Source organism: Zootoca vivipara, chromosome 4 (genome assembly GCF_963506605.1).
Source record: "Zootoca vivipara chromosome 4, rZooViv1.1, whole genome shotgun sequence".
Classification (NCBI taxonomy): Eukaryota; Metazoa; Chordata; class Lepidosauria; order Squamata; family Lacertidae; genus Zootoca; species Zootoca vivipara.
Genome location: NC_083279.1, coordinates 56,825,159 through 56,969,337, shown reverse-complemented (window position 1 = coordinate 56,969,337; position 144,179 = coordinate 56,825,159). Strand labels below are relative to the sequence as shown.

The window sequence follows — 144,179 nt, the reverse complement described above, 5'->3', positions numbered from 1 at the left end:
GGTTGGTTCAGCATCCATCCTGCTGGCTGGATCTAGTTTTCCATTTAGATTGACTCACTTTATTCTGACCTTACGATGAAATTCTAGCTGCTTTGCTCCCTTGTGCGGCTCCCTTGGTTTTATAATTATTTTAATCATCCTTTGTATGGTGCCCTGAGTAAACATTCTCAACATCAATCAAATAAATAATAAATAAAAGCTCCACATGTTCCTATCAGAATCCTGCACAGGAAAGAGATGGAGTCAGGGTGAAACGGCAAGCAGACTCAGTTCTCCGAGCCCACCCCTGCTTCTGCCTCTCTCCAGGCTTGGCTCTGTCACAGTTCAACTAGAACTGACCCTTCTAGCTTCAGTAAGATTTACCTCCACTACAGCCTGTGAAGAGCAGCAGGGAGCCTAAACCTGTGTCAACCCAATCAAGGCCATGGTGGATGATCTGCACCTAGAGATGGCTGGGCAAAACTACAGTATATCCTGCTCTATTATTAGTTCTTGCAAAAGCTTTTGTTGCCAGTGACAATGAGGTGTTTGTTGCTATGGGATTAGCTGGTGCTTCGGGACCTATCTCTGTTGTATATATGTCTAGCAAGGACAAGCCATTACTGCATCTTCATAACTGAAAAAGCTAAAGGAGATGGATTTCTCCAGGTCATACAGTGACAAAAGGCACAGAACCTTTGTCCAAAAAGGGGGGACAAACCCATCATAGGGAAAATCTTGTTCCAGCCCCACATCATTGCAGTGTGTACATGATGCAAATTATTCCAGTGTACAGGCAACTCCCCATTTGTGCAGAGGTTGCATTCTGGGTCGTCGTGCATATCAGTGGTCATGCATAAGCCCATTTCGGCCCCATCCCATTCCAGGGCCAAAAGCAGCACATGCAAAAGCGGTTTTGTGTACATTGGTTGCATGCAAAGTGGTCACTCCCTGTATACATAATGCCAGTCATTTCAATGTGTACATGATGCAAATTGTCAAAATGCTCAAACTTGGGCATGGATTCAAAGTTTGGTACCATTGATGCATTGATGACAGCCTTTAATGAACACCCTTCTCATCCAAATCAGGCCCTGAAGCCACTCTGCTTACTCAGTGCCTTTTCATGGTTGGTAGCTAAATACAAATGGGACAACTAAGGTACACAATCCTGAGCCAATGGAAATTGTCATTTTGTATGAGGGATTTTGTATGAGGGATGAGTGCACTTACTGTTGCTGAGATGCAGCCCTTTCTGCTCAGTCAGGTTCATAGACTTGGTTCATAGAATTTCCCAAATGGGGTTTTTGTTCCCTAGAAGCCCCAACACTAAAATCAAATCCCAGAATTCGAAAGTGGCACAGCAGCACTTTGTGGTCAGCAATCCCTCTGTTTACACAAACTTAGCATAACATATCTTGGACTTATTTTCCCAAAATCTGGCAGTTTTAGAAAAATAAGCTTGAGATATAGAATTATTGATGGTTTGCAAGAAGGCAGTATGCAAAGCGCTCAACTCCATAAGGCCCTTATAAATTACGTGAACCTAACCATGTCTTTTGACTGAGAGTTTGCCAATCGATGCTAAAGTGCAGTCTGTAATGCATTTCACAGTAGGTAAAACTGTGCGATATACAATGCCATTTCTGCCTTTAGAGTTTACATAAAGCTCCTATGTTTATATAAACATATGACAAACATACTATTCTACTCCCATATAAGATTTGGAAAGTCAAACAAAGAAGCTCTGCTTTGCCTTCATGACACAAAAGATATTGTCCATAACCCCTTTTAGCTTACCAGCTTCTTTCAAACATCTATAACTTCCCAGATGTACTTTGCGTTTTGAAGGCCTTGTTGACATACAGCTAGACTAATATGTCATGCATCATGGATCTTGGCTGGGTTCCTAAAGGCGTTTCATCAAGGGGAGATGACACTGAACCTCATGGATTCTACTGCCCCTTTCTGCATTTATATATTTAGAAAAGGCCGAGTTGCATATTCAGCTCTTTTGAAAGCACACATACTGTAGTCCCTTTGCCAAAAGAACATACGTATCTGTCAGAATTTAAACCTTTGAAATAGTGCTTTCCTTCTATTTTCTTTCTTGATATGCATTTCCTTGGTTCTTTCATGGCTATTTGTGCTAAGCTAGTGAGAATGAGAGCTGTCGAGAGCTGCCATGGCTTTTACTTGGTGATTTAAAGATAAGGGACAGTCACTCATCTTCTTGCATCATGACAAAATTCCGTCTTCCCTAATGCAAAATAGTATTGGTTTTGGTTGCCTTGACGATAAGGGTGTATGCCTTGTTCCTACAGCAGCACATTAGCTGCCTACCTAAACCTGCACCCAAAACATAAAGATGGAATCACAGTTCCACAATGTGTCAAATAAAACTTGTGATTAGACTGCAGTAAGCCAGCACTTGGTCAGTGCTGCAGCCAAGGTCAGGCTATGACTGCCATGACTCTCCAAAGGTCCTCTTTATGCCACCCCCCTTTAATACAGATGTCAGTGTTTGAACTTGGGCCTTTCTGCATGCAAAGGATCTGCCCTCCCCCAAAGCTATGGCCCCTACCACCACCAAAGTCACTGTCAAGAAGCAATGCTAGGGGATGCCTGAAACACTGTGTCAAGGTCTGTGGAATTTAATCCCAGCTCATTTCCAGTAACTGTTCCAAGTCTTTAATTTGAAAAGGATGACTAACAGATTTCCAACCAGTCTTTCTTGGAGGGGCCAGCACTGCAGAAACTTGGTTTTAATTTAAAGGATGCCCCTGTCAATGCAAAGTGGCTGTTATTACTCTCCATATTTTATTCATGGTCCCTTCAGAGACTCTTTATATGAAGTCAATCTAAAGACAACATAAATGAGAACCTTGCATAGCATTTTTTCATAAGCTGCGGTGTTTTCTCCTGTCATTTCAGCATTGCTGAAGCGTGCATAGGAATGCCTGTAGCGAGAAGAGGAACTGAGTCAATTATAAATAAATATAGGCAGCTGGGAGCATTTTTCAATAAGCAACACAAATTCTTAAAAATATCTACTGTCACAACCTCCCCTTTTATTTTGTCTTTTTATCTTCTGTTACCTTGTTTGGAAGTGGGCAGGGTAGTGGCGGTAAGTATATAAAGCTGAATTACATCTTGTAGGTGCCAGTTGTGGCAATGTATTTGTTAAGGGTGGGAGAGGTAATATTAGGAATGTGTGGTTTGGTGGTTGATTTGTATTATTTCTCTGTATTAAAAAACTAATAATATTATGCAAGAAATGCTATCTATGCATGAACATATACTATCCAGTACACACACAGAGAGATAATTTTTTAAAACAATAATAATAGTTGAGGTTATTTATTCATGAGCTACCTCTTTGCCAACAGCAACATACAAAAATTGAAGATCAGGGTAGTTTCTACAACAGTGTGATAGAAATATACCTGTATGGTACATAAATGATAGATTCATCTAGAGCAGTGGGTCAGGACCCACAGGTGGGTCATGAGGCCATACCAGGTGGGTTGCAGCAAAGCTATTGCTGCCATGTTGGATTCCAGCTTAGGCTCTGACCAGACCACAGGAGCACTACATGCATGTCAGGACTAGGAAACAGTCTTCTGATGAAATGTTATGTTATCCGTTTTCACAAGTACCGCAATGTGGCAGGAGAAAGGCATGAGACATTTTTAATACTGACAAATTGCTGGCTAATCACAAAACCTTATGCTTTTCTAGTGCTCTTAACTATAAATCAAAAGTGAAAATGTGAATGTAGATCCCATGTTGCGGCTTGGGAGTCAGAGATCTCACTCCTGTCTGCAACCATGCTGCAGCATTCAGCACTAACCAAATAACTCTACTCAAAGCAGATTTCAGAGTTTTCATTTCTTCCTTGTGTTTCATCTGCATGTTAATTAGCCAGTTGTTAGCTTGAAAAATTCAAGCATGCTCTGGTAAATTGCCTCATGTACGATAAGAACTAGCATAGTTTAATGGTTAGAGGTTTGACAGTGGAGATCTGCTTTGAAATCTTCACATAGCCATGAAATTCACTGGGTGACCCTATACCAGTTCCTCACCATCTCCCAACCTAACTAATTTGTGTAGAACCATTGTGAAAGAAGCGCCATAGACACCAGGGGTGGCCAGTTTTTGTGTCATTAACCAACATGAACAATGGTCAGGAATGATGGGAGCTGTCCATAATATCTGGGTAGCACTATGTGGGCTATTGCAGATGTCTTCCCTCCCTAGATAAGGGACAATATTTATTTGCAGTTTGAGCTTTCTTTGCCTATACTCTGTGGGTAGAGGCAGAACTGTGCTGCTAAGAATTTCTTTAGGCAAAACTAAGAGCTTTTTGTAATTCTTAGGGGAAAGTTTGGAAAGCCAGTTAAATTAAATAAAGATGGTGTTCATAGACTTGGGACAGTTCTTCTACAGAGTGGTTTAGCTGCCCTAAGAACATTTACTTATCTGGGCATAAATAAAGGATGATTGTGGGCAATTAGAATGTTTTGGAAACCTACGCATTACTCATGAAGATTAATTACAGAGCCTTCTCCCATTAAACTTAGTGCAAAAAGATCCCATTGACGCTTAGCAAGCAGACTGCCCCCACAGTTGGCTTTGTTTGTCTTGTAATGTCAAATAATCTTTCAGACACTCCATCGACCTAGTATATTCCAGCCATCATTTATTCATCTCTCTTGGCTAGACTCAACAGCATCTTCCTGTGAGTGTAGTTGGCCAATATTTTGGAAGACACATCTCCTTGGGGCATGGTGACCTGTGGTATGGAAAGAATGCAAGCTGAAGTGATATAACCATGGTTTTTATTTACTGTCAAGTTGGTGAGTGGCACAGTGATGTTTGTATTCTTATCACCGCGTGCTAACATATATATGTTGTTGTGAAACTCACTGGCGTAACAGACATGGTTTCAGCAGAACAATGAAAATAATGGCTAGAAGTCACTTGCCTGAATACACACTTTGACATATGCAGTAAACAATAATCAAGGTAGTACATTTTAGGTAAATGCATTACAATTGGCATGATAGCCTAATTGCAGAGAAGGACTCACTTTTGTCTGCTATAACAACTAGGGTTGTCTTCTTGCAGTGATAGTGTCTATACTTTACGTACACAGATGCTGTCCCTCCCATTCTGTTCTTCAACTGGTCGCAAAATTATTCAGGATGGTGGGGGAACCAAGCAGACTGTGAAGAGCTTCAATATATATATATATTTACACGCCAGCCCAATCTCTGAGTGGTGCAAGATTCCAGGGGTACCAGCCATATTTACCAGGATCTGTGTTTCCTTTAAAAATGAGATGCAGTGGAGACTGTAGTGTCTTTATGAAATATGGTTTATTTATACATATATACAACCTGAGCCTATGATGGAGGGACTCCAAGAGGGTCCTGTTTCTCACATTACTGCCTCCTTGGATTCACATTGCTCTGATCCCCCTTTCTCCAGCTTGCAAACTGCTTGCAAAATGCAACTTTTCCCTTCTGCTTAAATCATCACCAGCTGCAACACCAAACTAAAAATTCTGCTTTTGCTTCTGATATCTGTCTCTCAGCCCTGAGTGCTCACTGGAAGGACAGATCATGAAGCTGAGGCTCCAATACATTGGCCACCTCATGAGAAGAGAAGACTCCCTGGAAAAGACCTTGATGTTGGGAAAGATTGAGAGCACTAGGAGAAGGGGATGACAGAGGACGAGATGGTTGGACAGTGTTCTCGAAGCTATGAACATGAGTTTGACCAAACTGCGGGAGGCAGTGCAAGACAGGAGTGCCTGGCGTGCTCTGGTCCATGGGGTCACGAAGAGTCGGACACGACTAAACGACTAAACAACAACAACAACAACAACAATCTGTCTCTCAGCTCAGGATGGCTGGCATATTCTTTGCCTGTTAATGTCTCATTTAATGGTTCACCTACCAGGCCATGTCTAGGCTTTGTTCCCCTAATAACCCACACTCAACAAGCTATCACCAGGCTGGCCTGGCTTGTATTTTAACATAAGCTGAATCCAGGGCTTCAATGTTTAGCACAATTTCATTGCCCAAACCTTCATTAATTCTAACTTTCACTGGACCCTGGAATTTAGGGTATTTTGCATCCCACAAACTTACAACAATATACTCAGTAAATGAGCAAAATAATAATAATGGCAAATGAGGTTCATGGGTAACATTCTTCAAGCCAAGGTCCATATTACCTAGGTCAAAATCTATCAGAGGGTGCATTCCAAAAGTGTGTGGACCAGATTCAAAGGTAAGTGGGGGCATACATGCACACAACACATGCAATCACACAACACACTTAACACCACCACACACCCTAAACACACACACACAGTTCACACACCTTTTGCTCAGCTGCAAGTTCAACGTGGAGATGCTATTTAGGTGACAAATTTAACATAGACCAGGATTCTCACAGACCAGGATAATAGTAACCTGCTGCATGGAATGCAATTGAAACGTTTGTTAGAGTTGCTATTGAGTTGTCTGTTTTGCTTAGAGTTGTGGCAGGGAAAGGAAGTAGGAAGACAAAACACTTCGCCTGTGTGCAGCTCTTGCCCTGCCTGGAACTCTTCTTCCTTGGAATTGTAAAGGGAGATGTGGGAAGTGTATCTCTTCTGATCTTGACCAAATGATGACAATGCTCCTCTGATGATCCCCAAGCTCTCCAGAAATGCTCCCATGAAGATGTCTAGAAACTGTTTCAGAGGCTGAAGCTCCATGAGGATTATTTCCAGATTCTAAGTAGTTGGGAGGAGGTTCCCGCCACCAAGGATAACACTTAGGTTAGGATAACCCCACCAGGGATAATGTCCCCACTGCTACTACCTTTGCTACCACTACACTTTGTGGAGGATATTTTAAAGCAACCATGTTGTCATTGCTGCCATAGCAACCAAGAAATGTTGTAAGGGGCTGACGGGCTACTCAAAAAGTCTTTTTGGACCAGTTCCAGCCTGCTCCACCAATTTCCCACTCCTGACAAATACAAGGATTGTCTTATCAGATTAGTTTTGTCATAGAGTCAAAATGTCAACTCCATGTTAGAAAACAGCAGATGCCATGCTAAGAAGCATTAGGAAAGGAATGTAAAGTATACTTGCAAGTATCATAATGTGCTTATACTATACTCACATGTGCAGCCATGTTTGAGTATAGCTTGAGTTGCTCCATCTCAAAAAGAAAATCACCAACCAGAAAGGGGGTGTAATAATCAGGGAGATGGGGAACCACCTTCTCTTTCAGAAAATGTGAAAGGGTCTATTGAATTTAAGGGGGAAAATAGAGATGATGGCTGTGTGCAGAAAGTAGATACAGAGGAAGTTTTGTAATTTTCTCTTAATACTGGATTTTGGAGTCTTCCAGTGTAATCGACTGGCAGTAGATTCGGGGACAGACAGTGGAAATGCTTGTTCACACAAAATGTAATTAATATGTGAATTTACAGCCACAGAATGTTATGGTGTCCACTAGCTTAGAAAACCTTTTTAAAGGATTGGCCTCCTTCATGAAATGCATATCTCTGATGGCTATAATTTATAACTGCTAAATGCAACCCCCAGTTTCAGAGACAGCAGGGGAAACAATGAGAAGAGGGCTATTCACTTCAAGCCCTTCTGGTGGACCTCCAGGACAGAACAGACCTTTGGTCTCACCCAGCAGGACGGTTCATAAATTCTTATCTCCTGCCCATCCTCCTCCTTTGCCTGCCAGGAGACAAAAGTAGAGCCCAGCTGGCCACAGCAGTACGTAAGGAAGGAAGATGATGAAAATACATAAGAAGATATGGAAAGAGTGTTGTAGTAGAAACCCTAAATTAATCTTTCGAAATATGCACAGTGCAACTCATCAGAATGAGACATGAATCAGAACTTTAAAATGTAAGATATAGAATAATTGCCAGTATTCACATTTTGTAAAATACAGACAATAATAAATGATCCTGAATGTGAACTAGGACCTGATTCAAATTTGCTAAAATCCACTCCTCATGCCATTGTCAGAATTGTTTACAATCTTGGCCATGATTTCATGTCTAAGCCTTCAACTTTCACTTGACCTTGCCTAAAAGCTGTGATATATACATAGTGGTGGCCCTGACTTGGAGTTTTAGATATTGTAGACTTGACCCACCCTATCCTGGGCCATAATTGTTTTAAGTGCTGTCTGGTGCCTGACCCACAGATTGTTCCCAGTGGCCTGATCCTGTCAAAACCCTTAAAGGAGTTGATACTAGAAATTCTGTTCTTATTGTGTTGTGGCCAACTATGTGCCCTTTCATTTCAAAAGTGAACACATAATCACTCTTTAAAGTTTAAACAGCAATTGATTCTAAACTAGGAAGAATGCACAGGTCCAAAAATGAAATTTATAATAAATAACTCTGACCCTATGCATTGGCAAGAAATGAAGTATTCTCTTATTAAGCAAGGATGCATGCATGCCCGTACTGTATATCTAAATTGTTGTTTGGGTGGTATTTGACTTAACACTGCAACTACACCACTGGTTCAGTTTTCCAAGAGAATGCTGCACTTCAGTATCAATACCTTTGTGAAGCAATTGAAATATAAAGTGGCCTGGCATCAATTATTGTATGCTATTATTATTATTATTATTATTATTATTATTATTATTATTAGTTGCCCAATGCCTGATTCATGGACAATCTCATTTTAAGTTTATCTCCAAGAAGCTGGTACATTAAGAATAGTGTATTTGCACAACCCAAAATGAGCATCTATAAAGTATAAACATTGTACTGTAAACATTTCGATAAAGTGAAGAAAACCTCAGAGTAAATACATTGTCTCAGCAGAAGCCAATTCCTTTCTAAGGGATTGAGAACAACCTACATCATCTCTTCTAACTCCATCTCCTCCCTTCCTTCATCCATGACGAAACTGAAATGCCTCTTTCTTCCTGTCAGGCAGGACACAATTGTGGGGGTACCTACCCATTAAGCTGCCTGGATAAGGAAATCTTCCTGCTATGAAGATAACCATAATAGAAAGATTTGCTTAAGAACTGGGTAGTCATTTTTTTAAAATGTCCTTTCGCATGTCAGGTTGCCATGAATAAAATTGCTTGGCTGATAAAACATAAAACAGGGCTGGGGGTGAAGAGAAGAAGAAGAAGAGAGAATCGTCATGCAAGCAGGTGTGAATAAAAGCTTCACAGTGTGTGTCTTCCAGGTACATACCCAAAAGACACATTTCTGTGTAGTGCGTCCTCTTTGGCTTCTTGTTTATGCACCTCTGGCTGACCCGATTATGTCAAGTGCCCTTTGAATTCCTTTAATAATAGCTGCTCTCCTCTCGCAGTGATTTCAGACAAGGGCAGCGTCAGCATCAACTTTAGTCAGCTTCACATTGCCGAAACCAGTCCCTGCTCCTATGCACTGTAGGGTGTGCTACCTTGAAAGGGAGAGAGATGTGTAAATGCACCTTGGAGATCAAACACTAAGTAAAGCAAAATAAAACCACTGCAAATAATACACAAGTTTGAACCTTTCTTGTTCATAGCCTTATGCGCATAAGAATTCTCCAGTGGAATTTCAGAGATGTGACAAAACAAAAGTCAATCCCATTCTCATTAAAGTAAAGCTTGTAAACTCCCATTTAATGTATCATAATTGTGTCCCACCACTGTCAGAAGGCAATTTGATCCAGCAGAAGCTTCCATGAGAATAAAGGCCGGAGGAGTGAGGGTTGCTGTTTCAGCCTTCGCTCTGGAGCCCACTCCAGCCCTCCACCGTCCTCTCCAAAGGATTGGGGGACCATTTAAAATTGTACAGGAGATGACTTGGGGAGGGGGGGTCTGCAAGAGAATGGAGGAATTTGCAAAACAAAACAAAACAAACACCTCCTCTGGGTCAAAAGGCTACCTGTCAGAAGAGAGATGTTGCAGTACCTGACTCTCTGCAAGTTAAAAAACTAACAAAGACCTCAGGCAGAAGTGCAGGATAATATACCTGAGTCCAGTTTAATCAGTTGAAAATACTGAGTCTCCTAGCACTTTAAAAGCAAACAAATTTTATTATGGTATATGCCTTCAGGGATTCTAATCTACCCATGTGTATGCTATTTTCCTTCACTGTCCCCATCCCTTTTTCCTTTTAGGTTATGTCTTGTAGATTATAAGCCCAAAGATGGAAACTATAATTTTTGATATTTATCTGTAAGCAGCTCTGCAGCCTTTTCTACTGAAGAACAGCATAAAAGTACTTCAAATAATTAAATGAATATATGCCATGTGTGAAATATTTGTTATTGTTTCTCTTAATTTAGTTACAGTGGTACCTCGGTTTACAAACACAATTGGTTCCAGAAGTCTGTACTTAACCTGAAGTGTACTTAACCTGAAGCAAACTTTCCCATTGAAAGTAATGGAAAGTGGATTAATCTGTTCCAGATGGGTCTGCGGAGTACTCAACCTGAAGCGTACTTAACCCAAGGTATGAGTGTAATTGGTTCTGGAAGTCCGTACTTAACCCGAAGCGTACTTAACCTGAAGTGAACTTTCCCATTGAAAGTAATGGAAAGTGGATTAATCCGTTCCAGGCGGGTCCGTGGAGTACTTAAACTTAAACCGAGGTATGACTGTATTTCTTATTCAGTTATGTACCTCTTATTCCCAAAGTTATGACTGTAGGAAAACATGAGCAATAAGTGTTAAGGTAGCGATTGCTAATAGGAAAAGAACATGATAAAAAATATACAATAATTGCAAAGGGTAGTCACAGAGCAGTGCAATGTCCAACTGCTGAAACTGTCACTGCTCAATGGGAGGCCAGTCAGCCAGTCTACTTCATAAACTTTTAATCATGATAATGGAAAACAATTGACAGAAGCATCCTAGTGAATATTATTTGAGGCTGGAGGAGTTGGCAGCCATCTGTTCATTAATATCTGCCATTGACACCTATCAAAAACATTACAAAGCTTCAGGAGTGAAGACATTACAACTTTATTTCTTGTACAAATGGATTACTATCTTTGATAACTTTTAATGATTTGTTATTTATGCCACATTTGTTTCGAGACAGACGATTAGCAACAAATATGCCTCCAGCTTCACGAGACGTTCTAAAAGAAATTATTCTTTGTGTCATACTTTTGAAAAAAACAAAAAACCCATTGAAACAGTTATCATCGTTAACGAGGAAATCATAATTTCACGGTGCCAGAAAGCAGGAGGCTTGAAATCACCACAGAGTTGGATTCAGAGGTCTCAAGTCACTCACCTGAGCTAGCCGCCTGGCAACCTTGTTGCTGCCTCTGGGAATAGACAGCTGACATCTCCAGCTCCTGAATGTCACAGCCAGTAGAGGGCAAAGGTAAACCAGGCAATAAGCTGCTATTTTTATTCCTCAAGGCAAGGGAGAAAGCTGAGGAACAACAATATTGGGGAATACAGTCCATATGCCTTGAACAACCAAGAGACAAGCCCCAGATGAAGTCAGACCACAGCAACATATAGAATCGAAGCAATTGTAAGCAAATAAGCTCAGAAATGGCAGCAAAGAGTGCTTGAGAGCCAACTGGTTGCATGTATTCCCCCCCACCAAAGAATGTATATTATTGTTTTAAATGGGGGAGGACATGGTGAAGGTTGCACTGGAAGGGAGGGGAACATAGCAAGGGGAAAGAGCTGCTTAATGATTTCCTTCCTCGCTATTTGTTAATTGAAACTTATCCTCATGCTATATAAATAGGAATCCTTTTCAGCAATTGCAAAAAGAACCCTCTCCACCCACTGCAGTACAATTTGGCTTAATAAACCCCCTGATTTTTGGTGCCAAGGGGTGTGCCAATTGCAGCATGGAGGAGGTAATTTTGTTGGGGTGGTGGGGAAGGGTTGAACCTCCTCTCCCTGGATTCCAAATTAAAATTGACCCTGCACATACAATTAAACAATGTTTCATGGGATCAATTTCAATCTGTTACCTCCGAGGATGTGGACAGGCTGCTTGGACGAGTGAAACCGACCACCTGTTTCCTTGATCCTTGCCCATCCTGGCTAATAAAAGTGACCTGGGAAGGGCTGGGCGATGGGCTCCCCGGGGTGGTAAATGCTTCCCTCTATGAGGGAGTATTCCCAGACCCGCTGAAAGAGGTGGTCATTAAACCACTTCTTAAAAAAACATCTTTAGACCTGACAAATGTGGCCAATTATCGCCCAGTCTCAAACCTACCATTCTTGGGCAAGGTGATTTAGCGAGTGGTTGCTGAACAACTCCAAGCACACCTGGAGGATGCAGACCATTTGGATCCCTTCCAATCGGGATTCATGCCTCATCATGGGACTGAAACTGCCTTGGCCGCGCTGGTTGAAGATCTCTGGCGGTCTAGGGACAAAGGTAAGAGATGTTTCCTAGTTCTGCTGGATCTCTCAGCGGCCTTTGATACAATCGACCATAACATCCTTCTGGACCATCTAGAGGGGTTGGGAGCTGGGGGCACTGTCATACAGTGGTTCCGCTCCTTCCTCCTGGGCCGTGTTCAGAAAGTGGGGGGGGGGATGAGTGCTCAGACCCCTGGGATCTCACTTGTGGGGTGCCTCGGGGTTCCATCCTCTCCCCCATGCTTTTTAACATCTATATGAAGCCGCTGGGAGAGATCATCAGGGATTTTGGGCTGGGTGTTCATCAGTATGCGGATGACACCCAACTCTACCTCTCTTTTAAATCAGAACCAGTGAAGGCAGTGAATGTCCTGTGTGAGTGCCTGGAGGCGGTTGGAGGATGGATAGCGGCTAACAGATTGAGGTTGAATCCTGACAAGACAGAAGAACTGTTTTGGGGGGACAGGGGGCAGGCGGGTGTGGGGGACTCCCTGGTCGTGAATGGGGTCACTGTGCCCCTGAAGGACCAGGTGCGCAGCCTAGGAGTCATTTTGAACTCACAGCTGTCCATGGAGCCACAGATTAATTCTGTGTCCACGGCGGCTGTCTATCAGCTCCATCTGGTACGCAGGCTGAGACCCTACCTGCCCGCAGACTGTCTCACCAGAGTGGTGCATGCTCTAGTTATCTCCCGCTTGGACTACTGCAATGCGCTCTACGTGGGGCTACCTTTGAAGGTGACCCAGAAACTGCAATTAATCCAGAATGCGGCAGCTAGACTGGTGACTGGGAGTGGCCGCCAAGACCACATAACACCGGTCCTAAGAGACCTACATTGGCTCCCAGTATGTTTCCGAGCACAATTCAAAGTGTTGGTGCTGACCTTTAAAGCCCTAAACGGCCTCGGTCCTGTATACCTGAAGGAGCGTCTCCACCCCCATCATTCAGCCCGGACACTGAGGCCCAGTAGCGAGAGCCTTCTGGCGGTTCCCTCACTGTGAGAAGCAAAGCTACAGGGAACCAGGCAGAGGGCCTTTTCGGTAGTGGCGCCCGCCCTGTGGAACGCCCTTCCATCGGAGGTCAGGGAGATGAACAACTACCTGACATTTAGAAAACACCTAAAGGCAGCCCTGTTTAGGGAAGTTTTAATCTGTGATATTTTAATATATTTTGGTGTTTGTTGGAAGCCGCCCAGAGTGGCGGGGGAAACCCAGCCAGATGGGCGGGGTATAAATAATAAATAATAATAAAATAATAATAATAATTAATACCACAGTGTGGTGGCTGTGAGTAGGTGTGATGCAATTAACATCACATGTCATTAGGCCCTAAGTGGAGGGCACTGGGAAACAGAGTGAAGTAGGTTCTTTCCCTACATACATGCACTGCTTTCACTCCTTAGTTTAAACATTCCGCAATAGCCTTGTTTTTCATTTTAAAAAACCTGTCATAAGAAAAGCACACAACTGTGGGCTCTTCTGGACAACTTGTTTATTGAGCATTCATCCTTGTTTGTTTTCACAAAAGTTGTGCAGAAGTTATACAGCATCTGCTGTTTTTTAATTGTTTCTTTCCATGGAGGTTACAATATATCATGTCAAACCATTGCTATCCCACACTTCCCAATGGTTTTCCCCATTTGCCTTACTGCAAAAGTCTGGGTTTGGGGCACAAGTGGATTGTTGCACAAGAGCACTAAATCCACTTCAATTGTGCAAGCTGAATTTGACAGTGTATGATTGAAGGCCACCCTCAAAATAGCAGCAATCTGGAAGCAGCTGCGCATCTAGTTTGGCTCTGGATCAGAACCTTTTTATTTTCCCAGCAATACTGTACTTCCTAACCCCAGATTTAAAACAACAACTCCCTACTGTATTATTTTGATTGGAGATTTTATTTTTCCCCCAGATAAAACCCAACCCTTAAGGAATTCAAGAATACAAAGCATTTTGGATTGATACCGAAAATAGGTTGCACTTTGCATGCAAGTTCTGAGGAAAGTTAATAATAAATGGGTTGAGTGTATATGCTACTTGTACACAAAATAGTTTTGCAAGAGAGGTTAAAAGTTCAAAGTTGAGCCTGAGTCTATACTGCCTTCACTGTTCCCTTTTAATTATCTGAGGTCAGGAAGTTAATAATACCAGAAATACCCACTAGAGACCTCTTGCTCACTGTATGAACTTTAAACTTGTCTGCATTTTTTTTTGAAAGGGTAAAAAGTTCAGTGAAAACACGATGGTTTTCTCCTTTGGCCTACACTAGTTCAACCTCAAGGGTTAAAAGTTTAACTGTAAAAGAGGAACCTTTGTTCGCTGAGGTAATTTCAAAAGTTCACTTATTAAAAGGTAAGATTTCAAATAAAAGGCAAAGTCCAGTGTGATTCTATTCCACAAGAATGAAAACCTTGTGACAAAGGGATACTCTTTAATCTGTTGTCACATCGGAATGACTTTCACATTTTATTGTCTTTGTATTTTGAACTTTGGAAAAGAAATGTCTCCTGTAAGCCAACTTTAGAGGTTTAACATCAACACACAGCATTGAAGAAGTCTTTATATTTTTCAAATAAATGCAATTTATGTTTACCACTTATACATTAGGTTCATTCCTGTATGCCTTGTGTTGCTGATACCACTTTTTTTTAAATAGATGGCAAGTAGTCATTCATAAAAATATGCTTGTTTCACACATTGGTATATTACGCTAAACTGAACCATGGCTTAGTGCACGTCTGCAAACATGCAAATTCCCAGGGAGGAGCTCACACCTGCTATGTTCCTCCTTGGTCCCTTTAGCTCAGCAGAGCACTAAATGAGCTAAATAAACCCTGGCTATAAGTCATGGCTAAGAAGGAGAAAGCTTAACCATGAGCCTAGGTCTGGACAACAGGCCACCCTAAATCACATTCTGAGCTAAAGGGCCAGGGAGGAGCAAAGCAGCTGTGATCTCCTGTCTGGGAACCTGCATGTTCATGCATATGCATCATACCGTAGCTGTCAAGTTTTCCCTTTTCTCGTGAGGAAGCCGATTCAGCATAAGGGAATTTCCCTTAAAAAAGGGGAGAACTTGACAGCTTTGATATGCATTAAGCCATGGTTCAGCTTAGCAAACTATACCAATGTGCATGAAAGAAGCAGGGTTTTTTATATATACAGTGGAACCTCAGTTTATGAACACCTCGGTTTATGAATTTTCGGTTTACGAACGCCGCGGACCTATCTGGAACGGATTAATTCACTTTCCATTACTTTCAATGGGAAAGTTTGCTTCAGTTTATGAATGCTTCAGTTTATGAACAGACCTCTGGAACCAATTGTGTTCATAAACCGAGGTACCACTGCAAATGACTACTTGCCATCTATAAGAAAGTGGTACAGTATTTGAAAGAACAATGCACAACCTTGTAAAAGTCGACCAGAGCCCTCAATGCTAAACCTTTGAAAAACAGAGCTAGGTTACCTTGGTGTATATGAGTGAAGCACACCACAAAGTTCCACCCACAGTAGACTCTAACCCTGTTCAGGTCAGTTGTTGCCGTGACGTGTACTGAAAACACTTGACTCATGTTGGGAGGGTCAAGTGTGTGACATGCAAGTGTTCATTCTATTGGCATTAATGCATCACATTGAGGTAGTGTTCAGGCAAAGTGCTTCACACACATTATCTCAGCTCTTTAAGCTCAATCAAGGACTTAAATTGTTGCTAGCTACCCTGACATCAGTGAATTTGTTTATTATACAATTAAAGTGTTGTTTAATCGTATCTTCAACTGTTGTTACCCACCCTGAAATCTTCTAGGATGAACAGTGGGATAGATAAGATCAATTTTTAAATAAATTTCTATTGATACAATCAATTTAAAAATAAATGTCACTATGCCCATATTGTGGTTAGGAGTGAGGAAGGAATGAAACTGAAAAATAGTGGCTTGCTTGAGCCCACGTAGTTCATTTGTGAGTAAAGTGAAAATTTGAGCCAGTAGCTGATTAGCTCATATGTCACACTCTTAGCTGTGATATTACCCTACACTCCAGATCCAAAGCTTTCCTTCTTTAGTATTTTTGCTAAGAGATCCATTAATTTTGCCTCAGTGTCCTTAATTTTCAGACTTTTCTGTACATCTCTAACCAAACCATCTCTGTTTCCATTATCAATGTAAAACCTGTATGCTACATTGCTTCAAAAGTTGGATTCAGATCATTTTTCTTTATATAAAAACTAGGAAGTGTATTTGTTCTCATTAAGGCACTCTTCTTAAAGTGACATACATTCATTTCCTTCATCTAGTTAGCAAATGGGAAGTGCTCGTGTTTGAGGCTTTTCCAGTTTCAGTGCAGTAAGTGTCAATGGACAGAAAGCCACATTGGTTCATATGGCCTCATAGATCTTACAATTGAAAAAGAGGTGGTTTGGATTTTAAAAAAAAGTACAGTAATTGGAATTAAAGAAATGGGAGTGCCTGATCACCTCATCTGTCTCCTGAGAAATCTCTATGTGGGACAAGAAGCTACAGTTAGAACTGGATATGGAACAACTGAGTGGTTCAAAATTGGGAAAGGAGTACGACAAGGTTGTATATTGTCTCCCTGCTTATTTAACTTATATGCAGAATTCATCATGCCCTTGCCGACAAAGGTCCGTATAGTTAAAGCTATGATTTTCCCAGTAGTGATGTATGGAAGTGATGTATGGAAGTGAGAGCTGGACCATAAAGAAGGCTGATCGCCGAAGAATTGATGCTTTTGAATTGTGGTGCTGGAGGAGACTCTTGAGAGTCCCATGGACTGCAAGAAGATCAAACCTATCCATTCTTAAGGAAATCAGCCCTGAGTGCTCCCTGGAAGGACAGATTGTGAAGCTGAGGCTCCAATACTTTGGCCACCTCATGAGAAGAGAAGAATCCTTGGGAAAGACCCTGATGTTGGGAAAGATTGAGGGCACTAGGAGAAGGGGACGTCAGAGGACAAGATGGTTGGACAGTGTTCTCGAAGCTACGAACATGAGTTTGACCAAACTGCGGGAGGCAGTGCAAGACAGGAGTGCCTGGCGTGCTATGGTCCATGGGGTCACGAAGAGTCGGACACGACTAAACGACTAAACAACAACAAATTGGAATTAAAAGCAGAGACTCTAAATGGACATATGCTGTGAATTATTTCAAATACTTATGTTGCTTATATAATTGGAAAGCAGCATGAAGGTTGCATTCTCAATTTTCCTGGGCATGCTGTTTTAAACATTGTTTTGTATTGTGTTGCCTTGAATCCAGTCTTTTTTGAGGATTCAAATCCACTATCCAGGCGCTAGCAGAGTCCTTCTTTGGTATTTGCTCATGTTCTGTCCCTTACAGTTAGGTACCCAGGAAAAGCCTATCATCTCCAGATCAATATCCCAAACTTCTGTGCCCCTGAGGGAAATTTCATTTTGCTATTATGCAGGGCTCTAATTATGAGACAATGGGTAGGAGGTCAGTCCACAAGCTCCATCCTCTAGTTCCTCCAAATTTTAGCCAAACCACACACCCTGTCCAAAGACTGTAGCCTGCCAGACATTGCTGGACTACAATCCCTAACCATTGGACATGGTAGTTGGAGACCAACAATTTCTACATGGCCACAAGTCTCCTAACCCTAGTGAAATGGAAATCTAGGCCCTTACTATTTATTAGAAAAGATGGCAAGAGATTTGAGGCAAAACTAAGGAGTGAACCAATTGTCAGAACGAATGAAGAAGCTGCCATGAGGATTTTTATACTGAATCTTTAGAATTGCTGTTCCTGTAGAATGGCTTGTATGTTTGTTGAGAACAAGACATTTCATGCTAGAAATATTATGCAAAATTGACAGTATGGTGGAGTAACAAAATGGCTATATATTCTTGAACATATAACCACATATTTCTTATTACAGTAGTCACACATACACATTCCAGTGCCTAGTACTGTACACATGCTACATATTAGAAACTTCTGTTCCTGTAAACCTGTAAAGGCAAGTTATTCAAGAAAATACATAATCTTATATAGAAAGGTTCACTTTGGTAAAGTACTGCGTCAAAGCTACTCTCAAATTTCAAGTTTTATGCTGCATGTTCAGGGGAAGAGGGAGTAAATTATGAAATGTCCTAAAATATGAATAAGTCATGTGGAAATAATTAATCACAGGAAACTCATTAAAATTAAAAGTGTATTTTAAATGGTTTCTTGATTGAGTACAAATGCCTCATTAATTAAGAATGCATTGACTTAAGAACACAAGTGATGTCAAAAAGAGAATAATGACTGACATGACATGGAATACAACATGCTGTGTGTTCTCTGTCTCAAACACTCAGGAAGAACAGTCTCCACAAAAGGTCAGTGGATGCATAATATGGAAAGCTCTTCATGTGGGGTAGAATCATAGGATCATTGGGTTGGAAGGGAACCTGGAAGGCATCTAGTCCAATCTACCACTCCAGGCAGGACCAGCAATAGGATGCACTTACAGCATCCCTGACAGACAGTCTACTAGCCTCTGTTTGTTCCTCAAGAGAAGAAGACCCAACCACCTCCCAGGGCAGTCTGTTCCATTCTGAACATTTCTTCCTGTTAGCAAGTGTAGGTCTCTTTCCCATAGAGATTGTCTTGAGGTATGACTGTATTCTACTTGTTCTCTCCATTCCGTTTCCATTATGTTCACTATTTCTGTGTTCTCCTTTATAACCAAGCATTCCAGCTTGCCCATCTTAACTACGGGGCTTCTAGCCTTAGCATAGAAACATCAGCACATTGTGTCCCTTTCCTTCTACCATGTGCATTTTTGTCCTGTGACCATTTGGCCTCTTTGACTGGCTGTCATGTTCCGCTGTAGGTTCTTGGCCTGTTTCCACATGGTTCCCGTGGGGGTAGGGAGAGAACATTTTCATTCCCATCCCTTAGGAATGATAAATCCTGAAGTGAATACTACCCCCGCTTCTGTGGGCTTTCCCCCAGAGATCATTTTAAAAAGAGCTCTATCAACTTCTTGCTGTGCAGAACCAGCAGTCTAGGTCCATTTTGTGTTCCTCTAGTGCTCCTCCTTGATGTTTGTAGTTGTTTTAAGAATATTTCCATTTGAGGAGGAATCTTGCAGGATTGATAGATTAACAGAGCACTACTGGTATTGCATAAACATCAATAGAACTTGTACACAGACCAGTTCTGAAATGGTTCTGAAATGGTTCTGCTTCCTAATTGCAACAAGAACTAAGCTACAAGTTTCTTTAATGATCAAATCATTCTATATTAAAGAACTTGTCTCCCAGTATGTAACTAAGCAACCAAATGTCCTTGTGTCTTTCACCAATCAAAAGCTGGCCATGCACAACGCTGCATATCAAATATGTGTCTGTTAAACCATAAAGATCAGGCAGAACAATGGAAATGTGGATGCATGCATCATAGGAAGCACTTTCTAGGTGCTCCAATTTTCCACCAGATCCTTATCGTTCTATTAACATGGCTTTTCTGGGGGAAAGCAATTGCCCATTTCCATGGTGTACATCATATTTTGCAATGAACTATCTCTAGTCTCTGACACTTTGTAATAATTGGTCTAATCTTTATTAATTTCTCTGATGTTCATCGTAGTAACATTAATCATTTTATGCACTTTTGGTATTAATTTGAATGTCATAGGTACTTTCCTAGCAGTTCCATTGTAATTCCAGATTAATTAATTTACTGTTCCTGCCAATTTTGATTTAAAAATTAGACTTCTAGTACAAAATCCACCTTGGCAGTTACTCCTTCTTCTTTTTTACATTTTTGATTGCTGATGCAAATGCCGAGGGTACTGTGGGATATTGTGCAGCTCCTATTTCAACAAGAATTTCACATTTTAATTTTATTTAAATGTCGACACAGCAGAAAGTCCTTGGGGAACTTGCATATATACTAAAAGTTCATATTTGGGACATGTCAGGGATCTGACACCCCCCCCCTTTGTATCTCAGGGAGTCTCTTCATACCCTACTGAAGAACGCCCGTGGAAGGTGAGTTGCCAATGTTCTGGTTGTAAGGGGGTGTACTGCCTAGCAAAAGCAATCAGGAGATTATGGCTTGCTGAAGCAGCCAATATGGTAAGACTCTTCTAGCACTTAACTGCTGGTGAAATTAATGGGGGCCCAAGGACATGAGCACGAAGAGATTGCTTGAATTACATTATCCATGAAGAAGTGGAAGGAGACATTACTAAGGAATAGAATTGGCTTAAGATGTAGCTTAAGATCTAAATGTAATAGTAGTTGGAGAACACGTTGCTGAACTGTTGTGAATGCATTGATTAGGATTCATCCATTATTCTGCTGAATTTACCATATTGGTTTGCTGACAGTCCTGGATTAGTTTGCTGACATCAATATATTTGTTTGGATGGCAATAGTATCACAGGATAGAACAGGAAGTGGCTTGGGAATCTTTTTACTCCTTTGCAGAAAGTATTATAAAAGGAGCAGTTAAAAAAGGAACAGCAATCTGTTCCAGTGGTTTTGAATTTAAAACAAGGTGACACATAGGCTTTCAAAAGGGACTTCCTGGTCAGTTATTCCAGGACAGTCTGCCTGTTCTATTGGTGAAGACTTACCTTGGACTAACAGGAAAAGGTCTATGGCTCACCTGTAAATGACGATCAGAGGGACAGATCATCCCACTTTGCTGTAGGTGTCAAAAGCAAGCAGTGAGCCATCATCATTTGATAATTATCTCCTGTTGTGGCTAGAGCCTTGTGAACAGATTTATTGTAGTTGAGGTGACATGGACAAGTTTATTGTAGTGGAGCCTTCTGAGTGTACTCGGTCGTACTTGTCATTAGGTGTACTAGATCGTACTTGTCATTATTGTAATGTCAAATAAAATTGTCTCATATCCCTTTGGTGGTTCTCAACCCTTAAACTATCCTGTGTCGGTGCTTTTAGCCCCCTCTACCCCTTTTCCCTGCTTCTGCCCACAAGAAGACACAAGTGCATCAGGACATTGTACATTCATTTAAGTGCAGGAGCTCCCTGAATCTATGGTATAGAGCAGGGGTCTGCAACCTTTAAGACAAAAAGAGCCACTTGGACCCGTTTCCGAAGAAAACAAACAAACTGGGAGCCGCAAAACAGGGACGTAAGTAGAAATCAGAGGGCCCCATAGCAAAATTTGCTATGCCCAATAATCAATGCCCCAAAATGCCATAGAAAATTAATCAGGGCCCCAGTGTACCATAAATCATAATCAGTGCCTGATGTAAATAATAATTAATAATGAGGGCCCAATGTCATCCTCGTCATTATAAAAATAACTTTGAGTTTGGGCTGCCTTGATTACCGGGAATGGGCACCAGCAACCACTGCCTTATGAGTTTGGGCTGCCTTGATTACTGTACTGGGAATGGGCAAAACTCTGACTCCCTTATTAGGACACCTGTATGGTTTCATGTGTGTTGCTCCCATCAAGTGAACTTATAAAATTTCCTCATATTGAATCAACCCATTGATTAATACATCTACCTCAATCTCCTGACCAGGCCAGCAGGAGGCCACAGGCAGGCCGCAGGCAGGAGCAGCAGCAGCAAACACGCGCTCCGAGCCCGCAAGCCTTTTCTGCTGGGCGGGAAGAAGCGCGCCCGTTTAAAAAAATAAATAACTCCGCCCCCCGTGAGCCTATTGGCTGCAGAAATGCGGCGGGGAGGGGCTGATGCAGGGAGGGGGCCGACCACGCTCCCCGGGCTGCTAACGTCACCTTGCGTCCTTTTTGCACAGCGCACGCGCACAGCGGAGTTGTGGGCTCCGGTGGGTGCCGTGCGGGGCGCACAGCGCACCGCCGCAGCTGTGTGCTCCGGTGGCGGTGGGCACCACGCGAGTGTCTGGCGGGCGCCGCCGCATGGCTCAGGTGGCGCATGGCTTGGACGCCTCCTCCCCTCGTATCCGCTCCGGAGCCGCAGCAAAGGTGTAAAAGAGCCACATGCGGCTCCGGAGCCGCAGGTTGCAGACCCCTGGTATAGAGCTTCTTCTAGTAGACAAAGCATATGACTTTGAGTCCAGCTCTTGTTCTTGAGCAGTTGCTGGAGAGGGCTTCCCACAGACATCTGGTTGGCCACTGTGAGGATTCTGAACCAGATGGGCCTTGGGTCTAATCCAGAGGAACTTTTGGGCTCTTATCTCAGAGTCTGGGGAAGCAGGGAAGAAACAAGCACCACTATTCTAAGTAACTATCATATTCGAGTATAATAAACTCCTGGCCAGTTTATGCCAGTCTCCTTGGTGATGTCTACCAAGAGAGAGTTAAATGCACAGACATTTATTTTACTGGTCCAAAAATAAATGCTACAAGTAGGCAGAAATGAAAGCGGTGTTTCTCCAGCAATGATGGCAGGAGCTGTCTCTGACATATTTTATTCCCTAAAAACGATATGTTTTGCTCTTGGCAGTGCTAAATACGATACAGAAGCATTATCACCAGCTCCTGGAAATACACTGGCAAATTGATGGCATTTGACCATCAGGTGCTTACTTAAAAAGTAACTGCTGGAGAAAACGAAGGAGAGCTGACTATCTATGAGGTTTGCTGAGGCAGCTGACATGCTACAAAAGGCAGGTGGGCGTGAAGCTTGAATGGTTTACAACCAGCAATAACAAGACTGAAAATACATCTTAATCATGTAATCTCCCACCACGTGATCCTATGCCTGAGGTGAAGGTGATGGGGATCATTCTGTTAGGGCAAGCTGGTGCCTTTCCAGGCAGATTACTGGGCATGTTAACACAGAAGAAAAAGGATTGCTTTGCACATGACGTAAGGGAGAAAGGAGGTTATGCAGCACAAGCCACAGGAGGAAAGAGATCAGCCCCAGAGCCACAAAGGCGAGGGACATGTGGAAAGCCTTGTGGCTAATCAGGGCCTACCTGCAGTGAATTTACCTTGATTTGTCCAGAGGAAATGTGAAAAGGAAAGTGAAAGTTTCTCAAAGAAGACAGTTTCTGTTGAGATAAAGCAGAATTGAAAACCTTGGTCAAAAAGTTGTATTTGTAGATTAAGCATGCATGGGATTATTTTAGATTAACTTTTTTTTGTATCTCTGTTGAAAGCTGTGGTCTGTCCTAAGCCTTTTGGACAGGGCACTCTGAAAATGAAAACATAAAGAGTTATACATGTATATCCACATAAGGTCCCAAGCTGGGGATTTGGACACGTAAGAGTTTGTCAAAGCAGGAAGGGTCAAAAGAGGTCGCATGAAAGGCAGGGAAGTGATGCTTGAAGCAGCTTTTAGACTGCTCTCTTATACTGAGATGTTCTGGTGTTTTTGTTTTCATTTGCTTTAGAGTAATCTTAACTTTTTGTAAACTGGCCTGGAACTTGTTAAAAGTATGGAGTATTATTAATCCCTAACGTGCATAAAAGGCATAGAACAAATATATACGGAATCCTTGCTAAACTCAAAGGTTTTTCCTAAATCCAGAGTTGTGTTTCAGTTCTTTCACAATGAATCTCTGACGATGTTTTAATATTGTTTTGGCACTGCTTCAAAGAAAGAAAGCTCCACAGCGTATGTTGTGCGTCAAGCCTCTTCATGTTAATGGCTGGCACCACTTATTATACTCAGAAGTGTGTCCCACTCAGTTCAATAGCACTTTCTTCTATGTCAGTGAGGATACAATCGCAGGCTGATTAAGACGAGAATGAGATCAAGTTTTGGCCTTTGGTGAAGTGCAAGGCTATCCTATGCATTTTTACTCAGAGGGAAGTCCCACTGTGTTAAATAGGACCTTCTCCTTAGCAAGTGTGTGTTTAGAGTCACTTAACATGAGGAAAACACCAGTGCAGATCCTCTTCAGTAGGTATAAGCAGTCAGGAAACAGAGGACATCCTCAACCACCAAGGCATTTCTAAAAAAGATGAAAAGCACAAATACATTGATTCCTTTCCTATATGACAGCAGCGGTCCTATGTACATGCGTAATTCATAATGGAATGAACTGACAACCTACAACTCACTGATTTATAGATACGAGACATGTGATACTCTGGATTTTTAAAAACTAAATAAATAACCTGATAAATACATAAATAAATGGACAAAGCATTTAGGGTGTGTTGCTCAAGCTACTAAGAACACTCTTTTGCCATCCAGCTAGTTCTCTTCTTAAAAATAGCAATTTGTTGTGTAACTTAATTTTTCTTCACTCTGCTTGTGCACTTTTCAAGTTATTTCATCATCAGCCATTTTTTCCAAGAGAGCAGAGATTCTGGACAAAATCTCTTTTAGTTTAACTCTCAGTGGCAGATTTACAGGTATGTGCAGTATGAGAAAGAAATTGGGCTCCGTAATAACCAAGTTATTAGCATACATTGTTAACTAAGAGGATAGCTTTGAAAAGTGTCTACAAACAGTGATTGCCATTGTTGATTTTAAGTACAGATTTTAGTTCCTTGCATTTTGGATCCCCCAGTGTTTGATTTTTATGCCTCTACATCTCTCACAGCTTTGTGGCATTGAATGAGCTGGCAGATGTGGCCACAAGCCTCTATTGGGGGCAGGTGTGTGTGTGTCTTACTTAAAATTACTCCTGTATTACTTCCTGCATATAGAAAGCTGTGACATCAGGGAACAAATCATTTGACATGCTAACTTTCCACCAGCTTTGCAGGCAGATGGTATATTAACAGATGGTATATTAATACGGTATATTAACTAATGGTCTGAGATATCAAATAGGTAGAGCCAGGATAAAAATTGTGCAAATTCTTAAGGATTCTAACTCTAGCTCCAAACTAAACAAGAGATGTTAGTGAGAAACATGATGGTTAGTTTCAAAAATGTAATTTGCCTCACATAGGGTTAGTGTTGCAGTGAAGCTGTTTTACTATTTTATTATTAATGGTACATTTCTTAAGCAGGTAGCATTCTTTTTAGAAAGGACAACTTTATTGGCCATTGAAGCACAATTTCTCAAGTTTGACATTCCTTGGTTCTTAGTATTGAAAATGTCCTAATAACTCTTAGCATTTATGTAGTGCTTGAGAGAATCCAAAGTGCTTCACATATGTCTGCTTCGTAATGCTATGAACCTCTTTTCCCTTGCCTCAGTTTGTTCCTGTCTGACCCTACCAGTTAAACTGCACATATCACAACAATATTCAACATGCTTTGTTACTACTTCGAATGTGTAGCTTTGTTAAGACATGTCTTGCTTATTTATGAGCACAGGAAGGTTACTAAAATGAGCAACAGAAATCTATTTATACTTTCCAAAACTTGGATATAAGCATAAGAGGAAATGGAAGTAGGCAATGATTCAAGCAGATGGGAGATCATACCAAAAAAGGGTGGCGGCTGTCAGGAAACAGCAAGCAAAAACATGCTTGTTGACATTAGGTAATGCTACATAATACACAGGGCTGTGGGAAGAAATTTTTTAATATGGTGCCATACTATAGCCAAAACCATCTCCCTTGTCCATGATGGATTACACAAATTTCCCTCTGTCTAAAAGCCCATAATTTCATTTCCTAGACCCCAGAGTGATGTGCTTCTTGAGCATGACATACTTTCCTATGGCCTATTATTCTAATTTTCTATAATTATGATCATCATTACTCACTGTGACAAGGGGCACTACTGTCCTAATTCTGCCATTCTGCTCAGTTCAGACAGGGCACCCTTCTAATTTGCCATGGCCAGTGATGATATCACCCTGGTGTGCTGACTGTCAGCAGCCTATTCAAGGAGGGCAATGATGGATGGGCAGCTGAAGCACAGGAGTGGGTGAGCTAAGCCTGCTGTGGCATCCTCAGAAGAGCCCTTTTCAAGGAGGGCAGGAGAACCCTTCCTTCCACCTCAAGGAAGAAAAGGAAACTGGAGGCAAACAAGCTGTGTTAGCCAGGGAGGCTGACCCTGGTCACAGCACAGAGAAGCTTTCCAGGCTGCTCTGGCTGGGTCAGGGTAAGGCAAGCTAAATCCTACCTTGTCAATGATGGTAAGTCCCTTGAAGTAACAAAGACTTGGTGAGGACAGAGAGCCTAAACCTTAGTGGTGTGTACTTATCCTGGAGGAAACTCATCGATCCATATGAAGTAGAAATTTCTCAGTTCCCAGCCCTCAGATCATGCTATCCCATAAATCAGGCTTCCTCAACCTCAGCTCTCCAGATGTTTTTGGCCTACAATTCCCATGATCCCTAGCTAGCAGGACCAGTGGTCAGGGATGCTGGGAATTGTAGTCTCAAAACATCTGGAGGGTCGAGGTCGAGGAAGCCTGTCATAAATAATTTGGATGTTCCATGATCTATCTCCTGTAACCAGCAAGGAAAAACTATGCATGGATACTGGCCTCATTTGTATCAGCACATTGCAAAAGAGACAAGTGCTCAGTATGTCAGTTGACCAGGCTAGTAATTGAGTTTAAAGGTGGGATGAAACTGCACTCATCTTCCAAGTGCCAAAAAATCAGAGTTGTGGCCTGAGCAACCTAAAAGAATACTGGACTGAAACCTAAAAAACACTGACAAATGCAGGATCACAGAAAATGTATTTGCCTAAACAACAAAACCAAGAACTTACTTTCTCCATGCCTCCCAGAAACCCAGAGCAAGAGCATTTGTTTAAAAACAGTGGCAACATACAGTCCATCAGTATATGGGAAATCAAGTGTTTGGACATACTGACAATAAACAGGACCAGATGCTATGCATCAGTTGCACCTGGCAATCTTGGAAATGACTCCTGGGAGAACATTTCAAGTTAGTCAGAAGAAATACAAAATTGTTAGACACCAGATCAGTACTTCAACTTCTGCAGTGTTAGCACTTTAAGGTAGAGAAGCTGCATCCAGATTTATACCATTTGAAGATTTGGCAGGTAGCAGCCAAGAAATAGAATTCATCTTCACTGGGCATAATAATACGTCTAAAGATATCTTTCTATAGCAATTGTGCCATCTCATTATGATCCGTTATCCACTTTCATTTCTCATTCCATCTATTATTAAATTAGGTTGTTCAACAATGTAGCTATTACGAAGTTATGGACTTCCATGTCCCCTTTCAAGGCAAATAGGCTCTCCAAGATTTTGCAATTTGGAATTTCAGGTCTACCACTGCAGCTAAAGTGGATGATAACAAAATGCAGCTTGATTTACATTTCAAAGCTTTCACTGAATATAAAGCCGCTCTATTGGCCTTTAAGCACTATATCATCTGTGTCAGGCATATTTAAGCAAATTTTTGGCTCTCTTAATGCCATATTGAACACTGCAAACTGCTGATGTAGTCTTTATGGCTACATCGTAAGCTGAAACTGTGTTAGTCTACATAGTGTTTAGCTATGCTCCTTAAAGAAATGGAGCTATCATTTCTACCTGGTTTTCAGCATTGTCCAGCTATCTTTGTCATCTTTTTGTCATTATCACATCTTTTCTGATGTCCTTCTGGCCCAGCACTCTGTTCTCACAGTGGCCAGAATCTGCTATTATGGGCTGTGTCAGTAAGACACTGGACACTCCCGATTAAGTAAAACACACAGACCCAAAACCACAGAATTTTGCTATTTTTCTCCTTCAGTAAACATGGTTAGTTCTCTTGTCAACATTTATATGTATAACTATTGTCACATTTTGCCTGTGCTGAATGATTATCTAGGTGCTTCACCAAAGTGCATGTTTCTGCATGAAGACCTTTCACCTGCTGAACGGATGATCTGCTTTCACAGCACTGGTGACTTGTTTAGGTTTAAGGAGCAGGTTGTCTCCCAAGACAGATGGATGCCAACCAACCAACCAACCAGGAATTTGCCACACCCTGACCCTCCAAACAGCTGATCAGCCCTGTCCAAGTGCCAACCATCTGTTCAACAATGCATAGAGTTCTGAATACAGGATTCTGCCCCCCATCCCCACTTTCCTGTGCCAAATTCTTTAGTCTGTGCGAAATTTGATCAAGGGAGCTGATTTTCCAATAGAATTCTGTTATCTCTCAGAAAGATCACTTTCTCTGGTTTGGAATGACTGCAGGCTTAGCAAAAATCTGTGGCCATCCCAAGCACTATATTGACATAGGGCTACATGGGAAATAATACAACATTCAAACATGTAATATCTGATTCAAACATGTAACATCTGATCACTATAGTAAAAATGGAGCAACTGCAATGAAAAGATATATGATTTTCTTTCATATTCATAACCATATTCACACCTTGCCTGTGGGGAATGGACATTCATGTGCTTCAGCAAAATCAGATAACAGAGAACACTTGTTGAGGTAATTGGCAAAAGTGGCTGGGGTCAACACAAGTAATCATGAAGAAATTTTCAGAAGACAGGTTGCAGGCAGGGATATAAGAGCAGGCAACAATATAACAGGAATCAAACTTTCCCCATACATTGATATGCAAAATGGGAGAAGAAAGATTGGTTCTTAGCAGCAATCTAATAAATCCAGAAATAAGTAAAGTGGTAAAAATTCAATGATGTGTGAGTTAAATGTGTGAAAGAACAATTCTGTCATTTCAGGATTCTGTTCCCATTTGTTGCCAAACGCCTCATACATTTTGTGTTTTATTTGTTAAAATTTTATTTCTTCTCATTTGTTTTTGTTAAAATCCCATTTCCTTCATGTCTTGATACATTTGTCTCCAGTTTATTTATTCGTTCCACTTTTTGTCACCTGCAGACATCCGTCCAAGGTCCAGGTTGGACAGGATCCTAAACACCAACAAAACAGCAGACTGCAACAGATGGGCATGATTTGACTTCTGTTTGTGCCTAGTGGTTTCCCTCTGGGTTTGTTTTGGATCAAACAGAAATTCAACTGAATAGAAGCCATTCAGTTCTATTTTCCATTTGTCAAATAAATACACACTCCCAGTTTTTCTACTTCAGAAAGCATGGCTATTTCTCTGGTCAATATTCATATTCATAACTGTGGTGACTGTGGTGGAAATGTGGATGTCCCACTAAAGTCAAACAGTAGTGCTTATGTGTTGAACTGGTACCAAAAGAAGCCAGGTACACTAAATGGGAACCTGTGGCACTCTCGATGTTTCTGGGCTCCTACTTCAATCAGACAGTATGGCCAATGACCAGAAATGTCACACCTCTATCCGGACACAGTGGAGTCCATATGCTGTTGGAGGGCAACAGGTTCCCTATCTCTGGAGTAAAACAAACTTGCTGCATATAATAGACCAAACACCAATCCATGAGTGTCTTTCTCCCTGTGTTGCTTGAGAAATGGAATTGTTGAATTGAATAAAAAAACTTACTTCAAGTTGATTGATGTCTGTGCAACGACTTTCATCAGCAATGCTCTGAAACAAGATTAATGCTACTTTTCCCCTTTAGAGGTAGACAGGTGTTATCTTTTCCTATCAGATAGTCCTTGTTCATTCACACCGCTGGAAATAGGGAAATGATATGAATTTGACATACAAATTATGCATCAGTTTTTTCAGAGGAAGCAGAAATCGTGTTGATAAAGGGAACTGCGTATCAGTAACCAATAGGAAGTGAGGAAATACAGCCTGTAAGCTTGAGCCCTGAAGGAGGCTGATGGACAGAAGTTCATGAGAAGCAGGAGGAGATTTTCATGTTATCAACTGTACCTAGAAGCACTGTTTTGTATCTAGCATAGTGGAGCTACAAGAGATGGCAGAGGAAATGGAAGTATGGCCTTGGTGAGAGCCTGTTTGCGGTACCCCCTGTGCATGAACATCTAGAATCTGTGCCCATGTAGAAACAATAGCTGCCTGTGGTAACTTCTTTCCAGACTTGAACATGGAAGTGATTTCTTGTGCTGTTGTCGTTTTGTTCATTTTTCAAAAAACAACAACAACACTTCCTTTACTTTCTAACAGCATCACAATGTTTTAGAGGAATGGTAAAAATTTTGGGCAAAGATAATCACTTTAGTGTTTTTCCACTGCTGCACTGTAAAATGGTATACACTACTTGCATTGTAACTTTCCTTGAATTCCCAGTGGCTATGGAGTACCGCAAACGATAGTATCTGAGTTTGCAGCAGTAAATTGCAGATTGTAAGTGATGGCTCTGAACCTTCAGGAAGTGAAGCAGCATTAATTTATATGGGTCTTAGTAAATGTGACATAGGAGGACAGTCCGAAAGCTAATTGAAGTGGCACAACTATCACAGTGAAGCTGGTGAAAGCTCCATGATCTTGCTGTAAAAATATGGTTATGTCTATGACTGCAAATGTAAAGTCATTGCTGCCCATTAATTATACATTATAATGAAGATCACAGTTTGCAATTTTTGCAGAATGGAAACCTGAGCCAGCTCAGGTCATCATTAGATAGCATTTGACCAGGGAATTCATATGACATATGCCACAATGCCCTGCATATAATTTGAACTGATATGCTCTGGGGGTACAATTACTCTGTGATCCTGAAGTATATAACCTTGCACTGTAGAGAAGTGTTTCTCCAATGGATATAAAGAGAAGAAATTCATCAGCACTGACTTTGGAATGATGATTTGTATTTTAATGCTCAACTCCCGCTGATAACTCTCATCAACAATGTTTGTCTCAGAAACATAAAAGGGGGAAAAAATCACACTGATTTAAAAGTGATCATAGATCAGCAAAGAACATTATCTCTGAGAAAAGTTGCCAAATCAGAATCTATTCATACACCTGATTCTGAACAAGTTAAAGCTGAATAATTTCTCTAGCATCAGTCTCAATAACATATTCTATGCTGAGGAATTAGAAAAGACTTTTGCCAGAGCTACGAAGTCAAAGAGTTTGCTTTCAGCTAGACATGGGCCTTTAAAGAATGCCTATAAACATTTTCAGCCAAGGCCTTCTGTTGGGGGAAAGACTCGTCATAAAGAGCTCTTGAGAGGCAATTACATATGACACATGGTCATGACAGTCAGGCTTGGAACCATTTTACTCTGATTTCAGTTGAAAGTTTCTTCTTTCAGACCTGCCCTGAGCCACTGAGAAATGGGAACTAGAAATGGAAAGCTACGGATAAATAAATATTCCAATTTAGGTTGTCCAGCGGCATGACCACCAAGACATTCCCTCAGTCTCTTAGCCTAGTTCTGTGAACTGCCGCACCAGTCATCATGACTGCAGCACAGCTAATGCTGAGACAGCACAAGAGAGCAGCCCATTCTGATGTGCCAATATTGTGAACTGAAATGGTTCAGCCGGAAAAAGAGGTGTTACCGTGACTGCCATGGAAAAATATGCAGGGATGATACACAAAGCATGTCTGTTATTTTCGGATCCAATGCCTGTACATTCAACAGGCCAAAGGCTTGCTGCCTACAAGAGCAGGTATCTTTCTTGCTCAGATGAGCAAGCAAGCCTTCTTTAGAAGCTGTTGTGAGGAACCCACTGGGCTATTGGAAGAAAGGGCTATCCAGGCTGGTGTGGCTACTTGTGTGAACTTCTTACCTGACAAGCATTAAGACATGTGTCTCAAGTTCTACAGGTTCTGTAACACAGAAAAGGGGTTAGAATGAGAGTCTAAGACAGCAAGCAGGCGGTTTATATGGTGTTTTAGCCACTGCCGTTCAACTAGAGTGGGAATACTGATTTTTACCAATTAAAAGGTTTGCTTCCAGTGTTCAGAACTGTTTACATATAGATTAACTCAGCAATTCTTACAACAGCAGTGAGAAGCAGACTAGAATTATTATCACCATGTTGCTGATTGTGGGAGGCTGATACCGGTAGCAGATAATGGTTTGCTTAATATTACATAGTAGTAGTGGGTTTGTGGCTGGTGTATGGTTTGAGATGTCATAGTTTCATATTATTTCTTTATTGTTTGTTGAATTTATATACTACCCTGTATACTCAGGTCTCAGGGAGGTACACAGGGTAAAACCAGAATATAAAGCCACAAAGTACATAATCAAAATAAAAACAACAACCCAATTACTTCCCAAACACATTTTAAAAAGGCATAGGATGTCCATCAAATCATCTCACTCACATATCTCACTCACTTACATAATATGCAAGCCCAACTCTCTGACCAAGAGCAAGGGTGGTACAGTCACAAGAGCCTAGCTCAGAGCACAAAAAGAGCCTGTAGTTACTTTAATTAGTGGCTACTTATATTTGCAGAAGCTGACTTAAGCCATTCATTAGCCAACTATACCGGTGAACTTCTAATAACAGTTAGTAAGTCATTGGAGTATGAATGCTGCTGACACACAGCACAGCAGGGTGGATTTGTCATGTAAGACAGAGTGTAGATGCAGCAACAACAGATAGCAACAACAGGTATGTTTCTAGGACTAGTCTGCTGCTTGCTGTCCTCCTTATCCATGATTCTGTTCATTGGATTTATTCAGTGATAGGAACAACACTGGTGTTCTTTCCCTGCCACACAAAACCATTTTCTTTTCCACAACACCTGTGCTGTGTATTTATTGGAGGCATAGGTTCAGTTCATATGCTACTGATACAGTACAGTAACTGCTAAAAAAAACCAACCCCCCCCAAACAAACTCTTGCTTCCAGTTGGGTTAATCTCACTCCACAGGAGTAATGTCTGAAGCACACCCACATACCCACACAAGAGCCAGTAGCCCCATTCCACTGTCCGGCTTCATTGCCAGTCTCCCTGGCCTCTAGGGCCAGAGAGGGACCAGTGGCAAAGCCCTGCAGAACACCTCATCTCCACCCAAGTCAGTAAGAAGGGAGGCATTCCACCACCCAGTTTTGCTGCCAGATGGGAAGTAAGATGTCTCCTCCCGCTTGGTGGCGTGGCAAGATTTGTAAGGTGGTTCACAACATGACTGGAGAAGTCAATAATAAAAATACGTAAGTGTAATATCCACAAAGCAGTAAGTTTTTTTGTAATCAAAATATGAACATGGAAGCCTGGTGGATCTGTGAGGAGAGAGTATTCCACAAAATGGATGTCACCATTGAGAAAGCCCGTCTCCATATCGTCATGAGATGTATTTCTGTAAGAAATGGCATGATGAGGAAGGCATCCTGTGATGTTTGAAATGGTTGGGCTCATCAATATGGGGCATTCTCTCAGACAGCCTAGTCCTGAGCTGTTTAGCATTTTGTAAGCTAGTAAAATCACCTTAAACTTGGCTTGATAGCAAATTGGCAGCCAGTACAATTCCTTCAGCACAGGAGTGCTTAGCAGCACATGACCTTTTAAAGTAGTGAATCGTTTTAGTTTAGCAGTTAAAAAAAGACAGTAAATGGGAGGCAAGAATCTTAAGTGACGACTTTTGGGTGAGTATATTAGCATAGTTGGGGCCTTTTCAGTGGTGGCACCTCACTGTGCCCTGTGTCAGGGGTGAGGATCTGTTTTCAGGCTAAAGGCCACATTTTATCCTGGACTACCTTCTGCAAGCTGAATGCTGGTGATTGGCAAGGCCAGCAGTAAAAAGTGGATGGAGTCACAGGTGAAAATGGATGGAGCAGTATGTGTGAGTCTTGCCTTTCTATATCCCTTCCACACAAAAGTGAGAATTCTTTATACACACATGCACACACCTCCATCCAGTTAGATGAGATGTATTATCACAGTTCAATGATACATTCCATCCAGATAGAAGGAATCAAGGAGAACTTGGAACAGGCCAGGTAAGAGGTGTGGTCTGGAGAGAGTCCCAATGTCTGGATAGTGAGGGTTGCTTTCAGCACCTATTAGGGTTGCCATACATTGGAAGCAGTGTCTGAGCAGAAATCAGTAAAATGTCTGGGGAAATCTGGTTGTATGGCAAGCCATGTCGGCAACCCAGCTCACAACATTGCTCAGAAAGCTCAACAACTTTTGTGTCCGGATTTTCAGTTCTTCTTCTTCTTCTTCTTCTTCTTCTTCTTCTTCTTCTTCTTCTTCTTCTTCTTCTTCTTCTTCTTCTTCTTCTTCTTCTTCTTCTTCTTCTTCTTCTTCTTTTCTTTGTGTCACTGGCAGAGGAAGCCAAAGCGGCACCTGGGGCGGCAAACCCAGGGGTGGGGCATTGCAATGTTTGGCGCATGCGCAGACATCGTGCAACGCTGCGTGCCCCCCCATAACTCCCAAGCCAAGTGCCGAGGTGGCTTCCGGTAAAAAGAAAGTCTCGCTCAATGCAACACGGCGGCTAGCTTCCAGCTGCTGCTGCACCAAGCAAGGCTTTCTTTTTACGGCAGACGGCGTGCAACGCTGTGCTGCGGGGTGCCCCCCGCGACTCCCAAACCGAGCGCCGTGGTGGCACCCGGTAAAAAGAAAGCCTTGTTTGGTGCAGTGGCAGCTGGAAGCTAGCCGCCGCGTGGCACCAAGCGAGACTTTTTACCGGGCGCTGCCACGGAACTCGGCTTGAGAGTTGTGGCGCACCGAGTGTCACCCCCTCCAGTGTGGAACCCGGGGTGCCCCGCCCCCTACGCCCTCCTTGCTACACCCCTGCATTGTGTTGCCACCTTTCACCAGCAGTTAAATTATAGTCACAGTAATTGGGTGGGTCCTAAATCCATACATCTTGGGTGTCAAAGGGCAAGGTAAAGTAGTGTGCCTTCAGCATTTGCTGAAAGATATACAGCAGGCATCCCCAAACTGTGGCCCTCCAGATGTTTTGGCCTACAACTCCCATGATCCCTAGCTAACAGGACCAGTGGTCAGGGATGATGGGAATTGTAGTCCAAAACATCTGGAGGGCCGAAGTTTGGGGATGCCTGATATACAGTATAGTGAAGATAGCAGATATGTCTCTGTGAGGAGGGAATTCCACAAGTTACGCCATTTCAGCACCATGTGAAGACCTCCTTATTTTCTTAGGCCTTTAAATTCATTCCTGATTTAAACACCTTTGTTTTTTTATGCTGCTTTCATATGTTTTACTGTTCTAATTGTGTATTCAAATGTGTTTTCCCCCCCTTTCCTATAAACCACCCTGAGAACATGGTGAAAGGGTGGCATATGTATATTTTAAACAAACAAAATAAAAATAGATCCTGTGTTAATGAAGACCAAATGAAGTCCCTTTTTTATAAAAACAAAACCACTGAAAATCTGAGGCAGAATATATATTTGGCTACATAGTCCTTCAACATCCGTTCATTTTATCACAGGAGCTCCAGTGTGAAATTTGAAGTGATTATTGCCGGAGGCAGGGAGAGGCAATGCTAATTAATAAATAGTCCTAAGTGACTGTTAACTTGCCCCATTCAGTAGCCTTATCAACAAACAGGCAGGGAGATGTTTTTAACCAAGATCACCTACAAACCACTTGCCTTTGAAAAGGGCTTCCTTTTCCCTTCCCCAGACAATTCTTCCTGCCCATTTTCCAGCTAGAACATGGCCCAATAATGTGCAAAGCGAATCAGACTAACAAGAAACAAAGGCAAGTCTTATTTTTTTCGGAAATGAAATCATGGCCTAGTTCTATTTCCTGACCCCGGGCAAATGATTGACATTGGAGTAGATGGTGACCTGCTTAGAGTGGTTTAGTGTGTCAACTGCCACCTGGTTTTATGTCACTGGGCATGTAATGAAGCTGACTAAATAAGGCAGAGCTAACCTAGAAAAATACATCAGACTTAAGTTATATTTTTAGGCTGATTTCTTTTCACATAAATTTAAATACCAACTGGAGTCATTCACTATGAAAGACCGTGCTGGCTTTCTTATGCTATCAGGACAGATTAAGGGCTCAGGTCGGTTACGTGGTGTTCTGGCTTTGCCTGGCAGATCTCCTTGGTTGGAGCTTAAAATGTGTAGTAAACTAGGCTACCTTTCTTCTTAGATGCATAATGCAGCGGATGGGTCCCTTTTATGTGACATTTTGCTCCTGGAAAATGCAGGGGAAAGGTTGCCTTTCCAGGCAGCGTCAGCAACAATAATAAGGCAGACAGCAGCTTTTGACTGGCGACAGCAAATATTAAATCTATTTTTATTAATGTAATTGGAGTGGTTTCAGGATTTGGCAAACCTACTCCCTGCTTTTTGAAAGCCATGGAGAAAGGCTGCATCTCATGGGGTGTGTCCTATATGAAAGGCTACATTCTCTTCCTCAGCTTCTATCAAGGCTAGATTGTTCTGCACCACTCAGTCCTTGTTATAGACTGAAATGTGAATGCGGCATTTGGGTTGAATTGTCCTATGATAATATATTGTCTCCTTAATGTGCAGAGATAAGGACATACTGGGAGAAGATTTATGAAGAGTTAAAGAGAATGTTAAAATGTAAAATTACGAAAAAACCAGAAATGTTCCTATTAAATATAATACCGGAGGATATAGGAGATGTAAATAGAAAATTATTAATGTATGGTATTGTAGCCGCGAGGGTGCTGATCGCTAGGAACTGGAAAAGTAGAAACACCCCTAGTATAACAGATTGGCAAATACTAATGAAAGAATACTCACAGCTAGCCAGAACCACTGGGAGAATTAGAGGGCAAACAAGACAAAGAATAAAAAAGGAATGGAGGATTTTTGATGAGTATATAAAAACAATTAAGTAAATAACACCCCAAGCAGACAAAACCGAACCAAGGTGAAGGGTAAAGAGATAGATAATAAGGAATTTATTTTGCGGATGATGAAAACGAATAGTACTAGCTACAGAGAGATGACTGGAAGTTGTTGGTATTTTACGTATTGTTTGTAATTTTTGTATTTTTTTTCTCGCCTTTTCTGTTTCTTTTTCTTTTTTCTTTTTCTTCTTCTTCCCTTTTTTTCATCTTTCCTTTTTCTTTTTCCGTGTCTTTCTATTTTTTTTTTTGATTGCTAAGATGTAAATCAAATGATATATTGTATCTTTGGTGTTTCTTTTTGTCTTAATTTGTATGTAAATATATGTATGTTTTTTAATGATTGAAATAAATAAAAAACATTTAAAAAAAAAAGATAATATATTGTCTCCTTGAATTCCTAACTGCACATAAAAGGTTGTGGCCACTGCTTACCTTCTCCAAATAGTCCAAGGTCCAGCATATTTCACTCCTGAAACACACTATCTGGGTTTGTAGTATCCCATGGAGTTGGTGTGAATTAATGGGGTTGCCTCCTTTTTCTTAGCCCCTGAAACTTATTTGTGTGCACCACAGAGACTAAATGGGGATGGATACTAATTCAAGATTCCTAGTCTCAAGTATTCCATGTTGTCTGTTAGCTCCCCATCCCAACCAAGGCACTGGAGAGTTTGGTACACTTTCAAAGCAACCTGCTAAGCTGCTGTCAGAAACGGAGTATTGTGTTATATTGGGGATAGCCAACTTGGTAGCCTCCAGATGTTGTTGGAACCCAACTCTTATCAGCTCACCTTCCATGTCCAATGGATGATGGGAGTTGCAGTCCAACATTATCTGGTGGACATGTTGTTTGTTATCCCTGAGATATATGGACTACACTTTCTTAGAATAAGTAGATTTAAAAGAAAAATAAGTATGAGCATTGAAGCCCACATGTAACTAGGTGAGTGGTTATTCACAAGGCTTTGTTTGTGACAGTACCCAATGGTATGGAGCCCTGGTACCTCTTATTTTGCTGCCCATGGCAGCCATTTTCTGCTGGCACCCATCAGGCCCAGTACCTCATTTTTTAACAAAAATCAAAACACTGATTATTCATATGGCAATACTCAGACTCATAACTCTTGGCTACCCTGTGCACAACCTTTTTCGAGAATGGGGTCCCATATGGGAAAGCCCCACTTGTGTTTTGAAGCCAAATTTCTGGAACTTGGCATGCAACAAAGGAGATTGCAGAAGCCCGGGCTTCGTTCTCACACCCTTCAATTTCAGTATGCACTGTGCAAACTGCTATGATTATGATTATGATGATTAATACCCCGTCCATCTGGCTGGGTTTCTCTAGCCATACTGGGTGGTTCCCAGCAGAATAGTAAAAACACGACAAAACATCAAATGTTAAAAACTTCCCTAAACAGGGCTGCCTTCAGATGTCTTCTAAACGTCAGATAGTTGTTTATTTCTTTGACATCTGAAGGGAGGGTGTTCCACAGGGTGGGTGCCACTACTGAGAAGGTCCTCTGCCTGGTTCCCTGTAACTTCACTTCTCACAGTGAGGGAACCACCAGAAGGCCCTCAGAGGAGGATCTCAGTGTCCAGGCTGAGCGATCAGAGTGGAGACACTCCTTCAGGTATGCTGGGCCGAGGCTGTTTAGAGGGCTTTAAAGGTAATTCAGCAGTTTGAATTATGCTTGGAAATGCACTGGGAGCTAATAAAGATCCTTTAGGACCAGTGTTAATTTCCAGGTTCAATCCTTGGCATCTCCAAGTAGAGCTAGGAGAATCTTCTGCCTTAAATACTGCAGAGCAGCTACTGGTAATTATAGGCAATATTTAGCTGGATGGACCAATCAATGGTCTGATTCATCAAAAAGCAGCTTCCTACATCCCTATGTCCTAGACTTATTATTTTTGATTCTTTATCAGCATTCTTAAGAAAACTAAGATTCTCGTCCAGATGCATATACAGTGGGAAGAGGGTATTTATGAAGTTCACACACTGGTGTACGAAGGGGGGCGGGGGAGCGCGCCACACCGGTACCATTTGGGGAAATGGTGCCATTATGGCTGCCCCCCATGACATGCGCCATTGCCCCCCCCGGGCAACGCCCCCACCTGTTCTCCACTCCGGGGGCTGCAGCATGTTGCTCCACCATTGAGTTCACATGTTACAAGAACTGGAAAATATGTGTGAATTTCTAAAGAGCCCAATTGGCTGGATGTAGCGGGATAGACTGTACACAAAGAGCCAATGTACATAAATAAGTGATTATGTAGCTCTCACAATGCAGACTACTGCACACTTTCCATTTGGAGATTAGCAGCATCACTACCCAATCCCAATCCCTCCAGTTTTCACTGAACACAAGTATACATAAACAGATTATTGGGGTTAGGGGGTGGGAGCAGAGAGCAATGGAAAGCTGTCAGTGCTTGTTCCTGTGCATCAGCAGGAGCCTCCGCTCACATGTGCCCACTGTAAATTGCCTGCTTAACCCATGATACAGATTCTGCTTTAGCCATGTGTAGCCTACATTTTCCCCATAGAACAACAGTCCTATTCAGACAATGCTCATCAAAAGAAGAATATGGATACAGTGAGGCTGTAGGACCATATGTCTGATTCCTTACTTTTCCAGTGAGACTGAAATGATTAGATTACAAATTTTGCATTCACTTCCACTAAAAATATGATTAACCTTGCAGTCTCAACCTTGCATTATTAAATGGTTTCTTTATTTTTCCTAATCCCTGTATGCATTAAATTATTGCCATGAAAAGAAAATATAAAATAACATAAAATAGGTATATTATACAAGTAGACACAATCAAAAAAGTCATACAACATTCTATTAATTAGGAACTTAGATAATGGAAAATATGTTATTACAAAAGGTGGAGTTATGGTAAATATATTTTCTTTTTTAAAAACAAGAAAAGTCTTATTTTATGCCTACATCATCTAGCTAGCTAGCTAGCATTGTTACTCTGAAAGTTCCTTGGCTGGCAGTATCTCCCCTGAGGTTTTGAAAATGGTTACTTGCATGTCCCATTTTGCATGATTTTTTCCTGTAACTGTTAGCTCTCTATGCAATTATGATTGGTTACAACTATTATGCCTTTCTTTCACTGTCAAAGGTCTGGTCCAGTACACCAACCCGAATCCCATAGTTTCTTTTTTAAAGAAACACAAAAATACAAAGCAAGTCTCCTTCCTCCCATCCGGTATCTGGAACCACTATTAACAGTTGCTTAATCTTATCTGCATTGAGCTTCAGTTTGTTGACTCTTATCCAGCCTGTTACTGAGGCAAGACATTGGTCCAGCACATCCACTGCCTCACCTGCAGATGTAAAGGAAAGGTAGAGCTGTGTGTCATCAGCATACTGCTGATAGTTGGGCGTAAGGCACCATTTGCCAAATCTGCTTTGAAAATATGACTTTTTTTGTTTCCAGTCCCACTCTTTTAGTATAGTGTTGATTCCATTTTGAATTTGTAATAGGATTTATTGCTTTTTCCAATATGCACAGGGTTCATTTTTGTTTGTTGTCAGCGCATGGCTTCATGACGACGACGACGCCACTCCCCACTGGCATCCTCCAATGTAATGCGACAATATTACAAGGAGATTATGAAGGGCTGCACTATCTTCTCATCCTGTCCATCATGATCATTTCAACAGCTCTAGCTGCTTCACAAAGTGGATGTTTCCAAATGATAAAATACAATAATGTCTGGAACCATTCCAGGAAGTTATTAAAATAATGGAAGTTCTCTAGGATCTCATCCCCATTATTGGCTGCTGTTATTTCTGAACTGAGGAGCTGAAAGTATTGAAGGACTTCAGAAGATTTAACTTTTCTCCTAGGCTGCTAGTCTGTCTAGGGCACCATTGTAATTTGCAATCCAGTGCAACAGAAAATCTTGGTCTTCACTCTGGGAGACCAAAGTTTAAATTTCTGCTGAGTCATGAATCTCATAGGGTTGTGTGGTCATGAGCAAGAAACCATCACTCAGCTGAAGCCATCTTACAGGTTTGTTGTTAGGAATCAATGGGTTAGAAATGTATGGTTGGTCCAGGTTTTTCCCCCCTCTTCCCTCTTTGCATCCATTTGTTTCCCCCCCAAAACTATTCAATTTTCATAATTCAATTTGGCAGCATCCAGTTATATTTGCACAGGCAAATCCTTGTGCGAAGCATGCTATCAGCACAGTAAGGAATTACTTGCCTAAGGTAGGAGATAATATATTCCAATTAAAATACAGCTAGAGCCAAATTCTAAAGAAGAGCTGATACATCAAATCCTTTATTAGATTGAATGCTGAACCCTGAATTTATTACACTGCACAAATTCCTAGGGTGGAAAAGGGAAATGAAATATAACATTAATGGCTTTGTTGGGCATTAATAATATAATATATGTTTTTTCCCTAATGTTTCCAGTTAGGACAAAGTCTTATTATGTGCCATTTTTAAAGAACCTTCAAAATGTTGCCAATGTGCTCTTTCACTTTTTTAAACATAAAACCCCCTAATGCTGTTTAAAATTGGTTCACGATATTTCTGCAGGAAAAATGTATTGTAAAGGTTACATATTATAAGAAACTGAGGTTTGCTACTGAAAGAACTCCAATGGCAAGTTCGCCCCTTCATAATATGTAGTATGACTCCATTGAGTTGTGCATTTCTCTGGCAATGAAGCTTCGTATCATTGACTGCTACTGATGCTTGCAGAAAAAGGTTAAAAATAGTCATGGCTGAACAGAAATTAGGGCCATATTCACACCATATGTTTAAAGCACTATGAGACCACTTCAAGCAGTCATGGACAAAGAATCCTGGGAGCTGCTGTTTGTTAAGGATGCTGAGAGTTGTTAGAACACCACCCTCACAGCGCTACAATTGCCAGTTTCCTATGAAGAGGTATTGATTGTTAAAGCACTCTGAGAATTGTGGCTGGCCCTAACCTAAAAGAACTACATTGGCCCTAAACACTGGTCCTACATGAACTACATTGGCTCCCAGAACATTTATGAACACAATTCAAAGTGTTGGTCCTAGCCTTTAAAGCCCTAAATGGTTTTGGCCCAGTATACCTGAAGGAGCGTTTCCACCCCCATCGTGCAGCCCAGACACTAAGATCCAGCTCTGAGGGCATTCTGGTAGTTCCCTCACTGAAAGAAATGAAGCTACAGGGAACCAGGCAGAGGGCCTTCTCTGTAGCTGAACCCACTCTGTGGAACACCTTCCCATCAGATATCAAAGAGATAAATAATTATATGACCTTCCATAGTTCAGGGAAGTTTTTAGTGTGTGACGTGTTGTGTTTTTACAATATTTTGTTGGGAACAGCCCAGAGTACCTGGAGCAACCCAGTTAGATGGGTGGCATACAAATATGTTGTTGTTGTTGTTGTTGTTGTTGTTGTTGTTGTTGTTATATTAGGGAATAGGGCTCCCCTCAGCACCCTTAAAAAAACCACAACTCCCAGAATTCTTTGGTGGAAGCCTTACTGTTTAAGGCTGCAATACTCTTTAACTGCAATAGTAGCTAAACAATATGTGGGTGGATTTGCTGGTATGATGTCTTATTAATCATTCTTACTCTGCAGAGTTATATAATAGCATGCAAAAACCATTATTATTACTCTTCAACCATATTGTATTTTATAAATAATTAAATGTGCCTTCCTGGTAACCAATCAATGGGGTTTCACAATTGTCTGCACAATTCCCAATCTCACTAGAGGTATGCCTGCAAAATCCTGCTTCCATGGGCATGCAAGCTCTACCTATATTTAGGTGACACTTTTCAAGAAAAAGTACCCAGTTATGTTTAATAAGTATACGGATGACTGCCGGATCATATGTGATTGTTTTGGAATCCCTGGTACAGGGATTACAGTAGAGCTTTTTTGAGACTTTAGCATCACTTCTTCCAAATAAATCAACATTTCAAGGCTCTGGTCTATTCTAGTGGGAACTGGATAAACAAAAATGACAAGGTCAGTAGATATTTTAAGCATACACATCTAATTATATGAAAAACAGTATTAATGAAGACTGAAAGCAAAATTTATAAATGTATTTCCCTGGAGAATTGCACATGGAGAAACTAATCTAGAAAAATAATAAGCCAAATCTCTTCATTTGATATGAACTAGGATGTGATGCTGACATATAATCATAGAATTGTAGGGTCATCTAGACCCTGCTGCAAAGCAGGAATCTCAACTAGATCATGAACAAGTATTGGATGAATGATCCAAAGCACTTTCACACTCATCAGAACTTTGTCATTTTGGAGCTATTTGGTTGCTTAACGTGTGTTTTATTCATTTAGGTGTATTCTATTCACAGGGCTTCATTACTTCTTCCAAGGAAACAGGATCAAATCCCATGCTGGGAGTCACTGTTCACTGCCGAATGTACATAGAATTAGACTTACAATATCTTGTAGCCTGCATAGCAGACAGGCACTTGTGGCAGGGGTTTTTTCCATAGTAGCCCCACAACTATGGAACTCAGTTCCTTCTGAGATTAGGCAAGCTTAATTACTTGTGAAGGACACATGGCTTCAGGATCTGGTGATGACCAGATTTAGAGATCTGTTTTTTTAATGGGGGGGGGGTTTACAGGGAGGAGGGGAGACTTAATTCATCCGCTCCACAGCTGTGGCACCCTGAAATCACCCTTCTGCCACAATTAGGCCTTCAAGTCTTCTTTTCAGCCTAATTTTCCCTTTGGGCCCCAGGGAAAACCTTTTGTGTCCCCAGGCACCACATTGGTGACCCATGTGCTATTGTTATTTCCTTCCCTTTTCTCATCCCTTCATCTTTCTTTTGTTTTTCTATTCCTGCTTTGCTGGAAGCAGAGATTTTTGAGCTTGTTGATCTGCTATACTAGAATGGTAGGTATGTTTTTCTCTCTTTCGGACGTAGTGCTAAAACACTTAAGGATGCTTTTAAACTAGATGGGCCGGAGGAAATATCAGGAGGAGGTAATGTAAGACATGGCAATCAATCAATCAATTAACCAACCAACCATCCAGGCAATCAATCAACTGACCATCTTAGCAGTGAGTCCTGAGGGACCTGCCCTCTACCTTGCAGACCTTTCCCCACCTTTTGGGATGGCAGGGCTCTGACTGACTCCAACTACAAAACCTGCACCTGCTGAAGAGGCCAGAGACCATCTTGGTTGTCTCTTAGTACAGACCCAGGTCATCAAGCCTGAACTTCCACGGCCACTGCCCACCATGAACCACCATTGGCAGGTTGGGCAGCAACAGCAGCAGGTATGTTCTATGCTTCTGATGATATGTTATTCTCTTCTTAATTATGTTGTTTTACATTTTATATCTGACATCATTGTGTAATGTCTTCTTTTGAAACATTTAAGATAATTTTTGCTGTTAACCTGGCTGTGTTAGATGTGCATTCTGTAGTTGACCTCCTTTGTAATGTTTTATTTTGAAATCTTTAAGATAATAGTTTAGTTTCCTGTTAATTATGCTGCTTGAATGCATACTTTATAGTCAACTTTCTTCAGTAATGCTTTATTCTGGATTGTTTCATTGTATATTTTAATGTGTTGTAAAGTCCTTTGAGATATTCTCCTTAAAAATATAAAGTGGTATAGGAATGAAACATTGCTTTATTATAGTTCTCATTCTTTATGCATATCAACACTTGATTCCTTTTTAGTTTACTCTTAGTGCTTTGCCTTGTCCACTACATTGGAGTGCTTGGATTGAATTTCTTTTCTGTACTTTTGGAGTCATTTGGACCACTAATTTTTATTATCTACTGTTTCTATATTATTTGTCAATAAACCATTTAATTCTTTTCAGTTATAATCTTTAGTCTATGGTCTTTCTGCTTTAATCTCTGGGGTGCAAATTTGAATGAAACTAGACCAACTATCTCCAGCTAAGATATCAACAATTCAGCATGCTTACAGAAATGGTTACACTTTACACTTTTGAGACATTATCACCTCACTCCACAACTCAGGATTTATGTTTTTGGGGGGCCGGGAGAGGAATAGTTGTGGCTGGGTGCCTTTCACTTCAGTGGTTAAACCAAATCTACTCTCAGTTGTGTTACAATATATACCAATGAATTGTAACAGAAGCCTTTACCATTCAAAAGTCGGTATCAGCTAATCAAAAACAAACACTGCCTTTGGCTATTTTATTAAGCTTTCCTTGTAAAATGTTACTCTAGCATGAGAGCTAAAGTTTACTCCATTTATTATAACATTCGTAGTAATACTGTGCAGTCAAGTGCAAATGATCTTCCGCCTTCTCAATTAACCAAGTATTAAGGCTTCCCTGAAGAGCAATAAACTCCTTTAATATGACAGGGGTACAAGTTCATTTATGCGCTTCTTCCAAGGTGCATTTCCAAATCTGTGTGAAATTCCCAAAGCTCCTTATTGATTGTCAAGGCGAATCAAAGCAGCAATGTTTTCCTCTGTTGGTGTTTAAATCATATCCCATAGGAGATAAACTAGGAGGAAATTTGTAGATACGCTTATTTAAAAATATTGTTGTAGTGTCATTTCAAAAATGCTGCCTTGAGTGGCCTGTGAAGTAATATTCATGTACATCTGCTTCCCTCACCCCACATTTCTTCTCCTGTTTTATGCAGCTATCCAACCAATGTGATGTGCCAAGAACAGCTATCACAGTGTAAGCATGCTGGATCATCATATAAACGGAGCACATGGACACTTAAAACTAAAGGCTGTGCACATTCATATTGCCCCTGGAACAATGTGCTCTAGAGAGGTGTCTGGTTAGGAGGGGAAGGGAAAGAAAATTGCTCACTTGCAGGCAGAAAAGGGTTCCAATTCAGGATTTCAGTAATATGATGTGCAGTGCTCCTGTTCAGGGTTACAGCGGGCGTTTCCCCAGCATTCCATTCTTGCCCACTTCCAACAGTGAGCCAGCTTTCCAAGGCCACTGAGCATATTCGGTTGTCATCGGACTGTTTCGGGATTTTTCCCAGCCCCAAAGGGTTTTTTCCTAGATTCCTTTTTGCTTTTTTGGTTCTTGTGTAGACCTCAAGGTTTACTCGAGTGCTGCTTCTGTTGTGAGGGTGATGCTGTATTGGCTACATAAGGATCAATAGGAGAGTTGTCACAACTTGGGACAGTGTATGTGTTTTTATTTTGCTTGGATTTATTTTTCTTTAACTTTTAATTTCAGAAACGTGGTTGTTATTAAAATTCAGTTAAAATATTTAGGTGGGAGGAAACACTCTTGAGAGTTTTGTATCAGTATATATATTAGCCACAATTCAGTCTAGAATAAACCATTGTTAAACCCCATTGATTTCCAGATCAGACTGAATTAAAATCACTGGTGTTTTTAAGTATAGGCAATGACCATATTGTGTGTGTTCAGTATGTGCAAAAGCCAGAAGTGACTAGAAAAGGGGCAAAAACATCCCTAAGAGTGCAGAAAGGGCAAAAATGGTGTGATGACAGGACCTAGAAATCCCACAAGCCTTTGCTAGTTCAATCTTAGAAGGCCTTGCACCAACCTGTGAGGCCTATGCAGAGAAAGCGATTCCCAATATACACATTTTGCTTAAATGCACAGTGCCTCAGAACAAACCCCCTGAGTTAATGGAGAGTTGCCTGTATGCAAAATGTGTGGCAAACTGTATCTTCATATGCTTGTACAATTTTTTCTGAGACCTGTTTTACATGCAAATAGCTGAACTGGAGCCATGCATCTTGACCCTACTCTGGTAATCTACTGAATATCAATGGTGGTGCATACCTTAAAGAAATAACTGCAGTGTAAATGGATACACTGTGTGACTCCGCATTCAGAGACAAACAACTTTACCCAGTGTTTTCCCCCCCTCTTCATTTGGATAAAGCCTCCTGGACCACAAAAGTGTTTTGTACAGATATGCTTCTCAAAATTGGGGTGCCTACAATCTAGCTCAGTCAAAATATTTTATTTCAGTGATAACTTCTCTTTTTTGCATTTGGTGGTTTTGCAGAATAACTGCAAAAAAGAGTACACTGCAAAGCAGAAGGAAACCATAATCTTATAGCCCCATTTGATGATCACAAAGACTTGACCATATGTATAGCAATGGTCACCTGAAGAACAAATGACACCTCTGACGTTGCTTTTGGTGGACATGAAGCAGCAGCAGATGATAAGAGGTCCCCTCCAAGTACTTTGAAGGGGAATCATGCTTGAATTAGAGGGCAGGAGCTGAACTTGTTGCAAATGGGGGCACAATTCATCTTGCTCACACTAATACAACTGCACTCAGAAGCACAGACTAGTAAAATGAAGGTAGATTAGCTGGTTGATCAAATTATCATAGGGCTAAATGAACACAGGCCAAGTTCTTACTCTGGGTGGACTCCATGTGATTACATGGGATGAGTTGGACTGCTTGTGGGCTCCTGATCTAGGAGGAATGGGATGTGGTATGGATTGTATGTATAGCCTATACCTGGGGACTTATGCATGTGGCTACCACAAATATGTACAGCTGTAACTAAATAGAAATCGCTGATCTTCAAGCAAACACACACCGTCAGGGGAACTTTTGAGCAAGCATTGTTAGCCTACTTACTGGCTGGACAATAAATAGATTAGAACTTCAAAGTCAATGCATTTTTTTCATTTATTCAAATTTTCTGTAGGAAGTAAACACTGAAAGAATTAAAAAAAACCTCACACTGCAGTATGTACAGTTTTGTGACATCACATGAATAAATCATTTCCTAATAAAAATGAGAACAGTTAAATTAGTGAAACACCACAACGAAAAGATTGCATAAACCCCAGAATTCTTGTGTGTGGTAATGAAACCAGTACTGCACATCTAGCAATACCAGAATAGAATTGCAGTGGTTTGAAATGGAATAACAAAATGTTAATGTTTGCTGTTGGGGGTGGGGAGGTGCTCTTTTCGTTTTAAAAAATGAAAAGGAAAAAAAGGTTGACTTTTCCCCCAGACCCTTTCATTTGAAGCACATTCTTTCACAAAGCTAAAATACCACAGCAGAAGTCATGTCCAGAAACAGAATACAATTGTGTTTGATAAACATCTGGTTTGACTTAAGACATATTTGCCATTGCAGAGATGCACAGGGTCTCCCATGCATTTTTCATGCAGCAGGTAATTACAATATTAAATAAAACATTTTCTATACATTCTTCCAGACTTGCAACTGTATACATACATGCAAAAAATTTAAACCTATGTGATCATATTTACATTTAATATATGGAATATACATAACAAAAAGATTAAAATGTTTTTCCTTTGCATTAGATAGAATACAAAATATGTATTTTTCATTAAAGAAACCACTATTTACATCACTTTTTTAAAAATCAATTTCAACATGTATGTGTAACAAGTCTATATATTTACATATGTATACATATACATATATATATAAAATATAACTTACCAGTTCACTCAACTAAAATGCAGCAGAGATAAACTGGCAACATTTTGTTGTCATTAATGACTGCTCTATCACATTTCACTGATGTTTTGTTGGGGGAAACTTAAATCATTTTTTTTTAAAAAAATGTAAATTAAGCACTTTATAATCTATTTTTTAAAAATATATAGCTTAAGAAGTAAATACATGGCTGATTTCCCTTTCAAACTGTTGTGTTCATCTTCAGAGATGAACTGCTCTTACAGAAATGGGTTTTCAGGGTAATCCTAAACATGCTCAGAGGTTTTTACTGAATTCCATCACATTTCCTTTCGGGTAAACATGCATAGGATTCCAAATGTGCCACCCAATCCTACCCATGTCTATTTAGATGCAAGACCCACTGTGCTCAATTGGGTTTACTTCTAAGTGAGGAAAGGATTGATGCTTTAAGTCATTTTCTCTAGTAAAATATAGTGTCCATGTTTTTCTGAAGTTCTAATTTGTGTTTGCCTTTACAGAATGAAACGAGAGAAATGTTCCAACACAGGTCCACATTTTTCCTCTTTCATACTATGTGGGAAGACAGTGAATTATTTTTCCTTCTGTCCTTTTGATCAAACTCTTTCAACTGTACCAATACAGCTCTCTAGTTGAAACTACGAAGTTGCAGGCCCATGAATTTTAATCTGCCTCCACTCATGTAAAATGGGGGCTTGAACCAAGAGGGGTAAGTGGTTGAGAAGCCCAGAACCTTCCCTGTACCCTTCAGTTTTTCTTCTTCTTCTTCCTCTGCCAGGCAGACTGATGGATTGAAGTCCTGCTAAAAAAAAGCCTTTGCAGAACTGCAGGGGGCTGTGTAGATGTACCTGCATGTTGCCATCAGTCCCCTATTTTACACACAATTGGGGCAGATAGCTATGCATCATAGTGTAGAAGTTGATTCTGTGTCACATATTACACTGATGTATAACTGGCAGGTGTGTGCTTTGTATTCTGAACTATGGAAATGGTTACAAGCAAAGCATGGTCTTGCCCCACCTTGTTTCCTAAACTACATTGTACTGGTTAAGGCAGGTAATTACATATCTAAAATCTTTTTGAAATAATGTGTTCTACCAAGTTATGAGATTTGTGGTGTCAATGAAGTACATGACTGAGATGAGATGTACCAACTGAACTGCTCTCATTATAAGGTTCAGTATGGGGAAAATTAATCTGCAATGTGTATTTGTCGATAAATACAGGTAAGGTGAGCTCTTAAAATATTTGTGCAAATAACTCCCAAGAGGAATATGTAAACTGTTAACTATCAGAATTGTCATCTCTAGCATCTGTGATGAAAAGCCCACAATCCACTAGAATATAGAAATGCAGTGTCTATGATTATACCAAGGTAGTATAAGACAAAGGCAACTTATGGCCCACCAGATGTTGTCCCAACTGCATGGCAAATAGTCAGGATCTGTAGTCCAAGAACTCCTGGAGGGCCACAGGTTGTCAATCCCTGATATAAGGTAACAGTATTTTGTCATGAAATTAAAGTACACCTGAAGGCGCCATTGGCAACAGGAGTAGAATGGTGGGATACAACAGAGCTTCAGCCAATTTTTTTCATGCCAATTTGCACTGGGATTTTCCTATAAAGACAAATTTGTATTTCCTCCAGGGCTATGAATCTACCTGGTCTGTCGTTCACAATCACACACACATACTTTAATTTTTTTATATTATTATTAATTATATTATGTTAATAATAATAATAATAAAGCTGTGATACTTTGTAGACTAACAGCTGGAACAAATATTTCTAATACATTTCTCTACCGGGGCAAAGAGAAGGTGTTCAGCTACAAAATAAAGAAGTTTGAATTATATAACTTTACAACTGATGCCAAGCTTATGATGGAAGGTAAAACAAGATCTGGTTGAAAATATTTATCTTCTTGTATGTAAAAGCTTTATCCAGTCAGCATTAAAATATATGCTTTCATCATAATCAAAATCACTCATTGAGCTGCACTGAACTTGCCTGATTCTTTTTCTAGGACATTGATAAAAAAATCCCCTCAAAATCAATGGAAGACGTGAACACATTTGAACTGTGTTGCAATAAACGTTTTAGCTCAGAATAGTGTATTTTTTTAAAAAAATAATAAGTAAATTATGCAGAAAAGTGAAGTAATCAAAACCCAACTTAACAAACAGTGCAATTCTATACATGCCACTTACAAGTAGGTACCACAGAAATCAATTGGACTTATTGCCATGTGTGAATAAGGTTTTTTTGGGGGGGGCGGACCTTGGGCCCATTTGCCAAATTAGGCTTTGCAGCCATACGCACTCATCAACATGGCTCATGGGAGGGGGGAATCCTGTTCTACAACCCTATTGTATAGGATCACAGCTTAACTGAACTTCTGAGTTAAGACTCCTACATGTTTAAAAGCATTGCAGTAGACACAGGATTTACCTAAACTAAAATTCAGTACAAACTCAAAATATCCTACTTAGGTAAAATTTGTCTAAGAAGTTGGAGAGTGATAAACAGAACTTGTAAAAACTGTCATTCCATTCTTTAAATTTGCGATACTTCACCTCCCTTAATTCTGGTTTATTAAATATTAATTAATTTTCCACAAACGATCTTTTCACTGACTACTAATATCAATACATATGCCACCTTCTTACCAAAAATCCCTCTAAACATGTCAGCATTTTCAATACTTTAGTAGTGCTCATACTGTAAGCAAGATTGAGCTGATGGGAAAAGATACAAACGCGATGTGTTACTTATTCTTTTTTCTTAAGCAAAATGCAACATTGAATCTGGAAAATCCAAAGTTCACTAATGTGTTCTTTGACCAAGTATAATTTTTTTTTGGGGGGGGGGGAATGAAAGAAGTGGATGAGGGACTTATATTTTGCTGCCAGCATTTTGCAAATCTAGCTTTATAAACGCATAACCCAGGTTTTATATTTATTTCAGCTGAGTGTCTAGGGAAGGCATTCTCCAAATGCAACTAGAGAAAATACATAATATATTTCTTGTGGTTCTCCCAGATATTAAAATGCAATCAAAAGCCGTTAGGAAGCACCCAAAGGTTTCATTTCTATACATTTCTCCAGTTAACACTGATGATGATTACTAATATGCTAGAGTAGACTAATGCCTTGGTCTTAAGTGTTCCATTTACCAAAAAAAAGGGGGGGTTCTTCACATTTCATACATGTATGAAGAAACAAAATTATACTGCCCCAGTGCTTAAGAGTTTCAAAAAGGAAAATATATCATGCAACAGGATGAAATGCTGCAAAACACTCTGCCAGCAGTGTCAGCTTTATGCATTGCATGTGTAATACTAGTAGTTCCAAATAGATACAGTACCTTTTTATAACACATAACCCAGTATAATTGCTGCTATCTCTGTATTTCCCCCCTATGCTGGCTCAGATATTTGTAAATAATTCCGCCCATATGGTTCAGCTTCCTGCCATGTTTATAACTGGGACCTGCTGGTGAAGGGAAGGGACTAAATCCTCAGTTGCCAGGCAAAAACTTTTGTCTATAACCAGGCCTTTAGCCATTTGTGGACTTTTAGAATTGGGATGTCTTTTAATGTACCTATGTGGGGATTTTTGTTTGCAAGTTGCTTTGGGTTGCCCTAGGCAAGATAAAGCGACTGACGAAATTCCAGAAATAATAATTAAAAGTAATAATAATAATAATAATAAGAATATAAGAATAAATCATATACATGACATCCAAGGTCCACGGGAAGACCATCTGCCATCATTTGCATGGTTTGGAAACATATCAGGAAGCTGAACCACATGGTTTTAAACCTTTGCACAAACACCAGCAGTCAGTTTCCTTATGAATTTTGATGTAACTAACAATTTGTGATGATAGGTGCCTGGTGACAAATTTCCTGTAAAGCAAAAATAAAAATAAAAAATTGCTACATGTATTTTAAATATCAGCAGAAAAGTTCATCAAACAAAACCATGTTTCAGTTATACCATGCTTTTCTCAAATCATGCTAGATTTATACAACACTTTAAAAAAAGAGCAAAGATTTCAACCTGACTGTAAACACTTCTAATATGATTATAATTTACTCTGGTTCTTTTTTAATTGTTAATACTTTGTCTAAGAGTCCATATACATTTCCATTCACATTGTGTTGAAGGGACACTTTATTACTTGAATGACTACTGTAAGTATTTCTTACATTATGAAATGGCATTTTACATTCTGCAACAGGCGAAAGCTCTTTCTTAAATGTGACAACAGAGGAATGTTCTGTAAATGACGTATCACTCCAAACATCTTTGCCATGTGCTTCCTGAATATTAATGGAATTCCCCCCTTTCTGTAACATGTAATATAATATAGGATTAGTTTTAGTCAGTCTTGGGGAATCTCGCTCATGTTCATTTTTGTCCGTATCTGTGATGACCCATTTTATAGGCCCCCTTTCTCTAGGTACATGGCAAACACTAAACTGGTCACATTCAGGTTTTGATGAAACTGTGCCTCCCAAATGTTCAGTGAAGGGAGAACTGGCAGGACTCCTCATTGCAACTGAATATTGAAATGTTCGGTGATCCAAACAATTGGTTTGCTGTCCAGGATTCCCCATTAGTGTATGTACTGAAGGGACACTGAATTCAGTTTTGCTGTTATTTGTGAGGTTATTTTTTGTTCCTTTCTTTTTGCCATCAGTTACTGCTGAATTATTCCTATGCTGAGGCACGTCTTTTTCACAATTTTCTGACAGAAGCAGTTGTTTCAACACGTTAAATCCTTTGCTTTCTCTAGACCAACTCCTATTTTCACTTTCATTATTTGAACCGTGACCTGAAGGGTATTTTAATTCAACATCAGTTCTGCTAAATTTCAATTCTTTCTGGTTGAGCCCAGGACCATACAAGGCATCTGCAGAAGACTTATGATTGTTTGCAGCATCAGATATGTTACCTTTGTTACCTTTTAGCAATTTCAAATGACCTTCTGAAGGTTCAGGATGCAGCTTCCTCTTCTTTGGGACTGTGCTGGGGCTTTTTGATTCCACAAAAGTCTGCTCAGCATTTCTGTGGCTCCTGTCCAGTTCATCTGCAGAGTAGCTATCTTGACTCTGCCTCAGCAATCGACTTAGTAGGCCATTCTTTGAAAAAGAAAAGCCTTGAGGTGAGAGAGGGTTGGGTTTAAATTCCTCTGATGCTGGAGAAGTAGCTGAATGTCTCTCTAATGAATGAGCTATTCCATGATATTTCTTGCTAATATTTTCCCTTACTTGCTGTGCATTTGGATTCTGAAGGGCATTTGATTCCTCAGAAGGTTCAGCTTTTATTTTTACAGTCAATATTTGTTCATTCAAAGCCTTTTCTGCTGGGTCTTGTAAACTCTCTTCTTTTGAATGCATCCTCTCCTTTGTTTCAGTCATACCTTTGTTGGAGGTTCCCAGAAGCAGTTGGAGGACAGTGCGTCTTTCAAGTAGATTCTGGATTTCTGAGCTGGGAAATCTTTGTTCAGCTGGTAGAGGCTGACTACTGACAGTTTTGTTTTCTTCAAGTGCACCTGATGCATTAGTAATCAGGGAGCTATTTAATCCATCTATCAATCCAACTGGTTTCTCTGGGTTTAGAGTCATCATTTGTTTGCCTGCCTGCCTTTGCTCATCTATTGACATGGAAGACTGCATCCCACATTGAGCTAAGTTTTGCAATAGTTTACTTGCACTAAAAGATGGATTGGTTTGTACAGTTTCATTTCGGCTCTGTTTAGTTCCTTGAATTTCTTTGTGTACTGTAAGATCTATCAAGTGTTTAGAAGCCGGATTAATTAGTCTTTCAGGCTGTATGATGCAAGTGTATGGTGGTGAATTATGTTTGACCAATAAAGGAGAATGGTGTGAAAGGTTGATGGGGGAATCCGCTTGTGTAGAATTTAGCAGAGGAGGAGTGTTTATTGGAGTAATTTGATTTGTACTAGAGCAATCTGTCATAGGAGTTCTGTTACCCATTGCTAAATTAAATTTTGTCACATCAGCTGAAACTAATGCACTCTCAGTTTCTGTGATTTTCTCAACACTGTCTTCATTTTTATGGCCAAGTAATAACTGAAGCAAAGTTACTTTCTGATGTGGATTGAGTTTTGCATTTTTAGAGGGACTTTTCTCTTCTACATTTTCTAGACAAGGAACTTTTGGATCCCAGTTGTGAAGTATGGATTGGGTTAAGTTGTCTAGAGAAGCTGGCTGGGCAGAATCTGGTTTATTTGTTTTCTGTTTGAAAGATAAGTCTATAGGAAGACAATTAGAATGAGAACTTTCATCATCACTGCTGTCATCTTCTGTAAAACTTGGATTGTTGTCAGAATACTCATCAACCGTAGTTGGTGTACTACTCTCCTCAAAAATACTGGACCTTTCATTCTGTTCATATACTTTAGTCTGCTTAGGAGCACTGTGATTTTTAAGGAGATGTAAAAGTAAACTACTGTTGGTAGGTGGTTTCAAATGATTTTTTTCCATTGTTGTTTTGTAGCCTATGCTTTTAGGAGATGAATGAATTACCCCCATAGGACTCTGAAAATGTGTCATATTGCTTTTGTTGGTTATTGATTTGGTTGAAGATCTTACCTGACCATTAGGATGGCTTTCAATTCCTTTCGACAGTTTGAAATGGCCAACATCTTTCGGAACACTTTCTTTTAATCTTGCCATAGCAGCAAGTCTCTCACTTGCAATTTGACTTGCATTTTGTGCTTTTAGAGCATGTTCTCTGGAGTACTGCTGCAAGTGCGCTTCACTTGAAAGAAGCAAGGCTAGCTGACTACAAGCCACACTGGGTTTAGGAGACGTAGCAGGACTAGACCGTTTTTCCACCATGCTTGCAACAGCTTGTAATCTTGCAGCACAAGACAGCGACTCACTCATCACCTTGGAACCACTTTGTCCTGTGTGCGAAGATTCTATAAACCGATCTTTAACCAGATTAGCTGTTAGCTCAGGCAGACCAGTCTCCAGCTTTTCATCTTTTGCTTTGCTCTTCTTCAGGAGAGTCTTCAAGTGACTGGATGCAACACCATAGCACCTTAAGTCTTTCTCAACTTGCAGAGAATCGTGGCTGAGGGAATACCCTTGCTCCTTGAGGCTCTGCCTAATCTGTTGTGACAAAGCAACGCTCTGCAGCCTAGAGCTGAATGACTGAAGCAAAGAGGCCAGTAATGTGCTATCCTGTTTGCCTTTAGGCACATTTTCAACCATGCCAGCTAACAAAGCTTCTTTTTTCCCATTTAAATCCACAATAGAATCAGACAAGCGTCTTCTCTTTGCTGCATTCCAGTCTTCAGAAGACTGCAATAGCCTCGCCTTTTTGTGATGCAGCATGCCAGAACCTTGATATGTATGTGTGTTAGCAACTGAACCATCTCTCTGACAGCTGGGAGATGTATTTCCAGAAACCCCGAAGTTCTGATCTTCTGCACCAGGCCCAACAGGCTTTTTGTCAACCGCAGAACCCGAACCTCCTGCTGCTTGATGCATTAGTAATCCCTCTAGGTAAGTTAGAACAACGGAATCCTGGTGCATCTCAGAGACAAGCTCTTCTCCATGAGTCATGTTCAATACAAGTATCCACAAAGGCTCCCTTTTTATTCACTTTAAGGACTAACTTGTTATTGGTGAACTGAGATTCAGATTAATAAGCAAGTCTACTGTTGCCTACAAAATGTGATGCAGAACAGGTGCAGTAGTCCTTGAATGATTCTCTCATTAAGTTTTTGTGGAAAACTAAAAGTTCCATTTTTATGCATCTCTGCTGTGGTATGCACATGCATTTATGAAGGTGATCCAGACTGACTTATTTAAAACATGGTTCCAGAGTAAACATATTCATATTCTTCTAGTAGATTTCTGCAGCTGAGGTTTTCTTTTTTCAGTCTTTTCTCATCATATTGTACATGCTTAATTCCTATGAAGAAAAAAAGAAGAAAAAATCAGCAAAAGTATTTTTAAGGTACCGAAATTGTATTCAAGCAAAAACAGAAGTGCATCACACAGCTCTGTAGTCTTTTGCTCAGCTAATTCTTCCTCAACAAACAGTACCTTGCACTTTAGTTTTCCTATAAAGCAGGGGTCAGCAAACTTTTTCAGCAGGGGGCCGGTCAACTGTCCCTCCGACCTTGTGGGGGGCGGACTATATTTTTTTGGGGGGGAAAGAACCAATTCCTATGCCCCCCAAATAACCCAGAGATGCATTTTAAATAAAAGAACACATTCTACTCATGTAAAAACATGCTAATTCCCGGACCATCCGTGGGCTGGATTTAGAAGGCAATTGGGCCGTATCCAGCCCCCAGGCCTTAGTAGTTTGGGGACCTCTGCTATAAAGTGTTGCTTGAAAGCCCGTCCTCACATGAATGATAGATTACAGCAGGCACAGGCAAACTCCAGATGTTTTGAGACTACAATCCCCATCATCCCTGACCACTGGTCCTGTTAGCTATGGATGATGGGAGTTGGTAGTCCCAAAACATCTGGAGGGCCAAGTTTGCCTATGCCTGGATTACAGCTAATACAATGTCCCAATACAGGCATTGAAAAGAATGGGGGAGGGCACAATGGGTTGCACAGAGTCAGGGACAAACTGAAGCACCTTGGCTGTCCTGTCCCCTGCCCCAACTTGAAGCCATGGAATGACGGCAGAAGCCGGAAAGCAAGCACTTTATGTTGGTGTCTGCCTTCCTTAACAAATACGAGATTCAGATAGAGGGGACCCCCCCCCCCTCTTTGGTATTCACTACTATACATTGTACTGTGTGTCACCATTTGAAAATGATCATGAAAGAGAAAAACACTGAGGCTTTTATGGAGCCAGCAAACTGCTAAATGTACCCAATCTTCCAGAATAACAGGCTAAAGATATATCAGCATGGATAGAACAGCAAAGGATTTGGGCCACAGTCTAGAAAGGCTACTTTCCACCTATGACTATGTGCAGATTTTAATAACTTTTTTGGGAACAGCCAATTAATTGGCTAGATTTGTATGGAAAGTTGGGCTGCCTCTCCAGCCAAGTGAGTTGGCATATAAAAAACCCAAAAATAACTGCTAACTTTGTTCCTTTGGACTTATATGTGCACATAAAGTTTTTCAAAAAGGAAAATGGTAAGCATTAAAAAATTCAAGGTAAATATTTATTTCCTAACTTAAAAGTGATGTAATAACTTTTCCATTTTTTATAAAGTTTAAAACAAGTCTATCAACAAATCTCAGTCATAAGAGCCAGTGCCTAATGAATGAAGCATTAATCTAAAGAGCATGAGAATCAGCTAAAATTCAAAGAAAATAAACATCAAAATTAGTGACAATTATACAAGACCCACCCTATACCTGTGACTGTGAATTATTTTAACCATTTTCAATAATTTTACTACTACTTTTATTATTTATAAGTTTAAAACAGTTGTACCGTGAACTGAAACCTGGTGAAGGGTGGGTGTTAATAAATAATATACAAACTCTGATAACAAAAAATGCCACCTCCAGGGTAACTAAACTCTGGATACAATAGATATGAATGAAATAATTATGTGTAGCAATGTATCCTTATCAAATTGCTGCCTTTGATCTTTGTATTATCTGCTACTTTTCTGTCAACTTTTAGTTACTCTGTTTAAGGCTCTCCTACCTTCATCTGCCCCAATTCTCCTTCTCAGGGCATAATTTGATTTCTGCCTTCTTTAGTCCCCACCATAGTCAACACCAGCTGCTCCCTCTGCCTCTAACAGATGATGGGTCAGTCAAGATGTGATACCAAAGCATGATTTGTTACAGGAACAAGCCCTGTGCTCATGTGCTCCTTCTCCCTCACATTTAGTGAGAATAGAATAAGGCTTAAAAATATGTTGTTTATGTTTTCCAAGTCTTATTTTAAAAAACATTTGTAACAAAAACTCATTAAACCTACTTTTGTAGAGTTACTAGATTTTGATATGGAGAAAAGTCATTGTTCTACAAAATAAATTTGTCATTGAATGTCTATAAGTACCCCAAAAGTGATTCTTGTGTTATGAACTGAGGCTGGTATGTGTGCATAACTGTTCACAGAAATGATTTGCTTGTGTGATGCGTATTCACAAATGAGGTGACTCATGAAAGACATAGTGGGAACTTCCATGAGCAGAGAAAATGAGTATGTCAGCTTTTTATAAGTAAATACTGGCTGGTGGAAACAAGGAGTTGTATCTTTCCTCTCCTCTCCCTCATACTCTTCCCGAATCTGTCCTCCAATGCATTGGAGCAGACTTTGAGGGTGGACGGGTGGCTGTAGGGGAACAGAGAGCAAGAAGATTTGCTAGGCAAGTGAAGGTACGATGTGTGAGCGGAACAGCTTCTGCACACAGTCAAGCTGTTTCAAAGCAAAGGAAATCATAAGGACATGTTTATACCGAATTCTTTTATGAGTTAAGAGTTCTACTAAAGAGTGAAAACCTTACCAATATTATACTAAATCCACTACAAAAATTGCCATACAAGTTAGTGATTTTTATGTGCAGTCTACTATTTTATGTTTGCTAAAATGTCAAAAAAGGGGGGGGAAACAGTGATAGAGATCTGAATTCAGGACATCAAGAATTCACAGTATTCTTGCAGCAGTTTCTCTGACCTCATGTGGAGGATTTTTCATTAGTATGTTTGATAATACATAAAAGAGATATAAATAAAACTTGCAAGATTGTGATGTTCATGACATTAGAACAGCATAATTACCAGTCAACAACTAATATTTGGAAATTTGGAAGTGCTGAGATGATATGGTCCTAGAATATACAACCGTGGCAACACTACTGTCCTTGGAACAGTAAGTAACTTCCACAGTATTTTCACACACCCCTTTGCCACCACAATATAGATATCCTTGATGCATATCTGGTTCTCGATCAAGTGATCCTGTGATCTCATCCTCTGGGTTAGAAGAGGGGGCTGAACCTAAGGCAGATAAACCCTTCTGCTCTCTTACTAAATACAGTATATATTTTTAACTGGGAGAGGATTTTCTCACGTATCTCTGGATTGGGGGCAATAATGCAATACAGGAAGAAAAAGGGTATTTAGCTTAAACATTCACTCCAAGGAGACACACACTTAAGTAATTTATCAAATTTATGTTGAGAAAATGTCAGCAATTTTGAGCAAAAGACATGATAGATAATCAGAAAGTTGTGGCCATAGCTCTTAGTAGAATGTTTTATATATGCCTTCATGAATGCTACGGAAAGAAAGTAATTGCAAAATAGCAAGAAAGGGCTATTTATCTTTGCTACCTGTTCTATTAATGATAGTTTTTAAAATGAATCTTACTACCTAAGTAGTGGAAATCAATACTGACACATCTACAAATATCAGGTTTCCCATTTAAAGCATTCTCCCAAGAACAAACATTGTACTCAGTATGAGAACTTCACAACCAATTAATTTGCAGCTTACATGACTAATAATAGTGTTCTTAATTGGGGGTGGTGGTGGTGCAGACTCCCCATAATCCTAACTTTAGAAAAAGACAGATTTTAGCTAGTATTTGGATTATGAAGGGAAGATACTAGGCCAGTGAAAAATGCAGGCTGAACCAGTCCTCCTGTTTAGAAAATGGCTGATAGTGATGCCATTAAGAGACCCAAGTACTGGGCCATTAAAAACAACTGACCATGCAGATGCTGTCCTCCCCGCCAACAAAGAAGTGGACAGCAACAGAAGAACTGAGAGAGGGAAATTGCTAGGGGTAATAGGGGCATGATGTCACCACAGAAAAAAAAGGTATGTTTTTAAAACAGGTTTTGCAGCAGGTGTTTTAGGGAAGAAGAATGAAAGGCACTGGTTGGAGGAGGCTGCACGCAGAGCCTAGTAAGCCTGGTCCCCTTCTGCTTTGGACCCAAGCATGCCGAAGCTATGAGAGAAGCAACAAGAGACCCTCTTGCAGTGAGTTGTTCTGCACTTCCTCCATCAAAACTCAGTTTATAAATGTGTGTGCAAAGTAAACCACATTTCATAAAGACAGAGCAGTTTCTGCACCTCTGCTGCACCTCATTCCCAAGGAAAACAAATCCTTGTTAGGGGCCCAAGACCCCTGGAATCTTGTTACCGCTCAGCAGAGACTGTGGTGGCCTGTAACACCACAAATGAAATGGGAAATTGTTTTTAACCATATTTCCTTCCATAACATGCTTAGATGTAGCTTAGGACTGTACATTCTAGCCAAAACCAACATTCAAAACAGGGTAGGTGGATTTAGGCTAATTTAACTTGCCATAACAACTGCTTTCTGCTGTTCAAGACTGTTATGGTACTGACTTGCTTTTTATCCCCAGTTCCCACATTTTGCACTTCAATGTAAGCAACTGGTGGGGGCTAGAATGTGCACATATGAGGGAGTGGATTACTGAGAAATTAGCAGCCTGCTCTTCATATTAAAAAAATGTGACTATAAGATTATGATTTAACGTTAGCATCAGTATAGCATTCAAATTTCAACTTTAAGGCATCTTGATTCTTAATTATTTAATTATAATTGCATTATAATTTGTTGCATATGAGGCCTTCTTAGAAGTGGATCCCTTGCCTATGGAATGGGAGGCCTGCCTGGTGGTGACATTCAGCAACAGACAAAGCTTTTTCTGTTTTTCTAGGTATTTGGTTGTTGACATCTTTTGTGTTTGGGGGGATATTTTAGCTGGTTTGAAAAGTGAAGCTTTACTAAAATGTACACAATTCATGACACCATAGAAATCTGTTTGAAATATTGATGAAGAACATCTAGTTATTAAAATGGACCACTTTAAATTATATATGAATAAATTTAATAATTTTTTAGAATTAGGAAATGTATTTTGACATTATTGTGTTTCAGTACATTCCAAAGACTCAGTCAATGCTTGAACAAAGTTAATTACATGATCATTTAACTTCAGTACTAAATTATTAATAGAAGAGTAAAAATGTAGATAGGAATGCATAAATGTATCAAACTCAGTTATAAAAATGAATTTGAGAGCTGGAGAAGACTTGATCACAAAGTATATATATATATAGATAGATAGATGATAGATAGATAGATAGATATAGATATATATATAGATATATATATAGATAGATAGATAGATAGATATAGATAGATATACACACCCACACCCATTATTGACAAATAATGCACATTTTGGGAAATACTCTAAATCACTATAGAGAATTGTACTCTTCTTAAAAATATTTTATGGGTACTGGAAAAAGAACAAAATTAATAACTGTTTTGAACTTTAAAATCTTAATGAACAATTATAAAAGTTGCAGTAAAATGCTATGGTTTGTCTACTGCTAAAATAGATTTGACATATGCATGGTACAAGTTCAAGGTCACTGATCAGGAAATAAGATTACAAATAGGACTGATGTAACAGCTGGCTTCTGATCAAAGCTTCAGGGATTTTAATACACTTACCAGAAAACACACTGCATTTCCTTATATAGTGTAGTTTTTAAGGTATTATAAACAAATCCATGTATTTATTTTCTGTAGCACAGCATTCAAAACACAGCATCAAACCCAGAGAAAACTAGCCTAGGTTAATGAAAGAAAAGTTATTTTCTGTCATAAGCTATTGTCTGAATAAGGCAGGTAATCTATTGATTCACTCCAACCTACAATTCTATTGTTAATCCAAAGCACCCTGTGCATAAGTGCAAAGCAGTTTTGCGTGACCACAGGATGCTGCTGATTTAAGCTTTCACTGGTTTCCTTACCCAGTTTGAAGTGAGTCACTCCTCCCAGTGCATCCCTATTATGACACAGCTCAGTGTTGAACAGGTTCCCCACCACCTTTTAGAACAAAGATCTCTGACATGGTATGTATGGGTCCGATGGTATGACTGAGATCTTCCCCTGGTGCCCATGAAGCCTCTGAGTTTTTGCACCAACTACCCCATGATGATGGGGTGGTTATATTCTCCCCCACTTCCCCCCAAAAGGAGGTTGGAAGAGTGACGTTGTTTCCAATTTCTTCTTTCAGATCTTTGGGCTAAATTCAACAAGTCTCGCTAGAGGAATGGGCTTCCCCTTCTCTCCTTATGCAACCTCTATACCCCTCCCCCCAAATCTTTTCTGGAGGAACTCCAGAGCAGCGTGCAGGGCAGGAGAGGGCAGACTGTTCCATCTGGCAAGAAGAAATCCTTGCCCTGACAGAACAATCGCCTTGGCACAAGGCTGAATTCCATCTTGTGTGTTTTGTCAAGGCTAAAAAGATTAGTGACCCTATTATGTTTTGGAACAAGTTTCAGGAGAATATCTATATCTATATCTTTATATCTCAATACAATTTATCTGCATTGTTGTAATATGATAATTCTCATGTGATGTATCATTATCTATTTGTACAAATATCCTGTGTTTTTGTTCTCACAACCAGGGACAATAAAAATAAACAGAGGCTTTGGACGAGCACAGGTTACAGTAAGGAAGATGGGAATGGTCACTGTGAGAGCCATTTTCCGTTCACAATATGTTGGATACAGCCCTATATTTGCTTAATGGACAAAGAAATAAGCGAAAGGATGGGGAATCAAAGTATCTTAGGCACAAATGCTACAAGCAGATGTATGCTGGATACAAGTCACACAATGTAACTTGGATACTGTAAAAGTGAAGCTAAGCTTTGCCAAAGTCTAGATCCACCAGCACAGGATGTGGAGAGGGGAAGGAGGAACACATTAGACCAATGCTTTGCTCTGACCCAGTCACATAGCACTAGACTACAAGTGTCTATCCTGTTCCAGTCCAGGGGTCACACTCACCAATTATTCTGTACTAATTGTCTTTCAAATTGTGAGCGCTGGTTTGGGGAATCGATTTTTTAAAAAAATCTAACTTAAACATATCATGTAACTGATGATACTGTAACCAAGCAGTAACTTGTATCCTTAAGTCTTCCATTGGTTTCAGTCTGGGTTCCCTCCCTGAAGGTCCAACCATTCCCTATAGGTCGCCCATTGTCTATCCGTATTAACTCTCTTAATTGTAATTGCTTCAGTGGTAGCCATAAAGGTGCTTTTCTTTCCAGCAAGTTTTTATATTAATCCCAAACTCTATACAAATTCTTCTTGACAATGTGTTTTGTAAAACTCTTATAAACTTTAGCTTTCCCATACCAAAGACATGCATGCCAGCCAAATTTTATATCATGGTCTTCCAAATCTAAAATGTCTGCATTTTCAATTCGATCCATTCTTTTAGCCAACAAAAGAAAGCTGCCTTGTAGAATGTCTGGCAGGTCAAAGCCTCCTCTGTTATATCTGTCCAATTTTTATGTTTAATTTGTGCCTTTCCCTCCTGCCAGATGAATTTAGAAATATATTTTTTCCCTTCATTGAGGCTACTTAATTTACTTAAAATGGGATAGATTGGAATAAGAAGAGCAACTTAGGTAGAATTCCAGCCATCAGAATGAATGTATAACATATCAGGGAAAGTTTCATCCTTCCCCAAATCTCCAACTCCTTCATTTCTTTCCACAATTTTATATTTTGAAATAAGTTAAGATTCCTCACTGCCAGCCAAGCCCTCACAATTATTTTTAATGCATTACTGAAGATTACTAACCACCCCCCAACACACACACAAACTCCAGGTTCTACCTCACCAAGAGAAAAGAAAGTTGGCATGGAATTCAGCTCCATGTTGGGTGGAGGACCAAATTTTGATAATCTTTCCTGATCTCTTCTAAATTCAGCATGAAAGTAGTGAGACTTGTCAGTGAGCAAGAAATGCGGTCTCTTGATGTATTGGGATGGGAACAATAGCTGAATCAAAGGCAGCTTTTGCCACCCACCAGCCCATAACAGCCTTTCAATAAGGTTGATGGGAGAAGAGCAAAACACTGTCTCTTAATCTGCAGGGCATGTTCCCGAAATATCAAGTGGCAGTGTTTCCCACCCCACCTCTTTTTTCTGTTACCAGTGCTTCTCTCAGCTACTGACTCCAAGAAGAGAGGAACTGCCTGCCAAAGAGAGAATGATCTCTGCAGTTCCTGAACGCATGCTTAGGCTGTTCTTGAAGTCAGCAAGTGGGAAGGAGTGGGACTACCTATACAGAAAATACTGAAGATAGCGGTGCTAGTGGAACTTGCTAGACATAGTGGAAAAAGCCACCGCCTAGCCCAACTGTTTCTTCCAACCACACTGGGATAGATATCATTTATTTTAAAATATTTATAGGCCGCTTTTTCTGAGTTAAAACTGTCAAGAAAGCTTAATGTACAGTGGTACCTCGGGTTGCGGACCCGATCCGTTCCGGGGTGCCATTCGCACCCTGAAAAGTCCGCAACCCAAGTGCCCATGTCTGCGCATGCGCACGGATTATGGAAGCACTGAACCCAGAAGTCCTGGAATGGGTTACTTCCAGGTTCGGCGTATCCGTAACCTAAAAAGACACAACCCGCAGCGGATGCAACCCGAGGTATGACTGTAATAACAATTTAAAATTACAGCTTCAACAATAAAACAATGGAATAAGAAACACAAATGCAATTTCTGCAAATCGTCCATAACATCAATTAAACATAAATACTAAAATTCTAACGTTCCTACAATATAAAACACAATTCCAGCCAACCCATTAGCTTAAAAGAAGCACCTTAAAAATTTCCACAATTGCATTGCCCTCATCAAGACAGGTGGCATTTTGAGCCAGCTGAAACAATAGCAGCTCATCACAGGAACAAAACAAACAAACACGCTTAAAGCTCTCGCAATTAAGGTTCCCCCCCAGGAAATATTTATTTCCCCCTCCTTGAAAAGCAGAAAATTGAGCCACCACTTTATGCAGTCCTCCTTCGTAAGTACGATATGGCAAGATGCAAATACTACAAATATTCCCAATTTGCCATGAATTCATGATCTTTTAACTGTATTGCTACATGAAAAACTGACAGAGCACAGGATTAATCGTTAGCAGAAAAGAAAAACATGCCATTTGCCAGCAGGGAAAAATGAGCAGGGCTGGAGCGGCAATAACACATTTCCAGTAATGCAGTAATGGTGCTGCACTCCCCAGGATACGTAAAGCAGTGATGAAGTCAGGGGAGCTCCAGGTGGCACTGCGGCCAACTTAGAGCTCTCCCAACCTTACCCCACTGCCACTCCATGCTCCATCATCTGCCACTGCCGCCATTTACCCTATCAAGATTCATGCAATCTAAGTAGCAGTAAAAGACATACTTAAATGGTCCAAACAAAAACATTCTCCAAGTCGCCAGTCAGACATACAAATTCTAATTTGATACTGTGTTAAATCAACAGTGTTACCTAGACTGGGTCCCTAACTACATGTATTTTTAAATGACAAAAAGCATACACAAGTTGTGTGCATAAATTGCACTTAACCATGTACATGTAACTACAGAAATTTAAGTAATAATCAACCCTAATGGTCCTGAGAACACCTTCAATTTCCAGTGGTTGAATTAGATTTGGAGATCCATGACAAAACATCATTGCTGATGACCAGAGAGCTTCTGAATCATGCCAGTTGTGTCAAGACTGTGGAGTCTGGATTACCTGATTTTGTTTGCAGAGTTCATCTGATAATCCTTCTTTTGTTTCTTATTTCTGGACTTGGTTCAGATGGCTGAGCATGTACAATCTGCCACTTTTCAGTTTATGTCTTTTTCCTTCTTGGAGGCTACTGATGTGTTCATGCACTGCTCCAGTAGATGTGCATATGCCCTCAAATACCTTGGTAATCTGTAAGAGAAGAGGGGGGAAAAGATGTTGTAAATTATGCATTTAGAATTTTAAGCATATAACTTATTAAGCAATGATATACTGATACCAACTTCACTCTCACCCTGAACCTCAGAGGAAGAGGACTGGTGCTCAAAGACAAATAATAGATTAATGGAATATAAATTGCAAGTGAACACAAAATGAGAGAACATATAACTTTGATACTGCTTATATAATGTGGAAGTTAAGGCATGAGCCTAAATGATAACGTTCTGTTTTTTGGTGCATCAGTGAATTTGTAAGAGTAATAACTCTTGTTTTAAATGGATGGTTATTTAAAATCTTAGAATGTTTCTTTATTTGATATTTTCTTTCATTGCACTTCTATTTCCCGCCAGCAGAGGACCACTAGCTGGGCATGGATAGGTCAGACTGTGAAGTATCTGCAGTCCAAAAAAGAATGGACTGTAGGGCTCAGGGAATAGAGTATAGCATGCGGTGCAAGTCTAAATACAGAGTATGTCTCCAAATATTGTGGGATTCCAAAATAAACCAGCAGGGCTATGGTAGGCTGCCAGTAACCTGGAGTGGTGCTCTAGCAGTGGTCTGGAGTCAACCATGACCTGAAATAATCTCTACCTCCCCAAAGGAGCTGTGTTTCTGAGATGTATGCTCCAGCAGTGGTATCTTTTGTAGCCTCTTGTACTGGTGTACTGGTAATGCCTGGCAATTGAAGTTTTACTTGGCATCCAAGTTAAGATAAACCACATTCTTATACTAATTTCATATATAATTATGTCCTCTTTTTTAAAAGCAACTGCATACAGTTATAAGGAATTTTTTTCATTATTCCATGTTATGTACCGGTAGGAGGTACTGCAGAGGTCCACAGGAGGATTCAATTGGCATTTTCAGTATCAAGGGATCTTCAGTTGGGATGTTTATTGGAGCATTGAATGGAATGTGTGCAGTTTGAGATTACTTGAACTTACAGACATACAACACTGGCAAAATATAAATATTAAACCAGCAAAGAGCACTGGACACAGAAACAATTCTCATTCAGAAAATATTTTCATTTTCTTAAAGTAATCTACGACCAGTTGAATATACAGAATTGGCATATATGTGGCAATATTCATGGAGTAGACCCACTGAAATAAATGGACTTAATTACACTGATTTCACTGGGTCTGCTCTGGAAATGATAAGTCAATCACCCCAAATGTTTCCAGAATTTTAAAAAGCAGTTATTTTTTTTAAAAAGAAAGCAACCAACCCTGCTCATGGCTGGCATTCTGTCTCTATTCCCCAAATGCTAGATACTAATTAGCACTAATTGACAACCTGGTTTGCTTTCTCAGGAAAGCCAGGTCAAAGATTAAATAGGGATGGAGAGGAACTATTATGTCAGCCATAGTTTATAAATGTAACAAAGATCAATCCCCGAGACAAAAAGAGAAGTCTAAAGTTCCTAACCACTACCTGGAAGAATAGTTCATTAATGATGTAAAATATTGTGTTTTTCCATCTAAATTCAAAACAGAATTTAGAAAGAATCAACCTACACCTTGTCTAAATAATTTAGAGAAAGATATAAATTACAGTAAAACTAGTTGAAGTTGTAGGAAATCCTTCATTTTTACCATATTGGAGGACATCCCTTTAAATTTAGTAAGAAGGAGAACTTTACCCAGTGCTAAATCAAGTGTCTGTAACTTTATCTGAGAGACCACTTCCCCCTATATTTAGGCTTTGAAATGATCCATCTCCTAAAAGAATCAAGGTCAGAATACTCAGTACTCAGCTTAAGCAGTCCAACGAAGATAAATGTTCTCTATTTTACTGTGCTTCCTTCAATGTCATCATGGCTATACACTTTGTAACCCAGGTCCATTACCAGAGGATTATCTTATCTTTTTTCTTCTGAAGCATCAGCCTGTTTTCACTGGTTTAAACTTTGTTCTTTAATGAGAGACAGGTGCTTAAAGTTTATTTTTGGTGAATTATATGATAATATTCAACCAACTTTAAAAAAAAAAAACCACTATGGCTTCTTTCCTTTCAGGGGGTGTCTTATTTTTTCCTTCTCCTCCTGCGCCTATCATCACTATGTCTTATTTTCAGGGTATGGCTTATATTCCTTGAATGCTTTAAAATCCTGCTATGCCTTATTTTATGACTACGTCTTAAAATAGGGGAAACGGGTTTATATCTCACTGATTTTCATTATGCCTTTTATCCATCTAATGTTGTATTCAAGTTATTTGCAAAGCTCTTATGCATCCATGTATTTCACACAAGGAACACTTATTACGTTAATGAAGCACAGCTGAACGAAAAGTGCTTCACAAGAGTTAGAAGCAATCTGTTCATTTTCTTTTTACATTCTTCCATTTCCAATTGTGTGAACTCTGCAAACACTCTGGACCTTTGTCTCTCAACTGAAAATTGACTTTATTATGGAAGTCTGGAGTCCGAATATAACAATGGAAAAAGCTGGGGGGGAAACATCATATTTCTTTTGTAGTTTACCAACAATTTAACCCTAATGTTGTATCCAGTGGTGTTCCTTACGCTGATGGAAAGCCCAAACTGGGCTCTGTAACCTGAACAAGAAGAGAAGAGATATTTGTTGATTCCCCCTTCCTCCTGGAGACAACCTAGCATGCTTTTCTGAAGAGTCCATCAACCCTTTAGAGTAGACCTTGGAAGTATTCCAGGAGGCTGAATCCAGAGAAGATTCAAGATCTTAAAAAGTGAATCAGCTAATATTACCTTCCTGACCACTCTGCTGATGGAAGCCTCATCTGAATCTAAGGCCTTTCCATCACTGTAAGAGATATCAATGAATGAAACCCTTGATTTCATTTATTTTTCATTTTTGTTCCACATTTTAGCCAAAGGAAGGTTACCATCATAAGACATTAAAAAGATTTAAAACACACCACATACTGCAATACTAATGTCACAACAAGAACAAAGTAATATAAATTAGAAGCATAAATTATGGAATTCCTTCAGCAACTTTTCCAACTCACAACTAAGGGCTAAAAATGTGTTATGTAGCAAATCCAGGATCAGATTTCCTGATGTTCTTTCCCCTAAAAGGAGCTGTGGGGGCTACAATTTTCACTCAATCAGTGGCACTAAGGAAGGGGGGCATAACCTTCACCTCCATATTTTTCTCTCTAAATTACTACCCCCAAATCTGTTATTAAACCAGTAGTGGGGAAAAATACATGTACCTGTACTGCACCTATATTTTCTCCACTGGTGAGCTAATACCGTGTTTCCCCTTTTTTAATACGTAGTCAAAAAGTAAGCCATGGCAGCATTTTTTAGCTTCAGTGAAACATAAGGCACCCCCCGAAAATAAGGCATACCTCCATGCCGTGTAGAACGAGACCGCCGAGCGCTCCAGCCAGCCAGCGGGACCCAGGCAGCCAGAGGGGCCTGGAACCGGCTGCTGCTGCAGCAGCGAGCGCACGGAGCGCCTGAGCCAGCAGCCTGGCCTCTCTTTTTTTTGCCTGCTGCCCCGCCACCGGAACCGACGGCTGCAGAGCGGAGCGCAGCGGCCTGGCCTCTTTTTTTTCTTTTTTGCCTGCCGCCCCGCCACTGGAACAGGCAGCTGCAGAGTGGAGCGCTCCGCAGCGCCGAGCGCTCAGAACGCCCTGCAGCGCCGGGCGGAGCGCAGCGGCATGGCCTCTTTATTTTTATTTTTTTTGCCTGCCGCCCCGCCACCAGCAGCTGCAGAGCAGAGCGCTCCGCAGCGCCGAGCGCGCTCGGAACACCCTGCAGCAGCCTGACCTCTTTTTTTCCTTTTTTTCCTGCCGCCCCACCACCGGAACCGGCAGCTGTGGAGAGGAGCGCTCTGCAGCCCCGAGCGCTCGTAACACCCTGCAGCCCTGGGCAGAGCGCAGCGGCCTGGCCTCTTTTTTTTCTTTCTTGCCTGCCGCCCCGCCACCGGAACAGGCAGCTGCAGAGCGGAGCGCTCCGCAGCGCCGAGCGCTCAGAACGCCCTGCAGCGCCGGGCGGAGCGCAGCGGCCTGGCCCCTTTATTTTTATTTTTTTTGCCTGCCGCCCCGCCACCGGCAGCTGCAGAGCAGAGCGCTCCGCAGCGCCGAGCGCTCGGAACACCCTGCAGCAGCCTGACCTCTTTTTTTCCTTTTTTTCCTGCCGCCCCACCACCGGAACCGGCAGCTGTGGAGAGGAGCGCTCTGCAGCCCCGAGCGCTCATAACACCCTGCAGCCCTGGGCGGAGCGCAGCGGCCTGGCCTCTTTTTTTCTTTTTTGCCTGCCGCCCCGCCACCGGAACAGGCAGCTGCCTTGGTGCCTGGAACCGGCTGCTGCTGCAGCGCCGCACAGAGCGCCCAGCAGCACCCCGAGCCAGCTGCCTGGCCCCTCCGAGGAGGCCTTAAGGTACAAGACATCCCCTGAAAATAAGACACCGTGTGTTTTTTTGAGTAAAAAAAACAATAAGACGGTGTCTTAAAAAAGGGGAAACACGGTAGCAGCTTCAGGAAGAGAGTGTTGATTTCGATAAGGAAAATCATGTGGGAGTTGGGAGGGGGGAAATCACTCATTTCCTTTTATGAACAAAATTAGAGCCCCTGTGATTGCTTTCAAATGCGGAATGGGAGAAATCACAAACTTGCTGTGTTACATCTGTTTCAGCCCTAAGACCTAGAGCAAACTGTGTGATGTTCTTAATATAGTCAAAGATGAGAGAGTACCTTGGTTTTTATAAACCATGGGCTAGGCTCTAATGTAACCCTTTACTATTGTCTAGGCTAGTGGTAAGGATAAGAATTCATGCTAGATAGTGGGGAGGAGCCAGAGGAAAATAACATGAATCCCAGAACCTCTTCACCTTTACTTAGCAGTGCTTAATTACATCTGTACTGAGCATTAAGGAAAGGATAAGTGAAAAAGCTGTGAAAGCTATGTCAAAAACCATTGACCAATCCCTCTAAAATAATCTCAACCCACGCTGTAACAAATGAGAACTTTCAAATTACATTCTGATTTGTTATCACTATATTAATTTTTCTGAGAAAAAAAATCACTGGTAGATATCAACAAATAGTGCAAATTCTATGACGACAAAAGAAGGACAATCTGGTTAGAGTAATCTCATATAGACTGGTCAAGAAGCAAGCTGAGCAGCTTTGTGGAAAGAGGGAATAACAACAGGACCAGAAATGTGGTAGCTACAGAAAAAGGGCAGGGTAGTGCCAATGGGTTCTGAAAACCTGAGCAGATAGGTGGAAAAGGTGGTTTAAAGCACAGAAGGGTAGAGGGCTTGTTCATTTTAATTGCTTAACATTGCTTTTCCAGAAGCTCAAAAACATCCACAGAATCAGTATAATAACAATTAACAAAACAGGCCAGTAACAAAACAAATCTCCCCAGCATAGCTGCCAAGTTTTCCCTTTTCTCACGAGGAAGCCTATTCAGCATAAGGGAAAATCCCTGTAAAAAAGGGATAACTTGGCAGCTATGCTCCCCAGAGTTTGTAAATATAGAAGTTTCATTCCCCCTCTGAAATTCTAACTTGCATGTAAACTTCAATATTTCCTCAGGCAACTGCTTTCTTCCTAACTGTTGATATTTATACTCAATAAAATGATATAGCAGTTAGTAATGCAGTTCGAAAGCACGTCAAAGTGCAAGTAGATAAATAGGAACCGCTACAGCGGGAAGGTAAACGGCGTTCCATGTGCTGCTCTGGTTTGCCAGAAGCGGCTTTGTCATGCTGGCCACATGACCTGGAAGCTATACGTCGGCTCCCTCGGCCAATAATGCGAGATGAGCGCGCAACCCCAGAGTCGGTCACGACTGGACCTAATGGTCAGGGGTCCCTTTACCTTTACCTTTTTAATGTTAACAGGAGGGACGCAGGTAGCGCTGTGGGTTAAACCACAGAGCCTAGAGCTTGTCGATCAGAAGGTCGGTGGTTTGAATCCCTGCGACGGGGTGAGCTCCCGTTGCTTGGTCCCTGTTCTTGCCAACCTAGCAGTTCGAAAGCACGTCAAAGTACAAGTAGATAAATAGGTACTGCTCCGGTGGGAAGGTAAACGGCGTTTCTGTGCACTGCTCTGGTTTGCCAGAAGCGGCTTAGTCATGCTGGCCACATGACCCCGGAAGCTGTATGCCGGCCTCCCTTGGCCAGTAAAGCGAGATGAGCACCGCAACCCCAGAGTCGTCCGCAACTGGACCTAACAGTCAGGGGTCCCTTTACCTTTACCTTTAATGTTAACAGGAGATGCATCAACTGAAGACAGGCTACAAGGTATTAGTCCCAGGTCATGAAAGCCTTTAAAAGTTAACACCAGCATCTTGAATTGAACCTGAAATAGTAACTAGGGTAACTGGTACAGGTGCATAGCAGCATTCTGGACCAGTTGAAACTTCAAGCTTCTCAAGAGCAGTCTCATGTAGAATGTACTTTAACAGTGAAGCTTAGGACTTGAGCACGGATCACTGTAGTGACAGGTAATCTATCCATAAGAGGTGACAGCCTACGAACCAAGTACATATGGAAAAAAGTGACTCTGAGCAATAGCACTAACATTCTTTAAAGCTCCTCCAGCCTGCTTATCAGTTCAGTTCAGGATACCGTCCTATTACAAGCAAGCAAATACTCTCTATGCTGGGAATTTCTCTAACTAATATCTTCCCCAGCTTTGTCAACCAGTCAATGTCTGTATTGGGTTTGAAATTGTTTTTAATTGTTTTTATACATGCAATTTTTTTGCTGTATTGCAAAATTGCTTTGAGGTGCTTCATAGGAAGCTATTTATAAATGAGATAAATAATAGTTCAATATATTCACATTAATCATGCTAATGGGACTCTCATTCTGTTCTAGCTTAGCTTCTGACTTGCCAGGAAAGCACAAATGTCTCTCATTCCTCAGGTCCCCCTAATCATGAAAAATGATGCAAGAGATACCAGTACTTAAATTCAAATTTCCATTTTCAAAAAATAATTCTTTATATAAATGACTAGTATTGTTTCCAAGCTATCTGTTGTTGCACTTTCGCTGTAAGTGGAAATTGTAATAGCATTACAAACTTGGTCCTTTTAAATAAATCTACAGTTGTTTGATGTGTGTCCCCAGCACTGAGTCTGCTATTAGAGGGCATGAATACACATACTTTTTTTTTAAAAAAAAATGAACAGTTCCCATGATCTTGCCCCTAACCTCAAAAACAGTTGTAATTTAAAAGTTATCCTAAACTCTCATAGGTCCACCAAAGGCATCTGCGTGTGGCCAGAACTGCTTTTATCAGCTAATTCACAGAACATCACACAAGAACCTTAGAAGTACAAACTACCTTGGAAGGTGCTGGACTGTCGTTCCTTGGAAGTTTTTTAAAACATAGGTTTGGATGCCCATCTATCATGGATCCTTCAGTTGAGACTCCTGCATTGCAGGGAGTTGGACTAGATGACCCTCAGGGTCCCTTCCAGTTTTAAAGTTCTATGATTCTATGAAGAGCTTGCTGGATTAGGCCAATGGCTCATGCATCCTGTTCTCACAGTGGCCTGTGGGATGTCTATGGGAAGCTGAACCCAAGCACATAAGCACTCTCTTCTATGGAATTCAATTGTCTGTCTTCTTATACATATTAGATCTACCCTTACACAGCTGTAGTGGATCTCTGAGCATGTTACAGCATGGTTCAGTATTGTTGACTTGGCCTAGAAGGCATTTAATAAACCTCCTGTGCAATACTTAGTCCTATTCAGACAGTAAAGGAAAATTTAGGGAGGGCAAAGTGTGCAGAGGACACAAATGCCAGTCCTGTTAACACGAACTTCTAATCACATGCAAAACATTATGACAATCATATATAATTTCATAGTATCGTAAGTTGTAGAGGTGGAGGGTACCACAAAGATGATCTAGTTCAACCCCCTGCAGTGCAGGAATCACAAGTCATTTGTATTATACAAATATCCCAAAGTGACTTGCAAAATATCAAAATATACAGAATAGAATATTTAAAACAAAACACAATTATTAAAGTAATTAAAGGTTAAAACAATTTCTCTATCCCCCTTCAAAACAACAACACATCAGTCTGACCACCAAAAAACAATCTCCCCCAAACAAACAAACAAACAAAAAACTACAAACTGCTGCAAATAAAACCAATACAGTACAGTGGTACCTCGGGTTACAGACGCTTCAGGTTACAGACTCCGCTAACCCAGAAATAGTACCTCGGGTTAAGAACTTTGCTTCAGGATGAGAACAGAAATTGTGTGGCGGTGGCGGCAGGAGGCCCCATTAGCTAAAGTGGTACCTCAGGTTAAGAACAGTTTCAGGTTAAGAATGGACCTCCAGGATGAATTAAGTTCTTAACCAGAGGTACCACTGTATTCAGATACCTGGGGCAATGCAGACATCTTTGTCTGGTGCTCAAAACATGTCACAGTTGGTGTCCAACAAACCTCCCTGAGGAGGGCATTCCATAAAAAGGGGGCCATTAGTGAAAAGGCACATCCTCCTGTCACCACCATACAAACTGCTGCTGGAGGGGCACACAGAGAGGTTGCCACCAATGTTGAGCTTCGGGTCCAGGCAGGCTACTATGGGGAAAGCACTCCCTTTATTATCCAAGACTCAGAAATCAATTGGTAGTTGGATCAGAATTGGTTTGGTATATTCAGACCATGTGGTCCTTGTTTATAAACTAAATTCTAAACTAATTAAACTAAACTAAACTAAACTAATATACCAGCTCTGGTTTCTGAATTGTAAAGGAAGTCACATGCAAAACTCACTACAGTACAGTATTCCAGACACAAGTTTAGCATGACATAGGTAACTGAGGCCAGTTGACCTGCATCCTGATAGAGCCACAGCTGGTCAACCAACCAAAAGTGGAAGGCAGTCCGTAACCTGGAGGCCACTTGTGTTCCAATGTCAAAGATGAATCAAAGCTGCGTACCTGAACCTTCACGAGTGCCACCCCATATACTGGTAGAACAGGCTGCACATTAATTATCTGAACCAAGGCACTTATTGTCTCTATCTTGTCTGGATTAAGCTTCAATTTATTGGGCTCATCCATCCCATTACCACAGCTAGATACTGGTTCAGAACATAATCTGCACTCCCAATTCTGACAACTGCTCCCGAAGAATGCCACAGAGAATATCAAAAGCTGCTGAGAGATTAAGGAGAATCAACACAGTCTCACTCCCACTGGTTCTATCCAAGACAGTCTCAGGGCCATAACCAGGTCTGTATGAAAATGGATGCCAAAAATGCTTGGGTCTGTTTTGTGACCATCCACTCAAGAATCTTGCCCAAGAAGAGGTCAATATTTAATCAGCTCTTCTGGGTTCATGGGATGCTCTTTTTTAGGAGTGGTATTATCACTGCCTCATTTAGGAGGCCCACACACCCCTATGCCTACCTCAGTTAGGTTCATCATCTCCCTGGCTGGCCCAATCCTACCAGATTTAATAAGCCATAAGGAGCAAGGAGCAATTACATTTTAAATGCAATTTTATTTCTGTCCTCAAGAGAGGTGTGTTTTTCAGGATCCTAGAGTTCTGGCACAGTAATAGACACATTGACTTGCAAACCAATTACAAGGACAAATTAATATTATACAGACTCCAACTGTAGATTAAGTACAAAGCTTTAAATTTTATTACAAAATAAATAAATATTTTGTATATGCAGGCATGTATTTGCACAAAGGCTTGATAAGTTCTATAGAATGAAAAATATCCAGACTGAGTTAGGGAAAGTTAGTGTGTACACTTGAGGACAGATGAGGGGTTCTAGGGATCTGACAGATTGCAGTAGAGATTCAAGTGCAATGGACAGGTCAAAAGTAGAGCTTGCAGCACCAACACACACACGATTTTTTGAGCATATTTATTTATTTATTTATAAAGTTGTATATATGTGCAATGAAGCACTTATCCAATATTAACTGCAAAAAACCTGCATACTGATGGAAGAATACTAATTTGAAAAATTCCTGGAGGCTCCAAGATCCATTGGAAGGTGTGTTTGATGGTTGAAAAGCAAAATAAATGGAAGGAACTAGGAAATGGAAAGTGTATTTGGAAGTAAAATTAAGAGGTGTACTTCCTGTAGCATTATTAAGATCAGGCATCCCCAAACTGCGGCCCTCCAGATGTTTTGGCCTACAACTCCCATGATCCCTAGCTAACAGGACCAGTGGTCGGGGAAGATGGGAATTGTAGCCCAAAACATCTGGAGGGCCGAAGTTTGGGGATGCCTGATTAAGATTGTATAACATTATGTACTAGCAACCATTATGTACTACCAACCCACAGGTAGATAGAAATTAAGGTATGTTCCATGAATAAAAAATGATTCTCTATAAAATATAATAGGAGGTAGTTGCCAACAATTGAAACACAAGTCAGAATATGACATAGTTAATATTCTTAGAGTTTTGAAGTGGATTTAATGACTTTTGCTCCTTTAGCTTTCCCCCCGGCAGATTACATTGTATTTAAAAGAAAGTTAACCTCAGTCCTGTACAATTTTATTTGTATGTTTGGGCAATAAATAAATCGCCAAAAACACAAACACCCAATAATTGGTTCAAAACAATGCAACACTTATAATGTCAAACAAAAAGTAATTAATTCATTTACTTATATTTGTATGGCTACTGGCTAGCTCACAGAAAATTAAAATAATGAAATAAAATATTAAAAATGCAATTTGAAACAGTAAAATTAACATAAATGTTCATTCTTTCTGGCAGATAATAAATATTGGCATGGCAACTATCTTCTAACTTACAAGTTTTGCTGTATTTACCTGGAAGTCCTATGCACACTTATTTGAAAGTAAATCCCATTAAACTCTGCAAGGTTTTCTTCCAAGTGAACATGGATAGAATCATGCTGCTGGTTTTATTTTTGATAGCTTTGTCATTTTTCAAGTGACTACTCATTTATTTCTATTGCATGTATTGCTTTCAGTTGACAACTTATGCATCACAGAAACAGAGATTTAAACAACAAATTACATTACTTTATTTATTTGTTATTTATGTGTAAGAAAACACATTATAATGGCTTGTCCACACTTCTGATACATACATTGTTAATGGGTTTTTATACTGAGTAATTTTTAGCTATTCACACAATTACAAATCAAATCTGATTCTAAACTCAAATATGCCCTTATTACAATAAGCACCTTGTACATCTCTAAAACATTAGCTTGAATGCAGAAGGCCATATGGTACATCATAACAGATCTTTGCCTATAGCTTTTAATAACCAATACTTCATTTTCATACATTGTATTCAAGCTAAACTTCTTAATATCCATGTCAGTTTTGCCATTTACTCCTGATATCTTAAATGTTTCTGCAGATCTTTAGAGATGGGATTGCATTTCCTTGTGAAGCTATTGCTTGGGTTTTCTATCAGATTGAAATGCATTACACAAGCTTGCCACCTGTCCCTCATATTAACTGCCTGTGATTTTTCTGTATTATCAGGTCTGAAATAATTTAAATGTTTTAACGGAGCCAAAAGCAAATATCCAAATAATTACAAACACAACTTCAGCAATGCCAAGAATGGAGTACTCTACAGAGATCACTATGAAACAGTCTGAATCTTTATTAATAGAGTGCTGTGCACTTCCTGTCACACAGATAACTGAGATCAGCACAGGAACTCAGGGGGGGGGAATACAAATGTATTAACTGATGAGATTTATAGCTGACTCGTTGGAAGAATGGCCACTACAGCATTTTCTTTACAGAATTACAGAAAATTATGGCAAATTAAAGTTAATTTTTTATTTTCATCATCTACATTTTATATCTACCTAGAAAGAGCATATTTTAATGGGGGGGGGGGAGAATATTAGCATATTAAAGCATGTAGCATCTACCATTTGTGAGCAAATTTCCCTTAATTTTATTCTCTGAGCAGCACAGTGTGCAGTAGCAGTGCAGTGAAAGGCAGAAAATGTTAACTTGATTACAAAACCATGTTCACAATCAAATATTTCTCCTATTCCTCTGGTTGTTCAGAACTTACAAAATTACTTCTCATTCCATCCATCTCTACATGTAGCAAAACACTGACATGCATTTTTGTTAGCATTCCATTTATGTTACTACAGTACTGGAATATACAGGGGGAAACGTGCCTCGTTACAACTGGCTACATAGTTTACTGTAGTGAACAAAGATACACCCTCTCATACTTTTCCATTCCTTTATTTCATTCCTTTACCATATAGCCATGTGCCAAAGAAAGAGCTTAATGCTAAACATTCCTGGAGTGTGACAATAGGTAATACAATAAAACAGATTACAACCATACCTTTCTTTCACAGCAGTGGTGCCAAGCACAGGTACACTGTAGCAATCAATTTGTTCTGCAGACAGTAAGGCTTTCATAGAATACTAATGCAAAATCTCTTTTCTTTCTCCTTCGACTTTACTCCCCAATGCCTGGGTCCCAACCAATACCAGGAGGAGGGCGGAATGTCTTCTGCTGAGATAACCACAACTACTAATCAAGTATACGTGTACAAGGGCACAGGATTAAGCCTCCACCAAGCTTGACTCAGCCACTGAGAGTAGCTAAACACATGCACAGCAAGGTCAGAAAACACACACCTACTTGAGTGAACTAATTCATCATACTTTACTATTGATGGCTTTTTACCTCAGGGAATTAAAATTACTTCCTAGCGAGATGTGAGGATTTGGGCACAGAAGCAGCCAACACTAATTCTCTTTTCACCAAAATGACAGGCGGCGAAGTGTGTTTTCTGTCCAGAATGGTTGACAGTTTTGAACCTAAAAAGTATTAGTAATTCCAGAAAAGCATAAATTAAATGAAACTATGCTGCTAACATTAGAACTGACGTTAACAGATTTCAGAAGAAAATTTTTGAAGGAAGCAAAAACAGAACAACAAAAACACACCAATTGTCCATTGCCAATTGTTATAAATATTATAAATATTAAATATTGTCAAAAATTAGAAATGTCAAACGTTCTGTCATTCAGCCTGATGTTTATCAGCATGGAACAAAGTTTAAAACACTTGTAAAATCATCACCTTTACAAGCATGTTTACTGTAAATAATTAGAAGCTGGGTTTTGCTTTTTTGTTTTTCTTTTGGCCTGCCAAAGTTGGGATAGTGTGCTTTGATTCTTCACAACAGTTGATATCACTTGATTTTACATATTATGTAGATTCACCAAATCACTTATATGTAGCCTCTTTTCTGTTATCCATAAAGTTATAATAAACCACTAGATATGTGTAACGTTGGCTATCCATTTGTAAACTGGAATTTAACATGTTAAAATATTCAACAGCAACTGGATACCTGGAATTTGTCAAAAGCTCTTATCAGAAACTGTAGTATTTCCTAGGCAATAAGATTGAGAATCTGAATCATTATCAACAGAGCTTTATTTCATGTGTGAACTGCATGCAGAAAAAAAAGGGGGGGGAAACCCTCATATCATTTGGCATTTCATCTCCTGTAAACTGGCAAAATACTTTTGAAGTATCAGTGCTTTCGGTGACAAATCATAAAGGCAGAAGCAAAATCAATACTGATCAGTTTGTCCTTGACATAATGACCGTGTCATCAGGCTATTGTCATGTGATATCATGTCATTTCCCCCACCTGGCTCATGACCTTGTCCTTTAAATGACCCAAAGCTTCCCTGAAGTAGCAGGAGGCCCCTCCCCGCTGTCTCAGCAAGGTCGAATGGGTCACCATGTCCTCATCTATAATCCACCACCATTTGTCAGCAGGGAGGCTGGAGGAGGCAGGCTCGCTACAAGGGGAGAATGCCCAATTAGGCAGCTGTCACACAAAGCATAGGCTGCAAAATTATCCCCTGTCAAAAGATAGAGCAGCTGCGGGTGCCAATTACAGCAACCTTTCAACCCTTTAGGTACTGGAAACTACACAGAAGTAAATGAAGTACAATTAGTGGTAACAAATCGATGAATTAGGACAGTAAATTATAAATTATTAGTAGGTGAGCCTAGGTCTCACATACTATTTATTAAGGGCATTCTACACCTCAGGCAAGGGCAAGAAGGTACAAATTTCACACTGCCTGCCTGTTATCATTTTATACGTTTTCTTGCTCTGAAACTCCATCATTTTCTTCAAATGTGCTTGCTGCTAGAAAGGAAGCAGAAAGTAGGGAGGGGAGGCAGGACAAGAGAGCTTGGACTATCAAATAGTTTCAAATCACATACAGAGGTCCTATTCCAAAACGTGATCTATTACTGCATTGTACAGTACCACAAAAACAAACTATAATACAGCTCGAAAAATGTTCTGTGTACTATCGTTGGGATCCAAGGAACTTTGGGCTTTTGCTTCTGAAACAGCAGCAATGTCACTTGGCAAACTGACAACTAAACTGCCACTGACATCAATGAGAAAGGAGGGCAATTCCATCAAGTCCTCTCTTGTGTGGATTCTAACTGCCATCAAGTCAACCATCTGAGGGGAGGACTGTGTGTCAGGATCTGCCCTGTCCTCCTGACTTAAACATCATCACCTGCTCCTGGACAGACTGCTTCCAGGGAGGCACTGCTCTTTATCAATCAAGGGCAAGGCATTCACAACCTATATAACTGTGTTAAAAGAACTTGAGGAACTTTTGCTTGAGCTTGCTTTTTCCTCCTCCCTCCCATTCCCCCCCCCCCCTGTGTGTCATGTCTTTTTAGATTGTGAGCCTGAGTGCAGGCACCATTTTTGTACAGGTTTTTGGAAGCTGCTGAGAACCTTTCTTTCTTTCTTGCTAAGGGGCAGAACAGAAGTGTATTTAAGAAAGAAATAATAAACCCCTTAAATTTTTTAAAGGAACTTTCAATAGCAGTTAGCAGTAAGGCATGAGGCCTGCTATTCAAACAATAAAGTCAACAATCCCTTGGTGTACCAAACTTTGAAATCTCATCATTTCCACCAACCTATTAAAATCTCTTAAGTTAACTAGCACTTAAGTTAGTTGTCTTTTAAATTGGAGAGTGTACTGTTAACTCCGTTTTGTTTCATATTCCAAGTATAGAAAAGCCTGCAGACCCTCAGTCATGACTGGGGGAAAATATTCTTGTGAATGAATAAAAAGGTAAAGGGACCCCTGACCATTAGGTCCAGTCGTGACCGACTCTGGGGTTGCGTGCTCATCTCGCATTATTGGCCGAGGGAGCCGGCGTATAGCTTCCAGGTCATGTGGCCAGCATGACAAAGCCGCTTCTGGCAAACCAGAGCAGCACATGGAAACGCCATTTACCTTCCCGCTATAGCGGTTCGTATTTATCTACTTGCATTTTGATGTGCTTTCGAACTGCTAGGTTGGCAGGAGCTGGGACCAAGCAACGGGAGCCCACCCCGTCACAGGGATTCGAACTGCCGACCTTCTGATCAGCAAGCCCTAGGCTCAGTGGTTTAGCCCACAGCGCCACCTAGCATCTAAAAGCTTAGGAACACCTTTTAGCTTACAGTTTAAAAATTATACAGAGACATAAAAGTAGGTACCCAACCACCTCTACCAGCAGTAAGCTATTGAAGTGGTTTGCTAGACGAAAGCACTGCTGGGAGCTGCATGGCGATGTCTCACGTTTAGGCACCAGGACGAGGTGGTAGTGATGCAGAATACTACAACCAATATCATGGAAGTGTCCAGTTGCAGAGTGGATAGTTGTCCCTGCTGATATCAGCAATCTTGCCCACACCAGACAAATCACAAATCACTCTAAGTGTGCATTTACACAGCACTGGGTGTGGCATTACTCACAGCAAGAACTCCCCTCTCTCCAATATTGCATGGTGATTTCAACTAGTGAGCCATCTCACTAGCTGCCACAACCATCATCTCCTACAATAGTATACATCTTCATTTAACAAACTGCTTTCATATTCTTCCTTACAACTCAATTCTCTTCTAATATTCACTTCTATGAGAGCTTCTCTGTCTTACAAGTCTCTAGTATATCACTCTAAATAAAGCACTACAATATGCAACCCAAGCATGAAATCTAACCGTTACAACTCTGACAACATTTCCCTATTAATTTTAAATCAGTCATAAAGTGTTATGCTAACCAAGCCAATGATACCTATTTCCAAGAAAATGAATATATATAGTTTCCTAGCCAAATGTATTTTTAAAAGGAGGAAGTTGTGGTGGTAAGGAAGAAAGAAAAGAAAAGAAAAATAATGCAATTTGGTCTAATAGATAAAGCGGTTGAGAATTTTATACTGGGCCCATAATGGACCATCATACACATTCAGCTTTATTACACTTTCTGTTACACTTTGTTTCTTCTTACCCATCTGCCATAGATGTTGTGCACTTAAAAGTTAAGAGTTGCAAACTACAGTTCTCTTCCTCTTTAAGCACGCTGTGGGTTAAACCACAGAGCCTAGGGCTTGCCAATCAGAAGGTCGGCGGTTCGAATCTCCGCGATGGGGTGAGCTCCCGTTGCTCGGTCCCAGCTCCTGCCCACCTAGCAGTTCGAAAGCATGTCAAAGTGCAAGTAGATAAATAGGTACCGCTATAGCGGGAAGGTAAATGGCGTTTTCGTATGCTGCTCTGATTCGCCAGAAGCGGCTTAGTCATGCTGCCCACATGACCCGGAAGCTGTATGCCGGCTCCCTCGGCCAATAATGCGCGATGAACGCCGCAACCCCAGAGTCAGTCACGACTGGACCTAATGGTCAGGCGTCCCTTTACCTTTATCTCCTACCTTGATTTCTAAATGAATCTTCCGTTGCGATTTTCTCAGTACACAAAATATTGACTGAAATTTCATCAAGCAACAATCTTCTCATATATGAAATGGCTGGCAAACAGCAATAATGTGAATCACAACTATCTCATAAGCAGTACAGTATTTTCCTTGTTCTATAGGATTCTAATAACCGTCCCTTGGGAAATTCTTCCGAATTTTCACAGTTCGGATGTAATGGGCAACAACTGGAGACTTTGCTGTAAATATGAGCAACATATCCACTATGGTTCTAAACACAGTTAATCAAGGTTTGACACATCTTTGGGAGAACCATATGTAAACTTACAATGAAGGGGTTAATGTCTTTAGAATTCTTTCCCCATCATACTTCGGTAACTATCTCTTTAAATAATTTAAATCCTCTCCATCAACTACAAAGCTGTTTTGAAGCCATTTAGCTTTGTTCTTTACATGTGTTCTAATTAAGAAATGACCTTGACATCACACACACCAGAAATCCTGGATTATTTCCTACAGCAAAATCTAGGAACGAAAAAAAAGGAAAGAAATAAAAGGGAGGGAGGAAATCGCACCCTGTATCTCTTTTAGTAAGGAACGGAGGAAGTTGTTGGTTGGCTGAATGCTGAAGCAGTTTCACTGCATCATTCCCGCCCCCCCCCTTGTTGTTGTAGAATGTCACAGGGCGGGTTAGTGTGACCTTGAGCTGCATCAGCGGCACAGCAAGGGTCGAGATGCCTGCAGGCGCCCTTGTACTGGATTTGCAAGACAAAAACCTTCAAACTGGCTGAAGGACATCTTAAATCTCTTCAAAGGTTTTCTGAACTAATCTAGGCTGCTCTTAGCCGGATCTGTGCCAGGCTGAGAGGCAAAATTAAAAACAAGGTCTTTGACAGGATGTTGTCTCCTTTTAACCCTTCTCATGCAGAAGGCAGCATGTCTTGGGGATTCCAAAAATAAGCAATAGAGAAGCACACATTTGACATACAAAAGCAGCATTCTTTCATAAAAGATTATATAAGCAACCTTTTAACAAAAGGCTGGCACTTCTATTAATACTGAATATGCAGCAGCTTCATTGCACAACATTTAGTTTCCTCTTTCTTAAAACACAAATTGTGTCATTATTCCTCTGAGTTTCTTTCTACGGAATGCTACAATGGCAGACTTAGGTTATTGGCCAGAGGAACTGACAGTTCAGCATATTCCTTGTAAATTTGTTAGTCAGTTTGTCTGAAATGCCATGACTCTGTTGAACATTGAGATATCAGAATGAAACTTGCTATACAAGTCCAGGTCATGAAGTCTGAACACTAGCTCACCCTTGCATCCATTTTCAAGGAAAATAGGATTGGGGGGGGGATGACGACAAAGCAATTCACAGGTTGACAAAGCATAGCTAGGCTTCATAGGTAATATTTTCTCTTTCTTTCTTGCCTTTCTCTTGCCTTCTTGATTCCTGAAGAAAAACAGATATCTCCCTTTGACACTTGCTGTCCAGTTAACAGTTTTACAGCAGAAGAGCAGAGAGGGGTGTGTGTGTGTGTGTGTGTGTGTGTGTGTGTTTAGCATACCCTCCCATCCAACCCAACACAAGACACAGCTTGGAATCACAATGCACAGCTTGGGGGGGGGGGCAAAAAGCAGACTCTTTCTCCCAGTGCTCCTAATGCCTTTTGCAAATATATCATTCCTATGGTAGTGTATATTACTTTCCCTATTGCCCGAATTAAAAGACATGGTTGCCACTGATGCCCTGTAACCAAATTTAGGGATCCCTGCTGAATTCTCCCTGAACAATTGCAATGATGCAAATAAAGTCTGTATGAAGGCTCAGAATAATGCTCTGTGTCACAGAGAAACGTCATACCCATTTTTAAGGGGTGCTTGTGTAATGTCTCACTTGAAGATTCAGCTATCAGAATAAAAGTTGGTGGACATATTCAGGACATAATTATATATTTAATGCACACCCACTTCCCTTTTCAAGAGTTCTAGGAGTGACTGAGACATTTACGACACTGTGGTTTATTAGAATAGGCCTGATCCTACACATCTTAAAGAAAAGTGCACAGGACCCCTTGTCGAATGGCATTAGGTCTTATGTAAGCATGTAGGGCAATCAGAACTTCATCATGAAAAATATGTGACAGCTATCAAAGGAGATGGGAATATGTATGAAACACAAAGGCATATAATATGGTTTACTTTGTAAGCTTTGTGAGCAGTAGACAAAGAGAACCCACTGATAAGTACAGTTTATCACACCCTCTTTCATCAGAAACCCCACTGATTCAGGTGTATTAGGAACAAAGTCTGAAACGACTACAAGCAGACATGCCATACACCTATGCCTAAAGAACAGAAATGAACCGGCTTCTTGATACAAATAAACAGTATTCCCAAGAGAAGCATCACATATATCCTTAAGATTGTTTCAGCGGTGGTGTGCTGACTCAGAATAAGCCAGACAGCTTATTCTGGGCCAGCACACAATGGGCAGAAAACAGCATTACATATGTTTTAGGTCACAATGGACAATGAAATCATAACAAGGCCTTTTTAAAGCTCAAAACTACACTTTGCCCACTGAGGTCCAGCGAAATCTCAGTACTCAGGAGTAGCAAGGTACCGGTACTTTTATCTCTTGTTATAAGGAGCTGCTGCATCACAGTGGTGGTGTCTGCATCTCCCCATGTTTGTTTAGTGTTGGTTATTTTTAAAAGCCTAGATTATGATTTGATTGACTCTTGGCATCAGTTCTTGTTCCTGTCTTACCTCTGAAGGGGGAACAAGTGGCTGATCCACACTTCTGCTTGTCCTGCACCTAGAAAGCATGGGTCCAAGTGGTTTTCCACTTGTGCTGTGCTTCCTGGGCACAGATACGAGCAATTCGCCTTTGCCCTGCTGCTTTCCCCCGGAGAACCGGCTCTTTTGAGAGCCAGTGTGGTGTAGTGGTTAAGAGCAGTAGACTCATAATCTGGGGAACTGGGTTCTCGTCTCCGCTCCTCCACATGTAGCTGCTGGGTGACCTTGGGCTAGTCACACTTCTCTGAAGTCTCTCAGCCCCACTCACCTCACAGAGTGTTTGTTGTGGGAGAGGAAGGGAAAGGAGAATGTTAGCCGCTTTGAGACTTGATTGCCATTTGCTCTGAACAGTGCTAAACCACGGGTTTTCCCAGGTGAAAACAGTGGGACAAATGGAAGTGTGAATGAGCCAAGACGAGGAAGCTGTAAGGGTATAGGCTGGGAGGGGGTCCTCTAGGTGGTGTTGTAAGGAAAAGTTTGGCTTCGTACTTCACAGTAGTTGGCAGGAATGTGTTTGCTAAGAGTCTCATGAACCTTTCAGGAGTACTTTAAACTAAATCCTGAGGGGAGGGAGGCAATATTACAGACGGCAGCAGAACACCTGGTACTAGGGATAATAGCTTCTTTGATACATAGGAAACTGAGGTGGTGCTACAGAAACCTGCTAAAGGGCAGGAAACTACAAGGAAGGAGCTGGAGAGAATAACTTGAGGTCAAAGTTGTCTCTATCTATACAAATGCACAGAATATGAGAAACAAGCAAGACAAAGTTGAGCTCTTAATACACGATAGCCTAATAGGCATTACTGAAACCTAGTAGGATGAGACTCATGTCTGGAAAGTAGAAATTGAGGGGTATAACCTGTTCAAAATGAATAGACCAAACAGGAGGAGAGAATGGTACACTTGTGAAAAATCTATGACCTGGACCATGGAAGACAGATTGAGAGCATATAGGTAAAAATTGTAGGGGAGAGGAAAAACAGTGACCTTACTGTGTGTGTCTGCTCTAGACCTCCAAGCTAGACTGAAGACTTGGATGATACCTTACTACAGCTGATTACTAAACATTCAAACATGAAAGATATAGTAGTCATGGGAGACTTCAACTACCCCGATATTTGTTGGAAATGTAAGGTGCAACAACCTCCTCAATTGCCTCACTGACAATTTCGTTTCCCAGAAGGTAGCCGCAGCAGCAATCTTAGACCTGGTCCTCACCAACAGGGAGGAACTGGTCGATGAAATGAAATGAAAGTACTGGGAACCTTGGAAGTGATCATATCCTCTTGGATTTCATGATACAGAGGAAAAGGAAAGCTGAGTGTAGTCGGACAAGCACTCTGAACTTTAAGAAGGCTGATTTCAAAAATCTTAAGTAACTATTGAGTCCAAGATGCATGGGAGTGTCTTATGGGTGAAATAATGAAGGCACAAAAACAGGCAATTCCAACAAGAAAGAAAAGTGGGAGCCATATAAAGAAACAAGTGTGGGTGCATGTTGATTACAGATGAGCTGAGATATGAAGAAGGGCATCTGGAGGGTAGGACCCAAACCAATTGAATCAAGTTATAAGAAAGGAGATTCTGACTAAACATCAGGAAGAACTTTCTGATGGTAAGAGTTGTTCGACAATGGAACAGACTCCCTTGAAAGATGGTGGACTCTCCTTATTTGGAGGTTTTTAAGCAGAGATTAGAACTAAACAATCCCCACCATGGATTGTTTAGTTGAGATTCCTGCATTACAGGGGGTTGGACTAGATGACACTCAGTGTCACTTCCAACTCATTTGACCATATTAAAAAAAATCAGTGCAACGCTTTTTCACACCCATCTGCAGGCTCACCAAATCTTTCACAGAAAGACTTCCATAATGATGCTGCAGGGTCCCTGACTTCCTCTGCAACAATCTAAAATTAGGCTGCAAACCTACCTGGGAGTACACTCCACAGAACATGAGACTTTCTTCTTAGTAGACATTTATATAAGATTACACTGTTAGCTTACTACTATACATGGGTTGCTAAGGTAATCATTTGCAGTTTAGAAATAAAAGCTATTTTGGTTTATTGCTTTTAAACACTGATATATAACAATTGTATATCAATACTTACTTCTACTTTTACTATTGAAATGAGATTAGTTTGTTATGCATATGAATATCTCCAGTTAAGTCTATTATAAAGGACACACACACACACTTATAAACATTTCAGATCAGTTTATCTGTTCTTTTTTATTTACTGGATTTTTTCACCCCCTTTTAATTTCTGCAAAAATAAATAAATCACAAGGTTGTCTTGTCAGTGTTTGAAACTGCTAATAAAAATAATATATGATTCCTTGATTGCCTTGTTGCCATTACATTTACTGTACAACCTTAGCACAAAGCTTCTACCTACACAACAAACACAAAATAAAGGCTCGCTGGGATAGACACAATAGCCTGGCAGGTTACTGTACCAAGTGTATATTGGGATACAGCCAGTAAAAGAGGTCACAGCTGAAATGCCACTGCACTGCAGCAATCCCTGGTTGTCAAATCAACCCTTTGAGCATACATTAAAGCACTTACAAGACTGAACTGAATGAAAGCATGATCAGGTCTATAAGTAATGCAGGGATCAGAAATAGCAAGAAGCCACCCTTACATACATTCCTAACTTCAGGCTTTGTAATAATTATATTAGACTGATTATGCTTAAAGACAAGCATATTTTGCCTTTATAAAGAAATAAACAAGATGGGAACAAGAAGAAAGAAATATAGAATGTTATTTATACTATATAGTCCATCAATAATGGGTAGTGAAAACTAAGTAATATAACAAGTACGTTTAATAAAATAAATTTCAAGACACGGGGCATCTCTTTCCCCAAGAAATCCCTTGCAAAGCCAGGTTGACACCCATCTAGTCTAGATATATGTTTTGAGTAGTGGCCAGCTTGATATCTTCGAGGGTTCCATAAGCAAGACACAATGATGATAGTCCAATCAAGTGACTTAAAATCTTAATCTGGTTTCCAGAGGTAATGTGCTACCTGGAACATGGACACTCTCTCTAGCTATTGACTTAACACACATGAATTTCTCTCATCCCATTGAAAACGAGCTAATCTGGTCATCACCATCAGTACTTTTGATTAAATTTTACAGCCCAAAGTCTGCTTAACCATTTCACTGGGTAGTATTCATGGTGCATAGACCTCCTTGTGTCACCCCTCACTTCTTGTTTTTTAAACTGAAACTCAGAAATGCTTTAGTTTTCCTCATATGATTCCCCCCCCAGCAGTTTTCATTTTCTGTAAATTTTGAATACTTTTTTTAAAAACAACAACATTTTATTATTAAGACTTCAAAAGGACAACAACAATAGTAAATCATAATATAGTAACACTAAGCGCACTACCGGGGGGGGGCAGTCACCATATTTTTGAACTCCATATTATCCTTTTTGAGATTAGGCAACCAGATCAGATCTTTTGCACAGTATCATATGACAACAACGGCGTTTCCATGTGCTGCTCTGGTTTGTCAGAAGCGGCTTTGTCATGCTGGCCACATGACCTGGAAGCTATACACCGGCTCCCTCGGCCAATAATGCGAGATGAGCGCGCAACCCCAGAGTCGGTCACGACTGGACCTAATGGCCAGGGGTCCCTTTACCTTTATGTATTCATTCTATACACCACTACTTTGCCCTGGTACTTGTCATCAAGCAACGTTTTACAAAACTTTTAAGGGAGCAATTTACATTATCAAAAGAGCATGAGACAAAAGGATTTAAAAACCCTCTCCCAGTCACCTTGGGGTGATTAGTTTTTGTTTTAAAGAAAGCACCAAAACTCTCATCACAAATAAGTCATACCACATGTAGTTTGGCCATAACTACAGAAGCCTTTGGTATGGGACTTTCTCAAGTAAATTCATTAGGCTTAAACATGCTTAACACAGTGCTAGATTGCAAATCTGCAGAATCACACCCATCAGCACACTTGTTGACAAGAAAGTATTCTGAAAAGTCGGTGCTATCAAGGAAGCCTTTCCTTTGAGGAAGCTATGCTATTGTTCCTTAAGAACAATTTGTATTTTTTATAAGTTTCATAATTTTAGCCTTAATAATGTTTCACAACAATGCTGCTGTCACTCTCAAACATCCTGTAGCCGATCCCTCCCATCAACCATGGGATTTTTTTTAATATAATGATGTTACATTAGGTATCTTCTAATCCCCCAGGAAATAAAGTTCATTTTCATAATAAATTACATATTTAAGATAAAAGCTCAACAATCTTGCTCCTTGGGCTGCATATGGAAATGTAATTCAGAATTGTAAGAAAGCCCCATACCTATCCTACAGCTTGCATACTCGTCCTACTCCTCCAGCACAGTTGCAAGGGTAGTTTGTACCCCATTTTAGATTAACCGGAGCTGTCCAAATCTTAAACTGTACTTAATTTTAGTTATGTGAAAACAAGCCAGCTTCATAAACGAGGGCTTGAAATTGGCTTGTTTCCACGAACTATAATTACGATTAACCACTGTTTGTCCAGGTTTAGATAAAACAGCAAGCTGTGATTAGTTAACAATGAAAGCAAAAGCTTCCAGAAATGTCGTCGCAGCATGCAGGGTGGCGGTGGCACACATAGGCCTGTAATTATTTACAAATGCCATCTTTATAACCTGTATTTGAAATAGTTATTTGGGTGCGTTGCCTGAAAACAATGATTCATAAAGTATGTGGAACTTTATGACGTATTTTACAGTACCATTCATTTTTGTGATCTACCTGCTTCTCTGGCTAATTTCCTAGTTATAACATATTTTAATAATTTTTTAGTATTCATTTTCATATATTTCACAATGTACTCTTCACTTTGAATTGAACATACATTTACTGTGCTGGAAAGAACATTACCAACATCTCCTTAACTGCAACTCCCCTGTAGCTGCTGAGGTCCTCTCACAAATTCCGCAAAAACAAATTAGAGATGAGCTTGCAGTATCTCCAAATCTGGGAGAGTTGTGTACAGCTATTAACCAAATGAAAAACAACAAAGCCACTGGACCTGATGGGATACCTGCTGAAATCTTCAAAGTGGGCAGAATTGAACTTACACAACACATTCACAAGTTCATTGAAAAAATTTGGGAAAGAGAAGAAATCTCAGCAAACTTTAGAGATGCCAAAATTATCAATATCTTTAAAAAAGGTGACAGAACTGATTGTGGAAACTATCAAGGCATCTCTCTATTAGCTGTGGCCGGCAAAATTCTTGCAAGGATCTTAGCAAACCGTCTTGTAACAATATCTGAGGTGACCCTTCCTGAATCCCAAAATGGTTTTAGGTCTTCTAGGGGGACAGTGGACATGATTTTCACCACTCGACAACTTCAAGAAAAATGCAGAGAGCAAAACCAACCCCTGTATATGGCATTTATGAACCTGACTAAGGCTTTCAACACTGTAAATAGTAATGCCCTGTGGACTGTCCTCCTGAAAATTGGCTGCCCAGATAAATTTGTAAACATCATTTGGCTCCTCCATGATAATATGACAGCAACAATAGCAGATAACAATGGCTCTCAAAGTGAACCATTCACAGTGGGATCAGGTGTTAAACAGGGTTGTGTTACTGCCCCGTCTATTCATTATTTTCATTCCCATGATCCCACACTTTGTTGAAGGGAAACTCCCCACTGGAGTAAAAATCATATATTGAACAGATGGAAAGCTCTTCAATCTGAGCAGGCTGAAAGCAAAGAGTTAGGTTATCGTAACTTCCATCATAGAGCTTCAGTATGCTGATGACAATGTAGTGTGTGGATGCTCAGAGGATGACTTCCAAACCATCCTAAATATCTTTGCAGAAGCTTACAAAAAGCTTGGCCTTCATTCAACATCCAAAAAACCAAAGTGCTGTACCAACAAGTACAAAATAACCCCTCTGCAGCGCCACAAATCCAACTCAATGGTGTAACGTTGGAAAATGTCAATCACTTCTCCTACCTAGGCAGTTATCTTTCCACAAGGGCCAACACTGATGCCAAAATCCAGCGTTGCCTGAGCTCTGCGAGTGCGGCTTTCTCCTGACTGAAGTGCAGAGTGTTTGAGGACCAAAATCCTTGTTTACAAAGCTATTGTACTACCAACCTTACTGTATGCTTGTGAAACATGGACCACTTATAAATGCCATCTCCAACTCCTCTAAAGATTCCATCAATCGTGTCTCCAAAAATTTTACACATCACTTGGGAAGACAGGCAAACTGATATCTGTGTACTGGAAGAAGCAAAGATCACCAGTGTCGAAGCAATGATTCTTCAACATCAACTTCACTGGACTGGTCATGCTGTACGGATGCCTGATGATTGTCTTCCAAAGCAACTACTCTATTCCGAACTTAAAAATGGGAAGCGTAATGCTGGTGGTCAACAAAAGAGATTTAAAGACTGTCTCAAGGCAAATCTAAAAAAATGTAGCATAAACACTGACAACAGGGAAACACTGGCCTGCGAGTGCTCCAGTTGGAGAACAGCCCTTACCAAAGGTGTCATAGGCTTTGAAGACACTCAAACTCAGGATGCAAGGGAGAAACGTGCTAAGAGGAAGGCACGCTTGGCAAATCCACAACATGATCAACTCCCACCCGGAAACCAATGTCCCCACTGTGGAAGGACGTGTGGATCCAGAATTGGCCTCCACAGTCACTTACGGACTCATTGTTAAAACGGTTTATGGAAGACAATCTTACTCGCCTATGAGTGATTGCCAAATAATAAGAAGACATTTACATTTGGTTTTCCAGAGACTGTATGTGTATTAAAACACATACACACATTGATTTGTGAAAGAATCCAAAATCTTAAATTAAGACACTGCCGTTTATAGAGTTTTTGACTCAACTCCTTTATTGCTTCTTGAAGTCTGGTGACTGGTAAAAATTGCAACTCAGCTTCCACTGAAATAGTTTTAACATTCAAAATGGACTCTCCAAAATATACCTTTCAGCTTTCTTTTATATAGTCCTTCCATTCTAGAGTTTCCTCTTTTGAAGTTAAATATAACTGTAAGATTTTCTGGGTACATTCACTTCTGTATTCTGTATTTTCTGGGTACATTCACTTCTGTATTCACTTCTGTACATTCGGTTTGTATTCATTGTCTCCAATCAGATGAAAAATGCTTATAACATAGTGCCACATCCTAGGCACTATTTAGCCCCCTCTCATCTTGTTGGTGCCATTGCTAATTGTTCCAAGGTACAATTATTTTGATAGACAGAAATTATGTCTCTGTCATAACCAAAAGTTAGCTAACTAGTCAGCTTCAGTTTAGTTGGAATTCTCTTCCCCTCCCCCTGCTTTGACTGCCTCCATGATTTTGTCTTTGTATTTCTTGATTACCACCAGATAACTGATTTTTACATTGCTCTTTCCCTGCGATCTAACTGGATAATGCCCTAAATGTCTCTCATGCTTATCAGATCTGGGCAATACCATTCTGACATGGAATCTAGTAGCTACATGAAAAAATACAAGGAGGCTTAGAGTTTTGCTTATTTCCTCTCCTTTGGTTGTTGTACTATGTTAAAATCTGGGCTCATTATTCGTTTCTTCTGAACAAACCACAAACTGTAACCAGAATTTCTTGTTTCTTGTTTGTTGTTTTACTACTATAAAGCACACTAGAAAAACCGTTAAAGTAACTAAATAAATACAATGTTTGGATAAAGCCCATAGACTCTAAGATACAAAGTAAAGCTTCCCGATGAAATGGATTTTGCTACCAACTTTCATCCTGACTTGTGCTGTTGTTCTTCATTATACAGTGGTACCTCGGTTTACAAACACAATTGGTTCCAGAAGTCTGTACTAAACCTGAAGCGTACTTAACATGAAGCGAACTTTCCCACTGAAAGTAATGGAAAGTGGATTAATCCATTCCAGACAGGTCCGTGGAGTACTAAATACTCAAACCGAGGCGTACTTAAACCGAGGTATGACTGTACAGTAGTCAGAGATAACGGTATTCCATTGATCTTCACTTTTGCTACCAGGAATTTAATTGTCATAGTGTGGTAATTGGCAGCCACTTCTCTGCGTTCCTGTCTAGTTTAACTGTTCTCATTGTCAAAATCTATCCTCTCTGCACTTTAAGGGCACAGAACACTTAAGGGGAATGAGTCACCCTGAGCCAGATGCTCCTAAGCTCCAGTCAGCTTTACAAACTTTTTGATACTATGTGCCAGAAGTCTGGTTTAAAGCTGGGCCAAAATATTTAGCCCAGCCCCAAGCTGTCAGTTTCAAGTTGTAGGGCAAAAACAGCCCTAGAAGGTTATTGCAATCTTCAAGAGCTGTCTGGTGCTTAATTTTCATCAAGCTGGTTTCTGTTTCTCTCCCTCTCTCCCTTCCTCACTTTCTTAACGGCCACCTCAAGAACGATTCTGCTTTGACAGTAAACTCCAACACTCCATGGGAAAGGCCAATGCTTTCCCACCCCATATAAGAAATAAAGGGAGAAAGCCCACCTTGTTTTACACAGCAGCAGGCACACAGGCTGCCAAAAATGAACAATTATGGTCAATTTGCCCCTAGAGTTGCCAAAAATGACCTCCAGAGGACACAAATCACTGGGGAGGGGAGGTATTCAGCCTTGTTTTAGATATAGTTCGAATGAAACCTCACTAGCTGTTAAAAGGTAAAAGCATATTGCTTACACCACCAATTTCCGCCCTACCTGAAAAAGCAATACAGTGGTACCTCAACTTACTAATTTAATGCATTCCGAACGCACATTCGTAAGTCAAAAAAATTCGCAAGTCGAATCCCATAGGAATGCATTGGGAGGAAAAATTTCATAAGTCGAAGCAACCCTATCTAAACCGCATCCAAAATGGCGGACGGAGCTCCATTCGTAAGTCGAAACGTTTGTAAATCGAGTCATTTGTAAGTTGAGGTACCACTGTACTGAAAAGCACTGAAAACTTCACATTTACCATATAACATATGGTTCTACCCTCAGCGATAGGTACGCTTTGACCAAAAATGGGCTCTAGTGCCAAACAAATGTAAAGCATTCCAAGCAATACAACAATACCATCAACCTATTGAAATTCTAACTCTCTCGTGTATCTGCTCATTATATGGAACTAGTAGCATTTTAATAAATATTGTTTCTTCTTAAAAGTCAAAGGCTCACTACAATAAACACACACCTACTATACCGCAATGCCTTTTATCTTACATATAAATATTCAATATAATGCCTTCTCCTGCATACTACATAATAGAGGTGGAAATATATCCAACTCATATAGACCACTCACCTCTGTGTATTCAAGTAGATGTTCCCAACACCAACATGTTGCACAACCCAGGTAGAACAGGTTGAATTAGAGAAAATATAGGACAGATTTAGCCAGACATGAAGAGCTGCCAGATTTCATGATGCCAAAAGTAGATGCCAGAAAACAGAAAAGCAAATAATCTATTTAACTGTGAAGTCACACTAGCCTCAGGCAGGCTTTTAAAAAACACATTCTTTAAAGCCAGGATTTGCATAGTGAGGCGTCTGATACTCTGGGAATCCTACAAAATTTGACATTAAGAGAACTGTAGATTCCCGAAATTATTTGGAGAACACAGTGTAAAGGAGTCAAACCAATTCTAGTGAAATGGACATGTAAATTCAAAATAAGATAATGGGTTTTTGCTCTGTGATGGGCGGCTTTCAAGAAGCAAGTTGGCCAGAAAGCAAAACAAACAAAAATATTACAATGTCCAGAAATCCTTGTTTAAAAGGAATATACAAGAAATAAAATACCATTATACACAGTTCTACAAAAGCAATGGCTAATGTGACAACCAACTTATTCAATCCAAATATTGACACAGTTCCTATTTTCTCAGGTTATAGCTTTAAGTGGCAATTAATGAAGGAATACACATTCACTGAATTAGCTAAGCACCAGTCAAGGCATACTCATATTTGTGAAAATCATCACTTGACAAATACACCTATAATAGTTCTTAAATATTTTATTTGAGGCTTTTGCTCTCTAAGTCTTAAATACCAAGGCAAGTTGCCTTGGATTTTTCTGTAAATGATTCTTTTTAAAGGTACAATGGAAGTCTTGCACATGCAACTATTTTGGTAGAACTGATAGATGAATAAAAGAGTGAATTCATGGTTCCCACCCCCCAATAAATTTGTACATCATCCTTCATCCAAAGATCAAAGGCCTCAACATTCTAGCTCAGTTCTACATGAAGAACTTTCAAAATTCTAAGATCCTGGTGTAAACTAAGTTTCTCAGGGTTGCATCTAAATTTCCCCTGAGTTCTACTTTACTCGGATATCCTGCTGGGGGAGGGCTGCCAAAATCTGCTCTAGAAGGTGTGGGGGCAGTGTTGGGAGCTTAAGGACAACCTGTGGAACTGTGTTACACAATGAGAGCACTATGATTCTGAATTAGTGTAGCAGTACGGGTGACAGATATTCCCATTTTGTCAAGATTGCTTAGACTATTCTCTGTCAACAACAATAATAAACATGGAGCCCTCAATTTTAAAATATTTGTGTGTTAAGTTTAAATGAATACTACCATCTAAGTTGGGCACCCCAACTTCCTCCAGGAGTTGTGTGAGTGCACCCATCTTTGCCTTTGTTGTCCGGGTGGTCCTGTGGGAATATAATAGGGTAAGGCCACAGTTCTAAACCTGTACCTAGTATAGAAAGGAAAGGGTGTAATAAAAGGAAGTTCCAAGAAATAAATAGTTCAAGTATGTAAATTTAACACAACCACTGTAGCATTTTCATTTCTGGAGCCTCAAGAATATAAACTGAAACTGCAATTAGCCAGATGTTGAAGGAAAAATATTCCAAGAAGTATCACATTTGAAATCAATGAACATTTGTGCCGGTAAAAAGTGGTCTATGAATTGCTAGTTTCATTCATATATATAGTCATATAGATATAGCCACTTACTATAGCTTTTGATTAATTTGAAAGTACGTAAGTAAAGACAGCTAGATAAAGTTCATCCAGGATACATTTGTGTATAAGCAGGTTCAAGCTACCATAACCAAGAAAAGATAAAAAGGTGACTTTGAATAGGTTTTTCAAAATTATACACAGGCATTGCCTGAAATCACAAGTAAATACTTAAATCAAGCAGAACTGTGGCATGCAATGGCTATACACATCACAAATAAGGTACCAGGGAAAGCGAATGAAGGAGAAAGTTTAAATGAGATCAAGACAGGTTTAGTTTAAGTTAAAAGTGGACTCGCAAGCTTTAAACAGGCTTTCTTTCTTCATAGCCATACCTTCATGAACAATGCATTAGGAAAGGAGAGCAATTAAACTGAAATTAAGCCAATAAGATTGCTGAAGAAAGACATAGGAACTTATATGAAAATTAGAGTTTAAGCAACTGAATTTAAAAATAGAAAAAATTAAAAAATTGTCCAGTAGCACCTTAGAGACCAACTAAGTTTGTTCTGGGTATAAGTTTTCGTGTGCTTGCACACTTCTTCGGATACACTGAAACAGAAGTCACCAGACCCTTATATATAGTGGAAGGATAGGGTGGGGTTTTCCCAGAAGGGTAGTAGGAGAAAGCTTTTTTCTGTAGGACTAATTGCAGTCGTTAACAGTCATCAACAGGTTTACCATACCCATTTAGTCAATCACACATCTTCTACTACTCCGCAGTGGGTGGTCTAAACCACTGAGCCTAGGGCTTGCCGATCAGAAGGTTGGCGGTTCAAATCCCCACGACGGGGTGAGCTCCTGTTGTTTGGTGCCAGCTCCTGCCCACCTAGCAGTTCAAAAGCACATCAAAGTGCAAGTAGATAAATAGGTACCACTCCGGCGGGAAGGTAAACGGCGTTTCCGTGAGCTGCTCTGGTTCACCAGAAGTGGCTTAGTCATGCTAGCCACATGACCCAGAAGCTGTCTGCAGACAAACGCCGGCTCCCTTGGGCTATAGAGCAAGATGAGCGCCACAACCCCAGAGTCATCCACGACTGGACCTTATGGCCAGGGGTACCTTTACATTTACCTTTAAGGTGCTACTGGACATTTTTTTAAAAAAAATCTATTTATTTTGACTGTGTCAACACGGCTACCTCCCTGAATCTTGAATCTAAAAGTGATTCCTCCCATTATTATTATTCCTCCCAAAGAAGCCTAGGGAGCCATAAGAATGACCCCCCCCCACCATCCTATCATAAAAGCTGTAGGTCAAATCTGCAGTCTGCATTTCCAATATACTTAGCTTGTCACTCTGCTTCTGAGAACAGAGCAATCTTTGGAACACAGCCATTCTGTACTATAAAAGCATGTAGCCTGGAATCCCTGCTTGACAACCTTTCCCTATCTTTTTTAGTGCTGAGAGGAAGTGCTGCATTCCAGACAGTACATAGCTAACAGTTCTAGCTACAAACTCCCACAAGTACACCAGTCCACAAGCACACTAGTTTTGATGTTCAAAGAGTGGTCAAAAGCTCTACAAGGACTTGGTTTCCCAATCAAGACAAACTGTTTAGTACCCGTTGCCAAAAGGATATGACTAAATGCCAAGCAAACAAGGTATTCTAGAAATGGGTCTCCGTGGGGTGGGGGGAGCACCCATTTTCTGGCACCTTCATCTTGTGGCCCTCTAGGCTCCTGCCCTCCATCATGACTAGGGAATAGGGTGTGTCCCTTCTAAAACACAGAGTTCCTAATTAAATCCTGTTTAGCAAAAAGAGAAATCCACCAGCAATAACCATCATTCTCGGCTCCCAGAAGGGGTCTACCATCTCCCCCAGCCTCCCCAAAATTTCCAAACTAAACCACTTGTAAACCAAAACCCACTTGGATCCAACACTCCTTTATAAATGACTGTTGTGAGGCTGCATTTGACCCTCTTAAACCCAACCCGCATCTGATACCAGAAGATGCCAGCACCAAAGGTTGAGAGTAATTTTTGCAATATTAACTTAGATTAAGTGTAGCATTAGGTAGACCAATAGTCTATGAGCTCTATGCATGCTGCTTCTCTCCCTTCTTTATTACATATACTTCTTTTGAATATACTGCTTAATTACATTTCTGGGCTGTACTGGTTTCTGCACATTCTCAAGGGCTGGTGGCTTAGGCTGGTCCCTCCAAGCTCCACTAGGCACTCTGCTCAAACTTCTAAAAGTGCTGCCAGCTGACTGGGGAGGGGGCCTTGCAGGAGTACTATGATGGCAATGAAAGCAACTGGATTTCTCCGCCAAGGCAACCAGAGGAGCCTGTGAGCCTCACCTAGCTGCCTAGAGCAATGGAGAAATGGTCGGGGGAGCACATGGGCAGGCTCCTAACCACTCCAAGTCAGAGTGGAAAGGTGCCATTTTTTGTACCCATCTGGGCCCTTGGCAGGGGCCAACCTGACCAACTCCAAGGAATGCCCTGGCTGCCAGTAAAGCAGCTTCAAACTAAAAGGATATGTTCCCTAGGGCTAATCTAAGTTACTAAACGAGCAGTGTATTCTATGCTAACTGTTCCACATGTTAAAAACTAACTAACAAAAAAGAAGCAGATGATTTTCATGTAACACTAGAGCAGATTCTAAGAAACAAATCAGAATGAAAGAAAGTTTAAACAGACAGGGAACTGCAAAATTCTTGTAACTAGGACCCAACCATTTATTTTGCTATTTCAGACTGGTTTTGAACTAATGTTTCCCAAGCAGCTCCATGACAAGCTACTTCTGTTACAGAGAATAGTTTCAAAAGGTCATCTAACTACATGTGCATCTCACCGAACACTGAGAGTACTAGCTATCTGATTCTGCAGTCTAAGAATTTCTCTATGAGAATAATTACTATACTATTATTCCCATGATCTAATGAATTAATTTAGTTCGCATTAGTTTTTTTTTGTTTTTGTATTAACAAAAAAATCAAATACACTAAGGCTGCACTCATTTGCCATTTACATGCCCCTGAGCCCACTGGGAGCTATTTAACAGTAAATATGTGCAGGATTGTGGTGTACGCTTTAAAACAGGGGTCACCGATGAGCACATTTGGAATTTTGAGAAAGTGCCATGGGAACCACTTACTATATGTCTGCCATGGGGTTATGGCATTATGGGGCTGTAAATAAATTTAAACATCTGGATGTAATGATAAACTATGGTTAATGCAAGATGGAAGAATATACTTCCAACATTCTTATATTCACACTTGAGAAGGATTGGTGAAGAAGGGAATGCAAGGCCATTCTGTTGGTAATCAAGCTGAAGCTTGCCCTTGTAATGTTAAACCTGGCTTACCAATATATTGAGCTATATGAATATATATTTAAAAGATTTGGAATGCGCAAAATATTTTTAAATCCTTTGAAAGCACAGTTTTTAAAAAGTCCTACTTAACGCAATGGAATTTACTCCCAGGTAAGTGTGGATAGGATTGTGGCCATGCTGTGGTTGCTGAAACAAGCCAAGTCTATGGTTTGATCAAACTAATCACTGCGGCTCTTCCACACAATTCTATACTATAATTTAACATTACATTGGAACTGCATCATTCGCATCTTGCTCTATTCCACCTCTTTTTCTAGTACAGGCCTTTTACATGTCTTCAATTTGGACATGACTGCATATATGTGCAGCGCTGGGAAATAATTAAATAAATCAATTTTAACCGCAGCAAGGGAAAAAACAGCCCAAAGAGAGTGGGAAAACTGCAAAAATGGTACCAAAAGAACCGAAAAATAGCTAGAAATTCCGGAGCCATTGCAACTGTGATCCCACAAGCCTTTGCATGACCTTTTACAAATTTGGGACTATTTCTGAACATGTCTTAGACCACAGACTCACAGAATTAGAAGGGACCACAAAGGTCATCCAGTCCAACCCCCTCCAATGCAGGAATCTTTTGCCCAACCCATGGGGGGCTCCAACCCATGATCCTGAGTCTCATGCTCTACCAACTGAGCTATTAACTCCATATGTAATTTCACTACAACCCCTTTTAATTCAGTGAAGGTTATTACTCCATTATCAGAAAAATAAAGAAAAGATAATGTCCACATGTATATTCTTGAGTTCAGGCCCAGAGAAAGAAACACACAATATTGCATGTCAGTGCTGTGGTGCATAGGGAAATCACTTGCAGTGGCACGATGTGTACGTGGCATTTCCATTTATTTTGTAGCCTCTACCTAAATTACTATGTAGACAAAGTCTCCTTCCCAACTATCTAAGAAATGTTAGGGAGGCAATCTTAATTACAATCTGCTGGAAAAAAATTTTTTGTATGTATCTTTATTATTCATGAAAAAGCTATGCGAGTCATGCTTGTGAACATTGTTGTCTGTTCACAGAGCGTACTGAATGCACATAAATTGTGGGGACTGAGTCTGCTGTCATAATTCTACATTCTTTTTAAGTACAGTATACACACTTAGGTTACATTAACTGGCATTCTGAATTCCATTAAGTGGGGAATGGAACAAAGGAAATAATTTACCATAGGGATGGCTGAAGTGGTGCCCTCCAGGCGTTGCTGGACTTCAGCTCCCATCAGCCCCAGCCAACATGGCCAAAGTTCAGGGATGGGTGTTCTCTAGATTTGCTGGATTACATCATGTTGGTTACTCCAGGCCTGTCACGTATACTGTTGCTAGTTTGCAACTACAGCAATACACACACAAAAGAATCTTGTTTTATGTATTGCTGTAGTTGCAAAGTAACGCTTCAGCAGAAAAAATAATGCAAGTTGAAAATTAGACAGCCTTTCAAACAGCTTGTCAAAGAGTTTGGAACTGCTGTTTCAAGGCAGATTAAACAAGTCCCTGTAAAGAATTTTAGCTGACGTCAAAGTCATTTTAATGCATTACTTTAAAAATTGCTGATTACTCTACTTTTGTCACTGCTTACTTATATGGCAATGTAAACATGCCATCTTATGAAGTATATCTGTGCCTTTTGAGGGAATGCATTAAGAATTTAAACACATTGCTAAAATAAATATTCTTAAAGACTACATTTAAAGTAGTTTCATAGTATTTTGAAATTAAACGCCAAACATTGATGGTTTTTTTCAAAGTCTGAAGTTTTGAAGTTTAAACCAGCCATGTATTAACTGGCATACTGTGACAGATATAACTATGCATGTGAAGGCTGCACATCTCACTTGACCTCTTATGTCTTGAACTATTAGGGTCTTCAAAACATCCAATTTATCAATCACAACTGAACTGCAGAATTTCAACACCCTACATCTCTGTGCAGCGAATTACCATACTGGTGCTGCTTTAACGCTAATAATTTCCAGTTCAGTAACTCTTCTGAAATGTTTCTGGTCCGGTCGTTTATATCTAACTGGTACAAAGCATATCTATTTCTTCATTGTAGTTTTCTGCAAATGTTAAGTTTACAGGGGTGAACAGAAAGACTTGAGTTTCTTGCAAGATCCCAGCATAGAAAAAAAATATCTTTAAAATCAAACAGATTAATGTAGCACAAGCTTTTGTGAGCTGGAGTCCACTTTATTAGATGCATCTTATTTCCATTAGTTTCCAAAATGACATACAGTGCTACCTCGGGTTACAAACTTAATTCGTTCCGGAGGTCCGCTCTTAACCCGAAACCGTTCTTAACCTGAGGCGCGCTTTCACTAATGGGGTCTTCCGCTGCCACTGTGCCACCGCCTCGCAATTTCCGTTCTCATCCTGGGGCAAAGTTTGTAACCCGAGGTACTACTTCCGGGTTAGCGTAGTTTGTAACCCGAATTGTTTGTAACCCGAGGTACCACTGTACATTTTTTTTTTTTGCAAGATGCCATTATTCTATGAGCTTTGCTTTCTTCATGGTTTTGTGTGGTGGGAAACTTGTAAATGGTGGAGGGGATATGGTAACTGTTTTGAGGTGTCTGTTATAGGGAGACTTACTGAAAACAAGTGTTACTGCTGAATTCAGCTATTCTGTCATGTCTTTTTGTCATAAACCATTATTGAGTATGGATAAGATACAAATAAACTGTCTTGCCTTTATCCACCAGTGCAATTTTCAAATCTTGCTACATATTTTTGTTGTGAAGTCACTTTTGAGGTTTGCAGGTCAATCCTGCTTACTCAGAACATATATGTACCCAAATATCTTTTAAAAAACAACAAGCCCTGCCTTCTTCCCTATAGACCCTCCCTGGTACAGAGATAAGCAGAGAAGGACCTCTTAGTACTTCCTTTGCTCCCTGTTTAATAGGGCTTTTCCCCAGATCAGTATATAAGGTTGCTATTTCTGCTGAATTATTTTCTACAGAAATTAAACTATATAAATTTTATTTCTCTCCTCCTATTCCATCTCTTTTTCCAGCTAATGAATGGAAATCCTTGAAACCCTATCATTTACATAAAAATACTTGAACTAGTTGAGCCTCACAGAGTATGCCATACCATTCCAAGATGACTGTCACAGCATGTTTTAGTGGTCAAGGAAATGGTCATACAAGGGCTGAGCTGGAATTATAAAGCAGTGTAGACATAAGATGCTTAAGAGACAAGGAGTAGCACACTGGCCTACCAACACTTCCTGCCCTGAATCTATCATCTTCCTGTATCCTAAATGGTGACTGAATGGTATTTATGTAACAACATTAAACACTTTTAAAGCTTCCTGGATTCTCTGACTATGGTTAACTAATCAACTACATTCAAACCCTGAGAATAATGCTGGTTAAACATATAACGTAATTCATTTATTCATATTACTGTTCTACTTTTCTGTCTCTTGGTTTTCAGAATGAAATACAATAGATCAAAACAATAAAAGTTTGACAGAATAAAAACAAACAAACTTGCAACTGTTCGCCCAAAAGTGTTAAGAGGGAGGGTCGGGAAGATTTCCCATAGAAGGGCATTCTACAACAAGCAATCAGCTGCTAAGGCATTATAACTTCTACAGTAGTACATACGACTTCAATCACTGGGTTGGGATCCACAGGTAGAATGTGAGGCTACATCAGGTAAATCGTAGCTAAGCTGTTGCTACCATGTTGCATTCCAGCTAATTCTGACCAGACCAAAGGAGCACTACATGCAGTGTTGTAGTCTAAGACACATTCCTCTGTATACTTGTTTCATCCATGTGGCAGGAGATAGGGATGAGCCCTTTTTAACAAGATACATAGTTCTGGTGAGTCACATGTGCCATGTTCCCATAGCTATGTCTGTAGTGTGGGTTATCTATATGGACACTACTCACTTTCTAGTCTGTTGTTGTTGTTTAGTCGTTCAGTCATGTCCGACTAGTCTACTTCTATGGATTTCTAGAGGCCTCACAGAATGGAAGTATGCTGGGAACTAGAATGCAGAAGGGTCAGCTGTTTACGGTAGTTTGGTTGCCTAGTGGTTGCCATCACATGGCATGTCACATCTTGCTTTCAGAGAAGGCACAATTTGTGCTGCTTCTCTCTTTGGTTATCTCAGAGCCTCCCCTTGCAGAGATGAGAGAGAGAGAAATGATGTCAAGAATCTGATGGCTACAGGAGATGAGAGTTGGAGGGAGCAGGGATGCCACATCATCCTGACCCCACTCCTGGCAAGTGAAAGAGGGCTGGGTCAGGGAGAAAATTCAATTCATGCTCTCATTCTCCAGTTGCAAAATTCATAATGCTTCAAGTGTCCCTGCTTCCATTTTTCCCCTCTCTGCTTTACATACTCCCACCTTCCATTTGAGGACCTCTCTTCAGGCTGCATGCCCACTTCATCAAGCCAAACAATGGCACTTTTCAGCTTGTGTTCTGGTGAGCTACAAGGGGGGAAAGCTGTGCTGAATGAACTCTGTGTGGCAGAGTAGATTTTGGTGGCATGGGGAAGGGTGGAGAAGGAATTGTAGCGGTTTGTATTCTGAGCAATATATAGAGTAGCCAGGAATATCTTCTGGGTAGTCAACAATAGCAGGTGAAAGAAAGTAGAACATGACAGAAATAAAAGATTGAAACATATGAAAAGAGAAGATAGAAGTCAGGGAAAAGGAAAAGACAGCTGGTGACGGAAAACTGTGAAAGAGGACAGAGTGGCAACAGATAAAGGAGTAAGAATATGCAAGAAAGAAGGCAGAAGGGAAGAGGAGAGAAGGTGAGAAGAGAAAAACAAAGGCAAAGCAGGTGATATGGGAACAAAAAGTGTCATAAAAAGGCGCTGCCAGAAATGAAAGTGGCAAAAGTAAGAGGAGATGCAGAAAGCTGAACCTTCTGGGATGCTTTTTTTGGTAGGAAAATTCAAACATAATGCTGATGACGACTTGCCCTTTTGCTCAACATCAAAGACAGCCTTCACTGAAGAAGAAAAAACCCGGAAAGCAAAAATAGGACACAACTGGTAAAAGGGTCCAAAAGCTTCACCAACAATATATGAGCAATTATTAAAATTGTCACTTAATTATACATACGTGTTCAGAAACAGGAGCCATTACTCCCATTACTTCAAGTATTAGTTGTAAAGGTATTGAACCTACCACCTAGTAAATACAGATATATTTTACACAGAATCTAAAAACATCATTTGTTCCTACTTATTATCCTTGGACCTCTAGCCCTGCTATTAGGTGCAGAAAACCTTGTCTCCACCTAATGTTTGATTAATAATCTGTAGTCTTTATTATTACCATGGTTGTGTTGTCTTGACTTCTATTTTAGCAAGAGAAGCTGTGCCAAATGAATATATTTAGTGTATCTCCATTTTGCCCTTGGCCTCTGCTTTTCTTAGCCTTGTTTCACTTTCTTCTGCTTGCCTTGTCTAATTTATATAAATGGTCAGTTCCTAACATAGGCCCCCTGTCTAGGGTCAGCATATACTAAAACAGGTTGCAAATCAATGAAGTTGACAATGGCACTCACGTACATATATGATACTATAAAGCTACTTAGCATAGATATGCAATTATGCAAAACAAAACCCCGGTAAGATGTTCTCCTTACCAACTGCAATCATCTTGCATTCAAAAAAGTCTCAAAAATGGACAACTTAAGAAAAACTATTTGCTGACCCCAGGGAAAAGAATACAATAAAACAACTGAGAATAGTAAATGTTTTCTCTTTATGAGCGAAGTATGGGTTTCTCTTCTTCTTTTCTTCCTTTTGCAAAGTCAGCTTTTTCATCACATTTGTAGTTTCAGTTATGGCAGAAGGTGTCTGTGTGGCCTAATTCCTCTTAATAAGAATGCATATGGTAATTTGATAGCAGATTTAAGTACATAGTCTATCAGGATTACTGAAGAAAAAAGCCACATGCTCGAATCTTCATCCCTGGAATAGTATGATAGCACTCTAAGGATTGAAAAATTAATCCATCTACAATGAATAGAAGGAAAAGGTAATCAGTGGCTCAACATACTAGTCCCATCAACTGCAATACACACCCTTTCTCATTCCCTGATCATAGCGTAGCTGCCAAGTTATCCCTTTTTTAAAGGGATTTTCCCTTATGCTGAATAGGCTTCCTCGCGAGAAAAGGGAAAACTTGGCAGCTATGGATTATAGTCTTCTACCACTTTGTAAATTCATACAAGAGCCGTTGTGCTGTCTGACACAGTGGCATTTATAAATTAGGATGGCAATCCTGTGTATATAATTATGTTTTTGTAATTGCCAAATACTTCACTGTGTCTTCCCCTTCATAACTACAATTGCATTTGCATGTCATGTCATGTCATGCGAAGCCAAACCATGGCTTAGAGTAAATGTGCTGGCTTCCAAGGAAGAGATGATAGTTGCCTTTTAGGTTAGCCCAGCCCAGCTTGGCTTAGCATGCTGTTCAAATGCAGGTTTGTGATAAGGGTATATCTTCCTATTATGGTTACAGCTCACAACCCCAGGTTTGGACAATACACTAAGCCAAACCTTGGTTTATCTGCTATCCCATGCTAACCTAAAAATCCCAGAGAGGGGGAAAGTAGGTGAGAACTTGATTCAGGGTGTGGACAGGAACCGTCTTGAGTTAGTCCTGGTTCTCTAACCATTCTTGGAACCAGAGGTCTTGAATCCTCCTCCTGCTGCCAGACAGAGATCAGGTTCTGATTTTCCCCTTCCATGCCCCTTACTAACAGATATGATGGGAAGTAAGAAACAGACCGCTGGTAAATCATTCCCTGGTTGGAAACCGGGGTTCCTGTCCCTAAACTGTTACCTGGAGGCAGCCATTCCATCAGAAGCAAGGCTCATTCCATAAGCTTTATAAAAATATCAGCTGTATCAGCCACTGTGCCAGTTGGTCTTCATCAGAACAACTGTTTAAGAACTGGTACCTGAATTTGGCTGATTAGATTGTAACCCTGCAGGAAGGGACTGTCTTGTTGTTTTTATTGACTGCATGTAAACTACCCTGGGAACCTTTTTGGTTGAAGAGCAGGGTAAAAAAATGCTCTTAAATAATTAATTAAAAAAGCTCATCTTTCGTAGCCAACATATTCAGACAGTTATGATGTACCATACAAGTTTACCTGGGAACTATGACAGAAAGGGGGGGGGGTATTATTTACTGCATCAAAAGACATTCCTTTGGTGGATATAGAGTTAAAAATTGTATCTTGGGTTCTTGTTGTTTTAGCAGGAAAATAGATTCAGTGTTCTACAAGAATGTTAAAGAATACAAATACAATTATTTAATAAATGAATAAAAAGTCACAACACTCTGAGGTGAAAAAATGTATTATGTGCCATTACCAAACATTTCTGTCTAAATAAAAACATTACCAAACCATTTTAGGCAGTAAAATTTAACTCTAGCTGACCTTCTGTATTAAGTAAACAAACCTTTCTAGCCAATGTGCTTCCCTCTGAACTCTGCAAGATAATAAGCAATACCTTAATTACATTCATTTACATGACTTTGAAATTGTTCCAGACTGAAGTCAATGCCTACAAGGTCATAGCTTATGGAGAAGTAAGGGAGACACAGAAAAATAATTAGGGGCAATTTATACAATACAGCTGTGGAAGTGTCTTCAAAATTATTATGAACAAATAAAAAAATGGTCTACATTTTTCATCTTAGACAGAAAATAAACATGTTAATAGCAAAATGATATAATAGATTTTCCTTTCTTGAAATGAGAAGTGCTAGAAAATAGAATTTTTAATACCCAACAACCAATGCAAAGGTCTGAATATTTTAAGTGAATATGATAATAGTAGAGCCTAGAAGGCATGCTTTAAAAACAAGGTTACTGGATGTAAGATCTGCTGAACACACAGTGCACAATCAAGTTCATTAGTATATTAGTTTAGTATACTGAGTAAGAAAAACTAGGTGTTTACTAAAATCCCAAAGCTAAGCAGACAAATTCAGGAGCAGTTTGAGTCAAGGTGGGATTCCTCCAAATTGCTTCAGAGATTTGGGTTTTTTTTTTAAATGCTGCAGACAGTAGATCTTCAAAATTTCTAAATTTTCCCCTAAGATTGCCATATAAGATAAACTCCAAAATTGGGAAAGAAGGGAAAGAGTTATGTTGTGGACACCAAGTCTAATTGGGGGAATAACTATACCAGAGCATTCTGTCACAGTGCTTTGAGACCATAGCTGCCAAGTTTTCCCTTTTCTCGCGAGGAAGCCTATTCAGCATAAGGGGGAATCCCTTTTAAAAAGGGATAACTTGGCAGCTATGCTTTGAGACAGAGATGCTGAAGTAAGGTATCATCTTGTTCTTTATCTGATCAATGCACATTCCTGAGAAAAATCACAGTACTCATGCGACTCAGCTCTTTAGTTTTGTTGATCCTCATGAATTCCTCAGCAGAACATTAACACGCTACTTCCGATTACTGTAACATACTTAAGGGATATCTGCTACAAAATATCATAACCTACTCCATCTGCTAACAGGCAACTCGTTAGACTATCATGTAAGCGTCTCTTAAATAATTTATCTTCAAGCACTAGGTATAATAGAAATAGAAATAGAAATACTTTATTGTCACTGTACCACTTGTTTACAGTGAGATTAAACGAGTCCCCTTCCACCCACAATCTCTCAGTCCTTGTTACACTCTGTGTGCTGTCATACGACCAGCAACCCCGAACGTCAGCTGCAATGTTGCTGTCTTACATTCAGCAGCCTCACGGCCCATGGGTAGAAACTGTTCTTTAACCTGTTGGTGCAGCTTATCATGCTTCTATGTCTCCTGCCCGAGGTCAGGAGATTAAAAAGGTGCTGGCCAGGGTGTGTGTCATCCCTGAGAATGTTCCTCCTCTTCTGAGGCAACATCTAGTGGACTCAGGGGACAGCCCACGATATCGTGCCCTGTCTTCAACACCCTCCGTAGGGACTCTCTATCCATGGCTGTCAAACCAGCATACCACACCGTAATGCAGTATGAGAGAAAACTTTCTATCGTGGACCGATAGAAGGAAATCATCAGTTGCTGTCCAACCTTGTTCTATCGCAAGACCCTAAGGAAATGAAGTCTCTTTTGGGCCTTCCTAACCACCTGGGCTGTATTGACCTTCCAAGTTAGGTCTTCACTAATATGGGCTCCCAAGGTATTTAAAGGAAGAGATGCTCTCCACACGGTCCCCCCTGATATACAATGGGGCTAGCTACCCTCTCTTCCTCCAAAAGTCCAACCCCATCTCCTTTGTCTTGCCAATGTTTAGGTGAAGATTTGGAATAAAACCAAATAATTTTCCCTCCAGATTGTCAAAGAAGGCTGAAGCAGGGTCACACTGATATGCCTAATTCAAATTTCATGGCCAAATCATGACTCACATGTTGGGAAGATATTGCAGGTTTGTATGCTTCTTCCTTCATTCTCAGCTACCTCTTCCACTTTCCAGTTCACAGCATCTCTAATATTTGCTGCTGCACTAACACCAAAAGAAACACTAAGTATGGAATAAAGTTTATGCAACTCCACTATGCAACTCCACTAGGTTACAATTATCCCAGAAATGCTTTCTTCCTTGTACCTACTCACATGATGCATGAAACACTTCTGCTATCCTACTTCATTTCTATTCTGCCTACTATTACTTATCTGACCCGTCCCATTTTTAAAGGAAGTATTGCTTGCTGCTTCTGCACACAAATATGGATTTGAGGTATAAAACAGAGTTGCTGTGCTATCAGATGTAAGCATATTTCAAGTGCAGTGGAGGCAACAAGTCTTGAAATCAAGGCTGTCATATTCATCAATTAATTGGGTGAATTAATTGATTAAAATTTTTGAACTCTGTTAATTGGGCATTGCCCTTATGTAATTATTCTGGAGTTTCTGGTTTTCTGTCCAACCACCATTAACATCTTTTTAATAAAAATAAAAATAAATGCCAAACTCTTATAATCTGTTATATGAAATGAATTCAGCTTCAGTTCTAAATTAGATAAATAAAATACAAAGTAGTTTATAGCAGCAAAATCAACATTCCCAGAACTCCCATTCCTCATTCCATCAAATTCCATAAGTATTTTCAAGTAATTTGCCTGGAATATACACCACTTGTAGTTCCAGTCATCTCTGAGTTCTGTAAAGCATCCTATTGCCTCCATGCCTTTTTGTACTGTTTCTACAATCATTATTTTCCTATAAAACTGTGTGAAGTCTTAGGCATAAAAACACTACTGCCAGCCTTTCCTTTTTTTTAATATGTGGGACAGTGTGACAGCCTTCATAACTTTTGAAACATGGGCATCAGGTGGCCTTTACTGCAACAAAATACCGAATTCTGCATAAGCCACCTCACTATTTACTAGTTCTTTCACATCCAATATGGTCACACAGGTCCTTTCGTTAATGACTCTTTGGATCCTGATTTACTGATTGGTATCTAGTAAAATTCAACACCACAGACCAATTACTGTATCAACAATGTCATCATTATTACCATGTAGAAGTATACAGTATGTAGATAGTCCTGCTTTCAATTAGGCATTTCAGCTTTTCCCTTTCGGTTCAATATGGTTTTAATTCTTCTTTGGTTAATAATTCCCTTATATATGTTTATCATTATATTTTATTAATTTCCATTTATAAAACATATAATTGAAAATAAAAACTACAATCAAATGTAATGCGTTCCAATATTTTCAATTAATCAAAAATGTGATTCATCTTATTGGCTTCTCTTTAGTACACCATAGTTTTCCAGAATGTTCAAATAAGGCACAGTACAGTTACTGCTACCTGCAAATCAGTTAAAAAATTATAAATCTGAACTCTACCAAGGCATCTGGAAAGGTAGCCAAGTCACCACTGCTTCATCACTTTGTCTAGTTGCACTTTTAAAAGTTGTGTGTGGGAGTTAATTCCATCAGTGTTACAATGGTTGAAAAAGGAGTTTGTGATAAAACTCTCACTACTTCCCCACTGTTATCTGACAGGGCTTCTGCAGTTTGAAAAGCTGATTTACCTCCCTCTTCCCAATCTAGACTTCTAATTAGCCACTCATCTGGCTCCCCTTTAGCAAATAAAAATTACCTCAAGGCGGCCAGACATCCTGCTGTCACAGTGATACAGCTGTGCATGCAACCACAAGAATGCTAAACTAGAATTGTACACCAAAGCAACTGCATACTTTGTGGTATCCTCTATTGAACCTTAAATACGTATACATATTTTAAGGGACAGAAAAAGAAAAAGTGACAGGTGTACTGGCTCTATAGCAGAACCCTGTGTGAACAGAAAGAAATCACCATCAGTGAACACTATGGTGCCTGAAAGCTAGAATTCTCTTTTCAGGAACTAAAAAAGATCCAAAAATCTTTCTCTAAACTGGATAAATGTGCAAAAAAATGGTAAATTTGGTTCAATGTAAATAATGTATTATTGATGCATGCTGGGATAAAACAATACTAACTTCATATTTACACAGGTGGGGTCTGAACTGTTAGAAACTAAAGAGGAAATAAATTGAGGTCATGAAGGATAGCTCAATGAAAATGTCATCAGTGTGCAGCAGCTGTGAAAACAGCCAATTCTGTGATAAGGATCTTTAGGGAAGGGGTAAAACTAAAATTTCTAGTGTCATGGTGCCCTTATAAAAATAGATGGTTCATCTACACTTGGAATACTGTGTCCTGTTCTGGTCATTCAATCTCAGAAAGATATGTTTGAGCTAGAAAAGACACAAAAAAATTGAAATATGAATAATCCAAGGACTGGAACACTTTCATTACAAGGAAACATTACAATGCCCATGGCTCTTTAGATTAGGGGCAAAAACAACTAATACCAAAATTCAGGGTCATACAGTAAAATTGATTGGCAGTATTTAGGGTACACACACAAAGTGCCTCTTCAAATAATACATACTCCATTTATAGAATTCACTGCCATAAGATGTCACAAGATGGTCACTGGCTTAAATGGCTTGCAGATTCATTGAGAGGAGGTCTATTAATGGCTATGAGTCATGAATGGAAGTTCCAGATTCAGAGGTGGTATGCCACAGGGTATAATTTGCCAGGAAACAAGAAAGACAGAGGGCTATTGCCTTTATGTCCTGCTTATGGTTCCTAGAAGTATATCTCCTAGGTCACTCTGAATGAAGAGCAAAATGATGGACTAGATGAAGTTTTGATCTAATCCAGCATGACTATTATTGTGTGGGAGTTTCACTCAGTACTGGAGGAAGTCTCTTTATAATTCTCTCTCCTGAGTGGACAGCTAGAGGAACTGTGCTCCAGCTACCTGTTGCGTTCACACCGAGGACTTGAAAAACATTGGGCCTCCCATGTCCTCTTCCTTCTCAGCAACCTTGCCACTGCTGCACTTTTTTCTCCAAAACTTGTCCTGGAGTAAGGCTTGCCCTAAGTTGCTAAATGGTCAAAGGATGAACAGCACCAATTAATAGCTCTTATGCGTGCAGCTTCTTGTAGCTCCATGCCGCTGTTGCACTCTCAAATTCACCTTTTCAATTCTACCCTTCTCCTTCTTCTATTTGATGACATAGGCTGGTGGTCCCTAATGCCAGTTTGAGGTCTTAACTGCTGCTCCCAGAAGCCTCTTTTGCATTCTATCCTTGGTGATTCAAGATGGTGTCAGATTAGCAAGGCAAATTCATTGGAAGGAATTAAAACTTTTAAAAACTTAGAAAACTCATATCAACCAGGTGATCAAATAAAAGTTACAGGCCTAGCTGAAATACATAAATATTTTTACAACATACTTTTTCCATTTTAAAGAACTACAGTAGTGTGACATTTACACCAGGAATCAATATTTACAGGACCACCTTAAAATGGATATCTGTTCATAATACAAGGTTTGTTGCTATCTTTGAAGCTCTGGAACATGCAGCCAGAGAAAAATATTGCATAACTTGACCTTTGGTTGATTTTAATTAGGATGAACACCCTTAACTATGCAGAATCCTTGAACGTGATAAAAAAAATCACTTTTATTACCCCAGTAGTGTATTGTGTATTCATAGTCTTGCAGTAGAAGAGATGTTATTTTCTCAAGTTTACAAGTCATATAAGTGATAAGGTATGCAGTGACTTGTTGCACTGCTTATTTTATTTTAAGCTCATAAGAATCCATCTGACACAGTAGTTAAGCAGCTGGTACACCGAGATCACAGAGTATCTTGCTCTTTGGTAGCTTTTTGTTGCACCCTCGTTTCTATCAGTATCTACCTTCTGTCACTTCATAATTCTTGGGGCAAGTAGACTGTTTAGTATGATGTGACTGAAGATGGTAACATAATAAATAGGATTTAATTAAAGATAAATTCAGACAGCATACAACCTTTTACAAATATCCACCCACCCTTTATAAATAATAAAGATGGCACCATGAGTCACCCACTAAACTCAAATTACCAGAAATAGTATGTGTAATGAGTTGGAAGATTTAAATCCCCACCTAGTCTATATATGGACATGAAAAATGTGGCCCTAGATCAACCAACCCATTGGAAAATATATAAAAGAAGGGAAGGACTAGCAAACAGCAGTGTTAATGTATAGGGGAAAGCAGAAGGGATGAAACTTTGAGTGTGCACACAACATGTACACGTACGTACACACACACTTCTTTCCAGGCACAGTTTCATACCGATGCACATCCCCTCATGTCCACTCACATGTATGCACACACAAAGAGACAGAAACTTGACAGCGTGTATAGAACAGATTCTTTGTTTAGTCTGTATACCCCTGGTGAGTTCTTTTTTATCCATTCTCTGGATCCCTCTCTCTCTGTGGTCTTTTGCATATAATGCTACGTCAATTTCAATGTGAATGACCTAGCATGTTGGTGCACTATTAGAAAATACTTTGCTCCGCTGCTCCTGCTGCACTACCATAAGTCACTACCAGGTGTGTATCTTGGCATTATGTTTGAACCCTGGCTCCTAGTTTGCCAATCACAAACAAACCATGAGCCAACAGCAAGCCTCATTGTCTGTTTGGAATGAAAAACCATGAGCCTAGGCTTATATGTAATGCTAAGCCAAAGCATGGTTTAGGTCCTGGTAGCAGCAGGAGCAGCTTAGGAGCAAGGCAGCTGTGATTTTTCCAACTGTATATCTGCAGGCTAGCTTATTCACACTAAGCCAGGGGTTCCCAACAAAATTTTCTCGAGGACCCTTCATCGAGCCGCTATTGTAACAAGGACCCCCATTAATTCCTAATCCTAAAATTAAAAAGTGAGAGCCAAATTAAGAGTCTTTTTATATTTTATATTTATACGTTTTTTACAGTTACAACAGAGTACTCCATCAGTATACAGTTAGTTTTAATTTTCAGTTCTTAATGAGATGAGTTAAATCTGTCCTTTGAGTCCATTATTTCTGAAATATTAGGTTCCAAACTTGAAACTTTCACTCTGAAATCCGACCGCATGTCGAGCCGATTCCTATATTTGTTTTTCATGAAACACATGGAAGAAAATGCTTGCTCACACCGATATGTGGTTGCAAATGGAAGGATCTTTTTCATTGCCTTATCTCCAAGTTTCTTGTAGTCCTTGCGGCATACAGCAGAACTACTGCCTCTATCTAATTCTAGTTTTGCGCTAGACTCTGCTCATGCAGGAAGCGGCCAAAACAAAAAATCTGTTATCATACGAAATATATTTAATATATTTTTTATTCTAATAGGATCTTGAGGACCCCTCTGGCATAGCTCGCGGACCCCTGGGGGTCCCCGGACCACCTGTTGGGAACCACTGCACTAAGCCATAGCTTTGCTTAGCGTTAATGCCAGGCCACTGTCTTCCAATCCTTCTGACCATCTCTGAATCCACATTCCCCTTTCCTATCTATTCTAGCCCTGTCACCAGTTTCCCCATTACTCAGCCTCCCCATTCCCTTTGATATTTCTCCACACATGCCTCATCCATCACCACCTAAGAGGAAGTGCTTTCAAGATGCTACTAGGCCTGGGCAATATATCAATATATCACCCAGGACCGATGATGGCTTCACTCAGTGGTATATCGCAGGTGGAACCGCCACCTCCTGAGTCCCTCTGCTACCAGTGCCCAGCGCACTGAGGGAAAAACAAGCTGGAGCTGGGCGCTGCAGGCAGAGGGACTCAGGAGCGGGGGCAGTTTCACCAGCGATATACCGCTGAGCGAAATCACCATCACAGTCAGCCCCTCATACCGCAGCAGAGGGAGAAACAAGCTGCATCAGCAAGGCACCGATACAGCTTGTTCCTCCCTCGCTTCTTTAAACTGCTTGGCTGAAAAGCGTGCCACTGCCTTTCCTCAGCCAAGCAGTTTTACAGAGCCCCCAACCTGCCACCGGCTAGTGATATACCACCATACCACAATGTTTAGCTAGCGGTACACCACGATGCCATAAAGCACTTATCACCCAGCCCTACATGATACTAGGAGTGTAGGCAATTTGCTAAAGTGCCTGTTGCAGCAGAAGAATGAAGCATCTTGAAGGCACTTTATCCCATTTCAGTCCAATGACAGCACTTTAAGAACTGGAAAGGGAACACAGTGATAGGTAAGTAGGTGGGCAAGCATATGCGCTCTAGTCTTACAAGCTGGAACATTCTCATCCTGGCAGCTCAAAGCAAGCATTTGCATACTAACATAGGACATTTGCCTCTGGAGCCATGGGAGTAGGAGGTAGGTTGTGTATGTTTTTGGAAAGCTTAAGAGTGCCACCTTCACAACAGAGCATTTTAAATAGATCAGAAAAACCAATATTCATGTGCATACATACAGACGCTAAAAAACTTATTTCCGTATTAAGAAAAGCCCTTAAAAACTTTCTACAAAACAGCACAAGTTCAAAATGAGAAGGCTTCCCACTGATATCTATCTTGCCACTGAGAGAACAGGATGCTGGACTAGATGGGACACTGGCTCTTGTGTTCTTAGAATTTTAGCAAATATACTTACAGCAGATCTGTTCTCTTTACACCACCTGCTCTAGTGGTTGAGAAGTGTGGTTCTTATTCTACCTGCATATCCGCAGTTAGCCTTAGCACAAAACAGTTGACAGTTAAAGAACACCTAAGAAAGTGCAACATTCTTTAACTGACATTTACGGCACTGGCCTTGGACTTCTAATCTTTAGCAGACAGGCACACAAATCAATCCATCAGCTCATAAAGGTGTGCTTTCTTAACCTCTAAAACAGATGGGATTGGCTAGAAATGTCTAGCATGTCAAACTGTTAATCACTATTGCCCTTTCCACAAAATAACTCACTTAAGTTAAGGCATGGTTGCACTGTAACCGACATTAGTCTGTGGGAAACCCATTTAACTGTCACATATTCCTGCCACTCCTGCTCTCCCTTAATTAAGCCTAATGCCTTATAATTTGACCTTTTGTGCCAACCTATTAACCCTATCTAGTACAAGTTCAAATATGTTAAACTAAAAAATTGCTCCAAAATATTAAATGCAAACCAAGCTGCAGAAAACAGAAGTGTTATGTTTGTCTACCCATGTTTGATAGGTCTCCTCCATACACGACCCCCCCCCCAATAAAAAATCTAGAAGAGTGGGAAATGGCACTGATGCAAGAGTTACATTCTTAAACTAAAGACACAACACAACTTAATAGAACGTACTGTTGTTAAAACTATTTCAATATGCTTCTTTCAACAATATCCCTGCCCCTCGGAACTTAGCTGGCAAGTTGCCTATCAATTTGGAAGTGAAATGAGGCCACTCAAAAACTAGTTAGTGGTTTCTCCATACTTGTGGGGCTTCCTGGGTTCACAGAAGCAGATAAATTTGTATATTAAAAGAAAAAGGCATTTTAATACACACACATACATTGGTCCTATGAACTTTCAGGACCTACACATGTTAAAGCCATAGAAATCCTGAGCTCAGGGAGATGAGGTTTCAAAAGGGCAGGAAAGAAAAAGATTGTCCTCTGTGAATTCCAACATGCAGCTAGAAACCTGAACTGGACTATTCCAGTTAGAGGCAGTGATACACTGCAACATTTTGTTGCAGTCCCTCACTTACAATAAATATCCTTCTTCCACCAGTTATCAAACCTTATAATATCAGCATATGTTAATGAAAATGATTACAGCAGCACTATTGTGTTATAAAAGTTTTAATTTTCCTGCTATGGTTCACCAATACTAATTACATTGTTCCTTAACAGGACAATATATTTTATTCCATATCAGGGAGATCATTTGCAAATTTAGGAGGTAGTTTAATCGAGAGAGAGAGAGAGAGAGAGAGAGAGAGAGAGAGAGAGAGAGAGAGAGAGAGAGATTGTTATTGAGGCTTCAAAATGCTTTCAAATGGAAGACAAATAGTCGTCCTGAGTCACTCTAGCTGACAACTGAAAAATATTAGTTTTACCAAACTCTGACCAACTTCACAAGTTAAAAACGTAAAAAATATTTTTCCACTAACTAGTGATGTTTTCAGAAATGTTTGAATCAGAAAACTTCTCAGTGTCATAAATCTACCAGGACCTGATTCAGCCTGTTTATTTGGTTTATATTTAGAAAAAGTATGCAATGTTAATTTTACTTGATGTATAAATAACTCAAAAGTTTATTTGAGATGTCTGAACCACATGACAATATGAAAGCATTTATTGGAGTTTTAAAAGAAAAAAATTATTTTCCAATAGCCCAAAGTGAACAAATCATTTAACTAGGACTGAATATTCAGCAAAGCACAGTTCAGTGTCGATTAATACAGTTATCAGCCTAGTTTTGTTTTTGTTTCTTTCCCTTGCAGTAGATTAAATGGAAGAGTATTACTTTTGGCTTTAATTTTATTTATGACTGCTCGGATGAATTCATGACTTGATTTTTAGCCTGTATTACTTATTTTTGGTTTTAATTTAAACCTCCCCTTTGTTTACAAATAACTATACTGTCTGTGTGTCTGTGATATTGAAACCAGATAGACACATAGTTTATCATTTTGAAACTGTATCATTTGGCTGTAATTGGACCTACTCATTATGTTACTAATTTTATGTATTTTTAGAATGTTTTCTACGGGAAATGTTCTGTCCCACATGGTACCAACATACCGTAATCTAAACAATAAATGGTACTAAATACAATCTTATGCAATGCATATTAACCATTCCAGTTATTGCTATGCAGACTTCACACAAAACAAGCGTGTTGAGTAGTCATTTGACTAAAATATTTTTCTTGGAACAACTTTAAGTATGAAGGCCTTCTTTTTACAGTCTTCCTTTCATGCCATCCCAAATGCAACCTAAATATTCCTCAAGAATTCTGAACTTTATATATAAGAGTCAGACTATAAAAGTATGCATAAATGTTCTCTTTTTAAATGCATGGCTTAATCCAGGGAAAGCTAAGAATTTTAAGTTCCAATGGAAAAAGCTTAAGCATGCACCGTTGCTCGGTCCCAGCTCCAGCCAACCTAGCAGTTCGAAAGCACATCAAAGTGCAAGTAGATAAATAGGTACCGCTCCAAGTGGGAAGGTAAACGACGTTTCCGTGTGCTGCTCTGGTTCGCCAGAGGCAGCTTTGTCATGCTGGCCACATGACCTGTAAGCTATACGCCGGCTCCCTCAGCCAATAATGCGAGATGAGAACCGCAGCCCCAGAGTCGGTCACAACTGGACTTAATGGTCAGGGGTCCCTTTACCTTTATAATGTGATATGGATTGGCTGAATTTGTACAGTATTTCTGTAAGTTTCGCCTATGTAATAAAATAAACAAAGATGTAACACAGACAGAACCATTTAAAAAAAATCAGATTTGCACTCATCACAAGCACACAACAGTGCTTTGAACTGATTATTGGCTGGTGGCACGTGGAAAAGATGTGTACATGCATGCAAATATGTACATGTGGGGAGTAGGACCCCAGTGCATAGCTGCCAAGTTATCCCTTTTTTTAAGGGATTTTCCCTTATGCTGAATAGGCTTCCTCGCGAGAAAAGGGAAAACTTGGCAGCTATGCCCCAGTGCAGGGATGAAATGAACAGCTCTTCATGCTTCCATATATAGGTAGGAAGGGTAAGTGGGGAAAACAAATGGTTCATCCATATTCCTAAGGATCCAATTGTTCCTTTTGCCTGAAAAACGTGGGATTATGTTAGCTGCTGCAGAATGCTGTCCTTCCCCATATCTCAATAGTGCAATGCACTTGATCCCACCAGCTCACCACAAAGCTTTCCTTGTGAGTCAGCACTGAATTTTCTCCTCAAAGATGAGGAGTTCCTAGCTACAGAATTACAACCCCACAGAAGAACTCTACTGCTTGATTATGTTCATGCTAGCCACTGCCACATGGCCAGAGCACACACTCCAAATAGATGATCCAAAATTACGAACTTATTTCCAGTTTGATATTTCATATTCTGAGCCACACTATCTTCCAGATGAAGAAGAACAATTTTGTTTCAATTGCAATGTTGGTACAGGTGGCTTTAATCTATAAGACTGTGTGAAATTTTTACAGTTCACACTTTAGTTCTGCTATAAAAGGATTTTTATTCAATACTTGCCCTCAGGATAATGATCTGTAACTAATTTTCTTTTCTTTATAAATTCATCTTGCTATTGGAAAAAAGAATCCATATAAAAAATGTTGGGCAAATTTAATGCAGTTTTAAGAAAAGACAGCCAATGACTTAAGTACATTATAACGGAACTACAGGATCCGTCTTTCCACTTTTGAAATTCTGAAGTTGAAGAGGGGGAGATAAGCACATACATTTTGCAGAATTGATTTAAGGCAAGCATATATTTAATTTAAATAAAGAGGAAATACACAGATTTTTAAAAAATGCTAAGTGCATATTAGGTGATCTACCTCTTCCAATTAGGCAATGCCACCATGTACCGTAGTTCTTTGGAGGAAAGTGCAGAGTATAGCTCAAATACAATGAATAGGAAAATAAAATACAATATTGGTGTGCCTTTTTATACATACTGCTGCTGTCATAGCAGAGTTGAGTATTGTATATAAGGAAACAGACACAAAAAGTATATTTGAGTTAAGACCATGAGATAAAGGTCTGGAGAAAATGCTTTATCTGATCAGAAAACAGCTTGCTTTAAATTCTTCAAAAGAAAAAATCATTTGCTAGTTATAATCTGTAACATGTTAGTTAATATTTTACATATTAACATGTGACCAGGAAAGTTTTATTTTGAGCATGCATGCAATTAAGTGTGCGCACACACGTTGATTTTATTAATAACATGAACAGAAGTACAAATTACATACATATACTTTAAAAATGACTAGGAGAAGAAACAAGTTGGAAGAAAGAACACAAGAAGATTCTTGATAAGACAAAGGGTCTATCTAATCTGTTACTAGCAGACAGATGCCTCAGGCAGGTACACAAATTTGGTATGAAAGCCTTCCTGGGTGAAATTCAGAAATATATTCTCAGAATGTGGATGTTCCATTTAGATATCATGACTATCAGCCATAGATAAACCTAATCTCTATTAATGAGCATAATCCTTTTTTAAAGCAAAAAAACAAACAAAACTCCACCAGTCTCAGTCTCTAAAGCAAAAAAAATGTACGTAACAAGTAAATAGTGTGTAAACAGTTTTAAATGGTCCTTAAAAGATGGTTTATCGACTAACACATGTTGTACTAAAAGGACATTCCTGTTTTAATAGCTCAATCTGCCTCCATTTACTATATAAAAATAGAAAATAATAATAATACCAAGGATTCATTTTAAAAGTGCTTTACACAAGTTCTTTCAATAATCCTAACAACAATCCTATAGAGCAGAAAATGGGGAGATAGTGGCTTGCCTAAAAACTAACACTACAATCCTATGCATGTCTACCCAGAAAGAAGTCCCACTGAGTGCATGTGAAGGCAGTATTAAGAAGCCAATTGTTTGCCCTAAAGCAGGGGACAGCAAACTTTTTCAGCAGGGAGCCGGTCCACTGTCCCTCAGACCTTGTGGGGGGCCAGACTATATTTTTTTTTGGGGGGGGAATATGAACAATTTCCTATGCCCCACAAATAACCCAGAGATGCATTTTAAATAAAAGCACACATCCTACTCAAGTACCGGTAAAAACATGCTGATTCCCGGACCGTCCATGGGCCGGATTTAGAAGGCGATTTGGCCAAGCCTTAGTTTGCCTACCCATGCCCTAAAAGAAGCAAGACTGAGAAATGCCTTCTTTTGCCTTCCACCATTCTCTGTTCTCGTAACAGGAGAAATTGGAAAGGATTTTCAAATAGCACAGTTTATAAATTTTCTTGGTTCTGGGAATCCTTATTGTATACTGCAGAGGAAACCCTGAACATCTGCCACAGACCTTTTGCTTGTTGAAAAATATTCTGACAAATGTCCCAGGGCATTGGTTTTGCCTTTGGGGCCTCATTATTATTCCATGCGAACTAAAAGCACCCTCTACAACAATGAAAAGTACCATTGGCTGCATGTCACAAGAAAACAATAATTGGCATGTTTTAGGAAGATCTGTCTGGTATTACACGGGTCTCATGAGCCTCAGCAAGGAAAGCCTAGTAAGCTTCCAAAGAAATTCATCATTCATCAAAACAATTTATAACTGCTGCTCTACAACTAAAAAGGCATACAGAACCAATGTCATAGGAAACCTCTATAAGGCCTTGACATTTTCACTGGCAAACAAGTAGTAGAAGCCTAAGGCATGACCACCAGGCAGGATACAAAAGGAGCTTATGTAACATCAAGTAGTCTTACATTTTTATTTTCATAACAATCTGTATTTGTTGAAAAAAGACATATTTTTGCACTTTTTCTTTTTTCTTTTTTTACAAAACACATCCTAGCACTTCCTTTATTGCAGATCTGAATACCATTTTTGGTGGCTAAGAAATCGTATAAAAATAAGTAAATAAGATAACCAATCAAAGAGCCAACACAGAAGTAACATGCATATTTGCATTTAAGATGCATTAAAAATATGTATATTACATCAGATGAGGGGAGGGGGAGGAGCACAGTAGACAAGGAGGCAGAATTTAACCATTCCCTTCCCTGCTGCCCTCATAAGGAAAATTCCTTTTTTTAACCTGGTATTTGCTGGGGGGGGGGGGGCGTGGAATCCCTCATTGGGAGGAAATCCTCCATTAATGCCAATGTAAATAGCTTCAGAGGAGAGATTTTCCTTGGAAATGCAACAGGGGAATATAGAATTATATTCCCCTTCCATACTTTTATGATCACCATAATGGTTATTTTCTCCAACTGATGTAATGTCTATTTGAGACAAACAAACAAACAAAAAGCTCATACATCAAATGAAAATAAAATGCCACATCTAGTTTACACCAGTAACATGTCACAGGAGTTCTCATACCGGTACTTTACCTTAAAACAAAATACAAGAAAGGAGTTATGGATAAATTATGGATATGCCAAGCACTCTTGCTGCATTTATTTTCAGTTTAGTCTATAAGACTTTGCACTTTCTCCATCATGCTTCAGTCTCCTGAAAATTATAGCCTCTTGAGATTTTATATTATATAATGAGATTTATCCATGGGGTCACAAAGAGTCGGACACGACTAAACAACAACAACAATGAGATTTATGCACTTTATCAATAATGATCATAGTGTGCACAACAGCATTCATTTGAATTTCAACAACTTGGATATGGTTTGTGAAGGAGGAACCTTGTGGCCAAATTTAACTTCTGGTTAAGTAAATTAGCAGATGAAATTTAACAAGCTTAATGGGTAAATGTGTAAAATGCCACCATTTCACTGTTTAATGTTTTCTTTAAATTCTCTTCCAGTGAATAAGAAAGGAACATAATAATGACCAAGATAATGGAGGGCACAAGACTTCTGTCCAAATCAATTGTGAGAAATCTTGAACCTCTTTAGTAGTCAGAAGTGAAGATCAAATGCAAGCAGAGAAGACAGATTACAGGATACAGTGCAGACTGCAACTTATCTCCATGCAACAGTAGTATATCACGCAACCATCACACCTTCCATTTCAATCTATTATCAATTTGCAATGAGGAATTTACTCAGACAACAACAAACTATGATCTTTCTTTTACTGAAGAAGGGGGGAGCCAAGCAAACTTATTAAGCTTATACCAGTACTTTACATTTGAATTTAGCTATTTGTAGCACGTGAGTAGTCAACCACTTACAAACATTTGCAGACATTAAAAATAGTCATCAGCATTCTCCCTTCAAACATCTTTATATTCAGTGCTCTACACACTTACATCAGAAACTTTTTTTTTTGCCTTGAACCTTAGTGATGTGTCACACATAAGTTTAAATAAAGATCCACTCAGATCTGCCACTATAAGAGCCTTTATTTTACAGGCTAAAGAAGAATATTGACCTCCAGGAAGTACCCTTTTATTTCTGAAATTCAGCATGTTGAATTGGTACTCTTTTCCTATGATTTATCTGTACAAATCTGCATGTAGCCATGACTTAGTAATCTGCTTGATGTCAATTGAATAAAGCATCTCAGCAATTAGTTATCACAGAACCAGTTAGTTCTGACTTAAGACACACAAAACAGATTTTCAGAAACCTCCTCTTGCCAAACAGAACATACACTAGAGTACACCTGAAAATACGACGGGGTTTTAAAAGAAGAAGCCCATTTATCAAGGATTCACAATCATGTCAAACAGGGATACATTTAATTAAAAAAATAATTAAAACCTCTTAATACCGCTTCTAGAGACCTTACCGTCACAGAACAAAATTTCTGCTCAAATACGCAACTATTTGCAATGACAGCCCAACTTGTTCTTTAGAGTTTTAAGTATTTCCAAGTCCATTTTCCAATTTCTCACATCACAACGAAGAAAACACTTTGAAATATTTATACTTCCTAGAGTAAGAAAAGTAATCGAAAAGGATATAGAGTGCAACCACCGAATGTGGTGGTGCTTGCCATACAGACGGAAAGGAAAAGACAATATGAAGGGGGGAGGGATGGAGAAGCGTCGCGTGATGGAACTAAATAATGAGAAAGCACCTTTTCTGGAGGATGGGGACGGAGTGGGAGTTTGTATGTGACACAGAAGAGGGGGCGGAGGGGGGGGATCTACCCAGCCGGTGTGCGTGTGCATGTGTGCGTGCGTGCGTGGCGAGGGAGAGGAAGTGAATAAATAACCAAGTGAATAAATAACAGGAGGTGAGCGCAGACAGAAAGGAGGCATGGCCTTGTCTAGTGCGGTTGTGCAGGCAATTAAGAAGAGGTGGGAGCTTAGCAAGGGATGGAAAGAGACTTTGGAGCGAGGGAGGGAGAGGGAAGGAAGGCGGACGCTCGAGCCGCACGCCAGGTTTTCCTCTTCCCTTCCACATCCCGCAGAGGAGCTGCTGATGGAACTGCAGCTCCTGCGCACAAGACTTCGTGGCTCCCTGAATAATTCAGGGAGGGAGGGGGGGAGAGAAAGGTCCGTCTCTCAGAAAGAATGCAAACCAAGAAAAGGGGGTCAGCAAAAGGAAACTACCGACTCTGCTTGCCCTGCCTTCCCACCCACCTTTAATTGCCGGTCAAACTTTATTCGTCTAAAATGCTTAGCGAGGAAGGAGGGAGGGAGACTGGCTGCCACCGGAAATAATCTCTCGCTCCTGGGAGACCCGAAGTCAAGCCCGGGTATTGTTCCCTCGTCGCCGGAGCCCCATCCCTCCCTCCCTACCTCCGGGCGCTCGCTGGTCCTGTCAGGTTGCCAACGCAGCGCCTCCGCTCCCCTCCGTCTCTCCACCGAGCCCCCAGCCGCTGCTGCCACCACCACCACCGCGGCCATTTCCCACTGCTCGCCTCCCCTCTCTCCAGCGGTAGAGGCGGAAAAGGCGCCGTCCTCCTTGGCCCTCGCCAACTCACCTCGCCGGCCTCTTGCGCGGCGGCCGCTGCCGCCTCCGCTCCCAGCGCCTTTCTCCCGGGAAGCTTCTTCTGCCCGCGGCTCGCGCTCTCCGTCTGCCTTTGCCCGCCTCTCGCCCTCCTGTCCGTCGGAGGGAGAGCTCCGAGCGCGCGCGCGCGCGCCGCTGCTGCTACCGCCTCCGCCTCCTCCAAATGCCACCCCTGACAAGCGGGCGCAAACTCCGGCGATGAGTTCTAGTGCGGAGAGCTCTGGCGAGCGGCGCCTTAATGGGGAGGGGAAGAGGAGGAGGGGGAGAAGCAACTCGTGAAGGCGGCGACGCCTCAGACGCCAACATGCGCCCGCCCAGCACGCAGATACACAAAGCTCCCCGGGGACGCCGTCCTCTCCGGAGCAAGAGCTCGGCGCCCGCGCTGGCAGCGCCTCCGCTCTTTCTCGCTGGTTCGGGGCTCTGCTGCAATGCCTGTGAGGCTGACTTTCAAAGCCTCACCCGCAGCCCGAGATCCTCCCTCCCCTCCCCTCCCTTTCCACCCTGTCAGCCCATCCCTCCCCTCCCTCCCTCTCCCCTCCTCTCCTCGCCATTCATCGCTTCAGCCAAGTTTCTCCGGTTTAACCTCTTTCTCTCCCGGCAGCCACAGCCAAGCAGATGTGCGAGGCAGGCTCGCCGAGGAGTCTGCCTGGAAGCATCCCTCTGCAACTGGAGAAAGACGAGGCTGAAAATAAAGTTGATGTTTGACTGTAAGGACAATAGATGGACAGGCCAGCTTTGCTTGCTTGCTTTTTTACAGGGCACACATGCGATATATATATATTTTAATACAGTATTGTACACTGTTCTGATCGGGCGAAAGGGGGGGGGCAGATCTTAAATCAAGGATATTCAAATCCTGTTCTGAGCGCTGTAAAGCCCCAAAGGAGGAAAGCTTTGCATAATTGCACCATATAAGCAAAAATAAGTCCTGGTGTTTTGCATTGCGATTTTTTTTTCTCTGGAATAGTTAATGCACACCTTTGATGTGTTGGGTTCAATGTTCATTCGCAGACTCCAACCATGAGTGTGTGGAAGGTAATAGGACTCCAATCAACAAATTTAAACACATTTTAAATTATGCTGAATTTTATTATTTAATATCTGTTATGTGTATGTTGTGTTTGAAGCCTTTCAAGTCTGCCTCTAAGCTTTCAAATGGGAAACACACGACCCAGCTAATAATGTGAGGTCAAGAAGGGCACGGGGTTGTCTGATATCCTATTTTGAAACATTCTTTCAAGGTTTTCTGTCAAGGGTGCCCCAGTATTACAGAACCTGGACCCAAGGTCTTGGTGAGGTACAAAAGTCCATCAGGATGGGTGAGGAAACATAAATGGGAGAGACTCAGAATATGAAGAAGACTTCATGTCGCATAGGTTTGGCAGGTGTGGCTGTTGAGGGGTAAGGACCAGAACCGAACTTGGAAGCGCCTCCAACTACAGCTGAACAAACTAGGAAATTAAGGTCTCTGTTTGTCCAGACCCGATTACTAACAAATAGCAATAGATTTGGTTGAGTTGCATTATTTCCTAGAACTTTCAAAAGAAAAGACCATACCTAAATATGCTCTCAGCTATTGAAATAAAAATGTGGCCCAGATCCCTTTTAAAATGTGTCAAGTAGTTGTTTTCAACTGTTTTAACTATTTTATTCTTTGATGGTTTCTCTATTTTACAGCCAGGTGATGTATAAATTTTAGAAAATAAACGAGATCCAGAGGTACATGTGTATCGGTTCTGAGTGCACCTCATAGTTTCCGTCTATTTCAGCACTTTCCAGCTGTTCAGCTTTCTCAAGAATTTCTGGAAAGTAAACTAACAGATAACTTCTATTATGTATGTATACACCTTTATTCAATCACATCCCTAGATCAGACAGTGATAGAGTGATGTATAGGTACACAAGTTTGTTCTTGCTTTTTGTTTATGGAACAATTATTTGGGTTAATTGTGGCAGTGAGAGAGGGTGATGGGTGAAGGATCCAGCCTTGGCAAATGTAACACCAGTACTGTAATATTGATATCCCTTGCTAGTAAATAACAGCCAGTGGGACTCCTCTGGAGTAAATAGTTTCAAACATAATACTCATTGAAGCAATGATTTAATAACTCTCCCAAGAATGACTGTACAGTCTGATTACTGTAGTAAGGATGGCTAGACATGTTTGAGATCATTTGAGGTAAAGGGCCAATTCAGACACTCATAAAGGTTCCTCTCCCTCTTCTAAAGCCCTGAAACCAGAAGCGTTGTGGAGTGAAGATGTTATATTTCACTTAGCACGACTGCTGTATAGTGGGATCAGTCCATGAGAAATAAAGTTCTGTGGAAGAATATGGATTGTACCTAAATGAATTTAGAATTAGGTTCAAGATAATTTGATGAAAGGGCAAGAAAGACTGTTATGTATGTTCTACAGATTAAAACTGAACCTATTTCAATCAGTGGCTAGAGTGGAACGTTATAAATTCATTTGTGTGTTGTAAGATAGCAAAGGAAGGAGCCAGAGAGAAGCCAGGGGGTGGGGGGAGAAAAAATAATTACATCCATGGCAGAATTAATTTACAGTTTTACTGTTATTGCAGTATTTAAGAGGTCGAGAAGGGCAGGTTGCGATTTAGTTAAGGGAGCTCTGTTTCATTTGTCAAACAGAATGAAGTGTTTTGTATAAAGTATTGTAACATGATGTAGTGACCTTAATGCATTGACACTGAGTTCATATACAATGTAACTTATCGTAGATGTCATCTTCATTAAGTACAATAAGAATAGCATGTGAAGTAAAAAAAAAAAGTAAATAGAAATCATTGGAGTTTCAGATAAATGTACTGAGAGGAAATGCGAGCATTTGTAAATCATATAGAAAATGTGTGCCACTGTATATAAAACTGCTCCTAAACAGACCACAACAGATGCAAGTGCTGGCTCCATGAACCATGTTTCCTCTCTTGCCACAGTTATTTGCTTTTCCTCCCAACAGACTCTCAGCATTCTGTGACCCCTAAGCATGTTCAGTCCTTACTGCTTTGTTTTGTGGCAGAACAGCAAGTGGAGGAATGATTGGAATGGAATTTTGTGCTGTGTTAGAATGAGTGACAGGCAAAGACTATGGTTAGAAAATGACAGTGGAGTGGTGGAAGGGTGTGGCTGTCAAGAAGAGGGGAGTGAGGCGAGATGAGTGATAAAACCATACATGAAAGAGTTAACACAGTTATTAAGAAGTTACTTATGTTAGGCTAGGAAGGCATCCCCAGACTTCGGCCCTCCAGATGTTTTGGACTACAATTCCCATCTTCCCTGAACACTGGTCCTGTTAGCTAGGGATCATGGGAGTTGTAGGCCAAAACATCTGGAGGGCCGCAGTTTGGGGGTGCCTACCCTAGGATATTAACCAGCTGCATTCTTTGCTACAAGACACTGCTGTTTATGTGTAGTTTATCAGACTAGCTTCACGCCATACATATTGGAGTCCTTAGTTCCTAATTCATCTCAAGCCAAGGTGTGAACAACTTTGCATAGGATGAAGATATCCCACCCATAAATGTCCCCTGGTATGTACACAGATAGAAAAGAATGGAAGACATGCTAATGCAAACAGCCGTGGGGGGGGGGAGGGGGGGAGTGGTGAAACACACCAAAGCCATAGCTGCCAAGTTATCCCTTTTTAAAAGGGATTTTCCCTTATGCTGAATAGGCTTCCTCGCAAGAAAAGGGAAAACTTGGCAGCTATGCAAAGCTAAAGCCTCCTAAGGTGGTAATGTGAGCACGCCCAAATAAGCTCATTGGGCTCAGATGGAACAATCAAAGGATGCAATGGAAAAAGAAATTAATGAAAATATCAGCAAGTGGAGAAAGAGTTGAGCAATGCAATGAGGATTAGGAGTCACAAGAAGATATTGCTAACTGTGTTCATGCAAACTGATTGGAAAGAGGAAAAGAAATGCTTGTAACGATGGAGTCTGAAGATTCTGTTTGACCCAGGTGGTGGAGTGTTCAAAGGATCCCTGCAAATGGAATATTGAAGTGGACCTTCTTGCCATTGTTCCAACCACAATTGAGGGCATCGTTTTCCTATGATGGGTTAATGCATGTCATAATTGCAATTCACAAAATTGTCCTTTGCTGTCATGGGATACCACATTCTGACAACTTGCTGGGGGGGGGCAAGTGACAGAAGGGTGAGTAGGGAAATGATGGACAGTGGGAGAGTGAGATTGAATGCTGGGTGGAGTTAGAGTGAGTGACAGGTAGAGACTGTTGGTTGGAAAAAGGCGGTTGGGCTGCTTGGCACAGGGTGAATGAGATGAGAAAGCTAATGGAAGTGTCTGTAAAAGAGTAAGCATAGTTAAGAAAAAGAGTTACTTAGGATAGGATATTGGAGCTATGCGTATTTTGTATTTGATGACTACTTGTTCTGGATATTATATTCCTTAATTAAATATATGTTCATGTTTTCACTGTGCTCTGGTCTGGATGGATTCTAAGGTAAATATATCTAAGCCCATGTTGGATGCACTCAAGAATAGAAGCGCAGAGTTTTACTGCTCCCTGTAAGTCATTATGTGGTGTATGCCCCCCCCCACCACAACAACATTTTTGTTGTTGTACTGCTACAAACCTGGGCTATGCTGATATCTACCTTGTGTTTCTCAGTGGTCCCATTTTGGCTGCAATCCACAGCTATGAAAATTGAAAAGCAACGCTAGAATGAATAGCAAACTAATCCATAGTACATTGTTGCTAATTCTACAATTTAAGTGCTTAAATATAATGGTTGACGGTATCAATATTACTGAACAATTAGCATATTCTTTAACTTCTGGTTTGAAGCATAGTTTGCAGTAATAGTATTATTAAGGAAGTCACTCTACCATGCTTATATGTAGCATATCCTTATATTTGCTCCCCGTCCCCCCCGGTCCCCGTCTGCATGTCCTAATATGCTTCTGAAAGACACTGCCCTCTTTTAGCTGGATAGCTGTTCTAAAAATATACTTCTCACTATTCAGAATCAGAGAGTTCTGCATTATTAACACATAGATCAGACAGCCATGATCTGAAGTCGTATAAGCAATAAGGAAAAGATCTGAATGCTGGAGTTTTTTCATTATGCGATCCTGTAAGCTATCCTTTAATGCTACAAAGAGGGTTTCATATACTTGCAGCATCTTGCTGACTTGGTTCATGTCTTTGGAGTTTACAAAACACTGTTTGTTCTCCTTTCCCTTCCATATTACTCTGCCTTCCTCAAGTTTGGTCAGCTACATAAGAGTGCAGAAAGAGTTGGGATTAATTGCACCCCCTTCCAAGCGGCCAAAGCAACACAAGAAAAAATATTTGCCTATACAGTAAAGAACAAACAAACCAGAATAGTGGTTACAGCACAACGAAGTTTGAAGAACTGTATGCAGTGGAATGCATACCGTAGAATGCAAATGAGCATTGTGATCACTGTTGACCCACAAATGGGACTGGCATTAAAGTGGGTAAATTCAATTTTATTGTGTTTAGTTTTCAGGTTACGAAGGAGACACACTAGATGTGGCTCCTCCTAAGCTTTCCGAACTGGTCCTTTGGTCAAATGCAGAGTTCCACTGTGAGGGGAGGAACACAGACAAAAGGGCAAGGTAAGGTTTTTTAGGACCAATCCCTTGTCTTCCTCTAGAATCGATTAATATGTTTAAAAGTAAGTACCAGCTCTATGTTACAGTGATGTCTGCAAATGAGACATAAAGGGTCACAGTCTTAACCCCACAATATGGGAAGCCCTTGCAGCGCGGGTGGCACTGTGGTCTAAACCACTAAGCCTCTTGGCTTAGTTTGAATCCGTGTGACGGGGTGAGCTCCCATTGCTCTGTCCCAGCTTCTGCCAACCTAGCATACCAATGCAAGTAAATAAATAGGTACCACTATAGTGGGAAGGTAAATAATGTTTCTGTGCGCTTTGGCACTCATCACGGTCCTCCATGCGCCAGAAGCGGTTTAGTCATGCTGGCCACATGACCCGGAAAGGTGTCTGCAGACAAATGCCGGCTTCCTCAGCCTGAAAAGCGAGATGAGCGCCGCACCCCATAGTCGCCTTTGACTGGACTTAACAGTTCAGGGGTCCTTTACCTTTACTTGATCCAGCAGGCTCACCTTATGTTCTTAAACTTTTATTATTCAGGTGCCAATAACAGCCATATGCATTATCATTCTCACCAGTGATACCTCATCTATAAAAGAAAATCTTTTAGTTTTCCCCCTGCACAGCTGGTGGAGAAATGTGAGCTTGCAAGCATTTTATAATGATGCACACATACAGTGAGACAGATGTACAGTGTACATGTTGTAACTTGGAAGCAGATTCAATACAGATAATTTTTGTCAAAGAATCCTGGGCACTGTCACTTCCCCCTCACAGTTACAATTCCCAGCAACCCTTAAAAACAACAGTGCCCAGAATTCTTTGAAGGAAATAATGTGCTTTAAATGTATTTTAAATTCTTGAGGTTTTAAATTTTGGAGTTTTGATTTGTTTTGAATTTTGTATAGTGTGTATGTTATTGTAGTAAGCCTCTTTGAGACCAACATGATTTAAAGTGTGGTGCGTATTTTAAAACTAAAATGGTGTGTACGCAGCCTAAGTCATGAAGAGAGAAAATTGCTTTCCACAGTCTCATACTCTAGGAAGTGCCTGGGTCAGTCACTGTCATTAGGATTTCCATGCTGATACATGGTGGGAATACTTTAATGAAAGCTTTCCTAATGCTTAGCATGTTTGGTGGCTGTCTGGGTCAATTTGACCAGAGGGTTTGTGTTAAATCAAAATGTTATTGCATTGGAAATAAAGCTTATAAATCTGCTTAAAGGCTGGAGGGTCAGTATAGCAGTCTGACTCATCAAACACCAACTAACAACTGTCATCACAGGGTTTTTGTTCCCACTACGTGTGTAAGGGTCTCTGTCTGCCTTTCAATGTTATCAAACAGCTGTCTTTGCACAAGTGATTTCTCTTTGAAAACTCTTTGATAAGACTACGACATATGAAGAGAAGCTGTGGTAGGATATAAGCAGGATCCAAATTCAATTTTGTATAGATTGCAGCTTTCACTCTGAGATGTAATGAAGACAGACGTATTGCACTTGAGGAAGAAGAAAACCTCCCAATAAACATTCATCAAGGCGTAGGGTCTTGCAGTACAGATAGTCCTTTCACAAAGAATACAAATTTGCCCTGTAAAAAAGGCACCGCTTCCCAAATGCCATGTTTATAGACTTCACTAGCAAGGCATAAGCTTAGTGAAACTTTTTAATGATCCTTTCTTAATAATTGTAGTTTTCTGCAACAAATGTACATTTGCTTCTCAAACATCTCCCATCCAGATTTTATTTCTGTAGGATGAAATTCTATTTCTCTACTACACAAACCATAGTATTTGTACCTGTGAAAATTCTGTGATCAAATAGTGCCACTGATGTCTTTGGTGATGGAAGTCAAGTACCTGCACCATTATTTTGAATTTGTTGTTATGTGACATCACGAGTACTGCCATCCTTATTTATACAGGTATGTTGTCAAGGAACCATGACCAACTGCAGCTCCCTGTTAAATGCCTGATTTGTGTGCTATCAATATAGGCATTTGTACAATTATTTATTTATTTGAATACCCTCCTGCCCAGCACGCATGCCCTGGGCACCAGCAACTGACGCTATGCTACTGGTCAGATCAGCTGGAAAATCTCCCAGCTGGAAAACCATTGAATCCATCAACCTCCAAAGGTGTGCTATCCTAACAGGTCCCCTGCGTATGCAGAGGAGAAAAGGTGCTGAAAGTCTAAAACTCTGTGTGAAATGACCCTCAGCTTCCAATGGGTAGGTGAGGGTTTGAGCTCTGACATCACGAGGCAACAGGTCCCATGAAATACCTCAAACTTCTCTTCAAGCCCCTATATAAAAGATGTTTAATGGCACGCAGTATTTCTCGTAATTCAGAAGTGGGTGCTGGTTTAGCCCCTGCTTCAGCTTTGGTGGCTTTTTAAATATTTTGCCTAGACTGCCAAAATACCTAACACTGACTGTCATTCTGGGTAGTGCCTATGAACAAAACCCCCACTGTTAAGTAGCTGTTTTGCACTGTCACAAGATTTGCATTTTGACATTCAGTCACAATAGCTGGCTGCATTATATGATTATTTGGAGGTTGCATAGAAAACATGATGTACTGCCTCACTGAAATCAATGAGAACTTTGCCAGTTATTCCATAGGATGACTTAAGTTTAGTTGGCACATAACATTTAATGAAATATAAATGAGAAACGGCTTTCAATTAACAGCAATACCTCATCCTCTTCCACTGTCATTTCACTAGATCTCAGTGTTCTTCTTGACTATAATCCTACATTGGCTCTAATATTCATTCAAAAACTACATGCAGTAGTAGCCTTCCACTAATGTACTTACATTTGTATCTCCATGGGGTTTCATTTTGCTTGCCTTGTCATTCAGCATGCCTAAGCTACCTTTATGCAAGCTTACGCATTGCTATGAAATTGGTTTCATTTACGTGTTGACTCACCAACCCATCTATCATTTCAACCAGCTATTTCCAACAGCACTATTACCACATAGACTCACTGGGAAGTATAAAAGCATAGATGATTACAATTTTTCTGCAGTTAAAAATAGACAAAACAGAGTTGTTTATAACTGGCTCTTTTCACCATCTTAGTCTCTTAACTGACTCATCCTTAAAATCCAGTCTAGGTTCACATTGTAAAGCCCATTTTGTGGATAGTCAGGTTTACTTTGCTTCCTTCTTATATAGTGATTGTCGGCCAATCAAAATCTCTTATAAATAACTGGAAATGATTCTGCAATCTTTGCCTTTCCTCTTGTCATTCATGTCCCATTCCCATTTGATGATTGCAACAGGTAGCCTGTTAAATTGCCAATTGATCGGATTACCAACCTCTCTTTGTAGTCAAAGATGTTTCTCTACTAGGAAATAATAGTGTATTTCAATGTTATATAGAGATGTGAAGAAAACAGGGAACAAATGTGTTTTCTACTCCTTCTCTGCATCTATTGCATCATAAGGTAAAGGTAAAGGGACCCCTGACCATTAGATCCAGTCGTGACCAACTCTGGGGTTGCAGCGCTCATCTCGCGTTATTGGCCGAGGGAGCCGGCGTACAGCTTCCAGGTCATATGGCCAGCATGACAAAGCCACTTCTGGTGAACCAGAGCAGCGCACGGAAACGCCATCTACCTTCCCGCTGGAGCAGGACCTATTTATCTACCGGTACTTGCACTTTGATGTGCTTTCGAACTGCTAGGTTGCAGGAGCAGGGACCGAGCAATGGGAGCTCACCCCGTCACAGGGATTCGAACTGCCGACCTTCTGATCGACAAACCCTAGGCTCTGTGGTTTAACCCACAGTGCCACCCACGTCCCTCTATTGCATCATGCAAACAGAGAATAGAAGTTTTTGCGTTTCTCCATGTGTGATCTTAGAGGCACACATATATCATGGCATATACTGTACCATATCTGCAAACTAGATTGCCATGGATCTATCTATCTATCTATAAACCTATAAACAATGAACAATTTGAGTGATTGGCTGCAATATGTTACCTGTAAATGGTGACAGTCAAAAGGCCCCCTGGCTAGGGGTGACTCACGCAGCTAGTACAAAACTTTCTGTAGCTCCAACAGACACTACAGACCACCATTTCAGAGCAATGCTAATAGCTGTTCTTTGCTTGTGTAGAAGTCAAAGAACTTTTACACAGGAATTACAGTATTGGCAGTCTATAGGAATGCAATTTGTCCCTATTTTACAGGATATTACATGGCTTTCTATCACAAATGAACAACTAATCTTCATCAGTTAGAGCACAAAATAAACGTAAGCTGTTTCCAGCTTTGCTACTGTATCTTGCAAAAAGAGTTCAGCTCTTCTACCTTATGGGAGGGTATTTTTAACAGACATGTGGTACCACTTAGTGTCACCCAGGGATCACAACAAGGTGCCTGAAGGCTCTAGTGTGCCCACCAGTACCTTCTATCTCTTCAAAATGAGCCCACAATGCACAAGAAATCATTTGTTCTTCCTGCTTAGTTCCTGTTTGCAGTACTCCTACACTGAACACACACACCCTTAAACAAGTCCACATTTTATTGGATGCTGGGATTGGGCACCCACCCTCTAATCTGTTTTGAACAGAGCTTCTCTCTGTGAATGAATGTGGCCGTAGATGGTATAGGTGTCTTTCTCCCTATTGATGGGATGCCTTATGGGAGGCATGTCACCATGATGTGGTCATTCTGTACCTTTTTCTGCTCTTTTATATTATCCAATACTTTCACAGCACCCATTTTGTGTATTGCCACACAACGTGGCAGCCATTTTGTGACTGGCATCCATGACACTGACTCATATTCTATCTATAGGCTCCTGCTGGCCCCCAAAGGTTGACATGCAAAGTCCTAATTGTAAGCAATAGCTGGCATGCAGTGCAATCCTATGCATGAAGTAAAGTTCATTGTGTTCAGGTGGACTTTTGTATATTCAACGACCAATGCTGCAGTGAGCCATCAACAGGCTGGCTACAGGGGGAAGATAGCTGGTGTTATTTCTAGCCCTTGCTAAATTCATGAATTTTTGAAATTACACAAATTCCAATGTTTTACTGATTCTAGAAGTTGGGGAGGGCTTGCAAAAACACAGTATCTCTGTCGCTGATTTAAACCTGCATTATGCTTAGACTAGAAAGATCATGCCTGTCCTTTTTAATATGAAACATGTACATGGGAATACAGCAATATCCAGAGAAATAAATGGATTGGTTTTGCACATCTTTCTGATCCAAGCTGGATATGGGAATTCAATAGCAATTTTGTCTTTAAGATGTTGCCACAAACTTTTTGATGATGAAAGACATGGGCTGAGATCTAAGACCAGACAGCAATAGAGACTACTTTACAACATTCTTGCATTTGAAGTGTTAGAGTAAGAGTACTGCTACTGTTTGTTTGAACAAGGAAATGTACGAAAGAAAAGATCATGAATTAAAACAACAAATGTCTTGTGTGAAATATATTTTCTCAGTAATGATTATGTGTTAAGTTCTTTGAAAAATCCATTTTAATACCTGAAATTTTTGAAACAATTATTGATTTCTTTACTAGAAATTTTAATGTTCTTGCCAGCAAAATGTTTCCTTCAAAACCTTTGGATACTATCTTTTTCCTCTTTCCAGTAGGTAAACATACAGCAAAAATCCCATTGTCATTCAAGGTCATCTTCACTGGTATAACCTGTTTACATCCTAAATATGGCTAAAGTTAAGCATTTTGTTAATTGACCTCAATGGGAGAGTTAAGTATATTACAACCTCTCATTGTAATCCAGAGGATTTAAACCTGAGCTAGACATGGTTCTTGATCTTATCTGGAGAACTTAATACTCTGCTTTTCAGTCAGCCATGCTCCTAGAGCAGTTTACAAATAATTAAGAACCCAAATACAGACATATAATGAAGTTGTTAACAATAAAAACAATGCTACAGTAGAGCAGATAAAATTCCAGTGTTTAATTAAACACATTGAAACTGATAGATCTAAAAGGCAAATAAAATGTTCTTCACCTAGTGGTGAAAGAAAGAGGGCATAAATTTCAAACAGAGGGAGCCACAATGGAAAAGGCCCAGTCATTAGGGGAGGTGTACAATTGCAGCCTAAAATAAATGATCCCACACCTCCTCCCGTCTTCCCTGGAAACAGGCAGCTAGACTGGTGACTGGGAGCGGCCACCGAGACCACCGGTCTTGAAAGATCTACATTGGCTCCCAGTACGTTTCCGAGCACAATTCAAAGTTTTGGTGCTGACCTTTAAAGCCCTAAACGGCCTGGGCCCAGAATACCTGAAGGAGCGTCTCCACCCCCATCATTCTGCCTGGACACTGAGGTCCAGTGCCGAGGGCCTTCTGGCGGTTCCCTCGCTGCGAGAAGCCAAGTTACAGGCAGAGGGCCTTCCTGGTAGTGGCACCCATCCTGTGGAACGCCCTCCCACCAGATGTCAAAGAGAAAAACAACTACCAGACTTTTAGAAGACATCTGAAGGCAGCCCTGTTTAGGGAAGCTTTTAATGTTTAATAGATTATTATATTTTAATATTCTGTTGGAAGCCGCCCAGAGTGCCCGGGGAAACCCAGCCAGATGGGCGGGGTATTATTCATTCATTCATTTATTATTTTGCGCCCCAGCTCCTCCACTTAGCAGCAAAGCCACCCACAACCAATTGCCCCGGGGGGGGGAGTGACCTTGTTGCTCCCCCCTTTTCGTGCCACCCACTTCAGGGTTGTATCACCAGGGTTGGCCTGTCAGTAGTACCCACTATCAACAGCAGCCCACTGGAAACTAGCCACAGTTGTGACTAAGTTCTTGTTCTTTTCCAGGTACAGCAGAAAAGGATGTGAGAGGCTGAGGTTGCCTCTTCATCTCTAGGCTTGCCATAACTCAGGAAAATTCCTGAAATGTCTTGGTTTTCAGGTGTAAAAATAGCATGGGGGGAGGATTTTGCTGAATCAGCAAAGTGTCAGGGAAAACCCGGATGTATGGAAATGCAATGGAAAACAGCTCCAAAAGCTTAAAATCACTATTTTGGGAGGAAGTTTCTCTAAAAAAGCTCAACAATTTCGATTTGTTCTTTAAAAAACCCACAAAGCTCAGTAAAGACTGGAATGCAGTGTTTACACGGACGATATTTTAAATTAAATCCACTGAACCTCTATTGCTTGGTTATCCAGATTTTTAGCACAACTTATATTTGATGGTCAGAGAAAGGAATAACATTTTAAATATTAATAAAGTAGCTAAAACATGCTATTTAAAATTGAACATATTAAGCAACAAACATACTGCACAAAGATTGACAGGCAATCAGTCAAGCATTAATAATGAATGCTTATGCACATTAAAAGGTCCTACATCAGTTCCAAATAGCAAAACCCAGAGGGATTTCACCAAACCATATCAAGACAATAAAAGCCCACCCCCTACCCCACATGTGCATGAACAAATAATTTCAAACTGGTTTTAGGCTTAAGTGGTTCTCCTCAAAATCAGGTATAAAAACAGTGTAACGCAATATTTCGCTATGTATGTTCTGTTGTCAATTCAGAAAGGTGTTTTAAAATATTGTGATAAAGTATAACATAAAAACACCAATAATTTTTTTAAGGGAAGAAATAGGAAAGGTTTACTTACCCCTAGGATATTACCATACTTGGCAGCATTGCGTACAATTCCACTTATAATGATAGAACTGAATAGTCATCACTTTTAATGGATCAAATCTACGCAGTCCATCAGCAATGCTGTTAAATCTAATCAGAAGTTGGGTTGTAAAATTAATGGTCCTGTATTCTCTCTAAAAAGGGGGTATTCTAATAAATTTGGATCAGCACCATATTTCGCCTCTCCCCCAGCATCGGTGATGGTAAATTTCAATAGCGTTTTAGGGCTCAGCTTAAGCAAACATCCAATAGAGTGACTAACGAGAGGGTTGGATCAGAACAAGTAGTGTTTCTATGATATATATTAATCAGGTTTATAGTCCAACAAAATGAGTGAATATTAAACTTAATCTCTTAAAATATTATCAGCCAAAGTAAAATAAAAAAGGCCAGGTCCTGAAAATAATTAGTATAACGAATTCTCTGGCTGAAAAAATTGTGGCATATCATTTGGACAATGGACTTCGACTTGGGCAAACGGAACTTGCACTTCCTCTCCTCCTTCTTGCAGTGCTCCACCAGAAGTTGCTCCAGTAGGTTGTGGAACTTTCTGGAGCAGATTGAGCGGAAGGGACATACAGGGGCTGAAGTGGGAGAAGGCGAAGTGCTGTCATATCCATCGGTGTGACGTTGGAACTCACCCTAAATTTTAAGCCTCAGGTAATATTTTTAGAGCAGTGTAGAAGGCAGAAATGCTAAGAAAATAATGCTGTTTATAAACTGTTCAAGAGCAATGATCTCAGGTTAAACCATGGTGCAACCACGGGGAAAGTGCTTGAATATATTTAAAAAGAGATTAAAAGTACATTCTCCTGCTAGAATTTTCAGAAGGCTTCTTGAGGAGTAGCTGTCCTTAGATGGATGCTGCCACATTACAGCCACTATTTCAGATTGTCATAGATGAGTCTCAACTGCACAGGGTACTTGTAATGATGTGTTGGGTTTTGTAAAACAAAAACAAACAAAAACCCCCACTCAGGCTGACTTAGGGTTCAACTGCTAATGTGGGAATCTATTTATGTGTCCATTAAAAAGAAAAGCAGGTATTTCTTTAGCATTGAGAGCAGGGCCGTCTTAAGCACATCCGGCGCCGTGGCACAAAGGTCCCTCCGGTGCCCTCTCCCTTTCCCAAAATTTAGCCTGGGGCGGAGGGTGCCATTGTGACTACCTGACTACAACCCGCTGCCGGCGCTCTCGCTGCTGCCCAGGTGAAACGTTCTTAAAGGGTTAATTTCTTTCCTTCACAAACTGCATATAGTGCAGGGAAGGGGAGAGTTAATTTCAGGGCATTCAGTATGCAAGGTATCCCCCCCCCATAAAGAGGAAGCCAAGGGAAGGTAGAAGGGGAGGGACACACACACACTCAAAACTGTCTGTATTTGCAAAGTACTACAGCGAGATCCCACTTCAGAAACAGCAGCAGCAGGAAGTCCCTGCCTGCACCACCAAAGAAGCTTTACTAGAGAAAAAAAAATCACTCTGCAAAGTTGCTTTTCCAAGCCCAAGAGAGTCTATAAATCAAGGTGCGGGGGTGGGGGAGGGACAGCTTTCTCTGAGTCCCACCAATACATCTCTCTGTTCCCCGAATAATAAAGAGGTCGTGGCCACAGCGTGTGTGTGTGTGTGTGTGAGTGGACAGAAGAGACGGTGCACTGATGTGTGTGTCTCTCTCTCTCTTTTTCTCCCTCCGCAGTCCTACTTCATGCCCCGTAGCCGCCCTGTCCTTCGCAGAGAGACGGAGGGAGGAAAGTTACTCGCAGCGGCTGAGGGAGAGGAGGAGGCGGCGACAGCGGCAGAGCCATTGGGCTTAGTGGCTCGTTGCACTCTGCTTGGGCGCCCCTGAGAGGCCGGCGCCCTGGCGCAACGAGCCACTAGCCCCTATGGGAAGGACGCCTCTGATTGAGAGTCAAGTGGCCAGGCCTTGAATGACTTCTGTGGTATGATGGCTAATTATAAGAGAATATAATATTGATGAAAATTAACAAAAGAAAATGAAAATAAATAGTGTGCTAGATAGACTAAGTGGTAGGTGCATGATGGGGTGGCCGGAAGTCGTTAGAAGAACGTATTGTGGTGTGTAATAACAAATATTACCATTTTCTTTTCTTTCTTCTGGATAATCCTTTTGTTTGTCATTTCTTTTTAATCTCAATAAAGCATAAAAAAGAGAGTGTGCAAAAAAGAGATAGTATACAACAAATCAGTATATAGATTAGTTCCACTTTCCCACAAATATCACTAGTATGGTTTTATTTGTACGTTTCTGGGACAGAACCTACCGGTATGTGTTTTTACCTATGTATGTCACAATGTACATTGACACTGTTCTAGAAATACCCCCCCCCCCTGTTAATAGTACTGATTATTTTAATAAAAGAAGTGAAAACTTGCTGAAAGGCACAGCAGATATAGTAAGTCATATGCAGAATTTGGAATTTGCTAAAATTCCAAGTCATGCCAAACTCTTCGAGACCCATTTCAGTAAAGCACTCAATTTCCAAAGGGATGATTTGTGAGCCGTAAAGGGCACAATTCTGGCTCGCTTCTACTCTTGTGGAGGGTGGAGAACTTGAACATTGACCTGCGTTTGATTTCCATGCAGTTGCAGCCCAAGCTGAGTAGGCGGATCTGCGGGGGAATTTCATATTATCAGACAGATTTCCAAGGGATAAGATGAGATGAGACAAGAGAAAAGGTGTAGGCAAGTTGGCCTTCTATTTCCAGCAACCAGCAGAACCACCATGCTGATTGCTGTAATCTGCTCAGCTCCCAGCATGCAATCTGATACTATAAGTACACCCTAGCACTTTCGTCCCTCCAGGTTGCAGACTGACTCTCAGGGTTGCTGGGCTGCAGCCCTGTGTGTTTGTTCTCGTAAGGAAGTAGGGTAGGTTAGGAGATAGGTGGCATGGCTTAATGACATGGAGGGCTCTTGCCTTGTCACACCAACCTAGCATGCATTAACATTGTTTGATAGGGGTTTTGAAGGAATTGTGTGCATTCAAGACCAGCAGTGTGTCTGCATGTGTTTGGAGCCTCTGCAAACTGTTATAAATACTAGTGGAGTGTGCAACCCACAAGAGTAGGGTCCCCAAACTTAGGCCTGAGGGCCAGATACGGCCCAATCGCCTTCTAAATCTGGCCCGCAGACGGTCCGGGAATCAGCATGTTTTTACATGAGTAGAATGTCTCCTTTTATTTAAAATGCATCTCTGGGTTATTTGTGGGGCATAGGAATTCATTCATATATTTTTTCCCCAAAATATAGTCCAGCCCCCCACAAGGTCTGAGGGACAGTGGACCGGCCCCCTGCTGAAAAAGTTTGCTGACCCCTGCACAAGAGTCACACTGGGTTTCTTTTCCCCCTTCTCTTGTGGACTCATATGTGCACAGACAGCACTCATATATGTTCATATACACACTGCTGAGAGGTTTAGGATCTTTGGCATCCCTGTCTGCTATCTGCCTTCAAATCACCTTACTGTTGTGTGGATGGAGCCTACTGAGTAGTTGAGTATCCTGTACTTAGCAACTAAATTTGCATGTGTTAATGTTTTATGTCAGATGTGGGTGAATTCAGGATATGCCCAAATGACTTTCTGAAAGGAGCTGGAATCTGGCTTGTTCCAGGGTCACCAAAGCTCATCATAGAGAGTCTTATGCCATATTAGTTATGTGACAACTTCACCTGAATCACCTCTACCTGAATCCAGGTGAGACCTGGAAACAGACACCCTGTGTTGTGGTCAGCCACAACACCCGATTGGTAGGTCCCTCGATGTTGGATTCAATCTGGACAATGGGGTGCAGTCCAAACGGATGAAGGGACCTATATATGCCCATGCACGTGACCCAGAGCTTCCTCTTTCGGTGCGTGCATTTGGAACACCCACCCACCTCTCCCTACTTTTAGGGCTTGCTGCACTTGACCTTGCTATGCCATCACCTGTTGTCTGAAATTGGGACAGGGGCACGGCAGGAATTTTCCCTACTTGGCTGATTGGCTGGTGCCATTTAGGTTTCGCCTGCTGCGTAGCAAATTGTCACAACTTGTAAGGTTGCGGATAGGCACTGGCTCAGGTGATAGGGATGGGAGAACGCTCTTACCATCCCTATGTGAAGGGTATTCCGTTAAAGGAATCCAGGGACTCCAAACTACGAGAGAAGGACAATCGTGACTTTAAAGTAGGATGGGAACTTTTTATAATCTATTTAAAAAGGCACAAAAGAACTTGGACTCCTTGGCAGGTTCTGAATAAACATTCACAATTTATTAGGAGAACATAGGATAGATAAGGTACAAATTTATAACATGCAGAGAATAACATGTGCAAATAAACCAGAGGGGGTAGCTGCGGGAAGTCTCGGGAGGGTGGGAGGGGGAGGGGGGAAAGGGGGTTGTAATTGGCTATACTGATTGATAATTTGTTCTGTTAAATTTGTTTAATAATTTAAAAAAGGAATCCAGGGACTCAAATGGTTTGGTCAACCCCTGTGAGAGGCATAGCTGCCAAGTTTTCCCTTTTCTCGCGAGGAAGCCTATTCAGCATAAGGGAAAATCCCTTAAAAAAAGGGATAACTTGGCAGCTATGGTGAGAGGGTTGTGCCCATGCCTGAGGCCAGGGGGACATCTGGGTGGTGGGCATAGCCTGTGCCTGGCTTTCCGCCTATCCAGCGCTACCTTCAAGGCTGCAGGGAGCTAGTCGAAGCAGAGCCTATGCAACCACTCACTTTCTGTAATCAATAAAGTTGTGGCCTAAATTCTGCCAAAAACCAAACCAAAATTTGAGTCTTGTCTGAATTTATTTAAGGAAGAGGTTTCTGGGTCTGAACATGCAACCAGCATATATTGCTGTATAGTTGCAATCTTTTTACAAAATGAACATTTCAAGTTCAGAAATGTATTTAATGAGGCTACACAAAAGATATAAAATCTGTCTCTTTATTACTGCCAACACATTCCCCCCTCTCAGTGTTTTACTGTTATTTTGATTCCTTGCAATTCCCAAAGTTGACTCTCTACCAGCCTCTCACTATGTGAATAATTATCACATCTTCCTTTTAGAACTTGGCCTCACACCCTTTAGCCTGTTAATTATCTTCTGACAAGACAACCCAGGCTGTTTCACTGACATTCATCTCACTCTTAATTCTAACTGCCCCCTTTTTTCCTGTTCTTGCATTGAACAAATTCATAACCATTGTTGTTGTTTGTTTCTAGCAACCAGCCTAAAACTGACTTTTCCCTTTTCAGTGTATTGCTGTGTTTTTGCCGACAAGACTATGTTATACAAAAGAAAAAAAATATGAAAGGAAAAACTGAATCCAGCTTGCAATGCAAATTTATTACGTCTCACATCTGTGTGGGTTTATTAAAAAAAATCAGGATGGTTTATGCAAACAAGTTAAAATTAGCTTGTCAGCTGATACGAAGATTGAAGTGGACTGTGGGCTATTAAAAATGGGTTAAATTTGTTTGTCTTCCTGTGTCACAAGATTCTTCGTTGCTGCTTTTATGATCACATGTGATTATCCATGTACAACCTGAAGTTTCAGTCCTATATCTACTTACCTGGAGTAAGCATTACTGAAATCTGTGGGACTTACCTCTGAACAGACATGTATATTATTTGGCAGAAATAATAATTTTAAAGGATCATTATAAAAGCAAGCAATTTCTTCCAGTTCTCGCTAACGAACTGCATCGTTAGAGGTTTCTGTTTCTAATTGACTTCTGGCGTTGCATAGAGCACCGCTGAAATTTTAAAGTCCAAAGTCTGCCACTGCTGATCAACATACATTTTATTGCTGTGTTATGTTTTTCTCCTGTTTTTATTGATTTGACATGGTTGCATTTTTCTCTGCATGTGGTTGTAACAGCAGCATATAAATGTTTAAGCAAATGAAGAAATAAAATGGCTGCTATGAGAACCAGGCTGTCGTTGAAGCAGTGATCAACTGTGTACTGC

At 40.4% G+C, this 144,179-nt stretch overlaps 1 protein-coding gene and 1 long non-coding RNA gene across 4 annotated transcripts; one reads left to right on the top strand and one right to left on the bottom strand.

Moving 5' to 3' along the window:
- Window positions 1-47,481: 47,481 nt before the first annotated feature.
- NRIP1 (nuclear receptor interacting protein 1) lies at window positions 47,482-125,332 on the bottom strand. The gene is made up of 3 exons (XM_035116591.2): window positions 124,900-125,332; window positions 65,881-66,066; window positions 47,482-56,251 (listed from the first exon to the last, which is right to left on the bottom strand). The coding sequence occupies exon 3, from the start codon at window positions 55,897-55,899 to the stop codon at window positions 52,390-52,392; it is 3,510 nt and encodes a 1,169-aa protein (XP_034972482.1). The 5' UTR covers window positions 55,900-56,251; window positions 65,881-66,066; window positions 124,900-125,332; the 3' UTR covers window positions 47,482-52,389.
- Window positions 125,333-125,402: 70 nt separating this feature from the next.
- Window positions 125,403-142,572, top strand: LOC118085680 (uncharacterized). 3 transcript variants are annotated; one of them, XR_004692665.2, is made up of 4 exons: window positions 125,403-126,760; window positions 130,434-130,549; window positions 138,722-138,870; window positions 139,904-142,572. It is a non-coding gene; the product is annotated as an uncharacterized LOC118085680 (long non-coding RNA). The 3 variants fall into 3 exon arrangements; XR_009557483.1 differs by having other exon boundaries at window positions 134,005-138,870; XR_009557482.1 differs by having other exon boundaries at window positions 130,434-138,870.
- The last annotated feature ends 1,607 nt before the right edge of the window (window positions 142,573-144,179 follow it).

Coding starts and splice junctions, on each gene's coding strand:
- NRIP1 (XM_035116591.2), bottom strand. CDS start 55,899: ATGACTCATGGAGAAGAGCTTGTCTCTGAGATGCACCAGGATTCCGTT.